The sequence below is a fragment of the Eurosta solidaginis genome, chromosome 1 (assembly GCF_040869045.1).
Source record: "Eurosta solidaginis isolate ZX-2024a chromosome 1, ASM4086904v1, whole genome shotgun sequence".
NCBI classification, from domain to species: domain Eukaryota; kingdom Metazoa; phylum Arthropoda; class Insecta; order Diptera; family Tephritidae; genus Eurosta; species Eurosta solidaginis.
Window position 1 is genome coordinate 387,966,762 of NC_090319.1, and position 144,179 is coordinate 388,110,940.

Sequence of the window (144,179 nt, forward strand, 5' to 3'; positions counted from 1 at the left end):
ATTTTTGCTCAAGTTATCGTGTTAACGGCCGAGCGGAAGGACAGATGGTCGACTGTGTATAAAAACTGGGCGTGGATTCAACCGATTTCGCCCATTTTCACAGAAAACTGTTATCGTCATAGAATCTAAGCCCCTCGTTCATTTTAAATAGCGATCTGAGATGAGCGCCCAGGAACCTGCGTATTTCTTTTTTCGCCCAGATCTATCTTGATTAGTTTATGCCTTTACGGATTACCGTTATGCGAACAAAATTACTGTGAGCTCTGCTCAGCTGAGTATAAAAAGTACAGAAGGTTTCTAAACTAAGACTTATAACAAAGTAAGACTTGTAAGTCACCAAAACATAAAAATTATGAAATTAATATTCGAATAATCAATCAAAAACAAGTATGTAAGACTAAGTTCGGGTGTAACCGAACATTACATACTCAGCTGCCAAATTACAGCTTGCAAAACTTTTAAATCACCTTCTTTTAAAAGTAGGCAGTGCCAGGCCCATTTTCCAGTCTTCTATTCTGCGTCGTAAGGTCAACCCACCTACAAAGTTTCATCGCTTTATCCTTCTTTGGTAATGAATTATCGGACTTTTTTTGTTTTTTCGAAATTTTCATTTTAAATAGCCATTTGGGATGAGTGCACAGGAACTTACATACCACATTTCATTAAGGTGCCTCAAAATTTACTCAAGTTATCGTGTTTACGGGCAGACGAACGGACGGAATGACATGGATAAATGAATTTCTTTTTTCGCCCAGATCATTTTGATATATAGAAGTCTATATCTATCTCGATTAGTTTATGCCGTTACGGGGTACCGTTATGCGAACAAAATTAATATACTCTGTGAGCTGTGCTCAGCTGAGTATAAAAAATGATTTGGTGAAAGAGTGACTACGAGTTATTTGTATACGCAGTTGGATTGCGAACCACTTAGAATGGCATTTGCAACGGCAGATGAAATTTGCAAACAATTTTTGAAGTTCACTTTATAGAAGGCCAAGTGCAAGTTTTTATTGGAAGTGTAATTTGAATCATCGTCAAGAAGATAGAAAACTGCCCCAGACGCAATTAACTGCGACATCTAATGGCAGTATAAGGAGTCGTGCTAATATATATCTACGCCTTTACGCTTAGAGTAACTTTTGAAGCTAATATATTGCTAAGCAAATACGATTTCACGGTTATACGCTTTTACACTGGTACGCTTTTACGCTAAAACTATTTTCCGCTCTTACGCTTATAAGTTAAAAGTCTTTCACAGTCGCACATTTTTACTATTGCCGTCTTTCAGTGAGTTTTACAGTTCCGGCTCACGCTCAATTCTCACGGGAATGCTCTGGATCATTGAGAGACTTGAGAAGCAGATGTCGTGAAATTTTCGCACACGTGAAATGTGATAGGCAGATGTCGCCGCTATTTTTCATTTAACTCATACTGCGAAAGGCTAAGCAGCGGCATCTATTTTTGAAAAAGTAGGTATATTAAAGGCCGCGTTGCCAACCTAAAAAGAAGTAATTAACAAATTATCTGGCTCACAAATTGAACCAGACTTCTATCTGGATTTATCTGGCTCAAATCGTTGTTGTTGCATTTACATGCAAAATTATTTATCTGGCTCAGGATTTTGCCACTGGGTGTTACGCTATAAGCTTATCATCCTATGGAACGCTTTTACGCTACCACGCTTTTACGCTAATACGCTAGCAGACTCTAGTGCTTTGACGCCATGCGCTTTAAGGCTTATAGGCTTACGCTTATGCGCTTTTACCCACAGGCGGACGGACGTACGAGGCGCGAATTTCTTTTTTCACCTTGATCATTTTGATAAATGGAAGTCCTTCTGTCATTACTCAGTGCGTTATGCTCAGCTGAATGCAAAAATGAATGTAGCAAGGTCATCTATATATGTACACTTGTTAAAGGGATTTTATACCTAACAGGACCTCATCTATTAAAGTGATTGACCCGATTTCAAAAGAATTCCACAACAAAGTCAACGCAACGGATCTTTGCATAACCAGAAGTAAAGTTAGAAGCTATTAGTGTGATTATCTTAAAAAAAAACCGATGATGGGATTCTGAGTTTCTTCGATTTAATGTAACCTCAGAAGGTTTTTCAACTCCATTGACTTTTGTGAAATATGTGTGTATAACTTAAATATTGGAAAGTTAACTACAGTTAATATGAGGTCTTTACGGACAGGCCATGTTAGGTTGACATAAATTGTTTTGATGGTACTCCTCCTAAATTCAGGCTGTCTTCTGCCATACAGAACGTAGGCATACTGTCGGGGAGCGAAAACCAGTACCGATACCCTTAAATTTTGGTTCCAGCTGCTGAGCCATTCTTTCAGCGCCCAAATGATAATATCCCATTATTATAAGATATACCTAAAAGTTCATAGATACCTAACTGCATATCTATATACATACATACAAACCTAATTATGTAGTAGAATAATTAACATTAATGCAATTAAACTAAAAAGAAAATTTAGTATTGCAGCTTATTGCCAAACTGTTTGTTGAGTTGTTTGTTAGTTTTAAGAATTTGCATATAAAAAGTCAAATATGTATTTACGTATGTACATAAGCACATATGAATATATGTATGAGAGCGCATAGCATTGTTCCACTGGGCCATGCAAAGCCATACACAATTCCCTATTTTTAGTTGGCCTGCTTGCCTTTGGCTATATTAGCTTCCGCGAAAATACAAAATTAAGGCAAAAATTTATAAAAGACTGTGTGCTAAAAATGTCAAAACCGCCGTAAAAGCCACAAGCCGATAAACTTAAATGCAGACATAAATATTTAAGAGCATATTCAAAAAAGAAAACAGAAAAACCAGTGGCGAGAGAACGGTCATACTAAATAAGTATTTCAATGCTAAGATGCTGCGACCGTTATAAAGAATAGATACATATACATATTTACCTGTCACGGCATTTTTAACATCTGAATACCTTAAACCGGCCGCATCTGGTCTATATGTAGGTGCCATTATATAAAAGTGGGCGTGATTTTCAAACCAATTCGCTTAATATTTGGCACAAAGATTAACTTTTTGCTAGAATCACTCTACGAACATTAATGTAAGCCGCGAATAACCTCCGAAGATATTTTAGGCGGAGAAGAAGCTCAACGTACATTGATTTCGTTAAAATACATATGTCTACAGCTTTACGAGTGGTCACTTTCGACGAAAGCAGTCATGCTGTTTAAGATTTTTCTTCGGTGGGGTAACATAAGGTCAACGCCAAGAAAATCAGTTGACGTTGTGAGCACTTTATATGGCCAAAAGATCAATTGACTATATTTTCTTTCTTAATTTGACTTTGTGGCCATTAAGGAAATTTTAGTTTCACCTTATGAAAATTTCAGGAAAAAGACCAGAACGATATACATCAATTGAAGATTAGCACAAAAACAAAAAACTTTTGCACGATGGGCTAGACGCTTCAAAAATTGTTCAAAATTGTCTTTTTATTTCAGAGGAATCTTCACCGACCCAGCTTTTGTATTATAATGAAACCAGAATTAGGAAAAAAGCGATGTAGGCAAAACTTTTGAATTAAAATCGCGCGAACGGGACGAATTATCATTTTTTTATCAGCTTATCGATAGCGGAATTATCATGGAGTTATTGGTTGTTATCGATTTTATATGGAACAGATATCTGCTATATAAAATACCGATGATTTATCGACAACGAACCGCTAACACTTCTATAACAAACCGATAAATTTTCAATAACAAATCGATAAATTTCTCTCAATTTTTTATTCCAAATTCTTCTTTTAACTTTTGTCTGAATAAGTTTTTCTTATCTCTGAGAAGACCTCATTGGGTTAGTTTGTAAACCGAGTTTTCACTAGAATGGGATCAAAATATTTCATAAAAGAAAATAAAAATTCAAATTATCTTTTAATTCAACTGAAAAAAAAATTTGCGAAAACAATAAAGCGTTACTGTAATTGAACAGGTGTTCATATTTTAAAACATGGAGGGTCGAAACAAAATAAATCACCTTTTGGCAAAAAGCAGGTTGGTCATAATGTCATTATTGTTAACGTTATAACCCTTTGACGTTTGAGTTTGTGGCCATTTGAAATCGAATCGTCATAAGGCACATTGGCGTTATAGCCGCTGGTCTTAGTGACGCCTCCCTTTTCTTTCTTTAGTTAGGTTCAGGCCGATACCCAGGGAAGCTCACATAGAAGGCATGAAGGTCAGTTGTAATGCAATACTTTTAGTTTCAAATAATACCGTGAATTGAGTCAAGAAACCTTCAGCTCCAGCACACTACCTTCATACCAGAGGCTTTGAAAAGATTTACAAGATGCAATTTAGCTAACTAATTTACCGCCCTGCAATTTCGAAATTGCTCGGCAAATAAGAAATTTGTTTACCCATTCGGCTCAGCTACATCAAATTCCAACAAAAGGATCAAACAAACTTAAAGGCCAGAATTTGAAACTACTTTTTACTATAATATTTTATTTTTCATGCTGATTTACGCAGAAACCATCTAAAAGTTCAAAGAAACCCAAACCAAGACCTAAACCAAGGCCAACAATTGCTCCAACTACAACGACCACAGAAATGTCAACAACATCTGGTGAAATATCTGGAGAATTGGAAATTTTAGAGCCTAATGCGGAGGTTGCACCGCCGACAAACACGAATGGCGTTCCAGATGACTGTACCAATAAGGATTTTATTCCACATGCAGATTGTCGAAAGGTGAGAAACTAAGTTAATCAAATATTCGGAATTCGGAGAAAGCCGCTGAGTTTTTCGTGTAATACATTGGACAATCCATAGGAGTCTCGTTCGGTGCAGAAACTTGAGTTTTTAGTTGTTTCCAAGGTTTTCAAACAAAAAAAAACTGTGTTGATAAATAGCATATAGAACGAATAGGAGACCTTATGAAGTGTCTAAATATGTTATCATCATAAATATGTATATATATATATATTATTTACTTATTCCTTCTAGTATTATCGTTGTGTACATGGCAAGCCAGTGGAATTCGAATGCAAGGAGGGAACAGCTTTCCATACAATTTTAAATGTATGCGATTGGGTTGAGAACAGTGACCGTTATTATTGTACCAAAACGAAGAAAAAGTCGTTGCCCAATGAAACGAAATAAGCTTAATTTTATTATTTAAATAATAAATAATTAAAGAGAAAGTATTTGTAGTGTAAGTTAATTTAATTTAGATCATAGAAATAAGTAAATGTCTGTCTCGTTGAACAATCTTAGTATGATTTCACATAAATTTTATGTAATAAATATTTGGAAACCAAAAAACTTTGTAGTTTTTTAAATCATTGTAAAGTACATGTTTGTATAAGAATAGTACCAAATATATCTTTCCTTTCTTTCTCTGAGTTACTCATTGTTGTGTGAGTCAATGCAAAAGACAAATTGTGAAAAATTCTCCACAACCTACACGCTTTCATTGAGTTTTCATTCATGCGTCTCTCGCAACAACAACATAGCCACTGCATCAACGTATCTTTTTTTGTTTGCCAATGTTAAAGAACGTTTAAGGTTAAAATAATATTTTAAAGAAAAATAATAATTTTTGAAAAGTGAACTCATGGAGGAAATGCAAGGGGATTCCCAACAGAGAAGAGTGGAAAAGCGTATGAAGCACTGAGAGTAAGAGAACACTCTCACAGTACCGGACAGCATTACGTATTCCTCAGGGTTTGATATTCGTTGTCGACCCAACCGAATGCCCAACCGAATGGAAGAGCGAGAACTAGGCATGGACTTGCGACGCAGTAGAAATAGCTCCAAGGCAGTGCGCTAAAAGAACTTTGCCACGACAAACCGCTTTATATTGCAACTAGTATAACAAAGAAGAGTCTTCGAGTGCAATGAAGAGGTAGGGGTCAGAAGCAGTCCTTTGATGGCGAGACAGACTAGCCGCATCGACAAGATATGTAAGTCCAAAGCCGAAAGGCAAAGGAATCAAAATATAAAAAAAAAACTGCCTCGAAAGCTGAAAGTCAGGAAGAGGAGGGAAAAGTGTTGATATTCCAGCAACTGAGAGAACGTATTAAGTGTGTGATAAACCAAATTGATGTTAACATCAAGACTTCGGCTTTCTATAAGAAACTAAAGAAAAGTAACGATATGATTTCGGATATCCCCAAGCGGATAGTTGACGCGGCAGACGCAAATCAGGATGTTTCGAAACTAACAGAGTAAACCGATTCAATCCTTTCATTCAGCGGTGTGGAAGGAAGGGGTTAAGTTGATAAGGTGCAGCAATATCGCGACCATGCCCAAAGGCAAAGCCCAATCGCGAGGTTTGAGGCGATGGATAACGCGTAGATACCTACGATGGCTTAGATCCAAAGAGTTGGGAAGTCGGACGAATGTGGCATCAAAAGAACTCCTCCTAACATTGTGTAGTGGTAAAAAATTCGCGTTTATTACGCAAAAATGAAAGATAGTCTAATATACAGAATACTCGTATACATATGAAGGCTGACTGATTTCAAGACTGACATTCTAGCGGTTATAGCTATTGTAAGGGAATATGAGCAGATCTTGGTATCCTGCGGCACTGCTCACAAATTATACAATGCATAAATTATAAATAATATTTCATAAGTAATTAATAATTAGTCATAAAACATAAATAATAACTCATCAGTTATAAATCGTAAATCACAAAACATAAATCATAAATCATTAATCATTAATCGTTAATCATAAATCATAAGTCATAAATCATAAATCACAAATCATATAACATTATTCATAAATCAATAATATATTATTGTATCATTATTATAGCATAAATCATAAATTATATAACATCAAGCATAAGTCATATATCATGGGTCATAAATCATAAATCACTAGTTACAAATCATAAATCAAAAATCATAAATCATTAATCATAAAACATAAATCATAAATCATAAAACATAAATCATAAATCATATATCATAAATCATAAATCATAAGTCATAAATCATAAATCACTAATCACAAATCATATAAGATTATTCATGAATCATAAATAATAAATCATAAGTAAAAATTATATATCATTACTCTTATAGGATAGGATAGGTTAGGTGGTAGCTGCCCTGATAAGGATAGCTCACTTGGACAACACGAAGGTCCGTTGTGATACCACATACACCAAAAATAACGGTGACCTAGATCCAGCTACTTAGAGAATCGTTGGGTAGCAACGATAAAGCTCCGAATGATACCGATCTCAACTTTGGATATATCCTCGGGAGATCCAAGTGAGTCGCGACCGAAGTACTTTCGCCTAATTCTGGCAAAAGCTGGACAATCAAGCATAAAGTGATTTGGTGATTCCACCTCATCATCCTCCATACAGCTGCAGCAGGATGGAGTTTCCAGTATATTGAGACGTACCGCATGGATACCCATGGGACAGTGCCCTGTCAAAACCCCAATGACCATTGATAGGTGAGCCTTAGTGAACCCAATGATTTCAGCAGACCTCCTGCCATCCACTTTCGGCCAGAAAGATCTTGCTACCCTGCAAGACGTGGTATCCGCCCAACGTTTGCTGAGCTGATTCGAGGCCCAGCTATGGAGGAGCAATCCACAGGTGGCCAGCGGGATCCCGAAGTCCCTACAGCCATCTTCATCCGGTTCAGTTGCACCGATGCGGGCTAAGAGATCCGCTTGACAGTTACCCGGGATATCACTATGGCCCGGGACCCAGATAATCTTAATTGTAAAATAATTCGATGCAATCGCAAGCGAGGTCAGGCACTCCCAGACAACCCTCGATCGCACTGTAGTTGAGCTCAAGGCCTTGATAGCCGATTGGCTATCAGAGTAGATGTTAAATTCCCTAACCGTGGTAGCACTGGATAGCATTCCATCCACCGCATCCTTAATCGCAGCAATTTCCGCTTGGAATACACTGCAGTGGTCAGCCAACTTAAACTTGCGGCTTAAATTTAGCTCTTGACAAAAGACCCCCCACCAACCTTTCCATCCAGCTTTGACCCATCCGTGAACAAGTTAACCGGTCCCATGCCCCAGATAATTCCTCTTCCCCAATCCTCTCTCTCTGGAATAACTGGGGTGAAGGTTGTATAGGGAGCTGTTATCGGCATACAGTAGTCCGTTCTGTCCGGGATGAAGTCGAAACTGGTAAGAAGGCTAGAGTGTCCGCGGTCAGAAAGTCTATATCCCATATCACGAAGCCTTACCAACGACCTTGCCGCGGCCGCCTTTCCCCCAATATCTACTGGGTATATGTTCAGCATGACGTTCAGTGCCAAGGTAGGCGTTGTTCTGAGAGCGCCACTGATACCGATCAGCGCCGTCCGTTGCACTGACACTAACATTTTGGAGGTGCTCGCCGTGTCCAGTGCTTTCCACCAGACCAGCACCCCATATAGCAGAATCGGTTTGACCACCATCTCATAAAGCCAGTGTACTATTCTTGGCGAGAGTCCCCATCTCTTTCCGATAGCTCCTCTGCAGCAGTACAAGGCAATGGCGGCCTTCCTGGCCCGATCTTCCACATTGGGTCTCCAGGACAGTTTCTTGTCCAAAACAATCCCCAAATATTTAACCCTATCAGAAAGTACCAACGGTACCCCTCCAATCGAGGGAGTTCTGAAATCGGGCACCTTATATCTTCTTGTGAAAAGGACCAATTCCGTTTTTCCCGGGTTGACCGCCAATCCACATGATTCAGCCCACCTAGCCACAGTATCCAGGTAGCCCTGAAGAACATCGCGCAGGGCGCCCAGAAATTTGCCTCTGACTAGGATAGCGAGGTCATCTGCATAGGCAACCACCCGACAACCATTGGCTTCCAGCTCCACAAGAAGCTCGTTGACTACCACAACCCAGAGGAGAGGAGATAGGACACCCCCCTGTGGCGTGCCCCTGCACACCTTCCTCTTAATTGTGGCCCCTCCCCACTCCGCTGCGACAATTCTGCCGCATAGAAGTTTGCTAATAAATTCAACCAGAGCCGCCTCGACTCCTAAACCCACCAGAGCTCTTTCGATTGACCCCGGTAAGACATTGTTAAAAGCTCCCTCGATGTCTAGAAAGGCACCCAGAGCATACTCTTTGTGTTCTAGGGACCCCTCTATTTGCTTTACAATCGAATGGAGAGCCGTTTCCGTCGATCTGCCCTTGCAGTACGCATGTTGTGAAGCCGACAGTAACCCCCGAGGTATCCTTTCCCGTAGGTACAGGTCAATCAACCGCTCAAACGTCTTAAGAAGAAACGACGAGAGACTGATTGGCCTGAAATCCTTAGGTGATACATGAGAGCTTCTGCCGGCCTTCGGAATGAAAATAACCCTAACCGTGAGCCAAGACTTCGGGATATAGTTAAGCCTGAGGCAGTTAGTATATATGATGGCCAACCAGCGGCAGGAAATCCCCAAAGACCTTTGAAGCTGCGCAGGAATGATTCCATCCGGGCCCGGAAACTTATAGGGCTTGAGCGACCCTATAGCCCAGGTTATCTGACTTTCCCGTATTGGAATGGCAGGCACTTCTGCATGGCCAACGACCGCCGACCATGCAGGCGAAGATCCCTGCGCAACTGGGACATCGGGAAAATGATTGTCCAGTAAAAGCCTTAGGGACTCCTCGCTACTCATCGACCAGTCCCCACCATCATCTCTCAGATACCCCAGAGGAGCGGGGTTCCTAGAGAGTATTTTTCTAAATCTCGCGGATTCATTGCAGCCTTCTACGTTTTCGCAGAAGCTTCGCCATGCATCTCGCTTGGCTATCCTTATTTCATATTTATAAATCCCCAGACTCACCTTATAGAGCTCCCAGTCCGAGGGTAATTTACTCCTCCTGGCTCTGTTGAAGAGTCGCCGACTGGACGCTCTTAGGTCGTCAAGAGAATCCGACCACCAGGGCGGCTTGCCCTTCCCCCTGTCAGTTTTCAATGGGCAGGACAGCTGAAAGGCGCTATTGCTTGCCGAGGTGAAGTTTTCCACCAGAACGTCTATCTCAGATTCGGACAGGCCCGAACTAATGATAGGCACCGCAGGCAGTAGCTCTCCCAGCTTCCTACAATGCAAGTCCCAGTTAGTACTTTTAGGGTTCCTAAAAGATATTTTACCGGGACGTTCTTCGTTCACTGAGAACTGAATATATCGGTGATCAGAGAAGGAGTGCTCGTTGCGAACCCTCCATCCAGATATCCGCCCTTCCAGTTCTCTACTAACCAGGGTGAGGTCCAGGACCTCCTCCCTTAACGCAGTAATAAAAGTCGGGTCATTCCCCCTATTACATATACAAAGTCCCTCATCTACAATAAAAGTAAATAAAGACTCACCTCTAGTGTTGGTATCCGAGCTTCCCCAAATGCTATGATGGGCATTTGCATCGGCACCGATGATCACGCCAACACCTCTCCGCCTTGCTTCAGCGGTGATTTCACCCAGTATCGCAGGTGGTGGTCCCACTACGTTCCCGTGGGGCATGTACGCTGAGACCACCCACATTTCATTACTTCCTCGCTCGAGGCAGACCGTGGTTACGTCAGCATTGCTGAAATTAGAGAGAATAAAAGCTTTAATTTCTTTTTTAACAAGCACACAGGATCTAGGCCTACTTGCCTCCACATGCACCAAGGTGTTGAATTTTCCAGTCCTTAATCCAGAAATCTTACTGCCGTTACTACTCAGCCACGGCTCCAAATTACTCTTATAACATAAATCATAAATTATATAACATTAAGCATAAATCATATATCATGAGTCATAAATCATATATCATAAATCTTAAGTCATAAACCATAAATCATTAATCATAAATCCTTAATCAAAAATTATAAGTCATAAATCATAGGTCAAAAATCATTAATCATAAATCCTTAATCAAAAATTATAAGTCATAAATCATAGGTCAAAAATCATTAATCATAAATTAGAGTTCAATAAGCATATTTTTATTTATCATACGCAACGATGAAATTGTACTAATTTAATAAAAATATGTATTCAGTAATTGTTGTAGTGTGTAATTTGTTTAGTTGCTCGCCTATTCAGCTTCACTCATTATGAAAATCTTTGGTGAGCGTTAGTCTGAGTATATTTCTACGTCACCGCTGTTGTGTTGCTATAGCCTAGCAATAGGCAAATGCTAAAAAGAGTTTTCACTCAAAATTTCACTAAGATTCTGTCAGTGAAAAATTATTTCGACTTTCGATATGAAAATATCAAAAATTTTCGCGGTCACAAGGTAAAATTGTGAGATCTCCTTGCTATGTTACGAATTGGTTTTGGACCGGGAGAGATCGACCGACTCGTATACTCGTACTCGTATTAAAATATATCTATTTTTTTGAAATAATATTTTTTTATAACCAATTTCATACTAAAATACACATACACATATATATATATATCTATAATTCAATAATTTTAGTGGATATTTTCAAGTTTTAAAAAATTAAAAAGTGCAGTTAATTGACGAAACTAGAAGACTAAATATTGTTTAAAAATAAAAGCTGGTATTCGTTGCAAGGGACCCAAAAGATTACCTAGGCAACGAATGTCCTGCACAACGAAACAAAAAATAAATAATATTTAAGATAATAATTAAATGTTAGCGCAAAAATAAAAAATTACGAAATGAACGACGTGAGACGGGCGAGATAACCGCGCATGAAAAAAATATAAAAAAATTTTGCTTAGTGTACTAAATTTATTTCATAAATCATAAATCATTTTAATAAATTTAAAAACTTTTACTTTTTCTAGAACAAAAATTTTTTAATATTTTTGTTGCAGTGCATTTCAACGACGAAATATAAATAAAAGTTTTATATTAATGCAGAATACGAAGGCGAAGAACTAAATAATTTTTTCTACTTAACATATTTTTTGTGTAGTTTGTTTAATAAAAGCAACAAAACTAGATTTATGAAGTGGCCTAAGTACTAACGACCTTCGCAAAACTTGGAGAGGAATACTGAACGAAGCGGAATTTCCGGTTTATGATGCGGTGGTTTGCATTTTTGGTCCTATTGGGACTGATCCTGTCGGCCATCTCATTCAACGGTAAATAAATATATGCATATATGTACTTTTTTGGTTATTTTCGGCGTGCTATACTTGTCATTGCATTTAGAAAGGACACCAAGGTCACTATGAATTTCAATCGCTTCGGAAGTCAAAAATTTTCCTTAAAAAATGTACTGAAAATTAAACGAATGAAAAATATTATATAATATTTTTGTAGGCAAAGGCCAATACACAAAAAAGATTTTTGTCGCTGTCGCTGAAATTGTACGCCTTTAATAACTCACAATACCCTAGCAAAAGCCAAGGCAGCAACAACAATATTTGTTCTTATGCCAAAATTGCCACAGCATCACCCTCGTCCATTAGAACTGCCGCTAACACCGTCAGCACTTAGATTCTGCGTATGTATGTGTGTAGCACTGGCGACAGTGATGCTTAAACACAAAAAAAAACAGCAATCGTCATATTTTGGCGGCAACAACAACACCCAGTGTAAGCGATTTATTATGCAATTTTTTCATATTGCTGTTTTTTTTTGTTTTTTTAATTGGAAAGATTTTTGATTTTGTGTGTTCTGCTTTCGTGTTGTTAGTTAGCAATAGAATTTGAAATTGCTAAATATTTTTCGTTAGCTGTTTGTTTCGTGGGTTGCGAGCGTAAATAGATTTTCTCGTATGCCTCGAGTGAAAACGTTGATGTAGCGATAAATATAAGGCCGATATTTGACGAGTTGAGCAAGAAGCTGCATACTCAAAAACTCAAAAATATTTGCACAAGGCCTCTAACGCCAAACCAAAAACGTGAAACACCCTTTTTGAAAGACAAAAATAAATGGTAGATAGAAGGGAGAGGGAAATTTTAAAATATATATTTGAAGGTATAAAATTGTGAAAAATATATGAATATGAAGAAGACGACATTGAAAGTCAAAATGTACAACAACAACAGGTGCCTTCTATAGAATTTGTCCGTGCATAAATTTACGGTAAACACCTCCAGTGCTATATATGCATCATTAGGCACAGTGGTCTATAATCGTTTTTTTTGCGTGCTGAGGTGGAAAATGCCTATGCACTACATTTCTTGTCGTCACAGCAGCAGTATGCCCGTGAACTAAAAACCACCCCTTTCGAAACCGTCGCCCACCCCGAAAACGCTTCTTTATTACTTCAGGATGGCCTTCCATATTTCTCGTTTTTTAAGAGCCTTCTGTTGCTCCTGCATCGCTTTTTTGTTCTGAGTGTGGTTTCTACGAAGTTGCTGATTTGTTGCCACTCTTCAACATTTTTGCTGTAATATTGTCAACTGTGAGTTGGCCTACTCATTCCTTGAGTATCCATTGCGAGCATTTGAAAAAAGTGTGTTCAGCATCGCATCTTCGGCCTTTTTTATACTGTGCAGGTATATTTTGAAGTACCCATGTCCAGAAAGCATTTGGGTAAAGTAGCAGTTTACCTCACCAAAGCTTCTGGTGCTCCATGCTTCAACATCTGTGATTAGTTTCGCTGTCCATCTGCCTCGTTGTTAATTTTCCCATCGTTCTTGCCACATCTTAAAATTTTCCTCCCTGCTCTTCTTGACAACGACTTTCATAAGCTTTTGCTCAGTCTGCTGTTTCCCAGGAAGATCTTCTTTCCAGCACTAGTACGCCGATGGGATTGTTCCGGTAATCACTTGAACGGCTGCACCTGATACAGTGCGATCGCTTCACACTTTCACGTTGATCACTTTCTTTGATGTTGTATTTCCGTATATCCGAAGAGGGTTTTAAGCTAACTGCTAGCGTTATTGCGCCCAAAGAGCATTTTCCTGGACTGAAGCCATGTTGTCTGGGTGATAGTCCTCCAGCTTTTTCTACGGCGTCTTCGATTCGTCGTTTTTTGAGAGCATTTCACAAAAAGTGTTCCGGCCGAGTCGACCATGCATGACAGCCGGTACTCTGACGGCGAGTTCGGATCCCCTTGTATTTGTTAGTTAATACAAGCATACAAGCTGCTACATTTTCCTAGTTTCGCGGAAAAGGCCGTCCTTTAGATAGCGTTATACATATCCAGCCTGTTCCATGGGAGCATTTTTTGCAATTTCTTTAATGGCTTCTGCTGAGATACCATCTGGTCCTGCGCCCTTATGGTTTTTCAAGCTTCTTACTGCAAATTGTAAATCTTGAGAGATAAATGGCGCCTCCCACTTCCGTTTTTTGCTGTTGGTAATAGCGACCTTCAGGTGCTTTCTCTCTTTGTTGTATGACTTCCACAAAAGTTTGTGCAAGCGTCTCAACCTTTAACGTATATAGTCACTTTAAGCAAACATGTTTTGCCTTATCTCTCCGTTTCTGTCTACCACTTAACGGATGTTTATTTGGTAGCATTGGCATAGATTTGTTGCATGCTTGTTTGAGTATGGTAGCTTTAAAACACTCTTCAACACTTGATGAGATGAGATTGGGCTTCAGATTGGACTTCAGTATTAAGATTCTGGACGTTCTGTCTGCGTGTGCTTCTAATTGTTTCCTCCCCAGGCCCTTCATGTAGTTCTACTTGAAAAGAGATGTATGGGATGAGATCGCTGCCACTAAACTCTTCCAGCACTTTCCAATCTTGTTTCTTAGCAGCCTGGTCTCCAGAAGGTGGTCTATTAGCCAGAGTTTATGACGATTGGTCTCAGCCTTGCCGCCATGTCAGTACCCATCTTCCTCTTACGTTAGTCGTTGACATTGCCTACTCAATACCTCTTGATTTAAAGTCACCTGCTATGTTTGTATGCATTTTGTAGTAATTATTGCAAATCTACTACAAACGAATTAAATGATTTGTTCTGGACAGGAAATACAAAATTTCCGCTTTGTTTAACTTTAGATACTTTGTTTCCATAAACAGAGCAAAGCAAATACCAGTTTCTTTGCAACCGCCAACAACAAAAAGCATAGCTTTGACACATCATATCACAGAATGTATGTACTGTGAAATGAATAAATTATGCGAAAAGAAGGCAATTGAGATGAATTTTCAACAACTAAGTCATGTCGTGGTTGAATGTGTTTGTAACAGTTCAACCTTCGCGGGAGTGCGGGTTCGAATCCCACTGCCGGGAGAAAAGGGTTTGACAGCTGTCGCATTGTCCGTGCTGATGTCACGTTGTTTAGATTCTTTCCAAATTAATAAATAAACTTAAAATTTAAAATCGACCACTGTAATACGCCTCAGCTTCTACTATTTAATTTATTATAAATTTAATTTTAGCAATGGGCGAAAAGAATAACGCGTGCGAGGTAAAAAAAATATAAAAGTGACATAAATTTTAAAAAATTAGTTAGATGAAAAGTGTTCGGTGCTCTTAAATACGAGTATACACGGTGTCAAAAAGTTTTAATAGAAAACTAAAATCCTTTTAAAACAAAATATATCGTAAACTCTTGACAACTTTTGTTTCAAATCTATATATATATAAAGAAGTGCACATTTTGATTGTCGCTCCATAACTCGAGAACGGCTCTACAGATTTCCATGAAATTTTTAGGAAAGATACAGGAAGGAGATATGATGGTTAGTTGATTTTGAAATCCCAAATCGGTTTAGCCATATATATATAAAAATAAAATTCTGTGTGTGTGTGTGTGCTCGCTATGGAAACGTATTTCCCACACATCAATCATCGCCAAATTTTGGTTATGGGTTCCTTCGATCAACGGGAAGGTTTTAGGCTAAAAATAATTACGATATATAAAAGGGGCATGGCACCTCCCATACAAATGGAATCTTTGGTACTTCATACCTTTGAAGGTATACATGCCAGAACATTGAAATTCAGTAAGGAGTTATATGAGGTCAATCCCTAACACCACCAAGAAAATGCGGAATTTGGAGAAAGGGGGCGTGGCACCTCCCATACAAATGGAATATATTATACTGCATATATCTGGATGTCGTAATGGTTGGATAATTAAAATTGGTAAGGAGCTATGTGACGTTAAGTCCTAAAACCTCCAGTAAAATGAGGAATGGTGAAAAACTATGGCTGCCGTACAAACTTAAGTTATTTTAACACCTAAAGTTTGGCTGCATTGTTGAGTTTAGCCGTTATGCCTTTTGGACGTTTAGTAATCTGCCGCTGTTAAAAAAATTGTTTAGCTTCAGTCTATCTACATCTTCTATAAAAATCAAATTCTGTGTGTGTGTTCCCTATGAAAACGTGTTTGCTATACTTCGATCATCACCAAATTTTGGCTCGAGGTTCATTCGATCAAGACGAAAGTTTTTCATATTTCAGAATTAAGAATTTTAAATTTAAATGTTTTTGTTTTTGGCTATGCGAAAGAACTATCTTAGCTCCCAAAAATGATCATGTTAACAAAATCAATGATCGCTTTCAAAATCAATTTCCTGGCGAAGTGACGAAATATAAATCAATCAACACAGTTACAGATGAAGATAAAATTGTGAATTATCCAACTGAATTTCTATACTCCTTAGAACCAAAAGGAATGCCTGCGCATATATGTATCAACTTTGAAAATTGGCTCACCAGTCATGCTTCTTCGGAATGTAATCAAAGCAACAATCATCAGCGGTAAAAGCAATACAATAATATAAAATAAGATACAATAAGATACAAGAATAAAATTTTTTAACAGAAAATTTCACCAAATATGCGTGCAAAATTCAATTCAATTTACAGAACAATAAATTAAATTATCAACAAACAAAACAGAAAAAATAACGCAACATCCATTCGATCTCGGGCGTTTCAACGTGCGCCTGGTAAAGCTAGTAACTTATATTTCTTTAAATACTTTTTTAGTAGGTTTATATCAATTTCGTCTTTTTTTGGTAACTCGAACAAAGTAACTAAAGAAGGGTAATCGCTTTTTAAAAGAGCAACAAGCGGCACGAACCATTTCCATCGACATTTCGTCCCATATTTTAAGTAAATCCTTCGAAAAGTTTCTAAGCTTTTTTATTAATGACTGCTAAGCTTCATAATAATGTAACCCTATACAACGAAGTCTGATGAATTGAGAGCAGGACTGCTAGGAGGCCGCTTGTCCTGGTGCTTGGACTCCATCGTACGACACGCAAAGACTTGAGACTGTCGTATTTTGAGCTTCAGATCAATGATTCTTGATTTAGAAAAATCAATTCATTGATTTAAAAATAAGTTCCAAAGTTTGTATACGAGCTTTTTGGACACCCTGTACTAGGGTCTGGGGAGTTATAACAAGTGTACCAGAGCTCTAACGCTTACCACCCAAATCACTAGCTATACATATTTTTATATGAAATTAAACGGTATACAAAAAAGGTCTACAGTGATAGTTTGCTAAGTTGGCTCGTTAAGTAGTTAAGTTTAACCTCAATTTGTATGGAAGAACTAAGTCGCCATGGGACACCACTCTGTTTGGATGTTCCGAAATATATGTATTTTCACAGTACCAAAAGAAATAAAAATTTTCGGCCCACCCTACTCGGTACTTATGTATGCGTATGTTTTCTCTAAACAGCTAGTGTTATGACAAGCAATATCCGCGTCTGTAAAACTCCGACAAAAAGGAAGAATTCAATGGCGGGTTTCGTCGTTTTTCAGTCCGCCTTGTCCATATCGACGCCTGAGTGGAATATCAACCTATCTCAGTTTTTACTTCGAAAACGTCCAATTTTAGAATTTTTTCCCACAAACGCACTAGTAAAACAATAGCTTGTCGGTATGGATTGTTACCGAAAAGAAGCCGATGAAGATCTTCTCAAAGTTACCTCTGCTGTGGCTCAGCTTCAACTTCTAGGTAAGCTCTAGTTAGCTTAAAAAAATTAGCTTCCAGAGGTACACCTGTGTGTTTTCATATCGAACTTCACGAGTAGTTGGTACTTACGCCTTTTTTTATATTTTGCTCGTTCCGTTTTCATTGTATACGAGAAAAACAGGAAAAGTATGAGTCAAATTCCAGTAATAACACTAAAGCACTACACACGGTGTTTGACTATGAGCCTATAAGATCTTAAGGTTATTTTCACTGGTGTATATCTCGAACCCTCCTATAATTGACAGCTATTTTTATTTTTTCCATCTTGCCAGCGCAATTGTTACTAAAACAGATAATCGATAGGATATATCTGTGGTCACAAGTCATAATCGCCTAAGTCGAGATAGGATGATTGGAAAAATAAATGTTTGATAGAATTTTATACCTACTAAATAAATATTAAGGATTTTAGATTTTAGCAAATAAGGAAGGCTTATTGTGGGTGTAACCGAACATTACATACTCAGATGAGAGCTTTGGAGACAAAATAAGGGAAAATCACCATGTAGGAAAATGAACCTAAGGTAACCCTGGAAGGTATTAAAGAGTATTTTAAAAAGGATTGGGCCTTAGTTCTATAGTTCTATAGGCCTTTTCGAGATATCGCCATAAAGGTGGACCAGGGGTGACTCCATAATGTGTTTGTACGGTATGGGTATCAAATTAAAGGTATGAATGAGGGTTTTAAAAGGGAGTGGCCCTTAGTTGTAGTTGTAGTTGTTTTCGAGATATCGGCCAAAATGTGGACCAGGGTGACCCAGAACATCATCTGTCGGGTACCGCTAGTTTGTTTATATATGTAATACCACGAACAGTATTTCTGCCATGATTCCAAAGGCTTTTGATTTCGTCCTGCAGAACTTTTTCATTTTCTTCTACTTAATATGGTAGGTGTCACACCTACGTCAATAAACTAATCCAATTACCATGTTTCATCCCTTTTTTCGTATTTGGTATAGAATTATGGCATTTTTTTCATTTTTCGTAATTTTCGATATAGAAAAAATGACCACGCCATAGTCGGATTTCGGCCATTTTTTATACCAAGATAAAGTGAGTTCAGATAAGTACGTGAACTAAGTTTAGTAAAGATATCGCACACTAACTACAAAAGAGTCACAACTTAAAATTTTTCATAATCTGTTTTTTCCATAAACCAATTCACAGTACACATCTCTAACTGCCCCTTAAATTTCGTTGTCATTATTTTCTTCTTTAACTGGAAAATTACCGTTATGCCAGTTTTGGTGTTGATTGCATCGCTTGCGATCTACAAAAGAGTACTATTTTTAGTTGTGTCAATGTACTTAAGAACAAGTGAACAGTTTTTTACGCATAAAGTGTATTATTTTAAATTCTGACTATATTGTTGCAAAAAACTTTTAACTTTGTTGTGTATTAATTAAAATTGTGTCTTTTAATATGTAAAGAGTGAGTAAAGTTGCTTGTATTATTGTGAAATGTGCCTTTTTTGATGAAATAATTGTGAATGTACGAGTAGTAAATTTTCTTAGAAATAGTCATAATTCAAAATTGCTATATATTTTGTTCGTAAACAAATAATTACAATAAAATTTCGTAAATTCGTTTTATAATGAAGGTATCCTTCTTTGTAAAACTGGATTTCAGTATAACATTACAGACGTTTTCACATAAACCGTTTTTCTTCTCTCGTGGACATTTACATTTTTTCAAGTTGTGACTCTTTTGTAGTTAGTGTGCGATATATCTATTTTTGCTCAAGTTTTCGTGTTAACGGCCAAGCGGAAGGACAGACGGTCGACTGTGTATAAAAACTGGGCGTGGCTTCAACCGCTTTAGCCCATTTTCACAGAAAACAGTTCTCGTCATAAAATATATGCCCCTACCAAATTTCACAAGGATTGGTAAATTTTTCTTCGACTTACATATGGCATTAAAAGTATTCTAGACAAATTAAATGAAAAAGGGCGGAGCCACGCCCATTTTGGAATTCTCTTTTATTTTTGTATTTTGTTGCACCATATCATTACTGGAGTTGAATGTTGGCATAATTTACTTATATACTGTGAAGATATTAAATTTTTTGATCTGACTTACACAATTTTTTTTTTTTTTTTTTTTTGAACGTGGGCGTGTTCGTCATCCCATTTTGCTAATTTTTATTTAGAACACATATAGTAACAGGAGTAACGTTGCTGCCAAATTTCATAATGATATCTTCAACGACTGCCAAATTACAGCTTGCAAAACTTTTAAATAACCTTCTTTTAAAAGTGGGCGGTGCCACGCCCATTGCCCAAAATTTTACTAATTTTCTATTCTGCGTCATAAGGTCTACCCATCTACCAAGTTTCATCGCTTTATCCGTCTTTGGTAATGAATTATCGCACTTTTTCGGTTTTTTTAAATTTTCTATATCGTCCGATTTCGTTCATTTTAAATAGCGATCTGAGATGAGTGCCCAGAAACCTACATACCAAATTTCATCAAGATACCTCAAAATTTACTCAAGTTATCGTGTTAACGGACAGACGGACGGACGGACGGACCGACATGGCTCAATCTAATTTTTTTTCGATATTGATGATTTTGATCTATGGAAGTCTATATCTATCTCGATTCCTTTATACCTGTACAATCAACCGTTATCCAATCAAAGTTAATATACTCTGTGTGCAAAGCACGCTGAGTATAAAAATGTTATTTTTTCATGTAAAGTTGTTACTACAGGAATGAATGCAAATATATTTCTCATACGCCACGGTGCACCACTGCCATACGAAATTTTGGTAGGTTTGCATTTCTTAATAGTTTTGAAGCTGTATGAGGCTATCCAGCATGTTTTCTCAGCTGAAGAAAACTCTTTCTCCGACACTTGAATAATTTTTTATTTCGGACTGTGTATGTTTTATATTATGCAAAAACCAAAATATTATTTGCATAAAAATATAAAATTTGCATAAAAATAAAAATTTAAATTCGTTTTAAAGATCACAAATGCAGATTTAGGTTTTTTCGAAAATTTTCCAAATTTAAAAATGATAACATAAAAAAAAATTTTCGAGTCTTTAGGCGTAAAAACAGCGGGCGAAAATTAATTCAAATATACAAAACGCCCACTCATGGCATATGGACAGACGCCTTGACCGTATGATAAATGCCTGTCAAATATGTTAATATGTATTTGCGCTTGTATAAGTACAAGGGTATAATGAAAATGTGTTTATTATTTTTACTCATTTTTTTATGACAGATGAATTCTAATTTCGTTAGATCATTAACAAATGATGCACAAAAAAAATTCAGTGATAAATTGTAATAAAAAAGTTGTTTAACCTCTAGCGAAGTTTAGGAAAATAAGAACAGAGGCAAGTGATAAAAAGGTAATTGGAAAATAAAAAAAAAATAAAATATTTCTGATTAAATATGAGCGAGTAATAAAAGTCATTCATATATTAGATTTATATTTGGCAGTCAGTTTGCGTATATTAGCGTGGCAGAGTTTCGAAAAAGCCAATGGGCACAAAGCCAGTCGAGATTCAAAGAGAAAAGCGAATAAAAGAAAAGAAAACTATGAAAGCTAAGACATACAAGTATATATGTATATAATTATATACATAGTACGAGTATTTTAGCAACGAGTGCAGAGATCGCAAAATTTAAAATAAATTATTAATATTAATCGGTAATTAGATAAATTAATGTCAAGTTTACTTAGCGAACACAGCAACAAGCAAACACCAGCGCCATCTATCACTGAAAAATAGAAAATAATTATTCAATTATAAATTGTTAGATTTGTTGAGCTAGAAGATTTCGCAGAATGAATACAATTTAAGGTTTGAAGAAAACTTAAGTTACATATCCATATGTCCCTGATGATGACTTCAGATTGAAGTCGAAATATCAACAAATAAATTATAAATGAATATAAACAGGAAATAAGTTTTATTCATTCTGCGAAGCCTTCTAGCTCAACAAATCTGACAATTTACAACTGAATAATTATTTTCCATTTTTCAGTAAAAGATGGCGCTGGTGTTTGCTTGTTGCTATGCTGGTCTTTCGCTACATTTTTCACAAGAATTAATTGTTATAGGCCTTTAGCTCGAATTCGAACCAAGAATCATTAATAGTAGACTTTTTCTTCATGTAAACTTATTTCATTACAAAACAGCATACAAAATTTAAAAGTGCAACTATTTTCCTTGAAATGAAATTTTAATTTTTTGGAAGGCTCCATTTGTGATTTTGAATATTGCTCATGATGTAATAAAACCAGACAAGTGTAGTCAGTATTACAAAATTGAGTCGTATTTGCCCTCATAACTTAAAGTGTTGCTTCATGATTTTTCTTCAACATTGATCAATTTTCAGTGAAAGTTTAACTTCATTGGCCGTTTAAACTAAGTTTAAACCCAATTTGAAGCCTTTTAGTGATATTTAAACTTTGTTTAAACGCACATCTTAGTAGGGTTTAACAAAGTTTAAACGAACGGGTGATGGTGCTCGGTTAAGCGCCAAAGAAGTAAGTAAGTAAGATGGTGCTCGACTTTGCTCCCATCCGTGCTATAGAGATAGTAGTGGGCCCCCCTCGCGTTAGGGAGTTAGAATATACCCGCGGTAGGTATGCCTATCGTAAGAGGCGACTAAAGTACCAAATAAATTCAAGGGATTGCAGGCGTAGGGTGTAGTATTGAAAAATTGTATGGAATACTAGACAATGTATAAGCGTAGACGTAGTGTGTGGTTTTGTTGTGACGTATGGAGTAATAGAAAATGTAGTAGTTATGGTCATTTCGCTGTACCGTGAGGTGAGAACAATGTATAAGGTAGAGTTAATAAGAGCGAAAAGATGGACCAACTGAAAGAAAATACGTCACCTATATATAAATTAAAGTCTCTGAGCATGTTCGCCAGTGCAGGGAGAGATGTACAAACTGGGTGACGTGCAATAGTGTCAATGGAACTAACGTCAATTGACATAAATGCGCTTTTGAAAGAGAATTAATGTGAATGACACTAATTCCAAATCCGAATTGACTTAAGTACGCTTTGGGAGTATTTAGCGCCGCCCATGCAAAAAGGAGCTGAGAGGAATAAGATTATGTCTTGCGTTGCGATTATTAGCCCAAATCTGGCGTTGATCTGACCAAATTAACATTTTTTTATTTGCTTTAATCTTCATAATTTCTGAAAAGCGCTGCAGGGGAAATTTAGAATTAAAAATCGCGCAGTGGCCCTTTTGTGAAATTTTGGAATTCATTCGAAAAATATATTAATATCGTATCGATATGAAAAGAAATTTTAGAATTAAAAATAACGCGATTTTTTTTCCAAATTTTCGCCGGCGACGCTTTTTTTATGTTAATATTTAATGTTAAAAAAATTTTTAATCTTATTGTAATGGAAAACAAATATTTGGAGTTAAAATTTGTGCGACTTTTATTTAAAAGGTCAGTGGTGGTGTCCATAAGAAGTTTTGATATCAATTCGCTTTTGCAAAAAGAAATTATGTCAAATCGGAGAAAAATTTTTTCAGACATTAATTCGCTTTTGAAAAAATAACTAATGTTAATGACGTTGACTCGAGCATAGCTTTTGACATAAATTCACTTTCAAAAGCGTATTAATGTCAATTGACACTATTGCAAGTCACACTAAACTAAAAAATTATAATTAAATAAAATTTATAAAATAAAATAAAACAAAATACAATGAAACAAAATAAATAAAATTAAAAAAATAAATAAAATAAAATAAAAATAAATAAAAAAATTTAAATAGAGTATCCAATCTATTTAAATAAAATTAAATGAAATGAAATATAAAAAAAAATAAAATAAAAAACAATTAAATTAAATAAAATAAAATGAAATGAAAGAACATAATTCAAAATAAATAAAAAAAATAAAATGAAATGAAACGAAATGAAATAAAACAAAATAAATTCAAAAAATAAAATAAAATAAAATCGACTTTTAATAGACGAGTTATCGGTTTGTTATCGAAAAACTATGAATTTATTAATGACTCGTTTTCAAAAATAAAACAATAACTTGTTATCGGTTGTTGCCTATAAGAAGCCGATGATGCTTCTCTAGGAGAAAACTATTTGTTTTTGGTATATTTAGATCTGTTGTGGTGTTAAGGCAACCAACCCTTGGGCGAGCTCTAATTAACTTTAAACAATTTTTTCAGACGTACCTCTGTAAATTTACACATCAAACTTCACGAGGATAATCCCATATTTTTTCTTTCAATTTTGCACCTATTCGAAACATGGGGTATCACCATGAAAACCATCTCCTGTAAATTTTTATTTTTGTTGGTTATGCATTGTTAGGGCTCGATATAAAAAATAAATGTCGGTAAAGTTTTAGCAGAGTTTGTGTGGGAAATAAGTGTGCCTTCAATTGAAAAAAGCAATTTGTACGTAATACTAAAAGCTGATGTTTGAACAATCTATTTTCACACCCAAATGAAGCTTTAAAGCCTTTGTGGTAAAAAGAAGAAAATTTTTGTTTTGAAAACTTCCAATGCAGCTATGTACATAGTTATCAAGATGTGTGCATTTTGAAATAGCATGCCACAACAACAATAAAAATAAAAACTGAGCAAGCAATAAATTAAACCAATAACAACAACGACTCATTTGTTAGCGTAAATTAATTAATTGAATCAAATGCAATGACAAATACATATAAAAATAGTAGACGCCAATATTTCTTTTTCTCACACATACATTTGTATGTACATACACGTATTTTAAAATATTATTATTTTTTATCTTAGGTGCGTTAGTCAGTGCTGACGGCTCCAATCTTGAACCGAGTGAAGCTCAATGTCGCCCTTATATTGAAAAGGCGATAAACGAACTGAAAACAGGTGATCCGAGCGATGAATTAGGTGAGTATGATTAGATATGCGTGTAATATACTTTGTGTTTGGTTATTTATACATATTTACATATGTACATAAAATGGTCCGCGTATACAATGTGCGCTTAAGCATACGTATGTTTGTACTCAAATCATGAAAGAGTACCAAACATTGACGTTGACAAATACAATTGACACATTTAAATGTATGAATTCTAATCTGCCACGTATGTGAAATATTTTTCGGGTGACATATGACCATCGATATCTTGACGTGCGTGAAGAAGATTTTCCTCGTGTTCCAGTGGTATGTGATCCATACGTTGTTGCATTTGCATGTTAAATCTCTATCCGTATCTGGTTCATGTACCACTGGAACACGAGGTTTATGTTCACATAAATGTTGCTTAGTTTGAGTTTTAGTGTTGTTACATCACCTCCTTAGTACTAGTATCCGGCGCTCCATTTCGCTCTCTTACTTCTTTGTTGTTTTCCCTATAATAACTTTATTTTGTATTAATTTTTTTAATAAGTTATTTTTCTTTCTTTCGGCGGGGGCGTCACCTCAGTGCTCCGAGTTATCATCTCTTAGCAATCGTTCTTTAGATTGTCTATGATCATGTTTGACTATTTTACTGTTTTTCAAATAGGACAGTTTTACCACTCTTTCACTGAATTAATTTATCAGCGTCATTGTTATTTCGACAGAATGGCGGGTTGGTTTCTGTCTTAGATTCTCTCCATCCTTTGATTGGCTTATAACATTTCTTTTTCCTTTCCTCAATGCCTCCACTCAGCGGAAATAAAATGTAACGCCAGTCAGGAGCAACATTTCTTTACATTCTATGATTTTGTTATTTTAAACAGCCTGTACGACGATCATTGTGTTTTATCTTAAAATTGATAGGTAGATCCTAATTTTTTGATCTGCTTTCTTGATTATAAATAAAAAATAATAAATGTAAGGCGCGATAACCTCCGAAGAGATTTTAGGCGAAGTTTCTCTTCCAATTTGGGTCGTGCTCCTTTTTTAATTTTTCCTACAAATTGGTGGGATGGGACCTAATTCTTTTATGCCGACTCCGAACTACATCTGCAAGGCATTATGAGTTTTCACTGAGAGCTTTCCATGACAGAAATACACTCAGAGTGCTTGCCAAACACTGCCGAGGGGCGACCCCGATTAGAAAAATTTTCTTCTCTCGCTACCATCACACCACGGTGGTCACCTTGATTAAATGGCATTGATTGAGATTTTACGGCGGGCCTAAAGTACAGAAAGTAGCAATAAGTTATTCGTAGTGCATGCTGCGTTTGTGATGATTTCTTTGGCGAGATTAAGTTTGCGCAACTATCCACTGCTATTCCTTGTCCCAAATAATAAGGTGGCCGCCCGATTTGGTATTCCAAATTTTAAACCTTTTATTGTTAAAAAAAAAAATAAAAAACCATTTATATTTAACAAAATTTTTTTCTTTGTACGCTGAAGAGTGACACTTTCCCGATTAAAATTATGACAGCTCATAAGCAGTGACATAATCGCAAGTAAAGAACTTAGGGCTATACCACTTAGGATTATGTCATGGTACCTCAGATAAGGGAGAAAAAAAGATTTTTTTTCCCTGGAATCTGTTAAATCGCTGTTTGATTACTTAAGTAATTTCTTCAAAAGTATTTTTCAAACATTTTTGTAAATGACTGATATATTGCGTTATTTACATATTTTAAAATATTTGCTTAGCACCCTGCTCATATTTCTAAATTTTTTTTTTAACTAGATTTTAAAAATGAATATTAATAGATTACAGTTTTTTATAGACAACTTTCAAAGAAAAGTTGGTTTGAAACATAAAAGAGCAATTAATGGCAATTCCAATAATTTTCCTCGAGCTCTCAGTGAAAACTCATATGCCTTGCAGATGCCGTTCGGAGTCGGCTAAAAACAAGTAGGTCCCGCCAATTTGTAGGAAAAATTAATAGGAGCACGACGCAAATTGGAAGAGAAGCTCGGCCTAAGAACTCTTCGGAGGTTATCGCGCCTTACATTTAGTTATTTTTTAAACAAACAAATTTTTCTTCCATTCTCGATAGCCATTCTTCCTGTCAGCTTATTTGTAGGAATTCACAATGACAATACCGATGGTATAAGAAAGAAGATAATTCCATTGTCGTTTGAAATCGTGGCCAACTAACCGACTAAACAGATTATTACATTTTGTGTCTTAACTAAAAAAACTTTCATGTTTATATTGGTTTGAAAAATTTGTTGCAACTTTTGTGCTCTATATCGGGAAAAATTGTGTAATAAAATTGTCGAAATTTTAAGTTGTTTATTTCTTCATAACATATATTGTAAATATCATTAGACCTCGTTGCAATCCGACCTTTATTTAGATCTATTATGCTTGCCCTTTCAGCCTATTACTGTATGTGGAGGCTTTTAATATATTTAAGTACCTCTTCAGGCGTTTTACTCCATATCTCCAAGATATTCAGAGTCATGCCACCCCGATGGGAGAGTCGCTGCCCCAAAACGATTCCAGCTTTCAAAAGCAACAGATTTGTTTATCGGATACATTTAACTTATTTACTGAAGACTACAGTGTCCCGTATACATAGTACCAAAAGAGAGTTCATATGGCCTCTCTGTTTGTGTTTGTGTTTGGCTGATGCTTTCGTTGCTGGAGGTGTAAACAATGTACCTTTGTACGTCCACATAATTGATCTGGCCAAAGAATGCTATTATAGCACCGTGATTGGCAAGGTAGAGCGGAGGGCACTAGTCTTCGGGAGCCTCATGCTTATTACAACACGATTAGACAGATAGTGGAATATCACTCTATCTCGGCTGTCGTTTCATCTTTTGAAATTTTTATAAAAATATCTCAGTTAAAAAAATATAAAGAAGCCAGAAGTGTTGTTTATTTTCTTTTTTTCTCTTTTTAACTTTCTAAAACAAAGTGCTAAAAGCACTATATGCTTCTGGTATAAAGTTTTTAATTGCCCTCCCCTTATTTTGAAATCATGAGAAATTTCAATAACTTGTTTTTTAATAAAAAATTACAGGCTCATAATGACAATGGAATTACCTAATTACCAATACCGTGACCGTCATCAAAAATTATGTTTTGGCTAACGACTTAGGAGAATTGATTGAAATGTCGACCAGAATGTCAGATATAAATTCTGTAAGAGCCTGAAATCTCAATATGTACTCAAGTTAACGTGTGCACAGGCAGACGGATGGACTGACTTGGCTAAATCAATTCCTTTTCTTACACTAGGGGGACTCATGAAAGCATATAAACTTATAAGGTGTAAAATTATATCCATTTACACACGCTGTTATATGAACGCACCTAGAAATACTCTTGATAAACTTGATTGTTTATCAGCTGTATTATTGCCAAACAAAAATTTTTTGATTGTTATACAAAATAAAAATGCCAAGATTAAGTTAAAAATCAAAACTAAAACGTCTTTACTAAGATATTCTTGTAAATGACTTGCTGACGTTGGAGATTTCTGTTGAAAATGCCTGCTGTAATGTCTGCAAGGTTGCATTCCTTTGAGTTTACCGCGTTTACACAATGAAATGTGAGCGTAAATTTATACAAATTGTGTAAATGATTTTTCATACAAAATTTGACAGTTCGTTTACGCACTAGATAAATTTATACGTTTACACACTTTATAAGGCATTTATACGGTTACATGAGTCCCCCTACTGAAAGATTGATTTTACCAGATCAACCGAAACACGAGTCAATTCAACCGAAATTTCTGTCAATTTTTATCCATCGCAACAAGATGTTGGATCAACTGCGCACAAATCGTTGATTCGTAATTGACCGTTTTAGTAGGCAAATGAACAAAAAGTTGTTGCGACAGCTTTGTACGAAAGTACCTATGTTGCGGCATTTGCAAGGCAGGTGAGTTTTCACTGCACTGAGATCTTTTCATGGCAAAAATACACTCGGCGTGCTTGCCGAACAGTGCCGAGGGGCGCCTCCGCTTAGAAAATTTTCTTCTAATTGAAAAATATTATTTCTAAAATTTTTATGTTGCTTTGCCCGGGGTGTGAACCCAGGGACTTCGGTGTGGTAGGCGGAGCACGCTACCATCACACCACGGCGGCCGCCATATACATACGTAAATATGTGCATACATTTAGTACACAGCATACATAAGTACAAAGTAGAGAGCGCAGTGAGCGTAAATTCTCTTTGAAATTTTCTCATGTATTGACTGTTGATCGCTGTTGAAATGACTAGTGAGCTCAGTTGTGTTAACAAAAAAATCAGTTAGATTGATTAGGAATCTGTCAATTTTATAGAATTTTGTTAACTTAAGAGCGACAATTTCTCTTCTGTTGGAATTACTAAACTAATTTGTTTGCTTGACAAAGAACTCGATCGAATTAACCATAATTCGATCAATTTCACCGAATATCCGTTAAGTCAAGACCAACTGAACTGATTAGTTGATTTTACTAGCATCATTGCTTTCAGTGTATCCTGAGCCGTTTAATATATGGAAGTCTATATTTATCTCGATTCGTTTATGCCGTTACGATCAACCGCTGTTACTAACGTTTAAATACTCTGGGTGCAAAGGACGCTGAGTATAACAAGGACTACAGCTTTCTATAATTGTAAACAAGTCGAAAAATTTTTCAGAAAATATATCTGTGGCGTTCCAGGTTTTCGTTTTTTTAAAAGCATTCTGTTCTTCTTTACCTAAGTGTGGTTTCCATAAATCCGCAAGTAAAAGAACTTTTTGGGCTGTTTATTTGGGAGCACTGTGGATTAGTTGTATTCTTGTTTGAGGTCAATCATGATCGCTTTAACACGCTCTATGCAGACCAAATGATGCAAGATCCCGTAGCGGATATCTGTTGTTGGCAGCAACTCGCTCTTCAGTGTCTAGTTTCAACACCCTTCATCTACGGTTTCTTCTAATTGTGTTTGCCCTAGGTGCTTTCTGTGGGATTACTAAGAAGGACACTCTTTCCAATTTTTTTATGGCTCCCTAATCTTCTGAAGGAAGTTGATGATCTAAAGTTTATGGTTGTTTGTGGCAGTCAAGCCCACATGTCTACTACCCGTCTTCCTCTTAGCCTCGGAGCCAAAAGGCCTTGGAACTACCAAAGGTGATGGTTTACTTATCAATCACATTATTAGTAAAAAATGCTTCCGTTTTGGGTAATTAAAAAAAAACGTTTCGAAGTCAATTTATAGCTCAGGCCTTATTAATACGATATAATCGGCACAAAAAAGAAATCAGAAACCTTTTTAGAAATTTTTACATTATTTAGTAAAAATAATTTACTTTAATTACATTTTCCCAGAGGCAGGTGGTATCCTTAATGCCGATTTGACTTATAACGAGGTCACAACGAACAATGACGACAATGGCACAGATTCAGGTGAAATGCAATCCGATCAACCGGCTGCCAATGAAAAAGAAACAGTTGAAATAACTGATGCTGATTCTGTGGAGGAAAAACCCATCGATCTTGATGGCGATGGCATACCAAATGAAGACGACACCGACATTGATGGTGATAGCAAACCAAATGAACTAGATGAAGACATGGACGGTGACGGTGTTTTAAATGAAGAAGATGATGATATTGATGGTGATGTTATACCAAACGATCAAGATCCTGATATCGACGGTGATGGTGTACTGAATGTTGACGATCGGGACATCGATGGTGATGGCGTACCAAATGTGGTCGATCATGATCTTGACGGTGATGGTGTGCCGAATGTAATCGATAAGGATATTGATGGCGATGGCGTAAGCAACACCCACGATAATGATCTAGATGGTGATGGCATACCCAATGAGGAAGATGAAGACATTGATGGTGATGGCATACCGAATGATCAGGACGATGATATCGATGGTGATGGCATACCCAACGATCAAGATAATGATATCGATGGTGATGGTATACCCAATAGCCAAGATGACGATATCGATGGTGATGGTATACCAAATAATCAAGACAATGACATGGATGGTGATGGCATACCAAATGATCAAGATGGCGATATCGATGGTGACGGTATACCCAATGAAAAGGATAATGACATCGATGGTGATGGCATACCAAATGCTGAGGATGATGACATAGATGGTGATGGCATACCCAACGAAGAGGATGACGATTTAGATGGTGATGGCATACCAAACAAGGATGATAATGATATAGACGGCGATGGTGTATCTAATGAAGATGATACGGATATAGATGGCGATGGTGTACCTAATGACAGTGATGAAGACATTGATGGTGATGGCATTAAAAATTACCAGGATGATGATATTGATGGCGATGGCATTGCCAATGAATTGGATAATGATATCGATGGAGATGGTGAGCCTAACGAGGCGGACAAAGACATTGACGGTGATGGCGTACTCAATAACGAAGATGTTGATATTGATGGTGATGGCATACCAAATGAGCGTGATCACGACGTCGATGGTGACGGCATGCCCAACGATGAGGAACCCAAAAGCTTAGATATTGATGGTGATGGTATACCCAATGATGATGATACCGACATTGATGGTGATCTTAAACCAAACGAGGTAGATGAGGATATGGATGGTGATGGTATACCAAATGTACATGATCGTGATGTGGACGGCGATGGTATACCAAATATGCATGACGAAGATAGCCTCGAGGCAGAAGAGGTGGCGAAACGGCAAAAACGAAATGTTGGCGAACTACCAGCAACCATCGAAGCTGGCGAGGAACAAGACGAATCGAGCCACGAAAAACCAGGTGACATGGATGGTGATGGTATACCGGATCATAAAGATAATGATAAAGATGGCGATGGCGTGCCTGATGATACAGATGATGACATCCATGGTGATGGCATACCGAATTCACGTGATTCTGACAGAGATGGGGATGGTATACCGAATGATAAGGATGACGATGATGGTGAAGACACTAAACCCGAGGATGAGTTGTTATGGGTGAGTGATAAGAAATTACTATGACTTAAGCTGAATAGAGTTGACAAATACTTTTTTGCCAAAGCGACTGAAAGATGACAGTGAATCGCGGCTTCAAAAAGAAATCGCAGTGACGGGTTGAATGTGACAGCATCTGCGTATCAACTGCATTTACGTTAATCAATAATAGCAATCACAGAACATATCACAGCTCTCGTCACAGCGACAATTACCTGCAATGTGTTGAAACACTAAGCCTGTGATTTGTGCTGCGACTAAGAAGAACTAAGTGTCACAGTAACCTTCGGGCGTGGCTGTTTGCATAGCTGCATACATATGTAGCAGTGTGTTACGGTATCTAGCAGTAAACATTCGCTTTTTTCTGCCTTGTTGCATCTAATGAGAACACATAGTCATAGATCCTGTTGTTCCTCGATATCTGTTAACTACAAGCTAAAGTTTATATTATGATTTTACACTATTTATAGGAGGGTGAGATACCAGCTAAATTGCGTAGTCGTGACCACATAACGGAGCTTTTGCAACTTAACGATGAATTCAATTTACGTGAGACAGCAGTCGACAACGTGGCTGAGATAATTTTACGCGATATTAAGCGCATCTACGGGAATGCCATTAAACCGTTAGAAACTCTTTACAAATACCGTGACTTGAGTAATCGCCATTTTGGTGATCCAGAAATATTCTCTAAGCCATTGGTATTGTTTATGGGTCCATGGTCCGGTGGTAAATCAACAATTATTAATTACCTAACCGGCAATGAATATAAGCCCAACTCGCTGAGAACAGGTCTGTCATTAGATAGGAGACCGAAAAATAAAAAAAAAAATTCTATATTAAAGTTTGTGTATATTTGCAGGCGCAGAACCATCTCCAGCCTACTTCAACATTCTGACATGGGGCAATGAGACGGAAGTGCTGGACGGTACACAACTTGCAGCTGATTATACATTCTCAGGCTTGCAGAAATTTGGCGAAGGTTTAGAAGAACGGCTGCGTGGACTGAAAATGCCTAACAAATTGTTGGAAAAAGTGAGTACAATAACTAAAATCTTGTGTGTTAATATTATCTACCTATGTACATATCGATGGATTTGAAAATAATCTCAATAATGACGTCAATTTTAGAGAAAATACACATAAATATATTTGTACATAATATAAAAATAATAAAAGATATTAATAACTTTTGTTATGACGACCTCGAAATGTTCATTAGGTAGCTACAAATTTGTTGGCAACAAAAAGGTGGCAAAAATTATTTTTTTAAAGAGACAAACAAAAAAATCGTGTAAATTTCATTTGCGTTGTAATTTTTGCTGCTGGGAGATAGCTTTTGTTTATTTTTTTTTTCTTTTAACGCAACTATTTTTAGATAAAATTTACGGTGGAAATATCAAGCTAATTTTAATAAAACGCAAGTACATATTGACATTAATGTGAATGTAATTGCATGCATCTACATGTGTTACATGCTACACTCAAAAAACGGGAGTGATTTTTCATCATAGAAATGTTTTCTTCGACCTATAGGTTAGGTTAGGTTAGGTTAGGTTCAAGTGGCAGCCGTCCACATTGGAGCGGCACACTTAGGCCTTTATAGGCCCATTGTGAAACCACACGGATTTGCCCACTCTCCTAATCAAACCACTTCGTTGAGTTTATGAAGCTAACTAAGCGTCGTGTATTGACTTCAGCTATATCAGTCAGATCTACGAGAAACAACTTGCCCATAAAACGTTGCCTTCTTCTACCGACCGCTGGACATTCACAGAGTAGATGCCTAACAGTTTCAGGTTCTTCTTCGTTGCCGCAGCTTCTACAATAATCATTAAATGGTGCGCAAATCCTTTCCGCATGCGGTCCAATACAAACATGACCCATAAGAAGACCTAAAACCAAGGACACATCCCTCTTACGGAGGGTGAGAAGCTCTCTCAAGCTCTTCTCATTCCATTCCGGCCATGTGAGTTTTGCCGTGTGGCATCTATCATGATGCTTCCACCTGGCTCCTGCTTCCATCAGTAGAGCCTCCTTTATCTTGAGCTTGCAGGTGGAGAGCGGCATGCCCAACCTCTTCTTCGAGCTATGTAGACAACTAATTTTTTTTCCTTGTTTGAAGGAATAATTTTTTAAATAATGGATAAAATTGTATGGGAAAATAAATGCCCGATAATAATAACGGCTTGTTATCACCGAGTGATAGGCTTCTTATCGGCTTGTTATAGCGGGGTGTCAAATCGATTTTATAATGAAGTTTTACGCTTTATATCAAAGCGATGAGCCGTCGATACCGAACCGGAAAAACACCGATACCAAATTGGCAGCACTCCGATGAAATATCGATAACATTTCCGTATCAAATTGGTAACTTTTTACTTAATACACCCATAACAAATTAAAACTAGCACAGCTCATTAAATCTTCTTCGGTACTCGCCATTGCCAACGAGGAGAGGTCCGCAAATCTTTAGAAAAACTTTTCTCCCGAACACTCCCAGAGGCATCTTATCTGATCTAGTCATGGCCTATGATGCTGCTAAATATAGCAGGAAGTGTACGATAAGTGAAATAACTTATCGATAGCTTTTCGATAGTAAATTGATGATTTTTCGACAAAACATCAATAAATGTTTGATAACAAATTGATAATTTGTTGGTTACGTTTTGGTAACAATCGATAACTTTTCGATATGTAATCGTCACTTTTCGATAATGAATCGATACCCAATTGGAAATGTGTGCAAACGACATCAATATTTGAGACATGAATTGGAGCTATGTATGCATGTCCGTATAAATTAACATTTATTTTCATTTAATACATGCATACTATATTACTCTCTTCGTACTACTTTTGTATGCATATTTTTGTATTAATGCCGAATGCATACAAAAGCATTAGAAAAACACGTATGCATCCATACGATGTTTCATACACACGAAAGTACTATCCCTGCATCGGTCAATAGGAATATTATATTCTACATTTATAATTACAATAACAATAACATTGATAGGATGAGAGGGCGTCTCTCGAAATAGTCAAAGTGTATTATATGGACCATTTATACAGCACAATTCTTACCGGTTTGGTCAAAGCCCATCATGCTGGAAATTTTCTTAATAGCAGTTCACGCTAAAGCATCCTGGGGCCAAACGGTCGGCGGTCGTAATTAATCCTCTATATATTTCAAGTTGCCGAATCTTTCATCAGTTATTTATATCCTGGAGTTATTTTCGAAAAAAAGAATTGTTTTGAGTACATACATTCCATAAATAGGAATAAATATTTAAATTAGAAAAGTGTGTTTTTGCAAACATACGTTCATTGATACAATATGCATATTACATGCATGAACAAAACTTTTTCCACTCGGGTACTAATGAATTGCTTGTATTTTTTACTCATACGGAAAGGCATACTTTTTTATGAATAAATATGTTTTCAATTAAAAAATTATGAATCATGCATCCTTTTTCATGCATTTAGAATTCGTACCTCCTGTATGCATTCAATTTGTTTCAACTGGGTAGCTTTTTGAGACTACTCAAACAATACACTTAAACTCTATTGAGAAATAATGAAAGCTATTAAAAAAAATTTGTAAAAAATTATCTTTCAAAATAAAAGAAAACTACCAATTCCATAGTTTCCCCAATTTAAGGAATTCTAGTTCGAAGTGTACATATCAACTTAAAGGGCAGGTTTCTAGCTACCGAAGGCACTCAGCAGCTCATTTACGAAGTTAGAAAATGTGAGAGAACAAATTTGGTAGCACAACACGTTCTTGGTCAATTGAGTGCACTTACACCTAACAAAGTGAATTGTTGCTCAAGATGCCAAATCACAAGCACAAATCACTCTGAAAATGTTGCTGCATTTCTCTCTCTCTCTCTCAGAGTCAAACGCACAAATGCAGATTGCCGTAGAGATCGCAGCATTTTACAGATCTATTTTAAGAAAGTAAACAAATGAAATAAATTCACGCTGCACCTATTTTTACTAACGCTGCTTTTAAAACGTTTTCAAATATTTGGCATAAATTAAATGCAAAAGTGCATTAACTTGACGCAACCTAAACATGTTCCGTCACACAGATGATTTCGAAACCTCAGCAACCTTCGAGTAAATTATTGGTTTTAGATTATTTACAGATAAAGCAAACTTAGCAAAAATGTCTAAAAGTCATTGGAGGCAAGTTTTAATAGAATTTTGCATGTAACTGAGCAAATTGGTCTTACATTTCCTAGGTCTCAGACTAAATAGGATTTGTTGTGAAATATAATTATCAGAATTTATTTGTAATTAGCCTTTTGGGTATATTTTTATTTAGTGTTTCAGATGGCTGGGGCCTGAATCTCTATGTCGCTCGAAATGTACGTCTTCTGCTTACTTAGTTGGTGGTTAACTTCTGGATTTGCTTTTCGATAACTGACGATAAGCGGGAGGTCCTTTTCTGCTTTCAACTTCGGATGTCGATGTGGTTACTTTTTGGGCGGGAGCGTCTTCACCCAACTGCATAGCATAACCTAGCGAGCGAAGCCTCTGTGCCGAGAAGCAAGTACTGTAGTCCTGGAAACGTTTAACGTGATCATCATTTCAGGTTTTCATTGGTATAAGCTTTTACACACGTGGCAGATTCCAAGTCAACCGCGCAATCCGCGTACCTACATGGTTTAGATTTCGCCGTCTTAACGCCGGTATGCTTTCCCCTCTAACCCGCAAGGTTCTCGATTTAAACACCTTTTCTAATAACATTGAAGTCTATGTAAAAACTAAAAATTCCAGGGATTGTGTTTTTTAAGTTGATCGTTGAAATTTGGGTGTGCGATACTGTACTCTGTCCTGGAGGTAAAGACCGGTTAAGGCGCATTGTGACTGTTAGCTAAAAATTTTGAGAATAATACACCGATTTCATGAATAGTTTTGGAATTTAGGAATTTCGTTATTAGCTTTTTATTATTTATTTGTTAATTACTACGGCTTTTTAGGCATAAACTAACTGACTTTGTCAAAACCTTCATTTCAGGTTAACATTGTCGAAATTCCCGGCATTTTGGAGGTACGCAAGCAAGTTTCTCGCCTGTTTCCGTTCAACGATGCTTGTCAGTGGTTTATCGATCGTGCTGATATAATTTTCCTAGTCTACGATCCGGCCAAACTTGATGTTGGCCCTGAGACTGAGGCTATATTGGATCAATTAAAGGGACGTGAGTATCAAACGCGCATCATTTTGAACAAAGCGGACACCGTAAAACCGGAAGAACTTTTGCGTGTACAAAGTGCACTCATTTGGAATATTTCCCCCTTGATGTCATCGGCACAGCCACCACTCGTGTACACTACGTCATTGTGGTCACATCCATATCAGGAAGGCGCCCCAGCACGTTTGCTATTGGCACAGGAGCGTGCATTTTTGCGTGATCTGCGCACCGCTATCGACAAGAGGATAGAACATAAAATATCTAGTGCGCGTCGTTTCGCTGTGAGTAAAAGAAAAAAGTTGCACATACACTTATGAAGTCCTGCAAGCTAATTTAAGCTACCAGAAGAAGAGGAGATAGACCCACCAATAAGTATACCGAAATGATTAGAATACGAACTGAATCGATTTTAACGCAAACTAGTCTCTCAATTGCTGAAATTTGTTATTGGGGTGGATGTTAATCAATGGAACCCATATGATCGGACCACTTTAGCATATATCCCCCATATAATCGATTTATCACGCTCAACAGCATTTTCCTGTATCATATCGGGTTGGTTTTTTGTATATCGATACTATTTCCTGATCATTTCGGCGGGTTTTCAGGATAATATCGGATTTGTTTTCAGAATAATTCATTGTTGAGGGTTTTCGGTATTATTTCGGTATTGTATATGGGATCATTTCGGATCTATTTCAGAATGATTTTGGCACTATTTCTATATAATTTCAAAATTGTTCCGGGATCATTTCGGGACTATCTTTGGATTATTTTTCGGTACATTTCAAGATAATTTCATGGCATTAAGGAGTTGTTTTCGGGATAATTTTGAAGTTATATCATTTCCTCCGGTTCATTTAAGAGCTATCTGCGACATTTTTATTTTTCTCCGAAACTCTTTTGGATTGTTCTTATTTAACAAGTAAAACATACATATGTATATACATTATCAAAGTATATTTTTTCTGTGCTTTTAAGGTACGCGTTCGCAATCATGCCAAAATGGTGGATTGCTACCTCAATACCTACAACAATCATAAGACCCTCTTCGGCAACAAAAAACGCATCGCTGACGAAATTATTACTCATCCACAAAACTATCATATCTATGAGGGTCTGTCGACGCTTACCAATATTTCGCGCTACGATTTGCCAGATCCCGAAGTTTATCGTGACTTTTTCCGTCTCAACCCGTTGTATGAATTCAAAAAACTTGCTGATACCTGCACCTACTTCCGTGGCTGCCCCATTACTAAGTTAGACGTGGCGATTGCCTACGATTTACCTGAATTGGCTGGTAAATATAAGAAAATGGTCGAATCAGCATTGACCCTCGTTGAAGCCCAAGGAGGTGCGGTGGAGAAAAAAGAAGGGAAAGCTGGGAAAAGTTGAAAAATGTTTCCGTCCAAAAAACTGCAATGAAATTTTGTTCGTAAAAAATGCTGAATGAACAAGAAAATAAAATCTAAAAGCAACGGACAAGCGAAGTAAAAGCAAAAACGTTCGCGCTTAGCAAACGAGATTAGTTTTTTTGGAACACGGTGATCAAACAAGCAAAAAACACAGTCGAACTTAAAACAAAACAAAAAATATTAAAATTTAAATTTTGCCGAAATTTTACAAAATTCACGACTAAGAGAGAGAGAGAGACATTAAAATAGTTACAAAAAAAAAAATAGCGAACAAAACAACAACAACAACAAGAGAGAGAGAGAGTGTGCATTCTAACAGCGAAACAAAACAAAATTAGACAACGAAACAAAAAATAAAAATAATTAAACGAAATTCCTTAAATAGAAAAACAGTTAAAAAAAGTATATCGTTAACACCATTAAAAAAAAAAACAATAATAACATTGTTTAATGAAAAAGAGAGAGAGACAACCATTTGCATAAATTATTTTTGTAACTAGTGGGAGGGACAGGCAAACGCGTTAAAAGAAAATTTAATTTAAAAAAATTGTTAATTTAACCGCAAATATTAACAACATTTTTAGTTTCCCTAACAAACATACATTTTACAAATTAAAGGGAAAAAAACTGTGCACTTGAAATTTAACGAAACTCCCACAAATAAAACCAAAGGCAAAATAAAAATAGTAAAAAAAAAATTGCGCAATCATTAAACACAGGCATTTATTTATTTATTCATTTGTTAAGTTAACTGTATATTTGTTTTTTGTGCACAACAACAAATTTGTTCATGTCTACTACACAGTTTTTGTCCCATATACATCTGCACTAAATATTTTTTTTTTGTACGCTTCATTAGAGCTACACAAATTATAAATTTAGTAAATGGAAAATAATTTATAAAAAAACAAAACACAAAGTATAAACTTCAAATAAAAATGAATTTAATTATAAACTTAACTACGATTACTGCACTGCACCAACAAAGCATTGTGAACTTAGATCCTGTCATAGTTAATAAGTTTTCTTTTTTTATTTGAGTGTAAAAAAATATTTAGAAATTCCAAAAAAATATATATAAATAAATAAAAAAAAGTTAGTAAAAAACAAAGTTTGGTAGAACGTGTAAAAGTAAAAAACAAGCAGTAAAGACGTAAGATGTTTATAGTAAAAAAAAAATTAAATTGACACGTTGCTTTACGTCTATAAATTTAATGTAAACAAAGATTTAAGAAATTAATGACAACTGATAAATCTGTGAGTGTACATTTAAATGTGTAATGTTGGACATGAGGATAGACAGAATTTTAACAACAAATAAAAAAACTTAGAAAACACCAAATTGATGTTTGATTTTTTCGTACTCGACCTCAAAAGAGAAACATGATGGCGGAAAAGAAGCATCTGCCTCAAAAGCTGGACTGGTTTTGTTAGCAAAAGTGTGCTAATACACGCCCATATAAGTTTGGAAAAATCTAGAACAGCGGTCGACGGCTAATACGCGTCCGATAATATCGTGATGCGTATCAAAAGACGCGTCTTGATACCAAGATTTTAGCTCTGTGTGGAGATATTTTTATAGTTGAATTTAACAGTTGTCATGTGTTTGTTGTACATAGAAAGAAAATTGGTGTAGAAAAAGGGTTTGCACGTATTTAATTTAAATCCCAAAAGGTGTTGGACCGGCAAGTGTAATTTTTTATAAGCGCGACCGAAGGCCTCCAATGCAGAAAGATGGTCTGCGTAAAAAAAATACTATGGATCCCACCCCCGCCTTCAGAGTGGTCCGGGGTAATTTTCCAGTTTTTCGTGAACATTTTTTGATAGACATACAATTTTTTTCCGCCTTCGAATTATTGATACTGATATATTTTGCTCAGATTTAATTTGATCTTTGATTTGTTTATCCAACCCAGTGTAATTTTTTATAAGCTCGGGCAAAAACCGGTAATGCGGAAAGGTGTTCTGGATCCCACCCCCGGTTTCGGGGGTGTGCATGGTTATTTTTCGGTTTTGGAAAGATGACACTGCCTTCTCTGAAGGTATTGTCGACTAGAACAGGAACCTTAATTTTCCGAACTCCTCCAAAATCTCTACACTCCTGTAATAATTTGAATTTCATATTTAAAAGAATTAATACGTATGTACATTTGTGTCCACACAACTATAAGCCATTTTTCCAGTTTTCAATCAATCTTTTTGTATATAAAAACCTATTTTTACAGGTTACTCAAAACTTTGGAATTGTTTTGAAAATTAGAATTCTTATTTTAGTCGACGACAACTACAAACATAACAGCATCAATACCCAAATTTCTTCACCTTTGTCTTTATGTAGCACTCAGGCATGCTCCATAAGAGATTCTCTGCCGCTACGAAGTTTGTCGATAGTATCGATATATCGATAGTGCCCTTCGATACTATCGGCGTATATCGATAGTCCGTACTATCGATAGTTTTCCACCTCTACTATACACAGTTCGGAGGTACATTTACACTACGATAGTATACAACATGATGCAATTACTAGGTGACGGACGTTGGCAGCTTCTCTTTCTAATCCGCCATTTTGAACTCCCACTCTGAAACTCAATTTGCCTCTTTACAAAACTACTTTTTTATTCAGAGGAAAAAGTTTAGTAAAAACCACACAAAGCAGTTTTCCTCCAAAAGTATGCAAAGGCATCACTTTTTTCCAATTCTATTTTGTGTTGACTTTGAGGTATTTTTGTAGGGGCTGAACCTTCCGGATTTGCGGCCAAATATACGTTTTGTCTCTGGCGTTGAAGTTGGTAGACACGACTTTTTTAACATGTGCGTTACACGCGCTCCTCTTTCTATTACCACGAATCCGAAACCAAGCCTGCGTTCGTTGGCTTGACCATTTTCATTGGCCATATGTACCTTGTCTGTACGTCGCATCTACTGGATCTTGTTATGTTTTCAATGGAATGTGGTTTTACGTGGCAGATGCTCATTATAGCGCCTAACGCAGTTTGACATGTAAAGTGTATCATCACACCTTTGTACAGCAAGCTGCTAGCTGCCAAAGCAATCCATAAGAAGTTCTCAGATATTTTTATTTTATTACATCACCAAGCATCCCAAAAGAATATCTCTGGTCATTCCCACATGAACGGCCATTATAAGGTTTTCTCCGTGAGTGAACTTCTATATACGTCCCCAACCTCCTAGGATCTGTGGGTCGACAGAATATCACCCCTCCACTGGTTCGCTACATAGTAGTTATTATAGGATGGAGTTATAAGACTATCGACTTATAATGTATCCGCCGATTTGATGCTGATAAACCGACACGGCAAAAAGTATTGTAGGCTTATGAGTAATTATAGCAGCCCTGCAAAATCTCCACTGACGGACACATTCAGTTCGCCCAGGCCAAGAGATCAGCCTAACGTGGACGACGCTGCTGTGATCGTGCATTTCAATTTTCGGCTAACACCGAGCTAATGGCAGAATACTCCACCCCTGCCCTTCAGTCTGGACCCATCCGTGATCAGGTTCATATTAATTCCCAACTTCATTCATCCCTTAATGAATTATGAGTCGTGAATGTAGACGGAAATTGATCCAGCATGCTCCGGAAACTAGCTACATTAAGGTAATAAACCGATCCTGTCGAGAACGATTTGATATGACCGCGTTGAACCCTAGGTTTGGTGATTTTAGTCGCTACGTACGACAGGTATGCCTACCGCGTGAGTATCCTAAGCCCCTAAATCCGTTTGTTACATTTCCTGAAGCTATAGGCTGCACTTTTTTACTTCAATTTTAAGACCTTTCGAATTGAAAAAGAGCTCTCGTCACTCCTAACAAACATCCGACACCAGCTAGCTGTACTACGTCGAATAGCAGGCAGTATAAGGAGGAGTGTGGTCTTTATTAAGTTAACCCATACCGTGCGCTGACTTAATCTTCTTGTAATTTATTTTGCCTTCGTAACACAAACTAAGCAAAATATTTCAAGTTTGCCATATACACTCGAATTCAAAAACACTAGGTCCAAGAAGCCTATGAAGAAAGAATAGTGATCTATCTTTGAGTGGCCAGCCTGCATGTTTTATGCAAACTTTGAACGAAATCTGCTTGGGCTGCTGAATTCTCTAAGAAACTTTTTATAGCAGAACTAGAAGTTTATTCGGAGAGCCTACCATTAACATATGTTAAAATAAGAAAATTTTCATGAAACATGTAAAAAATGTACTTATTTCTTTGATACAAAATAGTACTAAATTTAATACTTCACAAAAGGGCCTCTCCTTTTCTTCCCCTTTCTCTCATCCTTCGTTTTGTATGGGAGTTTTCAAAATGAGCTGTCACTACATGGACCACCTTGTCGTTATTACATCATGGTATACAATACTATGGAAATCCATTCATATTAGTTTTTCAACTAACGAAAATATCGAATACCTCTATAGAGTTTTGCAGCTCTATTGGCTTAAGATTGTAAAATAAAAAAGCAGAACGGTTTTGAATAACTTCGGTACTGGGGACAGGGGAGATATCTGGCGAAGTATGACTTACCTTGGTTAGCTGGTTTTCCAGGCTTTTCTATCGGTACCAACCTTGCCAGTTTCTTTTTTTTTTCTGAAGGGCAATGGCAAAGTGGTTGGATTGAACAGGGGATTTACGGTTGACCAAAACTATGCGATACCGGAGGAGGTTGCATTTCGTGAAATGCTCCTTCAATTTGTCTAGTATGTGCTCCTTAACCAACCGTCTTTTGTTCATGACCCAGTTCTTTCGCTAGAGTTGCATTTTTGGCTGGGAAATGAGGACAGATTTCCGGGATCATGCCAGCAGGGATAATGCTCATATTTGTATGTCAACACGAGCGTTCCATAGAAAACCATAAATTTTGGACGCTCAGTAATTTTCACTGCCTATCAATCCCATCGACCATGCAATGAAATAAATAAAATCAGCTGATGAGATGAGCCAACCATATAATTGAGCCATGGAGAGAACTTAAAATTAATATACAAAAAAATGGTTTCCAAATAGCATTAAAAACGATATACGCAAAAATGAGTCGTTTGAAAGCGTTTACGTTTGGACTCATTCTACATCTTTATCAGGTTAAGTTCCAAAAGTTGCAATTGAAGGGCAGAAAATCACAATTGAGGATTTGAATGCAAAAAGTGATCTTTTTTGAAAATAACGTATTTGAGATTTTTGTGTTTAAAACATTTGAGGTGATATAGGATTTTTGTTGTTGTAGTATTTGAAACATTTTTTTAATATATAGTATATATCATTTATGTATAATCTTCCCAATGTAAATATATGTTGACAAAATCCTTATTTCATAATTTTTTCCCAAAAATGACAAATTACCTTTTTGCATATAACATAGAAGCAACAGTGGTAACTTGCAATTTTTTGTATGTCCCATTTCTCATGTCAAAAAGTGCAAATATAAGCGAAACCGGGAGACGTTAACAAAGCATATATGGGGAGGCACTGTTTGGGAGTGAGAGTCACTTACATTTTTTTATAAGAACAATACAAGAAACTGGCACAGAGCTTTACATTTTTCGTTGGTACGAAGTCTGTTTCAGAGACATTAAAAAAATATTTGGCGTGGGTATAAAACTGGACCCCTTCTTCCTATGGAGCTGTTTTACGCAAAAAGGGGTCTTCGAACCCTGAACTTTTTTTGCACGCAACTCCTCAATTGTAGTTCAGCAATTTTATTTATTACCCAAAAATTTTAATTGAAGTTCTTTATCCTTTTTATTCCTGAAAAGTATTAAATAGCTGAATCCAGACTAAGCCTGCACTTGGAATATGTAAATTTTCCATTCTGTATAGTTGAAGATCGTGTTTAATTTTTACATTGTAATGCTTTTTTTTCGATAGAACTTATTTAAAAAAGCAACATACAAATATTTAAAAACAACAAAGTTTCATCAGTCATCAGTCCTTATACATAGCTGCATTGGTCTGTGAAAGGCCGGCCTCGAAAATCAGATATACATTTTCAGTGGAGAAAATACGAAAGCAATCTGAAGTAATAAGCTTATTGAACAGGAATCCTTCGCCATTCTATCATCGGTTTCGCAGATAAAGGTGCATCATAATGATTTCAAACCAAACTAAATCCTCCACAATCACCAGAATATTGATAAAACCATAAATTTGTAACTTTTTGTTTTGCCTGCACGCTACTATGCGATATTGGTAGATATCATTGGTGCGAATTGAAATGTTACGTTGTTGTTGTTGTTGAAGTGTTGAAGTGTGAAGATTTTAAGCAATCGAACAATGTTATTAGATACAAGTATTACAAGAGTCATTCAAATATCAAATATTAAATTGTTTACAACTTATTAACGGCTATATCGACTTTATCTCCATCTTCAACATTGTATCCCGATTTGGTATCGATTTCCTGCTTTTCTACACTCTTAGCTTCAGCATTTTTCAATTCGGACCACTTTTCATTGTACTGTTCTTGTGTTAGCAGACTTCGTTTAATAGCTTCACAATCATCAGGTTTTAATAGCACAATAGCTATATACCCTTCTCCTTCCGCGACGGATTCCAAACGTTTTGGCTCATCAACCCATAATGCATTCACTTCAATCAGCTTACTTTGTACACAACTAGGAATCCTATAGGTTTTTCCTTGTTCCGTAGTTAATATGGCTAATGTAGAGTCATGTTGCAAAACCATCCCACCCTTCTTACCTTTACCTTTTACTGTATTTTTGCTGCGATCTGTATTGCCAATATCAAAAGTAAGCGATTTGATGCCCATTTTTATTGCTGGATGCTCTGAAGCCAAACAAATCAAACAAATTCGATTTGAATGAAAAAGTATTTGATATGGTGCTGGGTCGTTGCCTTCCTTAATGTAGTAATAACGTGTAAAAAATCTATCTACAACACTGGGGTGATTTTCAACCCAGTCTTCGGTTATGGATGGCACTTCAATGCCGCCAATGGATTGTTGTTCATGTTTATAATAATAAGATAACAAAGGATCTGTTTCCGGTAACATTGTATGTGCTTAGTAAAGTCGTTCAATGGATCTCTAAATGAGAAAATTATGATGAAGCCTTCAATCTTTCCTTCAATTGGGCTTGTCTTTCGGCAGCCTTGACTCGATTGGCTGCTGCACGCGCTTGCCGTTCTTTTTTCAGACACTTCAGCACTTGATCATTAATATCGTTGCAAGCACCTAAAAACTTGCTAAACTTTTTCTGAAACAATGACATATAAGTATTCGAAGGATTACACTGGAATGAGTTTGGAAGGCTACTTACCTCGATATGGCAATTGTTAAGTTGTTCGATTAACTTGATACAATCTGGTGTATGCAAATGAGGAGATAGATCCGTATGCATTATTTTTGTATGAAATGTGAACAAAATTTATTCTATTGTAAACTTTACCAAGTAGCGCAACTAACAGCTGATCGCTCAAAATTTGCACACACACACAAACATCACTAATGGCCATATTACGGAAATCTTAGGGAAATTGAAGTTAAATTTTTAAACAGACATAAAATGTTATAATTTTGGAATATATAGCATCTAGGACACCTTAATTGCAGTAATTGGAAGAAAATTTTTGCTTATACTCAAGTATTTATTTATTGTTTCTAAATTTATCTTTAATATTGATACAATGATTGTTCCAATGCAACTCTGGTCTTCCTACTGTTCTTAATTCCACTCCATTAGAGTGCCTATCTTCACGGCCTGCGAGTGCCTTCCACCCTATTCGCAACATAACCTCAAATTAAGATGCCAAACTTTATAGTAAACAATGATTTATTCTGTTTTCGTACTTTTGAGCAAATTGAAATGTCAAACTTGAACGAGAAGAGCTACCAAGTAGCCATGGTTCAATTATATGGTTGGCTCATCTCATCAGCTGATTTTATTTATTTCATTGCATGGTAGTTGGGACAAAGAGGATAAATATAATAAGAGCCGTCACTCGTTATTTTTCAAGCATTTACTCGATGTAAACTATGAGGTAGTCGCTACTTTCTTTTTGGGCGAGATGTTTATAAATGTCTTTTATACATTTTCATCGGGTATTTGTGTTTATTTTTCCGACTGTATTTAATTAATTATTTAATTCTCTTTCCAAAAAACACGTTTGCATAAAGTGACAACACCGCATGGATAAATGAAAGGCAATTCAAAAATGTCCCTCATAAATAGCGAAACAACAAACATTATGAAAGTTCAAAAATCCCCAAATACGTCAAAAAAAATGTTGTGTAAACGATCAGAATAAAGCTGTAGTCATTGGTGCCGTTTGTGTATCGCTGTAGTCGTATCCCTAACGTAATCAGCTGTTTATCGTTACGATGGTAAACCAAAAACCAATTGGTTGGCTACGATACGGCTACGACCTTAGCGGCACCAATAATCGATTGCATTGATTCTCATAAGGTTGGTCGAATCAGCTGTTATAAGGTTACCGATACGGTTACCGATAAAGCACCATTGTCTGCAGCTTTAAAGCCAAATTAAACTTCCTTAACCCTAACGCCATAGTCGTAACCATATCCATATCCATAACCATCTCAATGTGATCGATTAATGGTGCGTTATCCTAAAAATCGTGAAAATTTCATAAAAATGATGAAAACGCAAAAAATTACAAACATATTCCACAAAAAATAAGTATCTTAGTCATAACGTATCCAAAACAATGAAGAAAATCTAAAAAAAGTTATTAAATTCACCAAATCAAATATTTTTAGGTTATGGATATGGCGAGAAACCAAAAACCAATTGATTGTCTATGGCGTTAGCGTTATGGTATGGCACCATTAATCGATTACATTGATTTCCTTCAGGTAGGTTCGATCAGCTGTTTTATCTGGTTATGGCTTTATGGTTATAAGTCACCATTAATTCGGCCTTTAAGCTGGAGACATTGGTGCTTTATCGGTAACCGTATCGGTAACCTTTTAACAGCTGATTCGACCAACCTTATGAGAATCAATGCAATCGATTATTGGTGCCGCTATGGTCGTAACCGTATCGTAGCCAACCAATTGGGTTTTGGTTTACCGTCGTAACGATACACAGCTGATTACGTTAGGGATACGGATACAGCGATACGACATACGGCACCAATGACTCCGGCTTTAAGGGCGAATTAATGCTGACTTATAACCATAAAGCCATAACCAGATAAAACAGCTGATCACACCTACCTTATAGAAATCAATGAAATCGAGTTAGCGTTACGGTATGGCACCATTAATCGATTACATTAATTTCCATAAGGTAGGTTCGATCAGCTGTTTTATCTGGTTATGGCTTTATGGTTATAAGTCACCATTAATTCGCCCTTTAGGAATCTTTCTTTAAAACGTGCTTGAACACTGTTGCGGTGCAACCCTGTCTGGATACGTCAATCAGCTTCACGCGGTGGTTGTTATCAGCTGTTTACTTAAACAAAAACAAGGAAATTTTACCATTCAAATTGAATTCTAAAACACATTATTAGACGCGGTTATTTCCTTTTCAAGTTATGTCTGCTGGCAAGAAGAAGAATCTAAGTGCAATGGAGCAAGATACAGCAAATAATGATTCAGAGAGCTCAAGTGAAGATGAGCCACATCCTGACGCTTATACTGGCAATGAGGTTGGTAGAAAAAAAATTAGAAATAGGCTAATCGGTTATTATTTGGGTTCAGTTATTTTATAATAATATTCGAAGGAAGTAGAAATTGATTTCGAGGGACGCGCACCTTCCGATCCTGATTGTCACGGCATATCTCAACTGCTGCAGCGTGTATTTCTGCGTGCACCAATAAACACTATGCAGATGGCAGAAATTATTATTAGTAAGTTCCAGCTATAGTCCAAAAGGTATCAATTTTAATAATTCTTGCATGAAAATTTTAGGTCAAAATTATGTGGGTAGCGTAATTTGTCAATGCGAGCAGGATGGTGCTGAAAGTGATATGGAGGATGATATTGTTGAAGAAGGCACGATATTTGGAATTACCACTGTAATAAATTTGTCTTCAAAGAAGGATGTGCCTTGCATACAACAACTGCATAGCTACATTGTGCAACGTGCGGAAAAGCATGCACCAGATTCCGTATTAAAGCATTTTCGTGAAGTTTTGGGAAACGATGGGCGACCAGTAGGCTTTCTGATCAATGAACGTTTCATTAATATTCCAGCTCAAATATCTGTGCCATTATTAGAAAATTTGCATAAAGAGGTTCTGGCAGCCAAGCAAAAAGGCATGAAATTCAATTTTATATACTATCTGATGATTGTTAAATTGTTTCGTAAAGAAGCACGCAAGGGCAAACCGGCAGAGGATATATACACAAATGCTGAGGAGGAAGTAATATGTTCTAAAGCAGTAAATTCCTTTGAGTATTCAATTGCAGATGAGTGTGATGTGGGTATGAGTGGAGATTGGTTAGAAGGCGATGCAACATTAACACCATACAGAAAAGTTATTCTATTTGATGCGAAACAATTGCCACAACTAATTGACGGCATACGCAATTTTATTAGTGGAGTATAAATAATGTATAAATGTTATTATAGCCATCATCCGGTGGCAAAATCCTCAATCTCAATGATCCAGAGCATTCCCCTTAGAATTGAACGTGAGCCGGAGCTGTAAAACTCACTGGATGACGGCATATATGTATGCAATTACGATAATTAATCTATAGTCTATATAATATACATTTAAATGCATGTATTTTTGATAAATACTACTTCTATTGAAAGAGTATGGAATAAATTGTTATAATTTTTATTTTGTTGGGTGATATTGTAACCGCAAACTAATAACACTGTAAAATACATATCTAGGCTACGAATATAGCTTTTTATGCGATCAATGTATGTAGGTAAGGACTGCAAAGTCTCCACCGGGCTGAGTATGCTTAAATAAATCTTAGATTCATGCTCAGAATGGCTAGCAATATCTTAAGTGATAAGCACACTGTAATGTTGATCTTGTAGCGATAAGGTTGATCCCCGAAGGCTTTGGGGAGTGTTATCGATCTGATGGTCCTTTGCCGGATACAGATCCAGTACCATAGCACCATTAAGGCGCTAGCCCGACCGGGAATTAATAGTGCCTTATAACCATAAAGCCATAACCAGATAAAACAGCTGATCGAACCTGCCTTATGGAAATCAATGTAATCGAGTTAGCGTTATGGTATGGCACCATTAATCGATTACATTGATTTCCTTAAGTTTGGTTCGATCAGCTCATTTATCTGGTTATGGCTTTATGGTTATAAGTCACCATTAAATCGCCCTTAACCGTTTAAACGGTTTGTGCCGTACCACAAGTCGCGCCTGTCGCTTCTTCGTTGGGCTAAGAGCCGCCAATTGGTAACACAAAGCGAATTGAAATCACAATTTCGTGACTATAATGACAATCTCGGAATTTTTCGGGATCATCCAGAGATGGTTACCTTTGCATTTTGGTTCAAAAATAATTATGTAAGGTATACAAATATGAGTGGCTTAACAAGAGAAATTTATTAGAAAATGTCTGTTTCCTTGGAAATCTGATCATTGAAATTTGAATCGTCTAAGAAAGGCTACCAGGCTTTAGCAGGGTTTCCTGAGGTTTGAAATTGAAACTTGTTGAAACTAAAGCAATCTTTGCTTTTGAATTAAAAAAAAAAAATATATTGTCATATTTTTTCATTACGTGATTTTTCCTGTGCGTGTTAATACATATTTTCTTCAATAAATTTTAACTGCGAAATAGAAAGTTAATAGGTTATGGCGACTTTAAAGACTTTGGGATTCCGCAGTTCGCCGGCAACGACTTCGATAATTGGCTGTTCAGAGTGGTCATGCATTTAGAAGCGCCAAGCTTGGCCGAAGTTTTAACGAACAATCCTCCAAATGATGCAACTGAATTGGCAGAATTTTTGAAGAAAGACAGGAAGGCTAAGGATCGCGTGGTAGGATTTGTGCAAAACGATTGCTTAGACTATATCCGGGACAAAAATACAGCAAAAAAAATTTGGGAAAATTTGAATATGGTGTTTGCTAAAAACTCGATTGTAAGCCAACTTTTGGTGCGAAAGCAGCTAGCAACGCTTCGCATGAAAGAATACGAGTCTTTAACAAGGCTCATAATTATTGTATTTGAAAACCTTGTCAGGCAGTTGAAGACCGCGGGGGCTGTAGTAAGTGAAGATGATTTATTAGCTCAATTTTTCTTGACATTACTTGAAAAATATGTTCCGTTGGTAACCACATTACAAAACTTAAACGAAGATAAATGGAACCTAAATTTTGTAAAGGAAAGGATATTGGCTGAGGAAATAAAAAGTTGGATCGTCAAAGTAATGACATTCAGAACACAGCGTTCTCTACTAAGAAAAGTTTCAAAAAGAAAGTTAAATTCCAAGGCGAATGTCTTAAATGTGGTAAATTTTGCCGTAGAGCTAAAGATTGCAAGCAATCGACCGAAGCTAGAAGTGCTTCCGAGAAAAAGAAGACTGAAAGTATTTGTTTTGTTGCGGGTGGGGGAAAAGATACCCAAGAAAAGGACAATCGGAAAATTAAATTTAAATTGGATTCGGGTGCAAGTGACCATTTGGCGAAAGAAAAATGGTATTTTCAAAATGTTTTGAAAATGAACAATCCAATATTCATAAATGTGGCAAAAGACAATCAGTTCTTGATTGCAAAGTATTCCGGAGAAATAAGTGGAGTAAGTAACAAAGGAGTTAAACTGTTTATGAAGGATTTGTTGTTGATCCAGTTGCATGGAATGGGTCAAGATATTTCTTAACGTTCATTGATGATTACGCACATTTTAGTTTGGTACATGCAATTAAAAATAAGGTGGATGTTTTTAAGTCAATGAAGGAGTACGAAGCAATAGTATCAGCAAAATTCGACTCGTCAATTTCGAAATTAACAGTTGATTAAGGACGGGAGTATTGTTCGAAAGAACAAGAGGCGTGGTATAAGCAAAAGGGCATTCAGGTTGAACCAACGGTTGCATATAGTCTTCAAAAAAAAAAAAATGGTGTTGCGGAACGTTTCAACAGAACATTAGTTGAAAAAGTTAGATCGTTATTGTTTGAAGCCAATATGCCGAAACGGCTGTGGTGTGAGGCTGAGTATACAGCGGTTTCTTTAATCAATCGAAGTCCAACAAAATCATTGGATAAGTCAATAACGCCTTCGGAGATGTGGTATGGTACTAAGCCGGATGTTAGTAAATTTCGAGTTTTTAGTTGTAAGGCAAACGCATGGATACCTAGTCAAAAACGAAAGAAAATAGATTGTAAAAGCCGTAAATCAGTTTTGGTTGGGTATGCTCCAAATGGATACCGACTTTGGGACATAAATGCGCAGAAAATGTTTATTGCTCGTCATGTAAAGTTTGACGAGAATGTTTTTCCGTTTGAAAAAGAAATATCTAAGGAGACACAAAATAAGAAATTGTATATCAGATGCAGCCATGAGCGAGAAGGGGATGATGATAATGATGTCCTCATGGAAGATGGAGTTTTAAATAATGCAACTACAATTTCTGAAAATTTAATATGTGATGAAAGCCAAATTGATTCTGATCATGAAAAAAATGAAGCCAACGATTCATTTGAAGATGCAATAAATGATGATATCGAAGTTGCGCTCCCTTCGCATAACAGTGAGTCTCTGCCTGAAGCTTCTGTAAGACGTAGTGAACGGGAGATCCGGCGTCCATGTAAGTTTATTGATTACTTTACTGGGTATAGAGCAACTTCTGCTGTTTGTATTACAACAGATCATCCCGAAGCTTATTGGTAAATTGCTAGTAGGAGAGATGCTGCAAAATGGATGGAGGCCGTTAGAGATGAGCTGAAGTCAATGAAGAAAAATTAAGTCTGGGACGTAATATATCCACCAAAAGGTGTAAAACTACTTAAGACAAAATGGATATTTAGAATAAAGGAGGATGAAAATGGTTTACCAATGCGCTATAAAGCACGTCTTGTGGTAAAAGGTTTCGTACAAAAAGAAGGGATGGACTAATCGGAAACCTATGCTCCTGTTGCCAAACTTACAACGATACGGGTTGTACTGGCAAAAAAAGAAAAATTATTGTTTCACCAACTAGATGAAAAAACTGCCTTTTTACATGGTGATTTGAATGAAGATTTGTATATGGCAATACCAGAAGGGGTTGACGTGGAGTCAGGTAAGGCGTGCAAACTCAGAAAATCTCTTTATGGGTTAAAGCAAGCTCTAAGATGTTGGAATCAGCAGTTTAACAAATACTTGCTGCAGCTTGGCTTTACAAGGTAAAATCATGAATATTGCCTATACACAACATTTTCTAGTGATTGTTACCTAATAATTATTATGTATGTTGATGATCTACTTATTGCTGGAAAAGAAATTTCCTCAATTAACTGTTTAAAAAGAACCTTAAGCGAGAAATTTGAAATGTCTGATTGTGGTGAACTGAAATTTTTCCTTGGCATAAAGATTGAAAATTTCAGTGATCATATTGAGTTATCACAAAGCGCAAGTATTGACAAAGTATTAAGTATTAACAAAATTTGGTATGGCAGATTGTAATTCTGTGAGAAGTCCAATGGAAAAAGGATTGCAGCTATTACAAAATAATGAACCAGATAATCTCAATAAACCATATAAAGAAATGCTGAGAAGCCTTATGTATATAAATATGGGCGCAAGACCTCATTTCTGTTATCCTGTTGGATACATGGGCTAAAGGTTTACGGCTCAATTTTATACCGGCGGTGGCGGCGTGGGCAGCGCGCCAGCGTACGCCGGTGTTCTTACTTTAAAAAGCTTGATTTTTCTATTTAAAAAAAGTAATATTTAGGAAAGGTTTTGTTTGTATGTATATAAGGAAATCAACGTGTTGGCCATTTCGGAAAGGTCCGGGGTTTTTGCCTCAAGATCTCGCAGACCGTTAAAAAAATTTTCAGGAGTAGCTCCTTGGAAGGGATTGTCCCTCGTTCACTTACTCCAGGGAGGCTTCGAACCTAATCCCGATCTTTGGACTTGGCACTGCTGAGTCTGCTGAAAAGAAATAGAAATGCATAAACTAATCACACTTTTGTCTGTATGTCACGTGCAAAGCGTAGTTTCACCCAGGGTTAACTCCTAATAATCGTCGCGAACACATTTTCTTTAAATCATTTGTGGCTCCTTGGCGGTCACGCACAAAGGCGACTTACGGTTGCTATTAATGGTCTATATGACACTCGTGGCACAGGGCGCCTCCAGTTTTTTCGGCTGTTTTTAAGAGCTACAATTCCCCATGTGCGAACAGTTGCGATCCCGACCACCAGTATGGGAAGACTATACCAATTGGGTAAACTACACAACCTTTACATGTTTTGCTGCTCTTCCCGTTCCGGCCGATGTCCGGCAGGGTGAGCGCGCGTTTCGCAAGGTCATCGCTTCAGCTTCTGCACGCTTCATCCCGGCCGGTAGAATACCTGAAATCATACCGCATTTCCTGGCCGAAGCCGCAAATTTAGCAAAAGAACGTGACCTTGCGAGATACCTCAACCCTAGAGACCCCCTTATTAGGAGTCTTAATTTGGATATCATGCGGCTAGTAAATGAACATAAACGTATGAGCGGATCATCTAAAGAACTGCAACCTCTCTTCGGGTATTGGTAAATTGTGGTCAACCGTCAAATCCTTGTCTAATCCAACTAAACACAATGATAAAGTATCTATAGTCGTCGGTGATAAAACTTTGTTTGATTCGAAGAAATGCGCGAGCGGCTTTTGCCGACAATTTATAATGCATTCTTCTGTAGACAAAGCCAGACGTCGTGCTAACAGACATAAAAACGACGTCCCATCCATTACCATCACCCCCACAGAGGTTGAAGCAGCCATCCGTAAAGCCAGGCCCTCCAAGTCGATAGGCCCGGACAGAATAGCCATGTCAATGCTTTAACACCTTGGCGATTAGGGAATAAAATAGCTAATACATGTTTTCAACCTGTCACTGGAATACTTCCTCATTCCTGAGAAGTGGAAAATGGCAAGGATAATCCCGCTACTAAAGCCTGGCAAACCAGCTAACGAAGGCGAGTCTTATCGACCGATATCACTACTTTCGCCAGTAGCTAAGACATTGGAAACCGTTCTGCTCACTTATTTCACGGCAAATCTTCGCCTAGCCACGCACAAACATGGCTTCAGTAAATTGCACAGCACCACCACCGCCCTCAATGCCATTAACACTCAGATTAATTACGGATTAAATCAGCAAAAACCTCATCAAAGGACGGTGCTCGTGGCACTTGACCTGTCAAAAGCTTTGGACAGAGTCAACCACGGCACGCTACTCCAAGACATAGAAGGCTCACACCTTCCCGCTTGTCTAAAAAGATGGACCGCTAATTATCTGAGTGGTTGGCAGGCGTCGGTTGAATTTAGGAACGAAATTTCTAAATATATATGGATAAAATTTTTAAAATGTAGACCAAAGTTTGCAGACGTTTGTGTTCACAACATTGATTTCAATAGCCTTAGTTAAATCAAAACGATATTTTAGAATGAAAGTCGACCGATTTTAAGTTGAAAGATGTTAAAGGCACCTTTTTTGGGCATTTTGCTTTTTTTTAACAACTTGAGGGCAATTTGAAAACATGTTCGCATTGGGTCATTTTGTATGAGTTCCTTGTTCATTATTAATTTTTTGAAAAAAATATGCAAAGTGGACATATATACTTATTATATAACTTTTCTTTTAGTGTTTTGTTTTAATAACATGGTGAATTGGGTGATGCAAAGTCCGTGTTAAGCTGACATCGAAAACGCCTGTTTTTTTAAATAACTTTTGAACAGTTAGAAAGAGCTAAATTTCGCAATTAGTTTTATATAACTGACAGTGATGCGCATCCGTTGATACCACTTTCGACCAATTTTCGACATGAACAATAGTTACGTTCCATTGAGACTTGAGCGAGATACGGATAGAAATTTAACATGCAAATGCACCAACAACGTTGTGATCCTGATATTTATCTGGTTCAATTTATGATCCGTATAGCAGTTCTGTTCGTTTCGTTTTCTGTAGTAGATTTTTTGACAGCTAACCACTTTTGAGTTGGTAGCACTCATGGCTCAACTATATGGTTGGTTCATCTCTACAGCAACAACATACATTTGTTCACATTGCCAAAGTCAGAGTGTTGCTGTTAGACGAATGGAATGGAATGAAATCATAAAACTTAGCAGCATTTGTATGTAGTAAGAAATTGTTGTAAATTCGTTGGTTTCATGTTAAGTTTGCCATCTCCTTCTGACAATCTCTACTACAGTGAAATGAAAAAAATAAAATCAGCTGGTGAGATGAGCCAAACATATAGTTGAGCCATATGAATTCGCCATATTTAAAAGCAAAAACACTGAAAGAGTAAACAACTTGAAGATGATGTAAGGAAAATAAATAGTTTGCTTACGTGCGAAACTATTTAAATGTTAATAATTCTATCAGTATCTTAAAATTTTGTGTACGTTTCTTCTTATTTTCAACAAAACAGATGTTTTATATTAGTGCTGCCAGTTCTCATAAAGTTGATCCAGATCGTTCCAATGAGATTTGAGCCAGAGTCAGAGCTCGATAAACCAATGGAACGGCCCTAATAAATGGCCTAAACAGTCTTAAGCGAGTAGAATATAGTAACGCGCCGGACGCTGCCGCCGCCGCCGCCACCGCGCCGACATTTTTGACATTCGACGGCGGCGTGCGAAAAACGACCACAATCGACGGCGGCGGCGGCGTTTATCGGCGGCGTATATCTCTAACATGGGCAGATATCAACAAAACCCAACGGAAGAATATTGGCAATGTCTTAAAAGGATTTTAAGATATTTTAAAGGAAGTAAAGGAAATAAATTGGTATTTAAGAAAGCTTCAGATTTATTGGATTTGCGGATGCAGATTGGGCTAGTGATGCAACAGATCGTAAATCAGTTAGCGGATATATATTTCAAGTATATGGGTGTACTGTTTCATGGTCAAGCAAAAAGCAAGTAACTGTTGCTCTCGCCTGAAGCGAATCAGAGTATGTTGCCTTAAGAAATGCTGGGAAGCCTTATGTATATAATGATGGCCGCAAGACCTGATTTCTGTTATCCTGTTGAATACATAGGCAGATATCAACAAAAGCCAACGGAAGAACATTGGCAATGTCTTAAAAGGATTTTAAGATATCTTGAAGGAAGTAAAGGAAACAAATTGGTATTTAAGAAAACTTCAGATAAACCTCTTATTGGATTTGAGGATGCAGATTGGGCTAGTGATGCAACAGATCGTAAATCAGTTAGCGGATATATATTTCAAGTATATGAGGGTACTGTTTCATGGTCAAGCAAAAAGAAAGTAACTGATGCTCTCTCCTCAAGCGAATCAGAGTATGATGCCTTAAGTGCGGCTGTAACAGAAGCTATTTGGTTACATGGTTTACTGAAGGATCTACAACAAGTTAATAATAAGTTGAAATATTTGAAGACAATAGGGGCTGTATTGGAATGGCTAATACATTTGATTCAAGAAAAGCTAAACAGATTGATATAAAGCACCATTTTATCACAGATCCAGTTGCAAAAGGCTTGGTAAAGCTGATTTCAATACCTACAGAAGATCAACTTGCAGATATATGCACAAAGGCACCAGATGCAATTAGAATGAAGAAATTATGTTTCAAGATGGGATTGCAAGATTGAGAAGGGGTGTTGAAACTAAAGCAATCTTTGCTTTTGAATTAAAAAAAAATATATATATATTGTCATACTTTTTCATTACGTGATTTTTCCTGTGCGTGTTAATACATATTTTCTTCAATAAATTTTAACTGCGAAATGGAAAGTTAATAAAACTTAAAACAAATTAAAGACATTTAAATTTGCAATGTTAGATGCCGTAGAAATTCCGAAAAATCTGGATCGCAAAATGACTCCCGAGGCCCGGGATCGTGATTCGCTGTCAAAACGCTTAAAACTAGCCATCCTGTCAGGCAGTTGACGGATATAAAGGGCCAGTTAAACTTTTGGTCCTTTAAATGCCAATTAATTGTGACTTATAACCATAAAACCACAAACAGATAAAAAGCTGATCGCACCAACCTTATACCTATAATAAAATAGTAAAATTATAAAACTAATTTGTTTTAATTTAAAATTCCTCCATCAAGTTTTACAATTAATTCGAAACTGAAAAAATTATATCAAATATTTCAAAGCTTGCTTATTTTCCTTTGCCAAGAGCTCTAGATCGATTTACAGTAGATCAGTTTACAGTTGATTTGTTTACAGTCGGCCATTCCTGATACATCTCCACCTTCGGATTCATCTTCTGCACAACATATGTCATCGATTTCTGTTGGTTCACAGTAACGCTTTAATTTATCTAAAGCATAAACAGATATATATGGTCGCTGTTTACATCTACTTCCCGGCAAATCTTGGATTATATATCGGTCCCGATCGAGCACTTCACCAATTTCAAATGGGCCTTTATAACGTGGTTCAAGCTTTCGTGAAAAACCTGTACATGGCGGTGCGTTCTCTGCTAGAACTAAATCACCTTTATATACATGTGGTATTCGATGATGGCTGTCAAATCGTTGTTTTACTTTTAAACGTTTTTCATTGATTCGCATAGCAGCCTCTTTTCGAACTTGTTCTATATCACAATTTATTTGATTATCATCATTGAGAGCAAGAATAAGCTTATTTTTTAAAATATCTCGGGGTGTAAAATTGAAAAGTAATTCGTGTGGCGTTTTATTAGTAGTTCCGTTTCGCATGGTATTGATGGACCATTGAATTTTGCTTAATTCATTATTCTATTTATCGTCTGCAGTCGTAGATGCTAAAAGTATTGACAGAACCGTTCGATTTGTACGCTCTTCATGAGCATTCTCACGAGGAGTTTGCACTGCATTTAAAATATGCTTAATAACATTTTCCTGACAATACTGTTGGAATTGTTTGGATGTAAACGTTGGTCCGCGATCAGTTACAATTCGTTCTGGTATTCCAACATAACTGCTGATTTCCTTCAACAGCTCAACAACATGCTTCGTTGCGGTACCCTTTACTGCTCGGAGAATCGTGAATTTGGTAAACGAATCAACTACAACGAGAACATAATCATTACGCTTAGCTGACTTCGGAAATGGACCTAAATGATCTAAATGAATCGTTTTAAACGGTATTGGTTCCATATCACTGAAATGATATTGACCTTCTTTCATACCACCCATTTTTTTGTTGTACGCTCATTCAATGCAGGCTGCTATATAATTTTTAATATAATTTCGCATTCTTGAAAACCAAAAGTTCCTTCGAAGCTTCTCGTAAATTTTGTCAACGCCCAGTTGACCAGATTTCACATTACAGTCATGAGCTATCTGCCATTTTAACGATTTTGGCTCAACCCAAAGACGTTGATTATTTACCATGCGATACAACCGTCCGTTTCGAGACAATAATCAACTTTAATTTGCTTATCGTTTTTCTGAACATACTAAAAACCCAGTAGTCTTCTTCAATCTCCACCTTATCTATTTTTAGTGAAGCAGTTTCGATATCTTTAGGCGGTTCATCTGGGTTTCGACTGATTGCATCAATATGTAACATACGCTGTCCTGATCGATGTTATACTTCTATTTCAAAATCTTGTATACGTAATCACCATCGAGCGATTTGAGGAATTAATTCCTTTTTTTGCATGGCAGTTTTGATTGCACTACAATCAGTAACAACTTTGACGTTTTTGCCAGACACATAATAATAAAATCTTTCAAGACTTTCAACCACAGCTAACGTTTCCAACTCATAACTATGATATTTCCGTTCTTCTGTTGTTGTAGATCGAGAATAATAAGCGACAGCCTTCCAATCGTCTACTTCTCTCTATAAAAGTACACCCGCCAAGCCTATTGAACTTGCATCGGTGTGAATTTGATGTTCTGCATTTGTTCGATATGCAGCTACTACTGGTTTATTAACCAAAGCAGATTTCAATTTATTGAATGAATCTATTTGCGCTTCTTTCCACTCGAAAATTTGATCTTTACGTAATAGCATTCGTAAAGGTTCGGAAATAACAGCGTAACATGGTACAAGTTTTCGAAAATAGCCTGATAAGCCTAAAAACTGTCGAACTTCAGTTAAATTTCGTGGCTCAGGAATGTTTTGAACAGCAGCTGTCTTTACGCTTCCTGGACAGATTCCATTTGGTGTCAACTCATGACCAAGGAACTGTATCGATTCTTTTAAAAATTCACATTTTTTTGGATTAAGTGTTACATTCAAATTACCAAGTATTTGAAAAATTCGCTCAAGTTTCTCAAACATTTCAATAACTGAATTACTTCCGATGAGTATGTGATCCATATAATGCAAAATATCACTATTTTGCGTTTGTTCTTGAATTCGTGCCATTAAACGTTGAAAGACGGTTGGCGCATTCTTCAACCCAAATGGCATTCGCTTGAATTCATAAAGACCTTCTGTCGTAATAAAAGCTGTATATTTCCGACTATTGGATTCGATTGGAATTTGGTAGTACCCGCTATTTAAATCGAGTACGGAGAAATATTTATACTGCATGGCTTCATACAGTCGTTCCTCTATATTTGGCATTGGATATACTTCTTTTTTTGTATGTTGATTTAATCGCCTGTAATCCACGCACATACGATCAGTTCCACCTTTTTTCTTTACCATTATTACAGGGATAGGAAATTTAGATTGAGATTCACAAATAATATTATTATCTAACAAATCTTTTATCATATTCGAAACCAAATTTTTTTTTTGTTCGGGAACTCTATATGGACGTTGACAGATGGGCTCGACACAATCGACCTCAATTTTCATTTCAATGAGACTAGTTTTACCAATTTCACTTAAATTTTCAGCAAAAACATCTCGGTACTCTGCTAAAAGCTTCGTTAGTTGCAATTTTCTATTATCGTACGTTGTGTTATTTCCGATTTTATTTTAAAAATTTTAGAATTGTGATTAAAATTCAACTTACCGTTATTAATAATTACAATAAAGTCATTTATGAAATTTCGTGCCCTAAAAGCACATCAGTAGACAAAAATCATATTGAACGACATACAGGTCAAGTTGCAAATTTACTGTATCAACCATATAACCATATTTTCATTATACAGGGCATAATTTTACAATTTATTTTTTTAGCTATCGACTCACGTACCATGTGACAATCACTGCCACTATCAATTAACGCAATTAATCGTTCACTATTAATGTATATTTCTTTTTCAAACATTTTACTAGTTTCGCATGCTCTCACATTCACGCTTTACCAAAATTTACAGGATCAGTACGCGGATGCACTCTTTGACAGTCTTTGCATCGTGGACGATTTTGAGGTTTGGGGCAATTACTAGACAAATGTCCCTTTTCGGAAGAATTATAACAAGTTAACTTTTCACTGGATTTTCCAAATTTTTCATTAGGAACTGTTTTTGTTTCTGATTTTTTCGATGCATTGTTATATGTATATATATTTCTGTCAATTTTTATCCATCGCAACAAGATGTTGGATCAACTGCGCACAAATCGTTGATTCGTAATTGACCGTTTTAGTAGGCAAATGAACAAAAAGTTGTTGCGACAGCTTTGTACGAAAGTACCTATGTTGCGGCATTTGCAAGGCAGGTGAGTTTTCACTGCACTGAGATCTTTTCATGGCAAAAATACACTCGGCGTGCTTGCCGAACAGTGCCGAGGGGCGCCTCCGCTTAGAAAATTTTCTTCTAATTGAAAAATATTATTTCTAAAATTTTTATGTTGCTTTGCCCGGGGTGTGAACCCAGGGACTTCGGTGTGGTAGGCGGAGCACGCTACCATCACACCACGGCGGCCGCCATATACATACGTAAATATGTGCATACATTTAGTACACAGCATACATAAGTACAAAGTAGAGAGCGCAGTGAGCGTAAATTCTCTTTGAAATTTTCTCATGTATTGACTGTTGATCGCTGTTGAAATGACTAGTGAGCTCAGTTGTGTTAACAAAAAAATCAGTTAGATTGATTAGGAATCTGTCAATTTTATAGAATTTTGTTAACTTAAGAGCGACAATTTCTCTTCTGTTGGAATTACTAAACTAATTTGTTTGCTTGACAAAGAACTCGATCGAATTAACCATAATTCGATCAATTTCACCGAATATCCGTTAAGTCAAGACCAACTGAACTGATTAGTTGATTTTACTAGCATCATTGCTTTCAGTGTATCCTGAGCCGTTTAATATATGGAAGTCTATATTTATCTCGATTCGTTTATGCCGTTACGATCAACCGCTGTTACTAACGTTTAAATACTCTGGGTGCAAAGGACGCTGAGTATAACAAGGACTACAGCTTTCTATAATTGTAAACAAGTCGAAAAATTTTTCAGAAAATATATCTGTGGCGTTCCAGGTTTTCGTTTTTTTAAAAGCATTCTGTTCTTCTTTACCTAAGTGTGGTTTCCATAAATCCGCAAGTAAAAGAACTTTTTGGGCTGTTTATTTGGGAGCACTGTGGATTAGTTGTATTCTTGTTTGAGGTCAATCATGATCGCTTTAACACGCTCTATGCAGACCAAATGATGCAAGATCCCGTAGCGGATATCTGTTGTTGGCAGCAACTCGCTCTTCAGTGTCTAGTTTCAACACCCTTCATCTACGGTTTCTTCTAATTGTGTTTGCCCTAGGTGCTTTCTGTGGGATTACTAAGAAGGACACTCTTTCCAATTTTTTTATGGCTCCCTAATCTTCTGAAGGAAGTTGATGATCTAAAGTTTATGGTTGTTTGTGGCAGTCAAGCCCACATGTCTACTACCCGTCTTCCTCTTAGCCTCGGAGCCAAAAGGCCTTGGAACTACCAAAGGTGATGGTTTACTTATCAATCACATTATTAGTAAAAAATGCTTCCGTTTTGGGTAATTAAAAAAAAACGTTTCGAAGTCAATTTATAGCTCAGGCCTTATTAATACGATATAATCGGCACAAAAAAGAAATCAGAAACCTTTTTAGAAATTTTTACATTATTTAGTAAAAATAATTTACTTTAATTACATTTTCCCAGAGGCAGGTGGTATCCTTAATGCCGATTTGACTTATAACGAGGTCACAACGAACAATGACGACAATGGCACAGATTCAGGTGAAATGCAATCCGATCAACCGGCTGCCAATGAAAAAGAAACAGTTGAAATAACTGATGCTGATTCTGTGGAGGAAAAACCCATCGATCTTGATGGCGATGGCATACCAAATGAAGACGACACCGACATTGATGGTGATAGCAAACCAAATGAACTAGATGAAGACATGGACGGTGACGGTGTTTTAAATGAAGAAGATGATGATATTGATGGTGATGTTATACCAAACGATCAAGATCCTGATATCGACGGTGATGGTGTACTGAATGTTGACGATCGGGACATCGATGGTGATGGCGTACCAAATGTGGTCGATCATGATCTTGACGGTGATGGTGTGCCGAATGTAATCGATAAGGATATTGATGGCGATGGCGTAAGCAACACCCACGATAATGATCTAGATGGTGATGGCATACCCAATGAGGAAGATGAAGACATTGATGGTGATGGCATACCGAATGATCAGGACGATGATATCGATGGTGATGGCATACCCAACGATCAAGATAATGATATCGATGGTGATGGTATACCCAATAGCCAAGATGACGATATCGATGGTGATGGTATACCAAATAATCAAGACAATGACATGGATGGTGATGGCATACCAAATGATCAAGATGGCGATATCGATGGTGACGGTATACCCAATGAAAAGGATAATGACATCGATGGTGATGGCATACCAAATGCTGAGGATGATGACATAGATGGTGATGGCATACCCAACGAAGAGGATGACGATTTAGATGGTGATGGCATACCAAACAAGGATGATAATGATATAGACGGCGATGGTGTATCTAATGAAGATGATACGGATATAGATGGCGATGGTGTACCTAATGACAGTGATGAAGACATTGATGGTGATGGCATTAAAAATTACCAGGATGATGATATTGATGGCGATGGCATTGCCAATGAATTGGATAATGATATCGATGGAGATGGTGAGCCTAACGAGGCGGACAAAGACATTGACGGTGATGGCGTACTCAATAACGAAGATGTTGATATTGATGGTAATGGCATACCAAATGAGCGTGATCACGACGTCGATGGTGACGGCATGCCCAACGATGAGGAACCCAAAAGCTTAGATATTGATGGTGATGGTATACCCAATGATGATGATACCGACATTGATGGTGATCTTAAACCAAACGAGGTAGATGAGGATATGGATGGTGATGGTATACCAAATGTACATGATCGTGATGTGGACGGCGATGGTATACCAAATACGGCAAAAAGTATTGTAGGCTTATGAGTAATTATAGCAGCCCTGCAAAATCTCCACTGACGGACACATTCAGTTCGCCCAGGCCAAGAGATCAGCCTAACGTGGACGACGCTGCTGTGATCGTGCATTTCAATTTTCGGCTAACACCGAGCTAATGGCAGAATACTCCACCCCTGCCCTTCAGTCTGGACCCATCCGTGATCAGGTTCATATTAATTCCCAACTTCATTCATCCCTTAATGAATTATGAGTCGTGAATGTAGACGGAAATTGATCCAGCATGCTCCGGAAACTAGCTACATTAAGGTAATAAACCGATCCTGTCGAGAACGATTTGATATGACCGCGTTGAACCCTAGGTTTGGTGATTTTAGTCGCTACGTACGACAGGTATGCCTACCGCGTGAGTATCCTAAGCCCCTAAATCCGTTTGTTACATTTCCTGAAGCTATAGGCTGCACTTTTTTACTTCAATTTTAAGACCTTTCGAATTGAAAAAGAGCTCTCGTCACTCCTAACAAACATCCGACACCAGCTAGCTGTACTACGTCGAATAGCAGGCAGTATAAGGAGGAGTGTGGTCTTTATTAAGTTAACCCATACCGTGCGCTGACTTAATCTTCTTGTAATTTATTTTGCCTTCGTAACACAAACTAAGCAAAATATTTCAAGTTTGCCATATACACTCGAATTCAAAAACACTAGGTCCAAGAAGCCTATGAAGAAAGAATAGTGATCTATCTTTGAGTGGCCAGCCTGCATGTTTTATGCAAACTTTGAACGAAATCTGCTTGGGCTGCTGAATTCTCTAAGAAACTTTTTATAGCAGAACTAGAAGTTTATTCGGAGAGCCTACCATTAACATATGTTAAAATAAGAAAATTTTCATGAAACATGTAAAAAATGTACTTATTTCTTTGATACAAAATAGTACTAAATTTAATACTTCACAAAAGGGCCTCTCCTTTTCTTCCCCTTTCTCTCATCCTTCGTTTTGTATGGGAGTTTTCAAAATGAGCTGTCACTACATGGACCACCTTGTCGTTATTACATCATGGTATACAATACTATGGAAATCCATTCATATTAGTTTTTCAACTAACGAAAATATCGAATACCTCTATAGAGTTTTGCAGCTCTATTGGCTTAAGATTGTAAAATAAAAAAGCAGAACGGTTTTGAATAACTTCGGTACTGGGGACAGGGGAGATATCTGGCGAAGTATGACTTACCTTGGTTAGCTGGTTTTCCAGGCTTTTCTATCGGTACCAACCTTGCCAGTTTCTTTTTTTTTTCTGAAGGGCAATGGCAAAGTGGTTGGATTGAACAGGGGATTTACGGTTGACCAAAACTATGCGATACCGGAGGAGGTTGCATTTCGTGAAATGCTCCTTCAATTTGTCTAGTATGTGCTCCTTAACCAACCGTCTTTTGTTCATGACCCAGTTCTTTCGCTAGAGTTGCATTTTTGGCTGGGAAATGAGGACAGATTTCCGGGATCATGCCAGCAGGGATAATGCTCATATTTGTATGTCAACACGAGCGTTCCATAGAAAACCATAAATTTTGGACGCTCAGTAATTTTCACTGCCTATCAATCCCATCGACCATGCAATGAAATAAATAAAATCAGCTGATGAGATGAGCCAACCATATAATTGAGCCATGGAGAGAACTTAAAATTAATATACAAAAAAATGGTTTCCAAATAGCATTAAAAACGATATACGCAAAAATGAGTCGTTTGAAAGCGTTTACGTTTGGACTCATTCTACATCTTTATCAGGTTAAGTTCCAAAAGTTGCAATTGAAGGGCAGAAAATCACAATTGAGGATTTGAATGCAAAAAGTGATCTTTTTTGAAAATAACGTATTTGAGATTTTTGTGTTTAAAACATTTGAGGTGATATAGGATTTTTGTTGTTGTAGTATTTGAAACATTTTTTTAATATATAGTATATATCATTTATGTATAATCTTCCCAATGTAAATATATGTTGACAAAATCCTTATTTCATAATTTTTTCCCAAAAATGACAAATTACCTTTTTGCATATAACATAGAAGCAACAGTGGTAACTTGCAATTTTTTGTATGTCCCATTTCTCATGTCAAAAAGTGCAAATATAAGCGAAACCGGGAGACGTTAACAAAGCATATATGGGGAGGCACTGTTTGGGAGTGAGAGTCACTTACATTTTTTTATAAGAACAATACAAGAAACTGGCACAGAGCTTTACATTTTTCGTTGGTACGAAGTCTGTTTCAGAGACATTAAAAAAATATTTGGCGTGGGTATAAAACTGGACCCCTTCTTCCTATGGAGCTGTTTTACGCAAAAAGGGGTCTTCGAACCCTGAACTTTTTTTGCACGCAACTCCTCAATTGTAGTTCAGCAATTTTATTTATTACCCAAAAATTTTAATTGAAGTTCTTTATCCTTTTTATTCCTGAAAAGTATTAAATAGCTGAATCCAGACTAAGCCTGCACTTGGAATATGTAAATTTTCCATTCTGTATAGTTGAAGATCGTGTTTAATTTTTACATTGTAATGCTTTTTTTTCGATAGAACTTATTTAAAAAAGCAACATACAAATATTTAAAAACAACAAAGTTTCATCAGTCATCAGTCCTTATACATAGCTGCATTGGTCTGTGAAAGGCCGGCCTCGAAAATCAGATATACATTTTCAGTGGAGAAAATACGAAAGCAATCTGAAGTAATAAGCTTATTGAACAGGAATCCTTCGCCATTCTATCATCGGTTTCGCAGATAAAGGTGCATCATAATGATTTCAAACCAAACTAAATCCTCCACAATCACCAGAATATTGATAAAACCATAAATTTGTAACTTTTTGTTTTGCCTGCACGCTACTATGCGATATTGGTAGATATCATTGGTGCGAATTGAAATGTTACGTTGTTGTTGTTGTTGAAGTGTTGAAGTGTGAAGATTTTAAGCAATCGAACAATGTTATTAGATACAAGTATTACAAGAGTCATTCAAATATCAAATATTAAATTGTTTACAACTTATTAACGGCTATATCGACTTTATCTCCATCTTCAACATTGTATCCCGATTTGGTATCGATTTCCTGCTTTTCTACACTCTTAGCTTCAGCATTTTTCAATTCGGACCACTTTTCATTGTACTGTTCTTGTGTTAGCAGACTTCGTTTAATAGCTTCACAATCATCAGGTTTTAATAGCACAATAGCTATATACCCTTCTCCTTCCGCGACGGATTCCAAACGTTTTGGCTCATCAACCCATAATGCATTCACTTCAATCAGCTTACTTTGTACACAACTAGGAATCCTATAGGTTTTTCCTTGTTCCGTAGTTAATATGGCTAATGTAGAGTCATGTTGCAAAACCATCCCACCCTTCTTACCTTTACCTTTTACTGTATTTTTGCTGCGATCTGTATTGCCAATATCAAAAGTAAGCGATTTGATGCCCATTTTTATTGCTGGATGCTCTGAAGCCAAACAAATCAAACAAATTCGATTTGAATGAAAAAGTATTTGATATGGTGCTGGGTCGTTGCCTTCCTTAATGTAGTAATAACGTGTAAAAAATCTATCTACAACACTGGGGTGATTTTCAACCCAGTCTTCGGTTATGGATGGCACTTCAATGCCGCCAATGGATTGTTGTTCATGTTTATAATAATAAGATAACAAAGGATCTGTTTCCGGTAACATTGTATGTGCTTAGTAAAGTCGTTCAATGGATCTCTAAATGAGAAAATTATGATGAAGCCTTCAATCTTTCCTTCAATTGGGCTTGTCTTTCGGCAGCCTTGACTCGATTGGCTGCTGCACGCGCTTGCCGTTCTTTTTTCAGACACTTCAGCACTTGATCATTAATATCGTTGCAAGCACCTAAAAACTTGCTAAACTTTTTCTGAAACAATGACATATAAGTATTCGAAGGATTACACTGGAATGAGTTTGGAAGGCTACTTACCTCGATATGGCAATTGTTAAGTTGTTCGATTAACTTGATACAATCTGGTGTATGCAAATGAGGAGATAGATCCGTATGCATTATTTTTGTATGAAATAGGAACAAAATTTATTCTATTGTAAACTTTACCAAGTAGCGCAACTAACAGCTGATCGCTCAAAATTTGCACACACACACAAACATCACTAATGGCCATATTACGGAAATCTTAGGGAAATTGAAGTTAAATTTTTAAACAGACATAAAATGTTATAATTTTGGAATATATAGCATCTAGGACACCTTAATTGCAGTAATTGGAAGAAAATTTTTGCTTATACTCAAGTATTTATTTATTGTTTCTAAATTTATCTTTAATATTGATACAATGATTGTTCCAATGCAACTCTGGTCTTCCTACTGTTCTTAATTCCACTCCATTAGAGTGCCTATCTTCACGGCCTGCGAGTGCCTTCCACCCTATTCGCAACATAACCTCAAATTAAGATGCCAAACTTTATAGTAAACAATGATTTATTCTGTTTTCGTACTTTTGAGCAAATTGAAATGTCAAACTTGAACGAGAAGAGCTACCAAGTAGCCATGGTTCAATTATATGGTTGGCTCATCTCATCAGCTGATTTTATTTATTTCATTGCATGGTAGTTGGGACAAAGAGGATAAATATAATAAGAGCCGTCACTCGTTATTTTTCAAGCATTTACTCGATGTAAACTATGAGGTAGTCGCTACTTTCTTTTTGGGCGAGATGTTTATAAATGTCTTTTATACATTTTCATCGGGTATTTGTGTTTATTTTTCCGACTGTATTTAATTAATTATTTAATTCTCTTTCCAAAAAACACGTTTGCATAAAGTGACAACACCGCATGGATAAATGAAAGGCAATTCAAAAATGTCCCTCATAAATAGCGAAACAACAAACATTATGAAAGTTCAAAAATCCCCAAATACGTCAAAAAAAATGTTGTGTAAACGATCAGAATAAAGCTGTAGTCATTGGTGCCGTTTGTCGTATCGCTGTAGTCGTATCCCTAACGTAATCAGCTGTTTATCGTTACGATGGTAAACCAAAAACCAATTGGTTGGCTACGATACGGCTACGACCTTAGCGGCACCAATAATCGATTGCATTGATTCTCATAAGGTTGGTCGAATCAGCTGTTATAAGGTTACCGATACGGTTACCGATAAAGCACCATTGTCTGCAGCTTTAAAGCCAAATTAAACTTCCTTAACCCTAACGCCATAGTCGTAACCATATCCATATCCATAACCATCTCAATGTGATCGATTAATGGTGCGTTATCCTAAAAATCGTGAAAATTTCATAAAAATGATGAAAACGCAAAAAATTACAAACATATTCCACAAAAAATAAGTATCTTAGTCATAACGTATCCAAAACAATGAAGAAAATCTAAAAAAAGTTATTAAATTCACCAAATCAAATATTTTTAGGTTATGGATATGGCGAGAAACCAAAAACCAATTGATTGTCTATGGCGTTAGCGTTATGGTATGGCACCATTAATCGATTACATTGATTTCCTTCAGGTAGGTTCGATCAGCTGTTTTATCTGGTTATGGCTTTATGGTTATAAGTCACCATTAATTCGGCCTTTAAGCTGGAGACATTGGTGCTTTATCGGTAACCGTATCGGTAACCTTTTAACAGCTGATTCGACCAACCTTATGAGAATCAATGCAATCGATTATTGGTGCCGCTATGGTCGTAACCGTATCGTAGCCAACCAATTGGGTTTTGGTTTACCGTCGTAACGATACACAGCTGATTACGTTAGGGATACGGATACAGCGATACGACATACGGCACCAATGACTCCGGCTTTAAGGGCGAATTAATGCTGACTTATAACCATAAAGCCATAACCAGATAAAACAGCTGATCACACCTACCTTATAGAAATCAATGAAATCGAGTTAGCGTTACGGTATGGCACCATTAATCGATTACATTAATTTCCATAAGGTAGGTTCGATCAGCTGTTTTATCTGGTTATGGCTTTATGGTTATAAGTCACCATTAATTCGCCCTTTAGGAATCTTTCTTTAAAACGTGCTTGAACACTGTTGCGGTGCAACCCTGTCTGGATACGTCAATCAGCTTCACGCGGTGGTTGTTATCAGCTGTTTACTTAAACAAAAACAAGGAAATTTTACCATCATAGTGTACCTATACCAAGTGTGTTCACTAAGCGATAAACGTCAAAAATACAAACAGCCTCGCTCACCTGATGGAAATCTCAGGTCTAGAGTCGCATTTTTGGTTTCAACGACAACATTTTTGACTACCAATCGTATCGACTTTTTCAATTTTTCAATCATTCGGCGCACTCGGTAATGGTATCCATTTTGAATTCGCTGTCATTCCGAATCCAGCGAGTGCCTGTCAGAATGCTTGACAGATAAGTCAACACACTTGTACTTGTACACTATGTTTACCATTCAAATTGAATTCTAAAACACATTATTAGACGCGGTTATTTCCTTTTCAAGTTATGTCTGCTGGCAAGAAGAAGAATCTAAGTGCAATGGAGCAAGATACAGCAAATAATGATTCAGAGAGCTCAAGTGAAGATGAGCCACATCCTGACGCTTATACTGGCAATGAGGTTGGTAGAAAAAAAATTAGAAATAGGCTAATCGGTTATTATTTGGGTTCAGTTATTTTATAATAATATTCGAAGGAAGTAGAAATTGATTTCGAGGGACGCGCACCTTCCGATCCTGATTGTCACGGCATATCTCAACTGCTGCAGCGTGTATTTCTGCGTGCACCAATAAACACTATGCAGATGGCAGAAATTATTATTAGTAAGTTCCAGCTATAGTCCAAAAGGTATCAATTTTAATAATTCTTGCATGAAAATTTTAGGTCAAAATTATGTGGGTAGCGTAATTTGTCAATGCGAGCAGGATGGTGCTGAAAGTGATATGGAGGATGATATTGTTGAAGAAGGCACGATATTTGGAATTACCACTGTAATAAATTTGTCTTCAAAGAAGGATGTGCCTTGCATACAACAACTGCATAGCTACATTGTGCAACGTGCGGAAAAGCATGCACCAGATTCCGTATTAAAGCATTTTCGTGAAGTTTTGGGAAACGATGGGCGACCAGTAGGCTTTCTGATCAATGAACGTTTCATTAATATTCCAGCTCAAATATCTGTGCCATTATTAGAAAATTTGCATAAAGAGGTTCTGGCAGCCAAGCAAAAAGGCATGAAATTCAATTTTATATACTATCTGATGATTGTTAAATTGTTTCGTAAAGAAGCACGCAAGGGCAAACCGGCAGAGGATATATACACAAATGCTGAGGAGGAAGTAATATGTTCTAAAGCAGTAAATTCCTTTGAGTATTCAATTGCAGATGAGTGTGATGTGGGTATGAGTGGAGATTGGTTAGAAGGCGATGCAACATTAACACCATACAGAAAAGTTATTCTATTTGATGCGAAACAATTGCCACAACTAATTGACGGCATACGCAATTTTATTAGTGGAGTATAAATAATGTATAAATGTTATTATAGCCATCATCCGGTGGCAAAATCCTCAATCTCAATGATCCAGAGCATTCCCCTTAGAATTGAACGTGAGCCGGAGCTGTAAAACTCACTGGATGACGGCATATATGTATGCAATTACGATAATTAATCTATAGTCTATATAATATACATTTAAATGCATGTATTTTTGATAAATACTACTTCTATTGAAAGAGTATGGAATAAATTGTTATAATTTTTATTTTGTTGGGTGATATTGTAACCGCAAACTAATAACACTGTAAAATACATATCTAGGCTACGAATATAGCTTTTTATGCGATCAATGTATGTAGGTAAGGACTGCAAAGTCTCCACCGGGCTGAGTATGCTTAAATAAATCTTAGATTCATGCTCAGAATGGCTAGCAATATCTTAAGTGATAAGCACACTGTAATGTTGATCTTGTAGCGATAAGGTTGATCCCCGAAGGCTTTGGGGAGTGTTATCGATCTGATGGTCCTTTGCCGGATACAGATCCAGTACCATAGCACCATTAAGGCGCTAGCCCGACCGGGAATTAATAGTGCCTTATAACCATAAAGCCATAACCAGATAAAACAGCTGATCGAACCTGCCTTATGGAAATCAATGTAATCGAGTTAGCGTTATGGTATGGCACCATTAATCGATTACATTGATTTCCTTAAGTTTGGTTCGATCAGCTCATTTATCTGGTTATGGCTTTATGGTTATAAGTCACCATTAAATCGCCCTTAACCGTTTAAACGGTTTGTGCCGTACCACAAGTCGCGCCTGTCGCTTCTTCGTTGGGCTAAGAGCCGCCAATTGGTAACACAAAGCGAATTGAAATCACAATTTCGTGACTATAATGACAATCTCGGAATTTTTCGGGATCATCCAGAGATGGTTACCTTTGCATTTTGGTTCAAAAATAATTATGTAAGGTATACAAATATGAGTGGCTTAACAAGAGAAATTTATTAGAAAATGTCTGTTTCCTTGGAAATCTGATCATTGAAATTTGAATCGTCTAAGAAAGGCTACCAGGCTTTAGCAGGGTTTCCTGAGGTTTGAAATTGAAACTTGTTGAAACTAAAGCAATCTTTGCTTTTGAATTAAAAAAAAAAAATATATTGTCATATTTTTTCATTACGTGATTTTTCCTGTGCGTGTTAATACATATTTTCTTCAATAAATTTTAACTGCGAAATAGAAAGTTAATAGGTTATGGCGACTTTAAAGACTTTGGGATTCCGCAGTTCGCCGGCAACGACTTCGATAATTGGCTGTTCAGAGTGGTCATGCATTTAGAAGCGCCAAGCTTGGCCGAAGTTTTAACGAACAATCCTCCAAATGATGCAACTGAATTGGCAGAATTTTTGAAGAAAGACAGGAAGGCTAAGGATCGCGTGGTAGGATTTGTGCAAAACGATTGCTTAGACTATATCCGGGACAAAAATACAGCAAAAAAAATTTGGGAAAATTTGAATATGGTGTTTGCTAAAAACTCGATTGTAAGCCAACTTTTGGTGCGAAAGCAGCTAGCAACGCTTCGCATGAAAGAATACGAGTCTTTAACAAGGCTCATAATTATTGTATTTGAAAACCTTGTCAGGCAGTTGAAGACCGCGGGGGCTGTAGTAAGTGAAGATGATTTATTAGCTCAATTTTTCTTGACATTACTTGAAAAATATGTTCCGTTGGTAACCACATTACAAAACTTAAACGAAGATAAATGGAACCTAAATTTTGTAAAGGAAAGGATATTGGCTGAGGAAATAAAAAGTTGGATCGTCAAAGTAATGACATTCAGAACACAGCGTTCTCTACTAAGAAAAGTTTCAAAAAGAAAGTTAAATTCCAAGGCGAATGTCTTAAATGTGGTAAATTTTGCCGTAGAGCTAAAGATTGCAAGCAATCGACCGAAGCTAGAAGTGCTTCCGAGAAAAAGAAGACTGAAAGTATTTGTTTTGTTGCGGGTGGGGGAAAAGATACCCAAGAAAAGGACAATCGGAAAATTAAATTTAAATTGGATTCGGGTGCAAGTGACCATTTGGCGAAAGAAAAATGGTATTTTCAAAATGTTTTGAAAATGAACAATCCAATATTCATAAATGTGGCAAAAGACAATCAGTTCTTGATTGCAAAGTATTCCGGAGAAATAAGTGGAGTAAGTAACAAAGGAGTTAAACTGTTTATGAAGGATTTGTTGTTGATCCAGTTGCATGGAATGGGTCAAGATATTTCTTAACGTTCATTGATGATTACGCACATTTTAGTTTGGTACATGCAATTAAAAATAAGGTGGATGTTTTTAAGTCAATGAAGGAGTACGAAGCAATAGTATCAGCAAAATTCGACTCGTCAATTTCGAAATTAACAGTTGATTAAGGACGGGAGTATTGTTCGAAAGAACAAGAGGCGTGGTATAAGCAAAAGGGCATTCAGGTTGAACCAACGGTTGCATATAGTCTTCAAAAAAAAAAAAATGGTGTTGCGGAACGTTTCAACAGAACATTAGTTGAAAAAGTTAGATCGTTATTGTTTGAAGCCAATATGCCGAAACGGCTGTGGTGTGAGGCTGAGTATACAGCGGTTTCTTTAATCAATCGAAGTCCAACAAAATCATTGGATAAGTCAATAACGCCTTCGGAGATGTGGTATGGTACTAAGCCGGATGTTAGTAAATTTCGAGTTTTTAGTTGTAAGGCAAACGCATGGATACCTAGTCAAAAACGAAAGAAAATAGATTGTAAAAGCCGTAAATCAGTTTTGGTTGGGTATGCTCCAAATGGATACCGACTTTGGGACATAAATGCGCAGAAAATGTTTATTGCTCGTCATGTAAAGTTTGACGAGAATGTTTTTCCGTTTGAAAAAGAAATATCTAAGGAGACACAAAATAAGAAATTGTATATCAGATGCAGCCATGAGCGAGAAGGGGATGATGATAATGATGTCCTCATGGAAGATGGAGTTTTAAATAATGCAACTACAATTTCTGAAAATTTAATATGTGATGAAAGCCAAATTGATTCTGATCATGAAAAAAATGAAGCCAACGATTCATTTGAAGATGCAATAAATGATGATATCGAAGTTGCGCTCCCTTCGCATAACAGTGAGTCTCTGCCTGAAGCTTCTGTAAGACGTAGTGAACGGGAGATCCGGCGTCCATGTAAGTTTATTGATTACTTTACTGGGTATAGAGCAACTTCTGCTGTTTGTATTACAACAGATCATCCCGAAGCTTATTGGTAAATTGCTAGTAGGAGAGATGCTGCAAAATGGATGGAGGCCGTTAGAGATGAGCTGAAGTCAATGAAGAAAAATTAAGTCTGGGACGTAATATATCCACCAAAAGGTGTAAAACTACTTAAGACATAATGGATATTTAGAATAAAGGAGGATGAAAATGGTTTACCAATGCGCTATAAAGCACGTCTTGTGGTAAAAGGTTTCGTACAAAAAGAAGGGATGGACTAATCGGAAACCTATGCTCCTGTTGCCAAACTTACAACGATACGGGTTGTACTGGCAAAAAAAGAAAAATTATTGTTTCACCAACTAGATGAAAAAACTGCCTTTTTACATGGTGATTTGAATGAAGATTTGTATATGGCAATACCAGAAGGGGTTGACGTGGAGTCAGGTAAGGCGTGCAAACTCAGAAAATCTCTTTATGGGTTAAAGCAAGCTCTAAGATGTTGGAATCAGCAGTTTAACAAATACTTGCTGCAGCTTGGCTTTACAAGGTAAAATCATGAATATTGCCTATACACAACATTTTCTAGTGATTGTTACCTAATAATTATTATGTATGTTGATGATCTACTTATTGCTGGAAAAGAAATTTCCTCAATTAACTGTTTAAAAAGAACCTTAAGCGAGAAATTTGAAATGTCTGATTGTGGTGAACTGAAATTTTTCCTTGGCATAAAGATTGAAAATTTCAGTGATCATATTGAGTTATCACAAAGCGCAAGTATTGACAAAGTATTAAGTATTAACAAAATTTGGTATGGCAGATTGTAATTCTGTGAGAAGTCCAATGGAAAAAGGATTGCAGCTATTACAAAATAATGAACCAGATAATCTCAATAAACCATATAAAGAAATGCTGAGAAGCCTTATGTATATAAATATGGGCGCAAGACCTCATTTCTGTTATCCTGTTGGATACATGGGCTAAAGGTTTACGGCTCAATTTTATACCGGCGGTGGCGGCGTGGGCAGCGCGCCAGCGTACGCCGGTGTTCTTACTTTAAAAAGCTTGATTTTTCTATTTAAAAAAAGTAATATTTAGGAAAGGTTTTGTTTGTATGTATATAAGGAAATCAACGTGTTGGCCATTTCGGAAAGGTCCGGGGTTTTTGCCTCAAGATCTCGCAGACCGTTAAAAAAATTTTCAGGAGTAGCTCCTTGGAAGGGATTGTCCCTCGTTCACTTACTCCAGGGAGGCTTCGAACCTAATCCCGATCTTTGGACTTGGCACTGCTGAGTCTGCTGAAAAGAAATAGAGATGCATAAACTAATCACACTTTTGTCTGTATGTCACGTGCAAAGCGTAGTTTCACCCAGGGTTAACTCCTAATAATCGTCGCGAACACATTTTCTTTAAATCATTTGTGGCTCCTTGGCGGTCACGCACAAAGGCGACTTACGGTTGCTATTAATGGTCTATATGACACTCGTGGCACAGGGCGCCTCCAGTTTTTTCGGCTGTTTTTAAGAGCTACAATTCCCCATGTGCGAACAGTTGCGATCCCGACCACCAGTATGGGAAGACTATACCAATTGGGTAAACTACACAACCTTTACATGTTTTGCTGCTCTTCCCGTTCCGGCCGATGTCCGGCAGGGTGAGCGCGCGTTTCGCAAGGTCATCGCTTCAGCTTCTGCACGCTTCATCCCGGCCGGTAGAATACCTGAAATCATACCGCATTTCCTGGCCGAAGCCGCAAATTTAGCAAAAGAACGTGACCTTGCGAGATACCTCAACCCTAGAGACCCCCTTATTAGGAGTCTTAATTTGGATATCATGCGGCTAGTAAATGAACATAAACGTATGAGCGGATCATCTAAAGAACTGCAACCTCTCTTCGGGTATTGGTAAATTGTGGTCAACCGTCAAATCCTTGTCTAATCCAACTAAACACAATGATAAAGTATCTATAGTCGTCGGTGATAAAACTTTGTTTGATTCGAAGAAATGCGCGAGCGGCTTTTGCCGACAATTTATAATGCATTCTTCTGTAGACAAAGCCAGACGTCGTGCTAACAGACATAAAAACGACGTCCCATCCATTACCATCACCCCCACAGAGGTTGAAGCAGCCATCCGTAAAGCCAGGCCCTCCAAGTCGATAGGCCCGGACAGAATAGCCATGTCAATGCTTTAACACCTTGGCGATTAGGGAATAAAATAGCTAATACATGTTTTCAACCTGTCACTGGAATACTTCCTCATTCCTGAGAAGTGGAAAATGGCAAGGATAATCCCGCTACTAAAGCCTGGCAAACCAGCTAACGAAGGCGAGTCTTATCGACCGATATCACTACTTTCGCCAGTAGCTAAGACATTGGAAACCGTTCTGCTCACTTATTTCACGGCAAATCTTCGCCTAGCCACGCACAAACATGGCTTCAGTAAATTGCACAGCACCACCACCGCCCTCAATGCCATTAACACTCAGATTAATTACGGATTAAATCAGCAAAAACCTCATCAAAGGACGGTGCTCGTGGCACTTGACCTGTCAAAAGCTTTGGACAGAGTCAACCACGGCACGCTACTCCAAGACATAGAAGGCTCACACCTTCCCGCTTGTCTAAAAAGATGGACCGCTAATTATCTGAGTGGTTGGCAGGCGTCGGTTGAATTTAGGAACGAAATTTCTAAATATATATGGATAAAATTTTTAAAATGTAGACCAAAGTTTGCAGACGTTTGTGTTCACAACATTGATTTCAATAGCCTTAGTTAAATCAAAACGATATTTTAGAATGAAAGTCGACCGATTTTAAGTTGAAAGATGTTAAAGGCACCTTTTTTGGGCATTTTGCTTTTTTTTAACAACTTGAGGGCAATTTGAAAACATGTTCGCATTGGGTCATTTTGTATGAGTTCCTTGTTCATTATTAATTTTTTGAAAAAAATATGCAAAGTGGACATATATACTTATTATATAACTTTTCTTTTAGTGTTTTGTTTTAATAACATGGTGAATTGGGTGATGCAAAGTCCGTGTTAAGCTGACATCGAAAACGCCTGTTTTTTTAAATAACTTTTGAACAGTTAGAAAGAGCTAAATTTCGCAATTAGTTTTATATAACTGACAGCGATGCGCATCCGTTGATACCACTTTCGACCAATTTTCGACATGAACAATAGTTACGTTCCATTGAGACTTGAGCGAGATACGGATAGAAATTTAACATGCAAATGCACCAACAACGTTGTGATCCTGATATTTATCTGGTTCAATTTATGATCCGTATAGCAGTTCTGTTCGTTTCGTTTTCTGTAGTAGATTTTTTGACAGCTAACCACTTTTGAGTTGGTAGCACTCATGGCTCAACTATATGGTTGGTTCATCTCTACAGCAACAACATACATTTGTTCACATTGCCAAAGTCAGAGTGTTGCTGTTAGACGAATGGAATGGAATGAAATCATAAAACTTAGCAGCATTTGTATGTAGTAAGAAATTGTTGTAAATTCGTTGGTTTCATGTTAAGTTTGCCATCTCCTTCTGACAATCTCTACTACAGTGAAATGAAAAAAATAAAATCAGCTGGTGAGATGAGCCAAACATATAGTTGAGCCATATGAATTCGCCATATTTAAAAGCAAAAACACTGAAAGAGTAAACAACTTGAAGATGATGTAAGGAAAATAAATAGTTTGCTTACGTGCGAAACTATTTAAATGTTAATAATTCTATCAGTATCTTAAAATTTTGTGTACGTTTCTTCTTATTTTCAACAAAACAGATGTTTTATATTAGTGCTGCCAGTTCTCATAAAGTTGATCCAGATCGTTCCAATGAGATTTGAGCCAGAGTCAGAGCTCGATAAACCAATGGAACGGCCCTAATAAATGGCCTAAACAGTCTTAAGCGAGTAGAATATAGTAACGCGCCGGACGCTGCCGCCGCCGCCGCCACCGCGCCGACATTTTTGACATTCGACGGCGGCGTGCGAAAAACGACCACAATCGACGGCGGCGGCGGCGTTTATCGGCGGCGTATATCTCTAACATGGGCAGATATCAACAAAACCCAACGGAAGAATATTGGCAATGTCTTAAAAGGATTTTAAGATATTTTAAAGGAAGTAAAGGAAATAAATTGGTATTTAAGAAAGCTTCAGATTTATTGGATTTGCGGATGCAGATTGGGCTAGTGATGCAACAGATCGTAAATCAGTTAGCGGATATATATTTCAAGTATATGGGTGTACTGTTTCATGGTCAAGCAAAAAGCAAGTAACTGTTGCTCTCGCCTGAAGCGAATCAGAGTATGTTGCCTTAAGAAATGCTGGGAAGCCTTATGTATATAATGATGGCCGCAAGACCTGATTTCTGTTATCCTGTTGAATACATAGGCAGATATCAACAAAAGCCAACGGAAGAACATTGGCAATGTCTTAAAAGGATTTTAAGATATCTTGAAGGAAGTAAAGGAAACAAATTGGTATTTAAGAAAACTTCAGATAAACCTCTTATTGGATTTGAGGATGCAGATTGGGCTAGTGATGCAACAGATCGTAAATCAGTTAGCGGATATATATTTCAAGTATATGAGGGTACTGTTTCATGGTCAAGCAAAAAGAAAGTAACTGATGCTCTCTCCTCAAGCGAATCAGAGTATGATGCCTTAAGTGCGGCTGTAACAGAAGCTATTTGGTTACATGGTTTACTGAAGGATCTACAACAAGTTAATAATAAGTTGAAATATTTGAAGACAATAGGGGCTGTATTGGAATGGCTAATACATTTGATTCAAGAAAAGCTAAACAGATTGATATAAAGCACCATTTTATCACAGATCCAGTTGCAAAAGGCTTGGTAAAGCTGATTTCAATACCTACAGAAGATCAACTTGCAGATATATGCACAAAGGCACCAGATGCAATTAGAATGAAGAAATTATGTTTCAAGATGGGATTGCAAGATTGAGAAGGGGTGTTGAAACTAAAGCAATCTTTGCTTTTGAATTAAAAAAAATATATATATATTGTCATACTTTTTCATTACGTGATTTTTCCTGTGCGTGTTAATACATATTTTCTTCAATAAATTTTAACTGCGAAATGGAAAGTTAATAAAACTTAAAACAAATTAAAGACATTTAAATTTGCAATGTTAGATGCCGTAGAAATTCCGAAAAATCTGGATCGCAAAATGACTCCCGAGGCCCGGGATCGTGATTCGCTGTCAAAACGCTTAAAACTAGCCATCCTGTCAGGCAGTTGACGGATATAAAGGGCCAGTTAAACTTTTGGTCCTTTAAATGCCAATTAATTGTGACTTATAACCATAAAACCACAAACAGATAAAAAGCTGATCGCACCAACCTTATACCTATAATAAAATAGTAAAATTATAAAACTAATTTGTTTTAATTTAAAATTCCTCCATCAAGTTTTACAATTAATTCGAAACTGAAAAAATTATATCAAATATTTCAAAGCTTGCTTATTTTCCTTTGCCAAGAGCTCTAGATCGATTTACAGTAGATCAGTTTACAGTTGATTTGTTTACAGTCGGCCATTCCTGATACATCTCCACCTTCGGATTCATCTTCTGCACAACATATGTCATCGATTTCTGTTGGTTCACAGTAACGCTTTAATTTATCTAAAGCATAAACAGATATATATGGTCGCTGTTTACATCTACTTCCCGGCAAATCTTGGATTATATATCGGTCCCGATCGAGCACTTCACCAATTTCAAATGGGCCTTTATAACGTGGTTCAAGCTTTCGTGAAAAACCTGTACATGGCGGTGCGTTCTCTGCTAGAACTAAATCACCTTTATATACATGTGGTATTCGATGATGGCTGTCAAATCGTTGTTTTACTTTTAAACGTTTTTCATTGATTCGCATAGCAGCCTCTTTTCGAACTTGTTCTATATCACAATTTATTTGATTATCATCATTGAGAGCAAGAATAAGCTTATTTTTTAAAATATCTCGGGGTGTAAAATTGAAAAGTAATTCGTGTGGCGTTTTATTAGTAGTTCCGTTTCGCATGGTATTGATGGACCATTGAATTTTGCTTAATTCATTATTCTATTTATCGTCTGCAGTCGTAGATGCTAAAAGTATTGACAGAACCGTTCGATTTGTACGCTCTTCATGAGCATTCTCACGAGGAGTTTGCACTGCATTTAAAATATGCTTAATAACATTTTCCTGACAATACTGTTGGAATTGTTTGGATGTAAACGTTGGTCCGCGATCAGTTACAATTCGTTCTGGTATTCCAACATAACTGCTGATTTCCTTCAACAGCTCAACAACATGCTTCGTTGCGGTACCCTTTACTGCTCGGAGAATCGTGAATTTGGTAAACGAATCAACTACAACGAGAACATAATCATTACGCTTAGCTGACTTCGGAAATGGACCTAAATGATCTAAATGAATCGTTTTAAACGGTATTGGTTCCATATCACTGAAATGATATTGACCTTCTTTCATACCACCCATTTTTTTGTTGTACGCTCATTCAATGCAGGCTGCTATATAATTTTTAATATAATTTCGCATTCTTGAAAACCAAAAGTTCCTTCGAAGCTTCTCGTAAATTTTGTCAACGCCCAGTTGACCAGATTTCACATTACAGTCATGAGCTATCTGCCATTTTAACGATTTTGGCTCAACCCAAAGACGTTGATTATTTACCATGCGATACAACCGTCCGTTTCGAGACAATAATCAACTTTAATTTGCTTATCGTTTTTCTGAACATACTAAAAACCCAGTAGTCTTCTTCAATCTCCACCTTATCTATTTTTAGTGAAGCAGTTTCGATATCTTTAGGCGGTTCATCTGGGTTTCGACTGATTGCATCAATATGTAACATACGCTGTCCTGATCGATGTTATACTTCTATTTCAAAATCTTGTATACGTAATCACCATCGAGCGATTTGAGGAATTAATTCCTTTTTTTGCATGGCAGTTTTGATTGCACTACAATCAGTAACAACTTTGACGTTTTTGCCAGACACATAATAATAAAATCTTTCAAGACTTTCAACCACAGCTAACGTTTCCAACTCATAACTATGATATTTCCGTTCTTCTGTTGTTGTAGATCGAGAATAATAAGCGACAGCCTTCCAATCGTCTACTTCTCTCTATAAAAGTACACCCGCCAAGCCTATTGAACTTGCATCGGTGTGAATTTGATGTTCTGCATTTGTTCGATATGCAGCTACTACTGGTTTATTAACCAAAGCAGATTTCAATTTATTGAATGAATCTATTTGCGCTTCTTTCCACTCGAAAATTTGATCTTTACGTAATAGCATTCGTAAAGGTTCGGAAATAACAGCGTAACATGGTACAAGTTTTCGAAAATAGCCTGATAAGCCTAAAAACTGTCGAACTTCAGTTAAATTTCGTGGCTCAGGAATGTTTTGAACAGCAGCTGTCTTTACGCTTCCTGGACAGATTCCATTTGGTGTCAACTCATGACCAAGGAACTGTATCGATTCTTTTAAAAATTCACATTTTTTTGGATTAAGTGTTACATTCAAATTACCAAGTATTTGAAAAATTCGCTCAAGTTTCTCAAACATTTCAATAACTGAATTACTTCCGATGAGTATGTGATCCATATAATGCAAAATATCACTATTTTGCGTTTGTTCTTGAATTCGTGCCATTAAACGTTGAAAGACGGTTGGCGCATTCTTCAACCCAAATGGCATTCGCTTGAATTCATAAAGACCTTCTGTCGTAATAAAAGCTGTATATTTCCGACTATTGGATTCGATTGGAATTTGGTAGTACCCGCTATTTAAATCGAGTACGGAGAAATATTTATACTGCATGGCTTCATACAGTCGTTCCTCTATATTTGGCATTGGATATACTTCTTTTTTTGTATGTTGATTTAATCGCCTGTAATCCACGCACATACGATCAGTTCCACCTTTTTTCTTTACCATTATTACAGGGATAGGAAATTTAGATTGAGATTCACAAATAATATTATTATCTAACAAATCTTTTATCATATTCGAAACCAAATTTTTTTTTTGTTCGGGAACTCTATATGGACGTTGACAGATGGGCTCGACACAATCGACCTCAATTTTCATTTCAATGAGACTAGTTTTACCAATTTCACTTAAATTTTCAGCAAAAACATCTCGGTACTCTGCTAAAAGCTTCGTTAGTTGCAATTTTCTATTATCGTACGTTGTGTTATTTCCGATTTTATTTTAAAAATTTTAGAATTGTGATTAAAATTCAACTTACCGTTATTAATAATTACAATAAAGTCATTTATGAAATTTCGTGCCCTAAAAGCACATCAGTAGACAAAAATCATATTGAACGACATACAGGTCAAGTTGCAAATTTACTGTATCAACCATATAACCATATTTTCATTATACAGGGCATAATTTTACAATTTATTTTTTTAGCTATCGACTCACGTACCATGTGACAATCACTGCCACTATCAATTAACGCAATTAATCGTTCACTATTAATGTATATTTCTTTTTCAAACATTTTACTAGTTTCGCATGCTCTCACATTCACGCTTTACCAAAATTTACAGGATCAGTACGCGGATGCACTCTTTGACAGTCTTTGCATCGTGGACGATTTTGAGGTTTGGGGCAATTACTAGACAAATGTCCCTTTTCGGAAGAATTATAACAAGTTAACTTTTCACTGGATTTTCCAAATTTTTCATTAGGAACTGTTTTTGTTTCTGATTTTTTCGATGCATTGTTATATGTATTACCCGACGTTGTAGGCAAATTTTTTAAATATTCGTCAAGAGTTTCGCGCATCTCTTTCATTGTATTAAATTTCAAAACCGCGATTGCAGATCGTAAATCACGATAAACCTTCACGAGTATATTTTATAATTGCTGATTCACTTAATCCGTACCGTTTACCCGTTGCGCTCATACGAAAACGATATTCACTAACTTTTTCACCTTGTTTTCGTGTCGTACTACTCATAATGTAGTTAATATCAGCCTCGTCCATCTTCGTACCGAATTCTTCAATTAATGCATTTGAAAAATCACGCCACGTTGCAAACAAACTTTGTTGTCCGTCTAACCATAAACGTGCTACACCCTTCATTCGACTATATACAGCCAACAGTACGCACTTTTCTTCCCAAACATACGCATTCATAGCACTATTAACACGCTCAATAAATTGTTCGGCAGTTAACGCAAGATAATTAGTAGGATCAAAATCAGGAATAGTTTCTGCGATTTCTTTCACTGAATACCTATTATGAACACTTGTCATACTAGACATCTCATTCAAATTCCAACCACTGGAATGCTAATCACCGACCTTGGCTGAGACACAGATGTCGCATTTATTTGCGTCAGAGCATTTACCACACCCGATAACATTTCTTTTAATTCATTAATTTGTTCTTGAAGAGAACCATTTTTACTCTGTGTCATTTCGAGCTCTTCGTCTACTATATTTTGACTACACATTTCAATCTCATCCGATCTTAACACTTCCAACAATCGCAATATTAATTCGGCTTTCGTACCGGTAGTATTCAAGCTCTTTTCACTAAGAAAATCATTCAACTGCTGCACCGTTAATGATGCAATTTTAACCAACATATTCTCTTTTATTATCATATATTTTGTTATGGAATCGCATTTTCGATGGAAACAGTAAGGAAGGCGGTCGGCATGATGTGGTGGTGCACAGTGGCTAGTCATTGTCGGCTGGGGCGGGTCCTTGCCAACCTTACTGTTCCTGCGCCATAAACAGAAAAAAGTTCCTATCATGCCTATCAAACTGAAAGCTGTCAAAATCAAAAAACCCTGACAGAAGCGCAGAGACCGACTCAAAACGCTTATAAATTCAAAATAAAACGACATCCGGTCGAACCGGATGCCACGGACAGACCGTTAACACTCAAAAATCTAAAATTCAAAAAAAACCGAAAATTTAAAAAAGACTGTTCAAAACAAAACTATCCGAACCGGACATGGCCGGTTACTAACGCTGAAAATAAAAAAAAACGCTGAAATCAAAAAAAAAAGAAAAAAAATGCTGAAAATTAAAAGAACCAAAAGGAAAATAAACAAAGAGGGCCGAATATATATAGGGGGCGCCGCGGGTGGTGCTGTGACGCCCGGTGCTTTGCCCACCCTCAAATCCATGGCCACCGACGCACCTAATTTTCGGTGGCCCTTACCTGTAGACCCTACGTGCCTTCTAAATAAATGGCGACGCCAGCATTCCCATTTTAAATACTAATTTATTTATAATTCATTTCTATTAACGTATGTAAGCAACAAAAAAATAAGATAATGCAGGTTTCTTAACCGGGGCTACAGCATTGCTGAAATACGAATAGCTAATTACACTATGAAAATGTAGGTAAGTGTGTGTGGTGTATAAAGTGAGAGAAAAAAAAAATGATACAACAGATCACACTTTATTGGGCCGAAATCGAAACGAAATCTAATATGAATACTTAAGTCTGGCTAAGCTTGTTCTGTTGGGGGTTCTTTTCTTTTCTCTTACTTTTGCTCGTTATAACCGCTATGTGTGAGAAAAATATGTTATTAAATGTACTTATGTATTGTAAATAGTTGTAGTATACTACAAAGTAAGAATTTGGTTGAATTTATTTTTTTTTTCATTCACAGAACATATTTTAAGACTATAAAGTTTGGATACAAGTTTCGATATTTGGGGCTCTCTTACAAAATTATTATGTGGTTGTAGTAGAACTTAATTTTGAGTGTAACAAAATATCCATTTGGTATAGTGCGCATAGTATAATGATACTAATATCTAATATGTACTAAGGAAAGTGGTTACAATAGCAATAAAGATGAAATTACGATAGCAATATGTATTACGTGCACGTATATTACTTTCGTCTTGTTGTTCGAAATGCCCGCAATAGGGATTCATATGTATATATATATACATATATATATATATATATATATATATATATTGTATCTGTATGATATAAGAAAAAAGTTGAAATCCTTTTAGCCAATTTGCGCATAATCGACGAATGGCTGCTGTCGCAAAAAAATGTTTCTTTAAATTTATGGTTGAGCTCCAAAAGTGGAACGCTAAAACTTTTCAAGTGATACAGACCGCTCTTTCTTATGACTAAAAACTTATCGAGCTTCAATCATTTTGAAGCAAGAAAAAATATCATTAAAATGAAGAAAAGGAGATGTATGCTCCTTGTTGTATAGCTAACAATTTCGAGTATTCAATAATACAATTTGACAAAAAAATCGACCCTTGTTAAATAGTTCAACCGGACTGTATAAAACCCTCTAAGTACCACTTAGAAGTTTCTTTAACTACCCTGCAAAAACGCTCTCGTCATTCCACGTCATTTGACTAGCTATTTTACAGTCATAGGTTATATTCATAGTCACATTTGCATGGGCGTGGGTAAGTTTTATGACCAAATTTTTTTGTAGGGTAATTATTTTGAAGTTCATACATGGCTGGTACTTACATGGCCGCCAGAGTATGTACTGTGGGCCCCTGCCGGCGTGGTTACTGGTGATGTTGATTTTGCTGGTGAAATTGACGCTGTTGTTGGTTGTGATGCGCGGTCTTGGGCGCGCTGTGTTGGTACTGTTGGTGGTTGTTGCGCTCTGGTCCGAGGTGATCGAGTGAACCTGGTGGCAATAAAACTTCGTGTTGACTTTTACGACCTGTATGACTTGGGGCTAATTTTGGCGTTCGTTGATTACGCTGCAGCGTACTGCTGGCCCTGGAGGCGGAGGTGTTAGTTTAAGGGTCTTCTAGCAATTCGCTTGTGCCTGTACTACTATGAGATTGGTATGTGAATTCGGACTTGTCGATGCTGTCGTATCAGCAAGATTCGTTAAATGTTTCTTAAAAATTCTTTTTGGGTCCGCAGGAAATTGCAAAAACGAAGATTCCAACCTGTTCAATACTAGTTAAAAGTTTCATCACAATTAGAAGGCGTAAAACTATTCACGAAAATTATTTTGCCAGTGTGCTGACCGGGCAGTTGGTTGATAAGTACGTGGGACTCAGTTAAACAGCAAGCAGTGTGCAATTAATAGGAGCACCTTACAATTCCGCATGGGTGGTTTTCACTGCTGCCGGCTTTATATGTCGCTTCTCTTCCTTTTTTTTGGTGAATGCAGCTTTTCTCGTTACAATTTAAGGTTTCCTTGTCTTCTTCGTTTTTTTTTTAAGCCCGCAAACGCATGGCTAACTTTTCTTTTTCTCGTTCTTTAAAAATTTTTCGCTTTTTACTTTTCATGCCGGAAACTCATGGCAATTTTTTCGCTAGTGGTCGCCGGTTTTTCTTTCCTGTTTTCGATACTTTTGTATCGCAACTTTCGCCCCATCACCAGTCACTAGGTGTGTTCGCACGAAAACGCTCCCAAGTGGGCCGTAACCGTACACCATAACAGCAGACCGTAACAATTTAACATTTATTAATTTTCTTTAACAACTATACAAACAACGTATGATCATATAAATTGGCCATTCTCACTCTACTTCCGAATGGTACCATTTTTGAGTTTCACAAAATCGCAATATTTATAACTGATGTCCCAGAGACACGAGGTTCGGATGCAAATTAGGTATGCATATTGCACAGAGGCAAATTTCACAATATTTAATTGCAAATCGATTAAAAACACATTTATTTTCGTTTATGTTTATTTCACGACGCGAATTCATACCACTTCTGAACTAATAAAATAGTAAAATTAGAAAACTAATAAATAAATAAAAATTATATCAAATATTTCAAAGCTTGCTTATTTTCCTTTGCCAAGAGCTCTAGATCGATTTACAGTAGATCAGTTTACAGTTGATTTGTTTACACCTATATGACACTACTTTATTTTCGTATATTTTTTCTTGTATTTTATCTTCAATTTTTTGTCGCACTCCGTCCTAATACGGCTTCAGTACTGGTGTAAGTGTGTGAACTATATTTCAAAAAACAACGAAATACAAGGAAAATACAATCTAGTTCATTAAAAGCAAACGAGCCAGTTTGTATTTCGATAGGTTTTTTGACATTAGGCCGTTTTTTCTTTATTTTTTTCTGACACATGAAAATTTTGTTTTTAGTTTGGAAATATGATGCATAAAAACACAATTAAAATCAACTTTCTTGTAAAAAAAAGTCAACCGTTAGAGACCGAAATAATTTTCGCGTGTTATTTGCAATGTTTTCGTTGTCAGAAGTGTTAATGTAAAAATAAAATGTAAAACATAAACAAAAACATGTCAAACTCACTAATTTTGGGGGAATAGTGGTCTCGCTTCTTCATGATAGAAATTGTTTTTGTGTTTTGAAGTTCCGATAAAGTTTCGTCAGTTTTTTTAGCTTGGAGTCCAAGCAAAAATAAAGTAGTGTCATATATGCTTTATGGAAATCAATGTAATCTCTTAATGGTGCCATACCATAACACTAAAGCCATAACATATCATAGCCAACCAATTGGATTTTGGTTTTTCGCCAAATCCAAAAACCTAAAAATATTTCAGTTGGGAATTTAATAACGTTTTGTATATTTTATTTATTGTTTTGAATAAGTTTTGACTAAGAGACTTATTTTTTGTGGAATATTTTTGTAATTTTTGCGTTTTTCTCATTTTTATGAAAATGTCAGCTGTTTAAGGTTATCGCACCATTAATCGATCACAATAGAGATGGTTATTGGTATGGAAGTTTAATTGGGTCTTAACGGCCTTTTAAGCGCCAATTAAACTTCTTTAGCCCTAACGCCATAGTCGTAACCATACCCATATCCATAACCATCTACAATGTGATCAAAGAAAATTCATTAGATTTTGTTTAATTTCTATTAACTTTGACGATCCAACCCCATCCTATTACTCGCGATGAATGCTTATCAATCTTCAGTCTCTTGAAATCCGGAGAGCTGCGCATCTACTAATGGTTGTTTATGATCTCATCTCATTGTTATCTTTTTTCTTTTTTATTATTTACACGGTAATTAATATATAAGTTTGACTATATAGTTTTTATATCTTTCTATTCATTTGTATCTAGTCTGTAAGATTCTTTTCGATCATAGACTTAATAAACATATATACTCCATATATACATTAATGGTGCCTTAACTTAAAAATCGTGAAAATTTCATAACAATGAATAAAGCGCAAAAAATTACAAACATATTCCACAAAAAATAAGTCTCTTAGTTATAACGTATCCAAAACAATGAATAAAATCTACAAAAAGTTATTAAATTCAACAACTCAAATATTTTTAGGTTTTGGATATGGCGAAAAAGCAAAAAACCAATTGGTTGGCTATGATATGTTATGGCTTTAGCGTTATGGTATGGCACCATTAATGGATTACACTGATTTCCATAAGGTAGGCCCTTTTACCTAAAAATTTCAAAAAATAAAGAAAACGCAAAAAATTACAAACATATACCACAAAAAAGAAGTCTCTTAGTTATAACGTATCCCAAACAATGAATAAAATCTACAAAAAGTTATTAAATTCACCAACTCTAATATTTTTAGGTTATGGATATGGCGAAAAACCAAAAACCTATTGGTTGGCTATGCCATGGTTATGGCTTTACGTTATGGTATTGCACCATTAATCGAGTATATTGATTTCCATAAGGTTGGTTCGGTCAGCTGTTTTATCTGGTTATGGTTTTATGGTTATAAGTCACCATTAATTGGCCCTTAAGATATCACCATTGTTTTATCTACAATGAACTGATCAACAGTTTCTTTTGTTGAATGCGCCCAATGCGATACCTTCAAGCGAAAATTTACAACACTACTAGGAACAGCCATGGCGGAACGATACAAGGTGGTAGCATGGTAACATGCCTATAAACATATATACAAATTCTATGTACTTAGTTTTTGTAAATTCGATGGACAAATGTCAAAATCGTACTGCGCCGGAAGATAACGTATCAAATCAAATAAAAAAAGTTTATAATCAGCTGTTCCATGCTGCCACCTGTATCGTTCCACTATGGGAACAGCTGATCTTGGATGTGTTGTTTTTGTGGTATTCTGTATGGGGGCTATGGAAGTGCATGTCATATTTTATGGTTACAGAAAAGTGAAATAAATAAATTAGGTTTTTGTATTGCTTTATCCTGTTCAGCTTTTCCTAGAAAGCTGCATTAGTCATTGCAAATTTATCTTATTTGGATGGGATTAATGCCGGTGGAGAGGGCAAAGTTTCACCAGTGACTCAGAACGGCTAGCAAGTTCACTACTGATAAGCACATTTTAATCGCGTGACTGTCTTTTACATATAAAACCGGCGGTACGCTCATTAAAAGTTTTGTTATGGAGATCTGTTGAAAGCGGAAGGCACAGCTCAATTATATCAAAACCGGCAAAAACTAAGCACTCATCCTCAGCGTAGCTTAGATTCGGAATAATATAAAAGCATCTATTCAACTGCACCCAGCAGCTGGTTAATTGATTATAAAGTACTTCGGCACTAACATGGGAATCGAAAGGTAAGACATTGCCTTTAGTTGGAGTTATCTCTCAAGGGCCTTTAGATAAGTATTTCAACACAGCTATATATAAAATTAATCAATACATGAAAGCTATGTATGCCCCTATACCAGAGCTGTAAAAAGATTGAATCAATTGAGTGTACATTCTCTCAGCATTCTTTTAAAAAATTGTGATTTATTGGTTGCATATTATAAATCTCCATTCTTGAATGGCTAAAAATACCTTAACTCAAATCTAAAGTGTGTGTGTTATTGAATGGTAAAATATAATTCAATATAGAGGTGGGAATGTAAGAACCATTCCCAATCTTTAACGAATGTAAACTTGAAATGAATGCACAATTTAGGAGTTGGGTGCAAAAAAAGGCGTAAAATGTATCAATAGAAATAATAGCCCCTTATAATTATTCAAGTAGTTTAATATTTAAGAATTCATGAGCTTATCACCGGTTTATAATAATTGAATATTCAATCATTATTTTTGAAAAGAAAAAAAAAATTTACTGGCATACTGCGATTTTAACATTTCGAAAACCGCCACGTAATCATCATCAGTCAATTTCGAATGTTATCAAATGCTTCACTGATATTCGAATCGCGAATCACACGGTGAAACTGCAGTTACCTTAAATCATCGAAATATGCCAGTAAATGGTTCTTTCTTTTCAGTTTCTCTTTAAACTTCGCAAAGACTATTGCTTTTTTGCTATATGTCAAAATGGTTCTATATGTCCTACTTATTTTGCTATTGTAGTAAAATGGATATTGTAATTGAACACATTGTGCATTGACCAAATAGAGTAAATTTGCCGATAATATAACAAAAACAGATACTTGAGTTTAAGTCGTTTAAATTTAAATACATCAAAGTACATAGGTCTATCGGCGATTTCGTTGGAGCTTCCTAATTCCGAGAATTTCGATAAATATATGTCAAATTCCATGGCATCGTCCTACAGCGATTCAGGCTTTTTCTATTCACCTGAGTCACCTTCCGAGTTTTCCTTCATATGTGCCACGAAAAAAAAAAATGTTTCATTGGGAGAAACTCTTCAGAGGTTATTAATTTCCCTCCCCACAAAGAGATTGACCGGCTCCATCGGATTACAGTTTTTTACAGCTGATGTTTTGACAGTGTTTGACGGAATATAAATATAGGACCCGAGTGATTGAGAAGGACCATTAGTCTCTCTGCCTATTTGCGTGGCATTTGTAGGTTGAATTCTATCTTACTTGAGCAGATTTGTATTCAAAGTTAATTTTCTTTGCAATCAACTAAGCTACAACTACCTATATAGCCTACTTTAAATGACTGTAATTACAAACTATTGTGTTTAGAAGAATATTTTTCTTAGAAAATAGAGAAAAATAGTATATTGCTGTTGCAATTTGGAAACTCACAAACCATTATCTATACAGTATTTGACCATAAACCGCTAGGAAGAATATATGAAGGAACTTAAGAGCTTTTATAACATATATCTTTCAATTGTGTAATCAACAATTGAGAACGTTCAAATGTAGATTAGTACTCTTTCCTGCAAGCCTTTTTATATGCCAAATTGGCAACACTTATTTAGAACGATGATTTTCTGAACAGGGATGTTAAAATATTTATTATTATTATTGTTTATTTATTATTATTATTATTTATTTATTACGGCGTTTTAAGCCTAAAACTTAGATTATTACAAATTATAAATACATTTTAATAATAATAGGTTTTCCAGCGTTTGAGGTGTCGGAATGCATGAGATTCCGATCAGCACGGGAACTGGTGGTCCCAACGGGCGAGTCTTGGATTCATCTCATTGGGAGGTTGGAATGACGTGTCCTGCCCTACTCCAAGACGTATGATTACACAGTTTTATTTATGCTGTCGGAATGCATTTGATTCCGGTCAACCCAAAAGCTAGCAGCTCAGCAGAATGAGCCACTCTTATCGGACGGTTGGAAAGGACGTGTTTCCAATCCTCCCTGTACCAGCTTTTATGTAAACATAATTAATTATAATATATCATTGTTGTAGGAATATACTTGATTCACATGAACACTCCAACTGTTTGTCTGGGACGATATTTTCAGGAATTCTTTCCCAATTTGATTGCGAGCGATATATGTATTTGACCTGATGCATAAGGTTCCTCTGTGTCTATTTGGATTGCCATGTACGCTCAAGGATCAGTAACATGAAATACAGATACAAAATATTTTATCTTATTGGAAGGGTTTTGCAATATTCTAATAAACTTTTTTTGAAGGTGTTTAAGTTTTCACAATTTTTAACATGAACTACTCATTAAAACATTTCAGGCCTTTGTAAAATATGTTTTGCTTGTCCATTTCTGTTTTGAGAAGAGGTAATCTAAAATTATTATTTTCCCTGATTATGTAAGAATGGGTTTCATTCACATAAACAAGTTTTTCACTTAGGTAGGCTGTTAATTTACCATGCTTGATATAAAATACAAATTTCATACTATGGTAAAATATCAACTGTTTCACCTCACTTTCAATATAAATCTCATAGCTTTGTTTTGCATAATTTGTAACCTGTCTACTTGTGTTTCATTGGCAATAAAGAATATTGTATGGCAATATAAGAAGTGCGGTTCTATGATGGATCTATAAACTTTCAACTTATATTTCTTACTAATAAGTTTACACGATCTCTTCCAAAATCCAATTTTTTTGCCCATTTTGGCAACAATATAATAATATAATCAATGCTCATACATCCAACATTAATAATGCATTTACTTCTTCACCTGCAACTATTACACAATCATCATTGTCAAATGCTCTGACATCTAACATAATCAATTCTTCAAATACGTCAACAAAAAATAAGCGGATTTGTTATTACTCATTCTAATTATTCGACAATTGCTGCTAATAGTGAGTCAGTAAATACTCTATCATATGCCATTGTCACTGCTTGCCCGACTAGCAATTCACCTAAGGCTCCTACCACAGTTATTCGAAGCGCACGTGCACCAAACGAATTAAATGTTAATGGCAATAATAACAATGCTGAGCTGGATGTTTTTGTACCATATAAATGGATCCATATTTCATCTTTCAGACCCTCGGTCACAGAGGAAAAAATTGTTAAATATATATCCGAGCATATCAAAATTGATACATCAGCGTTGGCTTGTTTTAAGTTAGTAAGGAGGGATGCTGACATCAACTCTTTGGTGAGAGTTTCGTTTAAAGTTCGTGTGCGCTCAGCAGATTATAATAAGCTATTTGATCCTGCTCTGTGGCCCTCTAATGTCACTATCAAGCCATTTCGTTTTTTTCCAAAAATCGGAGAAAACCCATCGGTATCGTAGGTTCACGTAATGATCAACTCAACAACAATCATAATATCCACACTTGTTCATCAAATGCACGTTTGAGAGTCTACTTTCAAAATGTCGGCGGCATGCGCACCAAATCTAATGATTTTCTTTTGTCTTCGTCTCGTATGGACTATGACGTTTATGTCATTGTGGAAACGTGGCTCAATGAAGACTTCTTTGATGAAGAATACTTTTACTCTAAGTTATTCATAACCTTCCGGAAAGATCGAGACTCCGTGAAAACTGGTCAAAAGAAAGGGGGTGGAGTGTTGATTGCAGTTAACAGAAACCTGCATTCATCGAGGTGTCAACTTCTACATCATGATTCATTACTAGATCAGCTGTGCGTCTGTATTTCCAGTTCCTCTAGTTCAACTTTCATATGTTGCTCGTACATACCGCCGAACAGTGGTGATTCCTTATACTCATCTCATGTCGAGAACATCGTCAATCTATGCGAAAGCCACCCTGATGCGAGTTTTTGCATACTTGTTGATTTCAATCTGCCTAATATTGTTTGGTCAGACTTTCAATGTAATGGTATTCTAACTCCTACGAATGTCACCCGTTCTTATGAAATCAATCTTATAGATAATATTTTAAGTTGCGATTTGATTCAAATCAATAATTTATTTAATACTCTTTCGAGGTTGCTTGATCTAGTGTTTGTCGATGAGAATTTAATATTTGATCTCTCTGAGAGTACTCTTCCTGTGTGTCCATCTGATAGATATCACTTACCGCTTGTCATTCAATTAAATACCTTTGCTGCTATCCCTACGCTGACGCCATTGGATAACTCTCCTTTTAACTTTCGTCTTACTGATTTCTGTGAGTTGAACAATGTCTTACTTGCACTTAACTGGGCAAATATATTTCTCTCTAATGACGTCAGCATGTGTTATGACCTTTTCTTATCGAAGTTGTCTGAGATATTTCATAGTACAGTGCCTCGTTTTAGGCCTAGGTTGCATAAATTACCTTGGTATAACATAACGCTTAAGAGGTTGAAGAACAAGCGTAACAAATTCAATAAATTATATAAGGCAAATAGGGAAAATATTTCTCTTAGGGAACAGTACATTAATAGTGTGCGGCAGTTTAATGTTCTCGATAAATTTCTTTATAATCGCTACATGCGTAGGCTCGAAGATGAGCTTAAAGAAAATCCAATAGCCTTTTGGAACTTTATCCGCTCCAAACGTGGTTCAACGAATATTCCGATCTGTATGACCTTTAATGGGGTAAGCTCCCAGTCGCTAACTGAAACAGTTGAGCTTTTGCGGAATTCTTTAAATCTAACTTTGATGATGCCAATGTAGGTTTGGCTGGCTCTCATTCGCGCTCGGGACTTTGTGATCAGATTGATTTTGGCTCCCTCATTATCTCAGAGGATGATGTTCGCAATGCTATGCTTTCCCTTAAACCCTCGCTAAGTTGTGACACTGATGGCCCTTGCGCCTTTTTACTGAAGCACTGTAGTTTAACTCTCTGCGCTCCCATTTGCCATATCTTCAATTTATCTCTGTCCTCTGGAACTTTTATCGATAGATGGAAAAGGAGCTCAGTTTGTCCTATTTTTAAAGCTGGTAATAAAAATGACATTTCTAACTATAGGCCGATTGCCAAACTCACAGTATGCTCAAAGCTTTTCGAAAAAATCATAAAGGAGAAGATGTCTTTTATCATTAAAAGGGTGATTGACCCGCGTCAACATGGGTTTGTTGCTGGCCGCTCTACTGTCACTAATCTAGGGTCGTTTTCTGATTTCTGTATCTCTGCATTTAAGGATGGCTGCCAGGTTGATAGCATATATACCGACTTCTCAAAGGCTTTTGATAAAGTCTCACATCAAATCTTACTATCTAAACTTGAGTATATTGGATTTCACTCTGTATTCTTATCTTGGTTAAAATCGTATCTATCGAACCGGTCTCTATGTGTTGAAATCGAGGGCTGCAAGTCCCTACCTTTTTATGCAACGTCTGGAGTTCCACAGGGTAGCATTCTCGGGCCTTTGTTGTTTGTGCTTTTTATAAATGATATTGGTTCCTGTTTTTTTTCGTCCTCTTTCCTTCAATATGCAGATGATTTAAAGTTATTTCATAGAGTTAATGGCGAGTCGGATTCCCTACTCCTACAAAATGACCTAAGTAATCTTATTGAATGGTGTAATGCCAATAATCTCTTCCTCAATGTGAATAAATGTTTCCACATGTCGTCTACTAAATCATCTAACTTATATTCCACCCTCTACGATATCGCAGGTGCTCGACTGGTTTCGGTTAATGAATTTATTGACTTAGGTGTTGTTTTTGATTCCTCTTTCTCTTTTGTCAATCATATCTCTTATATGCTTCCCAAGGCTTACAGAAACCTTGCCTTTCTTCGTAGATATGCCAAAGACTTTAAGGATCCTTATACAAGGAAGGCTCTTTATACCTCTCTCGTTCGTTCAAAACTAAAATACGCCTCAATTGTTTGGAATCCTATCTATGGCTGCTATGCTGCCAGAATTGAAAGGGTTCAAAGAAAATTTACTCGTTTTTGTCTATTTTCACTCAACTTTGACGACCCAATTCCATCCTATCACTCGCGCTGCTTACTCATAAATCTCCAACCTCTCGAATCCAGAAGGATAGAACATCTGCTAATGTTCGTCTATGATCTAATAGTTGGCTCTCTTGATTGCCCAGTTCTCTTAGCGAAGGTGTCATTTAATGTACCTAATCGGAGTCTTCGAACATTTTTTCCATTTTACATGAGTGCTTGCAGAGCTAATTATTGTAATTTTGACCCAATTTTTCGGGCACTAAATGAATTTAATAGACTCTTTTTCTTTGTCGAGAAGCATCTTCAAGTCAACTTTGCAATAGTTCCTGTAATCTTTACTTGCATTATCTTTTTATCTTTTGTTTTCGCTAGTCATGTTACTTACGTTATTCGTTGTGGTTTTCAGTTGTTTATTTGTTTAAGTATTTATTTGCTTTTGTATTCTAGTCTGTAAGATTGTTTAATCATAGACTGAATAAATTATACATACATACATACATACATATGATCGGTAAACCTCAGTTTATTGTCAATCAGGATCCCTAAGTACTTAAATATTTTGACATCCTCAATGATCGTATTCATTATTTTTAGATCTAAACTAAGTGATTCTTTATTGGTCGTCCTAGATAAAGCCATGAACTGAGTTTTGTTAACGTTAAGCTTGAGTTTATTTGTTTTTTTTTTTGTTATTAAATTTTTAAGAAAATTTCAATAAGAATACTTTTTCAGTTAACTTCTTTTTGCTTTATTACCATTTAAATATCGAAAAAAACTGGTCATTGCAGACAATAATCAAATTTGTGTGTAGATATTTTGAAGTGGCTTTAATTCAATGCAGCATGTGATAGTTGAGCGGGATTTGTGCATGTACGACATTTTTCACAATTGATTGGTACTAGAAAAGTGTGTGCACACTCAGCAAAGGCTGCATTCATTTGAATGCTTATTCTGTGTTGAAAAATGTTTGTGTTTCATTCAATTACTTCATTCTTTCTTCGAATGAGTTCAAGAGTGCATTCTTTTTTCCCACTACTGAATGAAGAATGGGTTGAATTTTGAGCCACATTCCTTAACAAGGAATGAAAGAATGAAGAAACAGCATTCTTAAATCAATGATTTAAAATTTCAAATGATTGCACACTTTTACAGCTCTGCCCTATACCTACCCAACAGGCATTTCTGTAAATTTTTTGAAAAGTAACTTAAAGTAAACTTCCTGTGTTAAACGTTATATAAACGTTTTCAGTATTAAATATATTAAAATTTTTTTCAGAAAACATTTTATAAGCTTTGAGGGCAAATGTTAATAAATAATTTAGCAGTGCAAGTAAATTGTAAATGTTTACAATAAAAAAGACGAGAAAACTATTTGTCAATATTTTTCAAATTGGAAAATTTAAAATTTGTTTCATAAACGTTTATTCATGAGAGGGAATGGCTGCATTTAAACCGTTTCCTGGATTCTCCTTCAACCCATTAGAATTGCAGCCATTCTTCATTTAATGAATGATGAAATTCAGAACTAGTACATATGTATATTTAGGTACTTACACATATGTATTTGTTAATATTGTGACGAATATTAGTGACACTAAGTGATACTCACATCACTAATATGATACTAAGTAAATAAAGCCACAACAACAATAAAGCAAGCATTCACTTGTATCTACATAAACGAATCAACCATTATGTCTACACATATATACGTACACGCAGCGGAGAGAAAACGCACAAACACATGCATATATCTTATCTGAGATGCTCACAAAAGTAGGCAATAATTTGTGCAAGTATCACTCACTGGTAATTTTATAGCTGGTAACTAAGTTAAATTCTAGAAACGCCTATAAGTATGCGAACGAGGAAATCACAGAGTATAAAAGGAGGTAAAGCTGAGAATCAGTAATCAGTTTGATTTAAACACGCTGTCTGTCGAGAAGTAGAAGTGTTATTGTGAAGTACTTTAATAAAGGCCATTTTGCATTATTGAATAGTGGAGTTATTTATTCAACAGTTTAGTGATTCGAACGTTAGTAGAAGGTTGCAAATAAGAGGAATTGAATATAAAAAATATCATTTATAAAAAGTGTAATTGTGCAGTTTATGGTACCCACCGAAATTTGGGCCTTTTTTTCAAGTGAGGTATCAAAAGACGCGTATTCACGTCTAGATCAAGAATCCGAAGCGGAAGTTAACTTTTTTTACCCGTTTAAAAGTTATCCGCGAAAAACTGTTCCATTGGGCACGTTTTGTTCCGGCACAATTACGGTACTGTAGGCACATAAATCAACTCAACTCCGATATTTGGTATATTAATGAAATTTGATATACAGTGGAGTCTGAGTTCAGTGAACCCCCGGTATAATGAACACCTCGATATAGTGAACGCCTAGAAATAGACATTGAGTACTCTAAATAGTGAACTATCGAAAACTCGAAATAGTGAACAAAGTTTTAAACGCCACGGCAAGCATAAACTGTTAAAAAAAAAAAACAAAACTTAAACAGAAATAAAGTCGTGTATTCCCCGAAATTACTCATTTTATGTGTTTTACTGGAAAAGCTGCTGCTATGTATTTCGTGCCAATCTTTATTTGTATCTTGTCGGGTGCAAAACGCTTCTGTTTTTGTGTTTTTAAAAGTGTTTATGTGCTAATAAATTAAGTGTTATCATGCCTGTGAAGAGATTCCGTCTATTAAAGCAAAAACTTGAAATTGCTCAAAAACTCGATAAAGGTGCTAGTGTTTCATCCTTATCAAAGGTTTATGGCGTGGCCAAATCAACAGTTTCGGGAATAAAAAAAAAAATGCTCGTAGTATTATATCCCACCAGGCAGTCGGAGCATCTAAGCGGAAGACTCTTAGAAAAGGCGAGTATCTCCGCATGGAGAAGATGTTATACAAGTGGTTTATAGCTCAACGAAACAGAAATTGTCCAGTTAATGGGAAAATGCTTAAGAAAAAAGCAATGAATCTGCACGCTGACTTTAAGGAAAAAGAAGGTAGCTTTCATGCCAGCCCCGGTTGGTTACCTGGATTTAAAACTCGCATTGGAATCCGACTTCTAAAAGTGTGTGGCGAGAAACTTTCATCGGATATCCAGGCAACTGATCCCTTTAAGCATAAACTCAGAAACATTATTTACGAATTGAAGCTTTGCGAGGACCAAGTATATAACGCAGACAAGACAGGCTTGTTTTGGAAAATGCTTCCTGAAAGAACGTATGTCAGCCAAACAGAAAAAAAACAGCTCCGGGGAGAAAAGCAGAAAAGGCCAAAATTACTTTTCTTGCATATACAGATGCAACTGGTCAGAATAAAGTCAAACCGTTAATAATTGGGTATGCCAAGAAGCCGCGCTCTTTTAAGGCTTATGACATCCCGGTAGACTATCGGAACTCTAAGAATGCATGGATGACTGCCAACATTTTCAGAGAACGGTTTCACCATTACTTCGTCCCTCAGGTACATTTATAATGCAACTCCTGACATTTTTGCAGAGTATTTATTCGTTTTTAATTGATATTAGGTTCAAAAGTATTTACTACAGAAAGGATTACCAGCCAAAGCTATCCTTTTGCTTGATAATGCCGCTTGCCATAGAACAGAAGATGAACTTAAAACTGCTGATGGATCCATATTCGTGATTTATATGCCTCCAAATGTAACGCCTTTAATTCAGCCTATGGATCAAAATGTGATTCGCTTAACTAAGCTGTATTACAAAAAGCATCTCCTGCTTTTAGCTGTAACACAATTTGTAAAATATTTAGCTTTAAAGGATGCTGTATCATTTTTAATTCTTGCTTGAAATCAGCTGCAGGCAAAAGTAATAGTAAAAGTTTTCTATCGAACAGAAATGTCTATGTGGCAATTGGAGCCGACAAGTCATCTCTACATATAAACGCCTGGGCAGGTATTCCGCAGGGTGCCCATTGTGGTCCTCTATTATTCTTAATTTTCATAAATGATTTGCCCCAGCAATTCAAATTCGCAAAATGTTTGATGTTTGCGGACGATGTCAAACTATTTCTGACGATCCGTAATAGCTCTGACTGCACTAACTTGCAATCTGATCTGGAATCTTTTGCCGGTTGGTGCGCAGACAATAATTTATTTTTAAATACAAACAAATGCTGCATTGTGTCTTATTCCAAAAAGACAACTCCGACATATTTTAACTACAAACTAAATGCTAAATCTCTTAACCGTTGTCAAGAGATTAAAGATTTGGGTGTCATTTTTGACTCCAAACTCTCTTTTTCCAGTCATATTGACTTCATTGTTGCAAAGTCCTTTGCAATGGTTGGGTTCATTAGACGAAACACCGTTGAAGGCACTTTATATCTCCTTGGTCAGAAGTCGCCTTGAATATTGTTCAATAATATGGAATCCTTTTTATGAATCTAACTCCTATAAAATTGAAAGATTTCAAAAAGTTTTTACGAAAATTGCTTTACGGATGATGCACTGGCCAGACGGTCTCCCATCGTATACCAGAACGCGCAAATTGCTTGGTCTTCAGGCTTTGCACGACATAAGAACTTGCTTGCCTATAATGTAATAAACTTGAATATAAATTGCTCCGATTTATCTAATTTGTTCATTCCATATATTCCACTGCGTGATCTTCGGCATAATAAATAAATAAATAAATAAATTTGGAATCCGCGTTATCAGGTTCATTCTGACAAGCTGGAATCGGTCCAGAAACAATTTTTGCTTTTCGCTTTAAAACACTTACCATGGGATCCTTCTAAAAATCTTCCCCCCTATTGCAGCCGGCTAAAACTAATACAGCTGCCCACATTGCAGAGCTGCAGGGAGATGTTTGGTGTCTTATTTATTGTTAAATTAATAAGAGGGTCAATAAATAGTCCATTTTTGCTTGGTGGAATTAAGTTTAACGTTCCTATTAGGCCATATAGACATTTTCAATCAGTTTTTGTAGCTACATGCAGGTCGAATTATGAAATGCACGAACCACTTCGCTGTTTATGTCGTGATTTTAATGAACACTGTAAAAATTTAGACGTCTGCGACTCGTTTCTTGTTATTAAAAAATACCTTTTAACTACATTAATTTTGAAATGAAGCAAAGAACGCTAAACCGTGATATACTGTTCAACCCTCTGTTTCAAATATGAAGTACCAGTTACTTGAAACTTGTTTGCAAAATTGCGTTGTGATCATTATTTTTATATGTATGCAATCTGATTACGTGTAATTCGGGACGATGGGGATTCGCTCGCACGTAACACCAAAAAAGAAATGTAAATGAAAAGGAACTAGTTAGTGGCTTATTGAAAACAACACTTTCACTAATCTAATTAACAACAAACTTTCTTTATTCAATAATTCAAAAGTAAGTGGAAAAATAAGATTGCAAAGTATTTAGGAAATCAAACTAACTTAATGGTATGGAATTTATGTAAAACAATACGGAATGCTTACCTTCGGTTTGGTTGCTGGAGCTCACTTGCGGATGTTCAAAAAAGAAGTGAAGTGAAAAGCAAAAGAAAGAGTCCATGGCACCCGTCGATTACTAACTTTCGTCGAGTTTTCCCCTACTCAATTAGTTCTCGGCTGTGCAAGGACAGTTACCGGTAATAGTTAAGTATGCGGGCCGTTTAGGGTGAACTAAAAGTTATTTTAAAAATATTTAGGCTGGTGGCCTAAACACAATCAAATTTACTCTGTATAAATTCTATTCTGTATATATTTTATCGACTATTAATTTGCTTTATTGTCAATTTCATAAATTATTATTTAATAACTCCTTCAATGAGTACATTTTAACACATTTACAACATTTTAACTTTTGCTTACTTCTAAGTTTTTAATTGAAATTTTCAAGCGTTTATTAAATACTGTTTAAATATTAGTTTAAAATTGATGACTGCTTATGTTGTTTATATCGTGTATTACATCTGAGAATTACGTGTCGGTATATTTGGTCTGTATAATTGTTTAATTTGTAGACTGATAAATAAAAAAATAAATAATAGATTATTCATCGAAATAACTCATAAAACGAATTATGCTATGAATGAACCTATAACTAGGACTATACATCTAGCAAATCGATTCAGTAATGTTCTTAATTTTAATAACAGCTTATATAAGTTTAAGCTTGAATTGTTTTCTATTTTTAATTAGTCTGTAAGAAAGCATGTACTTTTAGACTGAATGAATTGAATAAATAAATAAATAAAATGTTGGAAGCCTTTATTAGACCAGTCCTAGTCCTAATCCCAGTCCGTCTCTGGTATACTTCCCGGAAAAAAGCATCGTAAATACTAATATAGGCAAATTCATATACGAAATTTCAGGCAAATCGAATAGGACGTACGTAAATAGGTATGTGGGTATTATTAATTCTTGTCTTTATTTCGGCTTCGCATGCATATTTATCAGTTTTGCCAGGTTGATGCGACTAAATCCAATATCACAATGAGCTCTCAGCAACAGCTTTCATTTGATATCAATTATACACACACATTCTAGGGGTATCCGGGTCCATGTTTTGGCCTATATCTCGAGACCTTAGTCACTCAGCGGTGTAAAACTTACTCTGTACTAAAGCTTACATCAACAGCTTCAATTTGATACCCATAATGTAGGTATATCCGGGTCCACGTTTTGGGCTATATCTCGAGATCCTAGCCTCCCAGTTGTATGCAAATTATCCTGTACTATAGCACTCATCAACAGCTTTCATTTGATATCCATATTGTATAAACACATTCTAGGGGTACCCGGGTCCACGTTTTGATATCAAGACCCTAGGCACGTAGCGAAAAAAAAGGTAGACGTTGGCCGATTCACAGACCTACCAAATATGCTCACAAAATTTCATGAGAATCGGTTCAGCCGTTTCGGAGGAGTTAAGCCTCTAAAACCGTGACAATAATTTTATATATTAGAATATCACTCGTCTTAAACACTCGTGTAAACAGATCAACTCAAAATTTAAGATTTTTGTGAGAATGCAATTCAAGCTTTGTCATATGGTTTGTATATTGTTGAATTCTCCGGCTAATTTCTAGGGCACTGAAGTGGGTGGCTAATTTTCTGCTAAAGAATATTTTTATAATAGTTTGAAGAATTTGCTATATTTTTCCTCTGTATTTTTCATTAAAAAGTGACTTTACTATACAAATATTATGCAGCCAAATACAACTTTCAGAATAAATTCATACGGAGTATTTCTGAATACATCGGTGTAGAATATAGTAAATAAATCATGTTTTTATGGTGTTACATATACAGATTTATTTCGTGTTAATTCATCTTACATTTAAAAATCAAAGCGTTTTCAATTAGCAAAATGTATAACACAAAGATGCATAGACATCTATTTCAGCTAGTTTCATCTCATTTAGTGTAATACGAGTCTGAACATATTGTCGTCAGCCAATTAATAATATATATCATAACATCTCAGAAAATAAGAATTTCACATTACATCAGTTTACAAAAAAAGGATTTTTTTTTATTCCAATTTTGGTTCATATATTCTGTATACTAAATTAAATTAATGTATAACATTCAATCTACTCCGGTAAACAAACTTAAACATTGATTTTTTATATCCAAGTATACAAATAATTGCAGATTCGCTTATTAAAGGTAAATTAAAGCGATCGCCAAAGCTGTAAAAAATAGCCATATCTATATTCATTGATAGCTCAAAATCGCCATATCGTCCATCACTAGCGCCTTGACATCAGTATTAATAATCCGAAGGCGGAAAATAAAAATTTTAACCCGTTCAAAAGATATCAACGAAAAACCGAAATATGACTCGCGGGTCCTTCCGAAACCGGGGGTGGTACCCATAGTATTTTTGAGCAGAACACCTTTCTGGGTTAAAATTGTATAAACGCAATACACTCTGGTCTTATTTTATTTTGATTTATTTATTCACCCCAGTCAATACAGACTTAAAAATCTGCATACAACCAATCCATTAGAGGTTTTTATCTCGCTAACAACCAGCCATTTAAATTGAATGGAGACTTTACACGCTTTAACAGCGATACCAGAGAAAACAATCAAGAGTTTCCCCATTACATTTTTGGTTTGCAGCATTTTATTGATTTGATAAAAGACGCAGTCGTTTTGTTACAACATTTAATACCCAGCAGAGTTTGCAAAAACGAGTGTTCAATTCAATTCAATTCAATTCAGTTTATTATTAGGTCTATGATTGCAATAATCTTACAGACTAGCATTTACAAATCAGAATCTTAATTGTAGATACATATTAAAATTGAAATTATACATAATATGAATCTAATTTAGCAGCAAAACACGATCTCGGGAGTGCGAAATCAAGATCAAGACTACGAAAAATTTTGTTAAATTCACCGAGGTTACTCACCGAAGGCTTTGGGGAGTGTTATCAATGTGATGGTCCTTTGCCGGATACAGATCCGGTACGCTCCGGTAACACAGCACCATTAAGGTGCTAGCCCGACCATCTCGGGAACGCTTTATATGGCCACATTAATATATATAATAACAAGAAGACCCGGCAGACGTTGTCCTGCCCTAAATTTGGCCAATCTGCATACATTTTAATAAACTTTTTCCGTCTGACTCTGCCCTCCCCCCCTCTTCACTTTCTCCTAATCCTTTTATTCACTCCTCCCTCCGTCTTTTTCGCTTCATCTATCTCCATCTTCGTCTCATTCTATCTCTTTCTCAATCCCCTTCTCTCTTTTCCCTTCTCTAAATTTCTTCTCATTCTTCTGCGTCCCGTCCCTTATTGCCTGTCCCAGAAGGTGGTATGTATTTTATTCCAGTCCCAGTCCGAGTCCCACTCCGAGTCTCAGTCCTAGTCCCAGTCCTAATCCCAGTCCCAGTCCGTCTCTGGATAATATATTACTCTGTACTAAAGCACTCATCAACAGCTTTCATTTGATATCCATATTCTATAAACACATTCTAGGGGTACCCGGGTCCACGTTTTGGCCTATATATCGAGACCCTAGTCACCCAGGGGTATGAAAATTACCCTCTACTAAAGCACTCATCAACTGCTTTCATTTGATATCAATATTCTATAAACACATTTTAGGGGTACCCGGGTCCACTTTCTGGCCTATACCTCGAGACCCTAGTCACCCAGGGGTATGAAAATTACTCTCTACTAAAGCACCCATCAACAGCTTTCATTTGATATCCATATTCTATAAACACATTTTAGGGGTACCCGGGTCCACGTTTTGGCCTATATCTCGAGACCCTAGTCACCCAATCACATATCCTATATTTCAAGTTAGATCAAACTACACACGGGGTGGAAAACAAATTCAAAATCGGTTCAGTAGTTTAGGAGTACATTGGCCTCAATTGTGTGACACGTGTTTTTTATATATTAAGATAACGTAAAAAAGTAGAAAAATTAAAAATTAATAAAAATCCGTTGTGTGATAAGAAACTACTATGTAGATTAGTATTATATACTTCATTACAGTCAATACAAACAAGTCCCCCCCCCCCCCCCCCTGGAACCCCGCACGCCTAAAATATGATTATGTATAGCAGAAAGCAAGTATCCAAAAAATATTGAATGAAGATCAGATCGTTAATTAACAAAATTTTACACGAATAGAACTTACAAACAGTACTTACATACGATATAAATGGATATATAGAGAAACCTCACAAATGGACATCACTAATAAGCGGATATCCTCTATGGGCAGACATTTATTCCTGCACCAATTTCAAGGTATACGAGCCGGACTCGTGCGCATCTTGCGCAACCAATATAAAAGTCTCTTATCAAATATCAACAGAAATCAGCTGTTCTGTCGATCATTTAAAACAGCGTGCGCCACTATCTAGCGTATCGTAGCAACTGCCGGTAATGCAGTGCAAATGTTCACAATAGTACAATAGTACAAGTAGATTTATTTGTGTGCTCACTCACAATCGTTTATTTTTAACAAATTATTTTAATAAAGTATAGCTAAACAAAAGCTCGGTAATAGCCCGAATCTCCATCTTTACAACCAAAACTTTTTTTATAGATTTGGATTCCAAATAAGAGCGAAAAAGGGACCCGTACATAAAAACAGCAATTAGAAATAATATATATGGTTTTTGTTAAAAAATGTCATATGGACGAAAAAAATACACTTCCTTTTAAAAGAGGACGTGGGGATTAAATTTTTTAAAATTGGTTCAAAAACATCCAATTAATAAGAGCCTCTTTTCGCTTGAAAAACCTGAAAGGAAATATGTACCATCACTTTGGGTAGATAATGTTGTTGTTGTTGTAGCGATAAGGTAGATAATGCTGAAACAGGGTAATTTGTAAAATTCTAGCAAACTTCAGGAGGTATTGATAAAAGTGTTAAAATTTCAGTGTTCCGGAAGAATATCCAATATGATAAATAAATCAAGTTAGGTACCATTGTGGATACGACACAATGTTAGGTACTGTACACGATGTTGGGTACTGTTGAGGTTAAACAAATTTATAAAAATATCAACAAAGATCACAGTCATAATCTGAAAAGTTTAATGTAAACAAACTGAAAATTGTAAATTTGTTTTCTTTAAATGCCATTTAAGAGATCAGCTTGTAAACGGAATAACTATATACCAAGAAAAAAACAAATGTTTCAAAAAACTGAACTTTGCATATCAAATGCAGGGTAAGTTGCATCACAAATAAGGAACAGTTAAAAAAGTGAAAACTTTATTTATATTATGAACAGTACTACAAAAGCGGAACCAAAAAATATACAAAGTCCGTGAAAAAATCGATAAATTTGTATAAAAAGGTAATAGTTTCCGGGGGTCGACTGCTACGTGTCCGACAAAATCGGGAAAGCTGTCAAACGAAGCGTCTTGACGTCAATATTAAAAATCCGAAGGCGGCATTTTAACTCTTTCAGGAGATATTTGCAGATGAAGTTGATAATTTTCATGTGGTTGTTTTTGTTGTACACAGGGAAACAAATTGTGTACAAAGAGATTTTGCACGGATTTTATTTTGATCCACACCATTGGTGAACTTGTCCAGGTAATTTTTTTATAAACGCGATCGAAGAGCGCCAATCTTGAAAGGTCTTCTGCGCAAAAATGCCATCGATCCCACTCCCGGTTTCGGAGGGATCCGGGTAGTTTTCCGGCTTTTTGTTAACATCTTTTGAACGACTCAAGAATCATTAAGACTGAGGTCAAGAAGCGTCGTTATACACCTCTTCCGATATTTTTGGATGCGTATTAGTAGTCGACCCCCGTTGAAAATTATTATTCACCAAAATTCTCAAGATATTAACATATGTATGTATACAAAAAGGTATAGTAAAAAGGTTGTACTCAAGAAAGGCACACAGTCCGCTAGAAAAAAAAATGCGAAAAGTCAAGAAAATCATTTAGCGATTTAAGATTAACAGCTTACATTACATCTGCCGAAATTAAATGAATTTCCATGAATTACTTGATGTATATAAGTATATAATATGCGTTATTACACCCTCATAATAAATAAATTTTCAATAAACAATTATTTACAGCTCAATAAAGCACATGTTACATTTTCCCCATAACGCCCTTTCAACTGATAAAACAATCAGTAACGTTTAACTGTTCTCATAAATTATTAGATAAGTTCTTCCAACAACGAAGTTTTCTTTGATACAGCCATGAATGTAGCCGACCCATACGTGAGTATATACATAAGCGTCATGTTGACATTTGTATATCGTTAGCTTAATTAACAAAGGCCCTAACCAAAAAGTTTGAAATTTTAAAATAGGAGCAGAAAACATTTAAATTTAACATTTGTTACAAGCAAATATGGGATATTTTCAAAGTGGCATAACTCCGTAGTTATTGATTCTAACGATTTCACTGTAAGTGTGTTTTAATATATCATACCAAAATCTTTGAAAAACACAGTTTCGAAAAATCTGTTGAGTAGCGCCTTTGTGTATTGAACTAACGATATACACATGCGTGTAAACAAGTAGCAGCTAAATGAACTGAGATTCAAAGGGTTGATAAGCGCAATAAAAAGCTTTATAGCTTCAAAGCTTCCGCAACCCAATTGTCAACCTCACCTACGTAAGGGGAATCCTGTTACAAATATGAATGTGTAATTTAGCAGGCGAGTCTCTGGCGTTCCCAAGTTCCTCATTGAACTAGGGGTGGGAACGGGATGGCCTAGATGGTTTAATTTGGTCATATTAATCGTTCCCGAGATGGTCGGGTGCTTTGTTACCGGAATTACCGGATCTATATTCGGCAAAGGATCACCAACATCGATAACACTCCCAACTTTTTTCTCTTTGGAACTTACGAACAAGAAACGAGGGTGTTTGGAGCCAAACTTTCACCGTGATTAGAAGATATCGCTCATTTGCTGCAACGTCGTCATAACTCAAAAAACACAATTTTCCAGGAGAGCCATTCAAAGATTTTAACTGCCATATGTTGCGCATATTTTCATTTTTATACCACGTGCTAAATTTTTAACTGATGACTAAGATTTTTTTATACAATATAGATCATGATATTGGGTACGTTTATATGTTATTAACTCAAAATTCACGTTTTTGGAGTTATGACGACGTTGCAGCAAATGAGCGATATGTAAATCTATAATGTCGAAGCCGTTTTCGAAAAAGTTCTAAGTTTTTTGTAAAACCCACATGACAGGCTTCAAATTATTATATAAAATTTTGGGAATCCTTCCAGTTTTCACAAAAAAATTTGAATCAATTATAATTCTGCATCGTACGATTTAGTTTTGCTGTTGCAGTAAAAGTATTGACATTTCTCAATTCATTAAAGGCTACTCGCTTTTAACTCATTTTCGTAAAATTTTCTCGCAAGGCGAATTCAGTACTAGAGGATGTTATCCCAACAGCTGATTGCTTCTTCTTGATTATTTTCCATACATAGCCTGGTACTACAATATGTCTGTTAATCGAAATCAATGAAGTGTTTGACTTAACATTCTTCTGCACGGCGAATTGGTTGAATTCGCTTTGCCACCACCTGGTATGGATTCGCCTTGATACAAAGCCATACATCATACAAAGCCTTGTACAACAACATGTCAGTTAATCGAAATCAATGAAAATTTTCTTTAGACTTGACATTCTTCTACACGGCGTATTGGTTAAATTCGCTTTGCCATCACATTGTGAGGATCCGCCTTAATTGATTTCGATTAACTGACATATTAAAGTACAAGGCGCTGTATTGAAAATAATCAAGAAGAAGCAATCAGCTGTTGGCATGACATCTGGTACTGAATTCGCCTTACTCGGTATCGAAAAAACCTGGCTGTAAAACATTCTTAAAAAAAGTCAAAAATATGAATTATGAGACTTTGCTAACTTAAAAAAAAAATAAATGTAAGGCGCGATAACCTTCGTAGAGATCTAAGGCCGAGCTTCTCTTCCAATCTGCGTCGTGCTCCTCCCGATTTTCCCTACAAATTGGCCGGACGGGACCTACATGGTTTATGCCGACTCCGAACGGCATCTGCAATGCGATGAGTTTTCACAGAGCTTTTCATGGCAGAAATACACTCGGAGCGCTTGCCAAACACTGCCGAGGGGTGACCGCGCTTAGAAAATTTTTTTTCTGATTGAAAAACCTAATTTCTAAAATTTTGCCTGGGGTGTGAACCCAGGGCATAAGGTGTGGTAGGCGGAGCACGCTACCATCACACTACGGTGGCCGCTAGCTTAACATAACTATTAATAAAAATATCCAAGTATTTATTTAGAAGTTTAGGGTTTTTAGTATACAAGTTTGCAAATATTTTTCGCTGCATTTTTTACTCGCATTTGTGGAGAAATTTGTGAAGTCGGGCGATATATTTTTTTTAAACCAGTTCTTTTTTTTTTTGGAACTCAGGCACATGGATTGATGGAATAAAAATTAAAACTTTCAAATTATTTCAAAATTTGAATCGTTTTCGATATGTATGTAATTCTTCAAGCGATTGGTTATAATACCTTGGTTATAAATACAACTGGGTTTATTAAACATTTATACAAATACTTAAAAAACGTTTTTTTTTTGCATTCAGATTGCTGCCGTGCAGCGTTAAAGTCGCTAAACTCATACAAAAGTCCAGCTGTGATGTACTTTGCATCATCGATCGTCAAGTACCAGCTGAATTGGTGGAGCAATTCAGCGAGTTTCGTTCATATGATAAGGCGTTTGATAGCGTCGTTTCATGTTTTAAATCGCATAAACTGGATTTGCCCATAGTTTATTCACCCGTACAAGATTTAACGGATTATCATGATGTGCGCACGTATCAAGATGCAGCGGCAAAGTCTTTGGAGCGCGCCATTAAGGTGAGAAAAACAATTTTAAAATCATAATAATTTCTTATTTTTTGTACTTGCATTTAGTATTATCTCTCATTATATCATTTCAAATCACTAGGCTGGATTCAAGTCACCACTGCTGATTGTACCCGCTAGCAAACGATTTTCCAATGCTGAGCTGTGTACCGTGTTGGGTGCTTTGCATCAACTATATGTTGTAAGTGGCATTTTTAATTACAAATAGTGTATTAATAAACATTTTAATGCTAATTAATGTATCACTTAATTTACAGCCAATTCAACTACGAGAGGATATTCCAGAACAAGCTAAGCGTATCAACGAACTATCACTTTTGATTGCAACACCCAGAGCTGACGATATTGTAAAGGAAGCTCTCATATTAGAATCCGGTCGAATGGTTGCCCGCGATATTGGTAAGTGGTAACAATTCCACTATTTTTGAAATATTCTATCCAACACAAACTTAGCATATAAGTAGAGCTTTCTTTCTTCGACAAAATTGTCAAATTCAGGTGACAAATCTCCTTTTCCCCAGTAAAAGTGAAGAATACGAAAAAAGATGTAGGGACGAACAAAAACGCAGAGGCAAATAAGAATACGAAGAAACCGGACTACCACAACGAAAACATAAAAAGGTGAAGACAAAACCAATGGTCCGCCCCTATTGAAACTGCCAGTCTCCTCGGACTCCCTTTAGGGGACCTTGATGACAATTTTGTAAGTGTTCGTGTGCCCATTGAATGGGGCGAAGCACTGTTAACACAACAGACAAGGCCAAGGCAAAGATAACACTCATTTTGTTATGTTTATTTTCCGACAGAGTGGATAATTGATGTGTCAAAGTATAAACACAAGACATATGAGAACAAATGATCAGAAAGAAATTGACAATGATGATGGCACAACGCCGAAACCGGTTTGTCTCGAAACCAAATTTGACAAGGGTTTACGGAGATCGTTCCAAGAAAGATGAAGACTATAATAAACGCGAGGATAAAAACAAGTCCAAACAAGTTCCTTGTGTGAAAGCTAAAGTAAAAAGAGGCCTATAAGACACGATAGAATAATCACATGCGAGTGGAGGTGTCGCATACAAATAGGCAGAGCGCACCCTATACCTTTCATTTGGACAGCGGCAGAGGCCTTGAGTCAGGATGAATTGTCACGGCTACAAGAAATTATCATGGCTAATATAAGCTTCGAAAATTCTTTATCCTGACTGATTGAAGACAAGTGTTATACGGAGCCTTCAAACTTGATGATATCCTGCCAACGTACGCAGTCACATATGTTTTAAAAGCTCAGAATAACATTCTGAATATAGAGAATTACCACTTCGGGATAATGGACCATTCTGATAAATTGCTTTTGACTAGCGATTCCACATTCCAAATATCTCTAAGATTTTTATGATATTTGATCGTCTCTACCAAAAACTATATTTGTAACGTACTTTCATCGAGTCTTTCATATATTAGATTTCTACGGAACAGCCGGGTTAGATTCAGGGCCCGTATCACGTGTTACGACCAGTAACTAAAAATCACTCAAGCGATAACTATGCAACTGTCAAACTTTTTCTAAAAATTATCATAAGTTATGGATCTAACGAGTACTACTTGTCGCTAGTTCAAATATACCATTAATTCGATCCATCATTTCAGAGCTATTGTGATTTAAAAATAGAGTTTCGGTCACTGATCGTAACACGTAATACGGGCCCAAGTTTGTTATGCTGAAAGGCATTTAAAAGCAGTGTACTCATTTAGGAGTTTCCACCAAATCAGACCCTTCTGAACTAACAAATAAATAGCTTCTTGCACAGTCCAAAAACGATTACATACGTTCAGATAAGCCCACTCCATTATAATAAATTTTTTTTTGCATTTGGAAGTTGATAACAAGATAATTTAAAAAATCTTTAAAATCGTAGTCGTAGTTGCAATGAATTTTCTATAAAGTTGCCCCTCTTTTACACCCATCAAATTACGTTCGTTCCGGTAACAAGTACCATTAGGGTACTGGCCCGACCATCTCGGAAACGATTACCATGACAACATTAAATCTACTATTTTTCTATCTTAGCCCTCGTTTTTGATATGTTGAACAAACTCGGGACCCAGATGACTTTAAAAGCAGTGTACTCATTTAGGAGTTTCCACCAAATCAGACCCTTCTGAACTAACAAATAAATAACTTCTTGCACAGTCCAAAAACGATTACATACGTTCAGATAAGCCCACTCCATTATAATAAATTTTTTTTTGCATTTGGAAGTTGATAACAAGATAATTTAAAAAATCTTTAAAATCGTAGTCGTAGTTGCAATGAATTTTCTATAAAGTTGCCCCTCTTTTACACCCATCAAATTACGTTCGTTCCGGTAACAAGTACCATTAGGGTACTGGCCCGACCATCTCGGAAACGATTACCATGACAACATTAAATCTACTATTTTTCTATCTTAGCCCTCGTTTTTGATATGTTGAACAAACTCGGGACCCAGATGACTTTAAGATATTTCACACAAAAGGAGCTGTTTAGATTATCAAGCATATCCACTAAAATACGCTAAAAAACTAACCGTGTCGCCACCGGAACATTTAAAAATGATAAAAAATCAAAAATGGTTAATAAATGGAACACAATATCAAAAAAGAACACTTCAAATTTAGATATAATAAGGCCGTTAAGGCGGCTCCTGTGGTGTGGTTTCCGTTGATGTTGGTGTGGTGACACTCCCGGGTAAGCAACATCAACATTTTAGAAACAAGTGTTCTGCTATGAAAAGGTTCTTAGTGAAAACTCATCTGCCTTGCAGATGCTGCTCAGAGTCGGCATAGAACATGTATGTAGGTCGCGTACCGCCAATTTGTAAAACATTAAAAAGGAGCACAACGCAAATTGGAAGAGAAGCTCGGCGTAGAATCCCTTCGGAGGCTATCGCGCCTTACATTTATTTGCTTTATATGCGGTTTTAGTGAGTTTTGTGGGAACATTTTACAGTATGTGGTATGGAAATGAGTTCCCCACAATTTATCAATTTTATAAAGCGGCTCTTTATTGACCTAATCTGGGCTTTACCAATACATATTTTTTTTTGTAAATTTGCCAGACTATATTTTTCACTCAGCAGTATTTTTTGCGTATGATAATGCAATCATAATTTTGACAGTTTTCTTTAAAATTACAAAAGTTTTGCACAAAAGTGTCGCGACCGTAACAATGGAAACTCCCATTTATGGATAAAAAATGTCGGTCAACCCGATCACCATATTTTCAAAACATTCTAAAACCATCTTTCGACTAGCACATTCTCAAGTAAATGCTTGCATTTCTAAGGTCCAACTCTAGCCAGTTTTTTCTGTAGTTTTAAATTACTGAAAAGCCGGGACTCAATATGGTTTTTTTTTTTAATAAAAACGTGTTTACGTTGTCTTACAGGTGTTGGTGATCCGGAACGTATGGCCCCACCACGTGTAGAAGTCTATGTCAATAATGTTCTTTCTGCACTAAAAACGGAAGTGATAAGCGACTTGAATGTCCTTCAGGAGGATTATCCATTGTTTGCTGCTGTTAATCGAGCAGCAAATCAGGTCAGCCGTCATCGTGGGCGTATTATTTTTTTGGAATATGTACCACCACAGCCGGCACGTAAAACATTGATGTTAGTGGGCAAGGGTGTTACTTATGATACTGGTGGTGCTGATATTAAGGCAGGTGGTGTCATGGCTGGAATGTCGCGCGACAAATGTGGTGCAGCAGCTGTTGCCGGATTTATGCAGGTGATAACAGAAACTATTGTTAATGTTCTGCCATACTTTAATCATTCATGCAAATATTTCATTAGATCGTTAACGAACAAAAACCCGCTGATGTGCACGTCATGGCTGCTCTCTGCATGGTTCGGAATTCAGTGGGCGAAGAGTCATATGTTTCCGATGAAATTCACACTTCACGTGCCGGTGTACGTATACGTGTCGGCAACACTGATGCTGAAGGCCGCATGTGCATGGCAGATGCATTGTGCCGTATGAAGGAAATAGCTGTGGAACGTAAATTGCCCGATCCACATCTCTTCACTATTGCAACATTGACTGGTCACGCTTGCATATCAGCTGGTGATGGCTATTCTATTGCTATAGACAATAGTGTAGCAAGCAAAGCCGGCCATGCACGTCTGCTCCAAGAATCTGGTCAATCTTTTGGTGAACCCTTTGAAGTGTCCGTATTGCGTCCAGATGATTTTAATTTTAACAAGGGTAAAGTAATTGGTGAAGATATTCTTCAGGCCAATAACGCACCATCTTCACGTACGCCTAGGGGACATCAGGTAAGCTGTTTTATCTTAAATTGAATAGGAATATCACATATTTTCAAAATTCATTTACGTAGATTCCAGCTGCTTTCCTCATTCAAGTCACCGGTTTGGACAAACATGGCTTGGAGTCTCATTTCCCAATCAAATATACTCACATTGATATCGCTGCCAGTGCTTGCGTCTTCCCAGAGATACCAACAGCTGCACCAATTGTGGCTTTGGCCAAAACGCATTTGTAGCTTTTAAAATAAATTTGTTTAAACTTAATATGTTAAATTGTACTTACTGAAATATGCAAGGATGTAACACTATTACTCTGTTCTGCCACTACGAAATAAAATCACAAGAAACAAAGAAATATCGCCGTGTTGACTAAATTAAGCATAGAATATTGGACTACACTGCAAATAGATATCCTTTAGTTGGAAATGTTTTATCGCTATTATTATGCATGCAGCGTCGCAACTAGTTTGGTTGAAAATAAAATACATATAAGCTAGTTGTATGTGTTACCTGCGGCCACCGTGGTGTGATGGTAGCTTTCTCCGCCCACCACATCGTATGCTCTGGGTTCACACCCCGGGCAAAGCAACATCAAAATTTTAGAAATAAGGTTTTTCAATTAGAAGAAAATTTTTCTAAGCGGGGTCGCCCCTCGACAGTGTTTGCCAAGCGCCCGAGTGTATTTCTGCCATGAAACGCTCTCAGTGAAAACTCATCTCCCTTGCAGATCCCGTTCGGAGTCGGCATAAAACATGTAGGTCCCGTCCGGCCAATTTGTAGGGAAAATTAAGAGGAGCACGACGCGAATTGGAAGAAAAGCTCGGCCTTAGATCTTGTTATTGTTGTTGTAGCAGTGCTTCGCCCCATCCAATAGGTGCGGCCGATCACAAATTGTCATCAATATTCTCTAACGGGAGTCAAAGGAAACTTGCTGTTTCAACAGGGGTGGACCGTAATGAGAGGTGTGTTAGAGGCGTTGGTTCCACATTACAATTAAAGAGATGGTTGGTGTCATGTGGGGACACATTGCAAGCGGGGAATACATTTTGTATGTCGGGGTTGATTCTGGATAGGTAAGAATTTAACCTGTTACAGTATCCAGATCGAAGTTGAGCTGACTCGTGTTTACCTGGGTAGTGTGCGTTCCTCTTCCGCAAGTTTTGGTAACTGTTCTTTGAGTACTGGATTCACCGGGCAATTCCCGCATAAAGGTTCGACACCTGTTTGTGGAGTTCACTGAGGACCTGCTTGTGTTTTTTGGCTTCATACGGCTGAGTTCTCAGGTGCCGTATTTCCTCATAATGCTTACGGAGATGACTCCTTAAGCCCCTAGGAGGTGTTGGCTCATCAATCAGATACTTGTTCGGATGCCCAGGTTTCTGGGTATTCAACAGGAGCTGTTTGGTTAGCATCTCATTTCTCTCCCTGATGGGGAGTATTCGCGCCTCATTATGTAGATGGTGCTCTGGGGACATAAGAAGACATCCCGTTGCGATTCTGAGAGCAGTATTTTGGCAGGCCTGTAGCTTCTTCCAGTGAGTAGTTTTAAGGCTTGGCGGCCATATAGGGGACGCGTAGCATGCAATCGGCTGGTCAATTGCTTTGTAAGTAGTAATGAGCGTTTCTTTATCTTTTCCCCAAGTACTGCCAGCAAGAGATTTGAGGATTTTATTATGGCTCTGGATTTTCGGTACAATTGCGGCTGCATGCTCACCAAAATGTAGATTCTGATCGAACGCCAGACCCAAGATTTTGGGTGTAGGACAGTCGGTAGCGTAGTGCCATCGACGTGGATGTTCAAAATGGTCGACATTTGGGACGTCCAAGTCGTAAATAGGGTCGCGGATGATTTAGTCGGTGATAATGCCAAGTTTAGCGAGGCGAAAAAACTGGAGAGATCAGGGAGGTAGCCGTTTATTCTGTTGCAAAGCTCATCGATCTGTGGGCCCGGGCCTGTGGTTATTAGTGTGCAGTCATCGGCGTAAGAAACGATAGTAACTCCTTCCGGTGGCGAAGGTAGTTTTGATATGTAGAAATTGAACAAAAGTGGGGATAGGACACCACCCTGTGGCACCCCTTGTTTAATTTTTCTTGGCTTTGATGTTTCGTTTCTGAATTGCACCGATGCCTGCCGACCACCCAGATAATTTGCGGTCCACCTTTTAAGATATGGGGGAAAGGTAGACCCTTCCAAGTCTTGCAGTAACGTGCCATGGTTGACCGTATCAGAAGACCCCCAGCGGGTTAGGGGGTCAGAATATACCCGCGGTAGGTATGCCTGTCGTAAGAGGCGACTAAAATACCAGATTCAAGGAGCTGTGTAGCGCAACCCTTCAGGTTGCCAGCGCAATATATAGCTTCTCCAAACCCAATTGTCAACCTCACCTATCCGCGGCGAATCCTGTTTCACCAACACACGAGGCTCTGGCGACCCCAAGCTCCTCATGGAACTTGGGGGTGGGGAGGGAGGGATGGCCTGAAGGTTTAATGTGGCCACATAAATCGTTTCCGAGATGGTCGGGCTAGCACCCTAATGGTGCTGTGTTACCGGAGCGTACCGGATCTGTATCCGGCAAAGGACCATCACATCGATAACACTCCTCAAAGCCTTCGGGGGAGCAACCTTATTGCTACAACAACAACAACAACAACAACCGTATCAAAAGCTTTTGAAAGGTCTAGCGCAACGAGTACTGTTCTATGGTGGGCTTCTGATTTAAACCACAATTTATCTGGGTGCTAATGGCATTTAGTGCAGTGGTGGTGCTATGGAGTTTTCTAAAGCCATGCTGATGACAGGCTAGCTGCAAATTTGCTTTGAAGTAGGGGAGCAAAATGGCTTCAAGCGTCTTGGCTATTGGCGATAGGAGAGATATCAGGCGATATGACTTTTAGGCTTTAGTAGGGGGACCACCTTGGTCATTTTCCATTTTTCGGGAATGTCAAAGGTGGAAAGAGACAGGTTGAAGACATGCGCTAAATATTTGAAACCCTCTTTCCCTAGGCTTTTAAGCATCGGCATGGCTATGCCGTCTGGGCCCACTGCTTTGGATGATTTAGCATGGCCGATGGCATCCTCAACCTCCTTGGCGGCGATGGTAATCGGAGACGCGCTGAATTTATGCTTATGTCCGTGTCTGTTGGCCCTCCGTCTATCTTTGTCGACCGTAGAATGCATTATATATTGTCGGCAGAAAGCGCTCGCGCATTTTTTCGCATCCGACAGTACTTTATCGCCAAAGGCGATGGAAATTTTGTCATTGTGCTTAGACGGATTCGATAGGCCTTTACGGTGGACCAAAGTTTACCTACACCGGCAGAGAGGTTACAACCGCTTCGGTGCTCCTCCCATTTTGCCCGCTTGTGTTCATCCACAAGAAATCTGATGCGTTGGTTTATATCCCTTATTTGGGGGTCGCCGGGATCGAGCTGTCTTATAAGGTCACGTTCTCTCGCTAAATTTGCGGCCTCCGCTGGAAAGTGAGGCCGAATTTCGGGAATTCTACCAGCGGGAATGAAGCGAGCCGAGGCGGTTTCAATGACCTTGCGGAAAGCACGCTCCCCTTGGCGAGCATCAGTCGGGATTGGGAGGGCAGCAAAGTGGTTGTCTGTAAAGGATTTGTATTCGTCCCACTTTCCTTTTTTAAAGTTTATAAAAGTGCGTTTTTCTGTGACAATGAAGTCGGCGGTACGCTCGAGCGAAATAAGTATAGGCAGGTGGTCGGATGCCAATGTAACCATCGGCTACCAGTTGGCGTAGTTTACGAGTCCTGCGCTCACGATAGATATATCCGGCGAACTGTGACATCTTCCTACCATACGTGTGGGGGCATCTCCGTTTATTGTGCAGAACGTCGTTTCTTCTGTTTGATCCCCCAACATCTCACCCCTACTCTCTGACTGCAAGTTTGAATGCCATAGATCGTGATGGGCATTGCAGTCGCCTAAGATAATGCGATTATTGCCAGTGAGTAAGGCGCTGATGTTAGGGCTGTATCCACTGGGGCAACAGGTGGCAGGAGGGATGTAGATATTGATGATTTCTGCATTTGCATCGCCTGACCGGACAGATAAGCCTTGACGCTCTAAGGCACTGCCCCTGTGGCCGATGTCGGGATCAAATAAGTGATATTGCACTGAGTGGTGTAAGATAAACGCGAGGCCGCCTCCATTTCCGCTCTCACGATCTTTTTTGTGGACATTATACCCACAACAGGTATGCAGAGCAGATCTTGCAGTGAGTTTAGTCTCTTGAATCGCAGCGATGCGGATGTTGTGCCGCTTCATGAAATCGACTATCTCCGTGATTTTCCCAGTTAATCCATAACAGTTTAACTGCAGAATTCTGAAGTGCAACGGGGGAGACGTCGTCACTCTAGGAGTAAGAGATGGGTGACTACGCCTGGGTTGTGAAAGGCTAGGACGCAACTGCTGTTGTGGCCCTGGGACTGGACGTCCTTGGGTAAGCATTGGGGTACCCGGTGTAATTGGGTTAGCGACCTGGCAACATGGCGCAATGAAACCCGTCGGGGGGTTGCCGTCGCGGAGACCAGAACATCTAGGAAACTGGCACCGCCTAAGGCAGGAGCTGCATTGGGCGGATGTCGCAAATATATATATTCTGTGCTGGCAAACAGTGCAAACGGGGGTAGGGACTAAGAGTCTGTTTCCCTGACCTACACGATTGCTGCTGGAAAAGAGGGGGAAGAAGACGGGGGCAGGGGCTGATGCTCGGCATTGCTACCGACTACTACGGCGATAGTAGTTATGAGTGGTAGAAGCCGTTTTAGTTGTTGGCGCCGTGGGGCGCGAGCAGCAGCGGGTACTTGTTGTGGTTTGCTGAGCAGCGGAGCTGCTGAAAGGTAGTGGGGGAGAGGGGCGCTAAGGCGTAGACTGCGGGACGCCTTTGGGCGTGAACAGCAGGGAGCCACAAAAGATTTATAAAAGTTACGTGGACGTCGGGTTTTGGGATCAAGTCCAGAACAACCTATCCGATGCAACCATCCCTTACACGAGACACACTGAACAGAGTATGACCGTCCTAAAAAGATTCTTTTCCGGCAGATGCAACAAAACCATTTCTCAGGACCTGTGTCAGGAGACGGACCCGGATTGGGTTCGATACCTTCCCGGAGCAAGAGAATATGGAACAGTCCCGCTGCAAGGAGCTGCTGGGAGGATGACAATTTATGGGAGCGACGCAACAAATTAAATGGGGTTACACTGAAATGACAGTCCTTGGTCGGGAAAAATCCCGAGTCGCTCCGGTACATAGAACCGACTGCCTTCGGAGGCGCGGCCTTAGATCTCTTCGGAGGTAATCGCGCCTTAAATTTTTTTTTTTTATGTGTTACCTGCAATGCTATACGGTGCTGCAACATTAATATCCGAACCACTCCAATCTAGAACATCGGCAAACTTATTTTCCTCTAGGTAAAGATGCCACCTCACCCTAATTAAAAATTTCTGATTTTGACTCTCCAGGTTCGTACGCTACTTTCTAAACTGCCTAACCAGACTGTAATAGTTGCTGGGCCGAGAGCTGGATTCACTGAGTAATTTATTAGCGATAAAGACACTCCAGGAAGGTTTTGGGGAGAATCCAGGAAGAAAATCCGGCACTGCAAACCCTACCCGAGGGGGAGTGAGCGCAATCGGGTGAAGTGCGTCTCGTTGCGACTCCCATAGAGGCGATGTTTTTCATTGTAACATATGTTTGCCCTTAAATACCTATAGATGGTGGAACCGACGAGGATGTTGTTGTTGCAGCGATAAAGACACTCCCCGATGGTTTGGAGAAGCTATAAATTGCGCTTCACAACCCCTCGAGTCATTTGGGTATTTTAGTCGGTATGCCTGTCGTAAGAGGCGACTAATATACCAAATTGATTCAAGGGGTTGTGTAGCGCAACCCTCTTAAGGGGTTGCCAGCGCAATACATAGCTTCTCCAACCCAATGGTCAACCGTACCTACCCGTGGCGAATCCTGTTCCATTAACAACCGAGGCTCTGGCGACCCTGAACTCCTGATGGCTCTAGAGGGTGGAATGAGGGTATGGCCTAGAATGTTTCATGTGGTCATAACAAATCGTTCCGAGATGGGTTAGTACTTTTATGGATCTGCATATGGTAAAGGACCATCAACATCGATAACACTCTCCAAGGCTTCGGGGAGTGTCCTTACCGCTACAACAACAACAACGTGAATAAGGAGTCTATCTATAAAAATGTAGAAAATATGTACGAAGACTGCCTCCCCAGGATGTTAAAAACATGCGACTTTGAAGCCAAGATGGCTAAGGAAGTGATCTTGGCCGTACATTCGGAAAATTTGGCCTACACGATGTGCCCTCCCGTAACGGGTTGATCGAGGCTCGAAATGTGGTCCACATAAAAAGATACAGCAAGTTCTTAGCTGTCTCCTGTTCGAGGAACACACAATCAAATCAATCACGTCGTGATCGACCGGCAGCCAAAGGAAAGTACACGTAACTATCCAAGGAAAGTTTTCCTTCGAGAAGATGGTCACAAAACGACAGCTGATATATCCGAACAGCGGACACACGTGTCTCTACGTACCACCGCTTCGGGAAGAGAGAAGAAAGAAAGTGAAGCAGAGCGGCGTTGATGCGATGAGCTTCAGATGATGGCTGAAAGGAATAAGGATCGAAAATTTCTGCCGTATGGCCCCAGATTGGAATTTGGGTATTCTCCGTCCAAAAAAAAAAAACTGATTTTGCATATTGCGCAAGTTACCGCAAAATTAGCCTGCTTAGTATCGCATATAAGGTTCTATTAAGCATATTGTGCGAAAGATTCAAGCCCAAAGGCATCGAACCAAATCAGGGTGGCTTAAAGCCTGGTAAATCTGCTATGTGGCTGTTATTGTATCGATAAGGACATTCCCGAAAGTTTTGGGTTGGTATACCTGTCGCGGGTATTTTCCAAGCCCCCCAACCCGCTGGGGGTGTAAATCTGCTATCGACCAGATGTACACGACACGTCAAATACTGGAGAGGGCTCACGCGACACACACCACATTTTGGTCGACTTTAAAGCAGCTGCAAAGCTTATTAGGCTGTGCAACACCTCCAGCTCCGTTAGAGTTAACTGAACCAGCGAGTATCGAAGGAGGTTTAATGATGAGATGAACGAGCTTTACGCAGACATGGCCATTCTGCAACGTATACAAGTTATGTTATGAGAATACACGAGATTGATTCGATTCAGAAAGTATTCCTATCGGCACCCGTATGTGGAAGCCGAAGATTGGAAAGACCTCCACTGAGTTCGCAAAGATTGGCCGCGGGGTTGTTACATAATGGCCAAAATTTCCTAGGCGCTTAAGCGTGCAAACATGTACATATATGTATATGGTAGGTATTCACACTAATAAAAAACTGGTACTTCCCAAATGCATCATTTGTCTATGTTGTTGACGTCATTGTACGCGCGTCTCTTCACTGTGCATTCAAATTAAACATATTTTATTCTTGCCCATTTACCGTAAAGCCGGCTCTCTAAATCTAGGTCAAGAGTGTCTTGCTAATGCAGTCATTGCACAATGTCCCGTTGTCCACTGTCATGGAACGTTTCACCCCTTTTCCTTAAAAACCCACAATATCATGCATTTAAACTGCCGTTGTTCTTCGTTCTGTTATTTTCCCTTCGATCTGCCTCCTCTAATCTTTAGAATATTATTCATCGGTCGCTTGTTGACTGCGCTCACCAGCCTTTCTGTCATTTTATTGTTTTCTTTGATTTTGTTTGCGAATACCTACTTTGCCTTTCGTTGTTACCATGTCGATGCGAATGCAAGTTGGCTGGACCAAAGCGTTGAGTGAGCACAGTTTAAATGTTTTTAATCGTCTTTTCCTTATGAAATGAGTTTTATTGGCCCGGTTTTTCAGTGCGAGTTTATGTTAACTAGAGTTTAAACCAGCCACTATGGGCGCTTTAACTGAAGGGAGGAATACAGTGAATGGCCACAGAAGTTAGGTTAAATTGAGGTCAAGTTTAACTCCAGCTTATATTCGCACTTAAAAATCAACCCAAGCTGAGGTTACAAGCGCTGCTACGCCACCAAGGAAGACCGCTAGAATTTTTATACACAGGTGCTTTGCACACAGAGTATATTAACTTTGATTGGATAACGGTTGGATGTACAGGTATAAAGGAATCGAGATAGATATAGACTTCCATATATCAAAATCATCAGTATCGAAAAAAAATTTGATTAAACCATGTCCGTCCGTCCGCCCGTTAACACGATAACTTGAGTAAATTTTTAGGTATCTTAATGAATTTTTCTCCTTCTTCTTCATCTCTTATTGCCAGTCCCAGAGGGTGGTATGTATTTTGTTCCAGTCCCATTCCGAATCTCAGTCTCAGTCCCAGTCCTAGTCTTAATCCCAGTCCCAGTCCGTCTCTGGTATACTTCCCGGAAAAAAGCATCGTCAATACTAATATAGGCAAATTTATATACGAAATTTCAGGCAAATCGAATAGGACGTATGTAAATAGTTATGTGGGTATTATTAATTCTTGTCTATATTTCGGCTTCGCATGCATATTTATCAATTTTGCCAGGTTGATGCGACTAAATCGAATATCACAATGAACTTTAGAACTCTCAGCAACAGCTTTCATTTGATATCTATATTGTATAAACACATTCTAGGGGTACCCGGGTCCACGTTTTGAGCTATATATCGAGACCCTAGCCTCCAAGTTGTATGAAAATTATCCTGTACTATAGCACTCATCAACAGCTTTCATTTGATATCCAAATTGTATAAACACATTCTAGGGGTACCCGGGTCCACGTTTTGATCTCTAGACCCTAGGCACGTAGCGAAAAAAAGGTAGACGCTGGCCGATTGTCAGACCTACCCAATATGCTTACAAAATTTCATGAGAATCGGTTCAGCTGTTTCGGAGGAGTTAAGCCTCTAACACCGTGACAGAACAATTGTATATATTAGACTAGCTTTACCAGACGCACGTTGTAACGCCCGAGATCGAATTGATGTTGCGTTATTTTTATACTCAGTTGAGGAGAGCTCACAGAGTATATTAAGTTTGATTGGATAACGGTTGGTTGTACAGGTATAAAGGAATCGAGATAGATATAGACTTCCATATATCAAAATCATCAGGATCGAAAAATAATTTGATTGAGCCATGTCCGTCCGTCCGTCCGTTAACACGATAACTCGAGTAAATGTTGAGGTTCCTGAGCATTCATCTCAGATCGCTATTTAAAATGAACGATATCGGACTATAACCACGCCCACTTTTTCGATATCGAAAATTTCGAAAAACCGAAAAAGTGCAATAATTCATTACCAAAGACAGATAAAGCGATGAAACTTGGTAGGTGAGTTGAACTTATGACGAAGAATAGAAAATTAGTAAAATTTTGGACAACGGGCGTGGCACCGCCCACTTTTAAAAGAAGGTAATTTAAAACTTTTGCAAGCTGTAATTTGGCAGTCGTTGAAGATATCATCATGAAATTTGGCAGGAACGTTACCCCTATTACTATATGTGCGCTTAATAAAAATTAGCAAAATCGGAGAAGGACCACGCCCACTTTAAAAAAAATTTTTTTTTTAAAAGTAAAATTTTAACAAAAAATTTAATATCTTTACAATATATAAGTAAATTATGTCAACATTCAACTCTAGTAAGGATATGGTGCAACAAAATACAAAAAATAAAGAAAATTTCAAAATGGGCGTGGCTCCGCCCTTTTTCATTTAATTTGTCTAGGATACTTTTAATGCCATAAGTCGAACAAAAATTTCCCAATCCTTTTGAAATTTGGTAGGGGCATAGATTTTATGTCGTTAACTGTTTTCTGTGAAAATGGGCGAAATCGGTTGAAGCCACGCCCAGTTTTTATACACAGTCTTCCGTCTGTTCTTCCGCATGGCCGTTAACACGATAACTTGAGCAAAAATCGACATATCTTTACTGAACTTAGTTCACGTACATATATGAACTCACTTTATCTTGGTATAAAAAATGTACGAAATCCGACTATGACGACGCCCACTTTTTCGATATCGAAAATTACGAAAAATGAAAAAAATGCCATAATTCTATACCAAATACGAAAAAAGGGATGAAACATGGTAATTGGATTGGTTTATTGACGCGAAATATAACTTTAGAAAAAACTTTGTAAAATGGTTGTGACACCTACCAAATTAAGTAGAAGAAAATGAAAAAGTTCTGCAGGGCGAAATAAAACACCCTTGAAATCTTTGCAGGTATTACATATATAAATAAATTAGCGGTATCCAACAGATGATGTTCTGGGTCACCCTGGTCCACATTTTGATCGATATCTGGAAAACGACTTCACATATACAACTACCACCACTCCCTTTTAAAACTCTCATTAATACCTTTAATTTGATACCAATATCGTACAAACACATCCTAGAGTCACCCCTGGTCCACCTTTATGGCGATATCTCGAAAAGGCGTCCACCTATAGAAATAAGCCCCACGCCCCTTTTAAAATACTCATTAACACCTTTCTTTTGATACCTATATCGTACAAACAAAGTCTAGAGTCACCCCTGGTCCACCTTTATGGCGATATCTCGAAAAGGCGACCACCTATACAACTACCACCACTCCCTTTTAAAACCCTCATTAATACCTTTAATTTGATACCCATGTCATACAAACACATTCCAGGGTTTCCCTCGGTTCATTTTCCTACATGGTTATTTTCCCTTATGTTGTCACCATAGCTCTCAACTGAGTATGTAATGTTCGGTTACACCCGAACTTAACCTTCCTTACTTGTTTCTTTTTTGTTTGTTGATAATTTAATTTATTGTTCTGTAAATTGAATTGAATTTTGTACGCATATTTGGTGAAATTTTCTGTTAAAACATTTTATTCTTGTATCTTATTGTATCTTATTTTATATTATTGTATTGCTTTTACCGCTAATGATTATTGCTTTGATTACATTCCGAAGAAGCATGACTGTTGAGCCAATTTTCAAAGTTGATATATGCGCCGGCATTCCTTTTGGTTCTAAGGAGTATAGAAATTCAGTTGGATAATTCACACTTTTATCTTCATCTGTAACTGTGTTGATCGATTTATATTTCGTCACTTCGCCAGGAAATTGATTTTGAAAGCGATCATTGACTTTGTTAACATGATCATTTTTGGGAGCTAAGATAGTTCTTTCGCATAGCCAAAAAACAAAAACATTTAAATTTAAAATTCTTAATTCTGAAATATGAAAAACTTTCGTCTTGATCGAAGGAACCTCGAGCCAAAATTTGGTAATGATCGAAGTATAGCAAACGCGTTTTCATAGGGAACACACACACAGAATTTGATTTTTATAGAAGATGTAGATAGACTGAAGCTAAACAATTTTTTTAACAGCGGCAGATTACTAAACGTCCAAAAGGCATAACAGCTAAACTCAACAATGCAGTCAAACTTTAGGTGTTAAAATAACTTAAGTTTGTACGGCAGCCATAGTTTTTCCCTATTCCATATTTTACTGGAGGTTTTAGGACTTAACGTCACATAGCTCCTTACCAATTTTAATTATCCTACCGTTACGACATCCAGATATATGCAGTATAATATATTCCATTTGTATTGGAGGTGCCACGCTCCCTTTTTCCCAATTCCGCATTTTCTTGGTGGTGTTAGGGATTGACCTCAAATAACTCCTTACTGAATTTCAATGTTCTGGCATGTATACCTTCAAAGTTATACAGTACCAAAGATCCCATTTGAATGGGAGGTTCCACGCCCCCTTTTTCCCAATTCCGCCTTTTCTTGGTGGTGTTAGGGATTGACCTCATATAACTCCTTACTGAATTTCAATGTTCTGGCATTTATATCTTCAAAGTTATGCATTACTAAAGATTCCAAATATATGGGAGGTGCCACGCCCCCTTTCTCCAAATTCCGCATTTTCTTGGTGGTGTTAGGGATTGACCTCATATAACTCCTCATTGAATTTCAATGTTCTGGCATATATACCTTCAAAGGTATGCAGTACCAAAGATTCTATTTGTATGGGAGGTGCCACGCCCCTTTTATATACCGAAATTATTTTTAGCCTAAAACCTTCCCTTTGATCGAAGGAACCCATAACCAAAATTGGGTGATGATTGATGTGTGGGAAATACGTTTCATAGCGAACACACACACACACAGAATTTGATTTTTATTTATATATGGCTAAACCGATTTGGGATTTCAAAACCAACTAACCATCATCTCTCCTTCCTGTATCTTTCCTAAAAATTGCATGGCAATCTGTCGAGCCGTTCTCGGGTTATGGAGTGACAATCAAAATGTACACTTCTTTTTATATATATAGATAAGTAAATTATGTCAACAGTCAACTCCAGTAATGATATGGTGGAACAAAATTCAAAAATAAAAGAAAATTTCAAAATGGGCGTGGGTCCGCCCTTTTTCATTTAGTTTGTCTAAAATACTTTTAATACCATAAGTCGAACAAAAATTTACCAATCCTTATGAAATTTGGTAGGGGCATAGATTCTATTACGGTAACTGTTTTCTGTGAAAAAGGGCGAAATCGGTTAAAGCCACCCCCAGTTTTTATACACAGTCGACCGTCTGTCCTTCCGCTCGGCCGTTGACACGACAACTTGACCATAAACCGATATATCTTTACTAAACTTAGTCCACGTACTTATCTGAACTGACTTTATCTTGGTATAAAAAATGGCCGAAATCCGACTATAACCACGCCCACTTTTTCGATATCAAAAACTACGAAAAATGAAAAAAAAAAAATACGAAAAAAGGGATGAAACATGGTGATTTGATTGGTTTATTGACGCAAAATATAACTTTAGAAAATACTTTGTAAAATGGGTGTGACATCTATCATATTAAATAGAAGAAAATGAAAAAGTTCAAATCAAAAGCCCTTGGAATCTTGGCAGGAATACTGTTCGTGGTATTACATATATAAATAAATTAGCGGTACCCGACAGGTGATGTTCTGGGTCACCCTGGTCCACATTTTGGTCGAAATCTCGAAAACGCCTTCACATATACAACTAAGGGCCACTCCTTTTTAAACCTTCATTAATACCTTTAATTTGATAACGATATCGTACAAACGAATTCTAGAGTCACCCCTGGTCCACCTTTATGGCGATATCCCGAAATGACGTCCACCTATAGAACTATGGCCCACTCCCTTTTAAAATACTCTTTAATACCTTCCATTTGATACCCATGTCATACAAACACATTCCAGGGTTACCCTAGGTTCATTTTCCTACATGGTGATTTTCCCTTATTTTGTCTCCAAAGCTCTCAGCTGAGTATGTAATGTTCGGTTACACCCGAACTCAGCCTTCCTTACTTGTTTTGTTTGTTATTGTTTTAACCGCAATCATATCCATATTTCGATGTTGTGGTATGTTACAATGGAGCCAACTGATTATGACCACGAGGTAGTAGGATGGCTAAAGGTAGTAGTTCCTTACCTTTAGGTAGTGGATCGCTAGCATACCAAAGGCCATGATATGATTCCCGTGAGTAGTGCAGACAGAGGATGCGCTGTGCCTGTTGCAGGGACAGAACCAAGTTTACACGCGCTTAGGTGATACTTCGGGCATCTCGGCCTACGGAAGACAACCAGCACCACATAATATAATATGGTTGCTGAGGATATGCTACACCCTGAGAATGGGAAAAGGTAATGGGACATGGGCATAACTTATCTGCGCCTCAGGAAAATATGTCCACTATTAGGGTAACACGCCAGAAGTCGGGCATTACTGGTCCAAGAAAATGAGGTAGGCATACACCGATTGCAAAAAAAGCATTCTACCGCCACACCACGCCGGCCACCGCGTATATTTGTATTTTGATACGTGCCCGTGTGCTGCAATCGAAAGATATCTTTTGCATTGCGTTCGGCGGTTGAATTCGCAGCTCGTACTCATCACCCTCGAACCGTTGTTGTTGGCGGTGTCACATCACCAACTCAGTACAGCATCTGCTTATTCGTCTCTAAACTAAATCATTCAGCTAAACCCACACCAGCCCCCACTTCAACCGGTTTGTTTGATTTAATTGCGTTTATATGCCGGTTTCACATTAGATTTAGTTTAATATTGGTCTCTTATTCACTTAAGGCTGTTTTTAAGTCGTCGATGACGATGTTGGTGTTGCAGTTGCAGTGTCGTCAGTTACTGCCGCATATTGCTGCATTCAGTGGTGACAACTCCGCTCGGTGTGAGGCAACGCAACAATTGTAGCAAATTCATATGCGGCGACTAGTTACGAAACTCTTAACAAAACTTCCGCATTCATTTAACATCTTTTTGTTGTTATTGTTTTTATTATTATTTTTTTTTTTTATTGTTATTATTGTGTTTTTGTTATTTACTTCACGCTACTACAGTTGAAGCTGCATTGACAAAACTGCTGTTGCTGTGAAACTGCAATTATTAATGTCGGATCCTACTCAGCCTCTGGCTTTGGTTGCATTTCTTGATTTTTATTGCTTTATAGTCGTTTTTATCACTGTTTATAGATAAACAACCAAGTATCATAAACAGCTCACCACTCTTGACTTATAACTTTGAGGAGTGATTTTCATGAGAGCCAGTATAGGTGGCAGCTTAACATGTCACGTCCGGCGATATAATTGCAAGTATTAACATTACTTAATTATTATTATAAATAAAAAAAAAAAAAAAATTATTATTACTATTCAGTTTTAAGGGAAGAGCTTATTGGATAAGGATGTTGGTTATGTCTTGAAATTAAAATTTCCAGAAAATCTAATTTTAAATTTGTATACGAACGTACCTTGAAAATCATCACCATTAATTGACGTTTAAGGATTTACTCATTTGCTCACTAACCAGGTTGTTAAGCCTCCATACTGCACCCTGTAGCAGCGAGGCACGCTCGGTCCCACACCAGCTTCTTTTCTCCTTTTTTCGCCCACCAAAATCTAATCGTCCACGTTACGCAAGTCCTTTGCTACTATCACGTTGTTGTGACAGGCAACAGTCTTTCTCTCGTGTACCAGCTAACCATATCGCATTTGTAGCACAGGCCTCATTTGAAGATAGTGTGGAGTACATTGTTTCTGCTTTCTCTGGTCTAAATTTCTTTCGTACGATCATTATCTCATCCCACACTATCCTGGCAATGGCCATGAGTAGCGTTCTCCTTGCATCTGCCCTGCGATAACGGAGCGCAACGCGACTGCATTGTCACGCAACTCAACTTACCGAAGTAAGCTAGAGTCTCCATATTATCTCTTTCGCGCGTTGATATCTTGCCCGACTCGAAGCTCTTAGGTGGATCACTCCAATGCCCAAACAGTAATAAGCATTGTGGATAAAACAAGTGTGATATCTTGTCCGTCAAGTGCCTGACAGAATGTTCAAGATGGCTACTTTTTAGCGTTTTGGCAGGATGTTCAATATTTATTTATTTATTTATTATTTAAAGTCGACGACAAACTATGGTCGACTGCATAATATAAAAGATATATAAATATACAACTCAAAAGTTAAAATTTAAGATATATCGAGATTTCAACAATGTTATATTACAAACAAAAATATATTATTGAACATTACAGTTTAATTTCAGAACTAAATTAAACTTATTAACTGTTTTCTATTATATTAATGAATATTTATAAAAAACCTTGTTTACAAAGGAAAAAGAATAACAATTCGAAGAGCGATCAAAAACACGTCCGCGCACGGCAAGGTTACCAGATAGTGGCGCATAGGACCGGATATCTTCAGCGGGTGATAGAAAGAGATACAGAATGAGACCACGATAGTCAAATAATAATTAGGTGATCGGTTTTATTTATAATTTTGACGTCTATGCAGAAGTTATCACACTTGTCTTATTCACAATGGGAATAACGCTCTCTCCCCTTTACTATTGCGTTCCGTTCCGAACTCTCTCCCCTTACTCTAGTAAGCTAACTGACCCCGTTTCCTTACCGAGTAAACTAGCGATAAGATATTGTTGCGTTCCGCTTACAGCGTTTTCCTCATTCCTCTTATCTTCCATATTATTTTCAATATCTTTTACGAGAAATATCTTGATCGAACATACAACGACCGTGGCCGGCGAGGCGGGCACAGCTAATATATAAATAGTGAAAAAACGTCGGTCTTCTGCAGCTTTGCTTCTTGTTGCGTAAAGCCCATCGTTACTTGTCAGGAAGGCTTCCTTCAAATACAACCTAATATATCACTTGAATCATCATCATTAATTAGCAATTAACCGCCTACGCGATTTTGGCCGTTTTGTAACAAGTCACATCAGCTATCCCTGTTTCCAAACTCAGTGGCGCGGTCTCCCCCTTCATCTGCTTTTGTCCGCTGCACTATCTTCATATCTGCGTAAAGCTTTTACAGGTCATCATTGTAAATCCTTCGATATTCGCCGTCCGCATCACGGACACCATCTCATCTTCTCTCGCCACCGTCTATAAGTCCGAGCCCTACGCAGGACAGGTATGATGACCCACTTGTAGAGCAAAAATTTTGTTCGTCAGGAGAGGACTTTACTTCTCAGCTGCCTACACAGTCCAAGAGAGCACTTGTTTTCTGAGCTGACATTGTTTTCGCTGTTAATGCTGGTCATGGGATTTATAAGGGATTAGCATACACCCTCGGCAGGTATGCGTCGTAAAAGGCGACTAAAATCCATATGCCGTTCCTGAGTTGTGCGCTATGCTTGGGACCTACCACGTAAAAATGGTATCCAATGAAACATAAGAAACAAATAACTTTACTTAATGAATAAATACGTTAACATTTCTAATACTAAAACTGTCGTAAATTTGTATGTGTGGTGTTCCCGACTAATACAAAACCAAAAATTGCCCTGTGTCTTTGCAATTCCTTTTTTAGCGCTGCTGCTGATTTGCGCCTGGGGAAAATATTCAAATAAAAAACTTCTTGGCAGCGGTGGGATTCGAACCCACGCCTCCGAGGAGACTGGTGCCTTAAACCAGCGCCTTAGACCGCTCGGCCACGCTACCTTTTACTTAAACAGCGCTCTATAACCGACCTAAGTGCCATTCAGAAAAAACTCCAACATTTAACAACCGATATTATGCATAAACACATATATGCAGTCGAGATACTTAGAGTATATATAAGATTATGAGCATGCGAATTTGCTTAATTATAAAAATATTTATATACTTACACATCTTGTGAATATACATACGTACATACCAAAAGGAATGCCAGCATACAGTACGTTGGAATAGGTACAAAAAACTAATAATATAAATGCATACCCGTGGGTACAATAACGCACCGACTGACGCCTGGGTGGCTAATCGTTGTCTACACCTGCCACCTGCGAATGTCTTTCTTCCATTGCTTTCGTGTGTCAGATATTTGATATTGGCATTTGCGCCTGTGAACTCCCAGCAGTGATATACGAACACCGTCAGAAAAGACTAGTTTGTAACTAGTCCAAAAAAGGTCCAAGGTGTACCAACTAAAAATAGGGAAAAGGTACCAGTGTGAGGAGTTTAAAATATATTTGAAGCCATTTGTGAGGTCGTCATCCTAGGAGGCCATCGTAGCAATAACCATCCAGAGTGGAGTTGGGCCTTACTATGAATCTTTGTAAGTTTTTCGAATTGATAACACAAAATGACATACAACTTGGACACCTTCTTATTTTTATAAGCCTATACAAGGCTTATTTTTCTGGACAACGAATCTACCTATTCGAAATATATCTTATTTATGATGTGATAATGGACCGTCCTCCGGCGTGCCCTATTTATTGATATCGTGTCCTAGCATAAACCTCATTGCAAAGCAATACAATCCAATTTGTCACAATCACCACTACTGTAGACGCTAGTCTGGGGTCGGATATATGTACATACGAGTAAGTTAACATTATCTTAACTTTTTGCTTGCTTTGTATTCCACAAACTTTGTGTAGGAAGATATATATGCGGCCATACATTGAACTCAGCTGTCAGGAGAAGCAACGCAACTAAGCGTTCTATGTAAGTCCGGCATTACTGCTTACATGGTTAGACACAGGACCAGTCAAACTTGGGGCGTATGTTTATGGATTTTCTGTCATTATAAGTGACAAACGCGTGCCCACAATCAGCTCACTGATCAATCAGACGTTTCCGGTGTATGTGTCTGGGAATCTGACGGCGGGTTGCCAACGCGAAAACGATTTTTTTTAATTTTGCTGGCACACCCAAAGCTTGGGCTGGACAATGTCTGTCGGTTATGCTGGTAAATAAATGAACGTTATTAACCTCGTTTCTGCAGGCTACTTTAGGGGCATTACAATCGAACTTGATCAAGTTGGATTTCCCCCGGAAGCCTCGCTAACAGTACATTGTGCTATTAAGCTGATCCTTCGACGATTGCGCATACCAACAAGCTAGCCCTGCAGAAGCGGGCAGGACGACGACGATTGCTCGATTCAACACTTATTTTGCCGCTGTCTACGACTGCGTATATCTGGACGTGCGATTTTTGGAAAGCCCGGTAAAAATAGAAAAGGTAAATATATTTCACGAAGTGATGGAAGTTTTGAACGAATGTGCCCCCACCCAGCTACCACTGAGGGTATAACAGACAAAAATAGCTCGGAGGGGAACTTAGCCTAACACATAATAGCAATCAGTCAAAGTGAGATTTTCCCATGCTACGTCTTTTTTTTACGTTTGCTGAAGGTAGTCTGTCAAAACGTTATCAAATTTCATATCCAAGTGCATGCTTAAGTGTTACATTGTTGTGTAGGGTTGGATATTCAAATTAGTTCAGACTAAAAGCTTAGAACCGGTTGATTCGACTGTAGGGTTTGTATATACATGAATCTTAATCTTTATATGTTCATATGTATGTAGGTACATATATATGCCTGAGTGAGATTTTTTGGCAACAACACATGAATTTACTTCCCACAGATCTTCGCATGACAAGGCCATACGGGCATGTTAGTGCTAAAGCTAGAGCATAATTTTGTGTCTATTCGAGTGTAAACCTTTTCTGAATGATATCGTTTGACAATTCAATAACCAACAACAACCAGCAAATTGAAGATGAAGCAAGAAATGTGCATAGGCTGAAATTTTGGAGCTGCAACAGGTGTTGGCTGCTTGCATCTTCAATGTGATGGCTCAATTTGATATGCTCCCACCAGATAAGTATACAGACAAGCCATGCAGTGATTTTCGGGGATGGAAATTACTCGCAAATTCGCTACACAAATTTGGGCAAGCTTTCTGCAACAATAAAATTTTGAATGAAAAAGAAGACAGAGTATTTCAGGATCACAGTAATTAAAAATATATATAAGACGCCCTATACATACCTCCAAGGAGATTTAAGCCGAGCTTCACTCCGAAACTGGCGGGACTTGTTTTATGCCGACGCCGAACAGCATCTGCAAACAGATGAATTTTCGCTGAGAAGGTTTTCATGGCAAAATTAAATGGGAGTGTTTGCTTAGCCACTGTCGAGGGGCTAACACGTTTAGACATTTTTTTCTAATTGGAAAAAATTTTTTTAAAATTTTGATTTTATTTCCCGGTATTTGAGCACAAGAGCTAGACGAGCCTCAATAACACAGCGAATATAATATTTTTCAGGACAGATCGGAATTTTCGCTCCAAACTATTTTGGGGATTGGGAAGAAATGTTCACTCTCTCGCGTTTTTCTTTTTTCATACAATTTTTTAGTTTGACCAGAACATAAGCGTGGACCATGACAATATCAGACGAGGCAACTATCGGAATGTTCCAGAGAAATTATACTGACACCAACATAGTCCAGTGAACTGAAACACAGCGTCTACGCTTTCTAGCTTGCATGACGCGAATGAATGTTGATGCGCCGGCCAAAAAAGTTTACTTACCGGAACCGACCTCTGGAAGCAGATGACGATGGAGGGAACAGGGGTAAAACGATCTAAATTCCCTTGGTGCTTCCAAATGGCATAAGTTAGCCCAACGAAGAAGAGACGTGCGCCATTATCCGTTTCAACGATTAAGCGCCAAATAAGCTTTCGCCACCCAATTATCAACCTCACCTACGCGAGGGGAATCCTGTTACAAATATGAATGTATCATACACATATTTAGCAGGCGAGGCTCTGGCAACCCCAAAGTCCTCATGGAACCAGGGGGTAGGGGCGTTCCTGAAATGGTCGGGCTGGTACCTTAATGGTGCCTGTTACCGGAACGTACCCGATCTATATCCGACAAAGAACCATCAACAACAGTGCTAATTAAGTTAATAAGTTAGTTAATAAGAAATAACTTTTAGACGCATGATATACTCTTACCTTCTTTGAAGTGTTCCCTATTGGCAGAGCAAGTGTTCTCGTCAGCTTAGTATACCTACAAAAAGGGGAGTAGCGACAAAAATGATATCAGTTTACACTGCAGACGATATTCATTCATCTTTTAACATCATTGCAAAGTTTAATTTGTTCAGAGGTTGTAAAAGGGACCACACAGGTCAAGTAAGTGAACAACTTAAAACAAAAAAGATAAAATATAAATATGTAACAAACACTGAACAACCATTTCAGGGTCATAGTCAGGGACGGAATGATTCAAACTTAGGATGGAAGCGATGCCTTGTTCTCGTGAAAACTCCGATTTTTTCTTTTGGCTACAACTAAGGTCGAATTCACATAGAACCCTTAACAATAAGTAAACTTTTTGCCTTGCTTTACTTTCTACCAACTCTCGGAAGCAAGAAATATGTGCGGCCATTCATCTAACTCATCTGTCAGGCGAAAAAACCTAACACATCGTTCGATGTAAATCCGATAAAAGGATGTACTTATTTATTTTGTTTCCTTATTTCATTTGACTGAGTCTGTACGTGCCGTATCATCAGATACATTACTGCCCTCGATTTCTTTATGACGAAGTCCAAAAGTTTTAACAAAGTAAAATCTCTAGAGATCTAATTGTGCCACCAGAATGCCCATGATGGTTCATTTTCCAGCAGCCAAATGCTGTGATTCTCAGTGCGACGTACAGCGCATATCTGCGTCGATGGGAAGCAGGACTAAAACTGGGATCTCAAGCGGTTGTTGTTGTTGTTGTAGCGATTAGGTTACTCCCCGAAGGCTTTGGGGAGTGTTATCGATGTGATGGTCCTTTGTCGGATACAGATCCGATACGCTCCGGTAACACAGCACCATTAAGGTGCTGGCCCGACCATCTCGGGAACGATTTATATGGCCACATTGAACCTTCAGGCCATCCATCCCTCCCCACCCCCAAGTTCCATGAGGAGCTTGGGGTTGCCCAAAGCCTCGTCTGTTAGTGAAACGGGATTCGCCGCTCGAAGGTGAGGTTGACAATTGGGTTGGAGAAGCTATATATTGCGCTACACAACCCCTTGAATCCCATCAAGCGGTCGTGTGGTGTGGTGCCATAAGCTACAGTGGCGCCAATGGTGACGTGTGGTGAACTTGAAATATTGTAGTTCTTCCAAACGGATACCTACCCAACAATAGAGCTGTACTAAAGCAACGGTCTTATCTTCGCCACATACTTCCTATCTTCGGTTTGAGACCACCAAATTTTTTCTGAACATCGCTTTACGGGCGTAAAAATCAGAACAGTCTTACCGTAACCGTTCCTCGATGCACGCTTTTAAGTTTAGTTTGCAATTGATTGTTAGTCGCAGATACTTGTTAGTAGGGAATGGGGTTATTTGCTGATCGCTTTTTAAGAAGGAACGAGATTCAATTCCTTATTGCATCTGCCGCCCCTCTTCTACATGTACGGATTTTATTGGGTCAGTTTTACTTTGCTGAAACAACTTTCTGCACCAATAAGAGCGGCCACAGTAAACTTCGACCCAAATTTCCCCGGAGGTATATCACGCCTTATATTTATTTTATATCAATTTTAGTGCTAGACATCTTTTTGTAATCGCTCAATGTCCTTGATTAATAAAATGAATGACTATTTAGATTTTTCAACAATTTTCAGTACAAACTAATAAATATCAAAGAATCTTACTGGCGCCCCACTCATACCATAAAAGTCACATAAATATTTCTGTACAACATTTTTCCCACATACCATCGAGCTCGTTTGCTCATTCAGGTTTTCATAGAAAAATGACCGTCACATTGACAGAAGGCGCCGTCTATGACAATTGGCGACATAGCAAAGGCGGCGTTATTGCAACACATTCCTGCAACAATGGCTGCAAAACTACTTTCACTTAAAAAATATATTTGTAAGTATGTATGTATGTATGTAACTATTAAGCGCACCTCAAACAAATCAACAAAATATGGCACAAAATGCCATATAATCAGATGGACAATCAGCAAGATTGGGTTTGTAAAAGGTGTGAGAACCGACGCGCGGGAAAGTCCTCAACTATATATTCCACATAATGTTGCAAGCCTCTCACGTCGCACGCAACGTGTGGTGTAGTGCCACAATATTTGACACATCATAAATTCACTTAAAATTATGAACTTCATTTCTTTTTCATAAATTTTATTGTTTTTACACCTTTATGACTATTTTTTTACTTATCGCCCATCGCACAATTGCCATTGTTTTTTTGTTTTTGTTGTGTGGTTGCACGAATTGTACATTGTACTCATTTTCATGTTCACGATCATGTTTCTAACACACCCACACCAACAAACACGCACAATCAAACCAACAAAAATGCATTTTATATTGTAGCGAGTAAAAAAATAATAGCAAAAATCATTTGCAAATTTTTCGAAGATGATCGGTCTAGTACCTTAATGGTGCTTGTAAGCGGAACGTACCGGATATATGTTTATCCAGCAAAGGACCATCAACATCAATAGCACTCCCCAAAACCTTCGGGGAGTGTCCTTATCACTACAACAACGACACGCTACAACGCAAAAGTTAATTTCAAAGCGAGAAAATAAAATAGCATTCGACAAGTTTTTAAAAATATTTTTAAAATTTAGTTGATAATGTAAACCTGTTTCGAAAACATCTTCGAAAAAATTCGAGAATTCGAACAGTTTTCAAAAGTATGCATTTAAGAAAATCTAATTGTAAAACAAAACTATGTAAACCTGATTCGGAAACATTTTCTAAAAATTCGAACATGCGACAAATTTTTTTTAATATTTATAATAATTTAATGGTGTATAAAAATTATTAATTTACTTTTTTCGAAAAGTTTTTCTAAAAAATCCGACCATTCGACACGTTTTTAAAAATATTTATAACATTCGAAAATTGAATGAGTTTGAGATGTATTTACAATAATATATTTTAAGACTATTTGTTTTATTATGAGGTTAAAACTGAAAGGAATTAAGCAAACTGGCTGATATCATATCTATTTCAGATATCTGAAGAGATCTTTGGCAGGGTCGAATTTTAGAAATTTATTTAAGGAAGTATCCAGTTTCGTAATCAAATTAGTTTTGGTTCAACCATGTACAACTTTGAAGAATTTCAAAATTCACATTTTTTTTTTTTTTTTTTTTTTTTTTTTTCGAACACCATGGATCAAGTCAATGGTAAACGTCGTGGTGACGACCTTAATAACGAGGTTGATAGCGCCAAAAAGGTGCAACGGATCAGCGGCTTCTCTCCTAGTTTAATGCAAAGCATGGATCAGCGATTTGCTAAGTTCAACGATCTGATTGCTAAGCAAATTTTGGACTCGGAAAAAAGGCTCATCGAATTCGTATGCAAAAAACTAGAAGACAAATTTGTGGTGCTGAAGAAAGAGGTCAGTGAGCTTAATGCAAGAGTTACTCAGCTGGAGAGTGTGTTCGAGCGCGTTGGTTATCTCGAAGAGGAAGTAAAAAAACTCAAAAACAGTACGTCAAAGCAAGAGAGCCATATTGCCGCAAGTGAAGTCCGTGTACACGGAATTCCCTTTAAGGAAGGAGAAAACTTAGCAAGTGTCTTTCATCACCTCTGTTCCACTCTTAGATTGCAACCAATACCTATAATGAGCATTTTTCGGCTACGGAAAATAGACAACAGCGTGACAGATCCGGCCGTAATAATCAAATTTCAGTCGCCGACAGACAGAAACAAATTGCTAAAAAGTATAGGCACCTTTAGGCGCCAAAACAATCCAAACATCAAAGGTCTGCAATTAGTTCATGTGGACATAAATTCAAATGCTCCGATGTATGTAAATGCTTCGCTGTCTAGGCAAAACTATGCGATCTTCAAGGCAGCGATCCGTCTAAAGAAGAAAAGGAAGGTGGTGGCGGTTTTTTCTAAGAAGGGTCTGGTACATATCAGACGAACAGCCAACGCCAGCCCTGAAGCAATACATAGCTTGGATTTTCTAGAGCGTCTTGAGAATACCGGCGAAGAAAGCGCGAGTTCCTTTCGAGTTGATGATGCGCCAACGAATAATGATCAATAAATTAATTTCTATGTATGGTATATTACTTAAGTTCTTGAGTCTGTTCGTTTCTGTCTTTATCTCTCCCTTTCATACTTGTAAACAATCACTTATGTTGTCTTTATTGTTACGCATCGCAGAGCATTCTTTATATCCCATATATAGTGATGGTCCTAGATTATAGGTTGTCTAGTTCCAAAGACTGTTTACATACACTGTTGCGCGTATTCAATAAACGTACTAAAGGGCTCAAAGTCATCCATCTTAATGCGCAAAGCCTATATAAAAAGCTGGATGAATTGAGATTCATATCTGAGGGTTCTGATATAGATGTTATATGTATTTCCGAAACCTGGTTTTCTTCATGTCACAAAAATGATTTGGTGCAACTAAATGGATATCAACTGTTCAGGGCTGATAGACGTGGTCATGGTGGTGGTGTTGCTATATATGTTAAAAGTAGTTTATCCTGTAAACTTTGCTGCAGTGCTAGTCCAAGTGATCTTGTCGAATATGTGTTCGTAGACGTGTTCTCTGTAAATAATGAAAGGCTTCTTATCGGCTGTGCATACAGACCTAATCGTGGAGTTGACTTCTCTGGCTTTATTGAATTTCTCGAGCCTCTACTTATAAGCTATGATAATATAATCATCGCTGGGGATTTCAACTCCAACCTTCTCGTCGACTCAACTCTAAAGCTAAGTATGGAGTCTCTTGGACTTTTTCCCACCAATTTAACTTCACCTACACACTTTACTGACTCAAATTCTTCTTTGCTGGATTTGTTTTTTGTGAATGATCCCCTGAAATTGCTCCACTACGATCAATTATCGGCATCTTGCTTTTCAAAACACGATATAATATTTCTTAGTTACAACTTCCAAACGTCACACATACAATGTTCCTTTACATATCGTGATTTTAGAAGCATAGATTACAGTTCCCTTAATGCAGCGGTGGAGTCGGTTGAGTGGAGCTTGATTCGTACACTGACATCGGTCGATGATCAGGCATCATTCCTACAGAACCATATCATTAGGCTTTTCGACAACTATTTGCCAGTGAAACTCAAAGCTGCTACACACAATAATACCCCTTGGTTTAGTGCCAATCTAAAACACTTAATTCACCAGCGTAACCTTGCTTACTCACGATGGAAAAGATACAAAACCCTGGAGGCTCACAACTGCTTCAAAACAGCTAGGATCGCTGCAAACAAAGCCATTAGGTCAGCTAAGCAGAAATTTTATAATAACAAGTTTAGTGCTGCTTTGAGTTCGAAGGAAACCTGGAAGTCGATTAAACATATTGGTATCGGAAAATCCAAATGTGATATTTCTGTCCTCCCTGATGTAGACATTAATGAGATAAATATAAATTTTGTAAATCTGCCAATCTCAACTGACAATATATGTGCTGATAATCATTGTATTCGCGCTAATGTTGATTTTGGTCCTCTTGAGTTTGCTAGTGTCGATGAGTGTGATGTCGTTCAAGCCATTCTTTCAGTAAAGTCTAATGCTATGGGGTTCGATGGTATATGTCCGAAATTTTTAAAAATAATTCTTCCTAAAATCCTTCCTCACTTAACCTACTTGGTTAACTCTGTGCTGACGTCCTGTGTATTTCCCAAATGTTGGAAAGTTGCTAAGGTAATCCCAATCCCCAAGCAAAACAAGGAGTATAGGCCTATAGCTATTCTGCCTTTCCTTTCCAAGGTCGTCGAACGAATTTTGCACTGCCAGATAAATACTTATGTGCAGAATAATAACCTTCTCACAGATTCCCAGTCTGGATTCAGGTCAAATCGTAGCTGTAAAACGGCGCTCCTATCGGTGATAGAGGATATTCGAGAACAAGTTGACAACAATTTTACTGCTTTCCTGACTCTTCTCGACCATTCAAAAGCGTTTGACTCGGTCGACCACACCGTTCTCTGCAAGAAGCTGGACAACCTATTTAATTTCTCCAACTCTGCAACAGCCCTAATCAGATCGTATTTGGCCGACCGAACTCAGGCAGTAAGTGTTGGTAGCAGAAAGTCTGACTTCGTCAGTGTTTTAAGAGGAGTCCCACAAGGCTCAATCCTTGGTCCCCTGTTATTTGTTTTGTATATAAACGATTTTCCTGGTGTTCTCAAGTATTGTAATATTCACATTTATGCTGACGACGTACAATTGTATATGTGCTGTCCTAGTGATCGTACCAGTTCATGTATTAATAACTTAAATTACGATTTGTGTCAAATTGGTACGTGGGCTTCTATGAACGGCTTATGTCTTAACCCTAAGAAGTCGAAATGTATAGTCATTCATAGAAGGTCACTAGATAAAAGTGGAATGGAAAATTTAATCTTAGAATATTATTATAGAATACGTTGACACGGCAAAAAATCTAGGTATAGTTTTTAACAAAACCCTGACATGGAAAGATCACATTTTCCGCACAGTGGGAAAAGTGTATGGGATGCTTCGTACACTCTGGCTTACACAATATTTTACTCCGTTACATATTCGTCTACTAATAGCAAAAGCGTACTTAATACCTACGCTCCTTTATGGTTGTGAGGTTTACTCCAATTGTGACTATGTATGTAAGAGGAAACTTAATGTTGTGTATAACAACATTGCTAGATACGTCTATGGGTTGAAAAGACTTGACCACGTCTCTCAACATGCTTACAGGTTGCTAAACATTTCTTTCGATAACCTTATTAAACTTAAAACGCTCACTACGCTACATAAATTAATATATATGAAGGAACCTGACTATCTGTATCGGAGGCTAAATTTTCTCCAGTCGTCTAGATCTGTTCTCCTTACCCACTTCAGTCATCGTATGCTAATATCTGATCGCCAGTTCTTCATTAATTCCATACGTCTTTGGAACTCGCTCCCTTCTAGACTTAGGCTTATAAGCAATGCTCTGCTCTTCAATAAAGAATTAACAAGTTTCTATAATAACCTAGACAATTAAAATACTGATTCCTTCTAAGCAAATGTACTCTATCATTCCTTTATTTATCTATTTACTATTTATTAAATATATTATTTGTTGTAACCTTTTCTTAGCCATAGTCATTAGCTTTAAGTTTCAAGATTAGATTGCTCCTATTTTATGCCTTTTACCGACTAGCACTGTAAAATAATTTTTGTCAAATTGTTGTGTTGGGATGAATTGCCTAATAAATACAAATACAAATTGGCTTTTGACAATTTCAAAATGGTGTTTCAGATTTCATTTCATATAAAAAAATAATATTTAACCACTTTTGTATGGAAGAATTAAGAAATGATTTTTGTAAATAAACGCAAATAAAATAAAAGAGGGAAATTCTAAAAAAAAAGTGTAAATAATTTTTGCTGCTAACTTTTTGCCCGCAGATGTCCATAAGTACATGCATCCAGACATTGCACTCTATGAATTTGTTTTTGGTTTGTGCACTAAGTTGTTGTTTATGTTGTTACTAATGAAGCGATAACGAAGCGAGTTTAAGTGAAAATGTCAAGGTTTTAAATTGTTTGCCCGTTGTAACAATCCATGCATTTTCAAGTTGTTTGCTTGCACTATTGGGCGCGCCTGACCTTGTCTGCTTGCCACATTACCAGCGCTCAGCTGTTGCTTGTTCATAGGTCGTTGTTGGGTGCGCCGCCACACGCTGTTTCCAACGTCTTTATTTGGCGTTTTGCCAAAATGAAAATGGGGAAAATTATGGGCTTTTTACTTTCACCGCCACTATAGTAATGGCTTTATATTTTTGACGGTTGTTATTTTTGAATGCGTTCAGTGATGTGGTACTTATGGACGGAAAACTGGTGTGGACTAGGCGCACGTTGCTTCACAACGCATTGTTTCTCTGTTTCCTTTTTTGTGTTGGTTTATTCATAAATAAATATTTTGGCATTTTAAACATTAGTAAGTTTATGACATTGCCTCCAGTAATTTCTTGAAATATTTATCTTTGTATATGCAATATAATATTTGCAGAAATACCCCCTGCCGATCGACTCAAAGGTGGTCTTTACTTCTTAGTTTATTTTAGCCAGCGTTCTTTTGTCATATCTGAAATAGCCAGTTATTGTTTTCAATTTGTTGGTAATGCAATTGTTAATAGTTTTTAGAAAATTGGCATAACCGTAAATGTTATGACATCCATGCATCTGCTGTGGCTACTTTCACTCACTACATATAAAGGCAAATTAGATGAGAACGCGGGTTTAAGATAATAAACTAATTAGAGACCATTCATATTAGGTAAATATTTTGGGAAAAAATAATTTTGTCCCACATACCTAAAACTATTTTCATTGTCGCCGGCCAGAAAATGTGGCTCCATTTTTCCAAGAGCTCGGCTAGATTGTGCTTTTTAATATTATGGGCCATCCAAGGAAAGGCCATATGCGGTTTGTTAATGCTTTCTATAGATGGCCCCAGCTACTATTAAACTATTTTCGCTGCTATTTTGGGGGCATGTACTTTTTTTTAAGAAAATTTCGGAACTATCTCAGGATAATTTTTGAATTACTTCTAGGATCATTACACGCCTATCCCCCGAACATTTTGGGATTGTATACGAGGCCATGAGAAATTTTTGATTGAAGTGGTTGTTGTTTGTAGTAGCATGGTTTTGTACCGTTCCAGAGACATGACCGCTCAAGAGTTCTTTTTAAGAATTTTTCAATCAATGAAGTTGAAAAAAATTGGAAGTTTGGGAAGGATATGACCATGAGATTCTCTCGATTTAAAACACTTAGTTATATGTGACCTTATCTCGTCAAGGGTCTTACGGGAGTTATCTGCTAAGATGTTCCGGTTGATGACATTTCAGCATGCTATTTCGTTCTTTAGCATTGGGCATTTCCACCTCGCTTTGTAAGTAGTGTTCAGAGCTAATTTCGAAGTTTTGGATGGATCTGCAACATTTGTCAGCGGTTGTTTTCTAAGTCAGGAGTCTATATAGAACAAGCGTGTATATCCAACTCTAGTGCCTTCTGCGAGGTCTCCGTCGGGCACAACGTAGGAGTAGGATATTGACAATTCACAAATCAAAAAACAAGCTCATCTGTAGTAGGAAGCAGACTCGCTGCCATTATTGTGCAGTTGGCTGCG

At 37.3% G+C, this 144,179-nt stretch overlaps 9 protein-coding genes and 1 non-coding gene across 18 annotated transcripts in view; 5 read left to right on the forward strand and 5 right to left on the reverse strand.

Annotated features, from left to right (window-relative positions):
- Window positions 1-5,319, forward strand: part of Cht5 (Chitinase 5) — a 16,778-nt gene extending 11,459 nt beyond the window's left edge. Inside the window, exons 6-7 of the mRNA XM_067763449.1 lie at window positions 4,525-4,746; window positions 5,002-5,319. Coding sequence (XP_067619550.1) covers window positions 4,525-4,746; window positions 5,002-5,157 — 378 coding nt within the window. The 3' untranslated portion in view covers window positions 5,158-5,319. The remainder of the gene's footprint in view (window positions 1-4,524; window positions 4,747-5,001) is intronic.
- Window positions 5,320-11,183: 5,864 nt separating this feature from the next.
- Window positions 11,184-39,664, forward strand: LOC137238444 (uncharacterized). 9 transcript variants are annotated; one of them, XM_067763450.1, is made up of 8 exons: window positions 11,184-11,327; window positions 11,805-12,074; window positions 24,610-24,723; window positions 30,046-31,700; window positions 32,168-32,489; window positions 32,560-32,732; window positions 36,733-37,188; window positions 37,889-39,664. In XM_067763450.1, exons 2-8 carry the CDS (start codon window positions 12,011-12,013, stop codon window positions 38,300-38,302), a joined length of 3,198 nt encoding a protein of 1,065 aa, XP_067619551.1. In that variant the 5' UTR covers window positions 11,184-11,327; window positions 11,805-12,010; the 3' UTR covers window positions 38,303-39,664. The 9 variants fall into 9 exon arrangements, with proteins under 9 accessions (XP_067619551.1, XP_067619559.1, XP_067619552.1 ...); XM_067763458.1 differs by having other exon boundaries at window positions 30,052-31,700; XM_067763451.1 differs by having other exon boundaries at window positions 11,189-11,333.
- A 4,928-nt stretch (window positions 39,665-44,592) lies between these two features.
- Window positions 44,593-45,352, reverse strand: LOC137245547 (protein Abitram-like). Its single transcript, XM_067776400.1, has one exon. It carries the CDS (start codon window positions 45,350-45,352, stop codon window positions 44,669-44,671), a length of 684 nt encoding a protein of 227 aa, XP_067632501.1. The 3' UTR covers window positions 44,593-44,668.
- Window positions 45,353-45,398: 46 nt separating this feature from the next.
- LOC137245550 (COX assembly mitochondrial protein 2 homolog) lies at window positions 45,399-45,746 on the reverse strand. Its single transcript, XM_067776414.1, has 2 exons — window positions 45,618-45,746; window positions 45,399-45,554 (listed from the first exon to the last, which is right to left on the reverse strand). Exons 1-2 carry the CDS (start codon window positions 45,696-45,698, stop codon window positions 45,399-45,401), a joined length of 237 nt encoding a protein of 78 aa, XP_067632515.1. The 5' UTR covers window positions 45,699-45,746.
- Window positions 45,747-47,744: 1,998 nt separating this feature from the next.
- Window positions 47,745-49,114, forward strand: LOC137245557 (protein BCCIP homolog). Its single transcript, XM_067776427.1, has 3 exons — window positions 47,745-47,970; window positions 48,046-48,172; window positions 48,234-49,114. The coding sequence occupies exons 1-3, from the start codon at window positions 47,857-47,859 to the stop codon at window positions 48,872-48,874; spliced, it is 882 nt and encodes a 293-aa protein (XP_067632528.1). The 5' UTR covers window positions 47,745-47,856; the 3' UTR covers window positions 48,875-49,114.
- A 17,622-nt stretch (window positions 49,115-66,736) lies between these two features.
- On the reverse strand, window positions 66,737-67,496 carry LOC137245564 (protein Abitram-like). Its single transcript, XM_067776440.1, has one exon. It carries the CDS (start codon window positions 67,494-67,496, stop codon window positions 66,813-66,815), a length of 684 nt encoding a protein of 227 aa, XP_067632541.1. The 3' UTR covers window positions 66,737-66,812.
- A 46-nt stretch (window positions 67,497-67,542) lies between these two features.
- On the reverse strand, window positions 67,543-67,919 carry LOC137245566 (COX assembly mitochondrial protein 2 homolog). Its single transcript, XM_067776455.1, has 2 exons — window positions 67,762-67,919; window positions 67,543-67,698 (listed from the first exon to the last, which is right to left on the reverse strand). The coding sequence occupies exons 1-2, from the start codon at window positions 67,840-67,842 to the stop codon at window positions 67,543-67,545; spliced, it is 237 nt and encodes a 78-aa protein (XP_067632556.1). The 5' UTR covers window positions 67,843-67,919.
- Window positions 67,920-70,228: 2,309 nt separating this feature from the next.
- On the forward strand, window positions 70,229-71,541 carry LOC137245573 (protein BCCIP homolog). Its single transcript, XM_067776467.1, has 3 exons — window positions 70,229-70,397; window positions 70,473-70,599; window positions 70,661-71,541. Exons 1-3 carry the CDS (start codon window positions 70,284-70,286, stop codon window positions 71,299-71,301), a joined length of 882 nt encoding a protein of 293 aa, XP_067632568.1. The 5' UTR covers window positions 70,229-70,283; the 3' UTR covers window positions 71,302-71,541.
- An 18,030-nt stretch (window positions 71,542-89,571) lies between these two features.
- Window positions 89,572-114,990, forward strand: Dip-B (Dipeptidase B). Its single transcript, XM_067763459.1, has 7 exons — window positions 89,572-90,062; window positions 110,043-110,316; window positions 110,408-110,506; window positions 110,583-110,724; window positions 113,756-114,096; window positions 114,162-114,644; window positions 114,707-114,990. Exons 1-7 carry the CDS (start codon window positions 90,049-90,051, stop codon window positions 114,869-114,871), a joined length of 1,518 nt encoding a protein of 505 aa, XP_067619560.1. The 5' UTR covers window positions 89,572-90,048; the 3' UTR covers window positions 114,872-114,990.
- Window positions 114,991-131,627: 16,637 nt separating this feature from the next.
- On the reverse strand, window positions 131,628-131,709 carry TRNAL-AAG (transfer RNA leucine (anticodon AAG)). The gene has a single exon. It is a non-coding gene; the product is annotated as a tRNA-Leu (tRNA).
- Between the last annotated feature and the right edge of the window lie 12,470 nt (window positions 131,710-144,179).

Excerpts from the sequence above, each read along its gene's own strand:
- LOC137238444 (XM_067763450.1), top strand. The coding sequence starts at position 12,011 with ATGATGCGGTGGTTTGCATTTTTGGTCCTATTGGGACTGATCCTGTCG. Across the intron at positions 31,701-32,167 it reads CCGAGGATGAGTTGTTATGG|GAGGGTGAGATACCAGCTAA; the intron begins GTGAGTGATAAG and ends CACTATTTATAG. Across the intron at positions 32,490-32,559 it reads GCCCAACTCGCTGAGAACAG|GCGCAGAACCATCTCCAGCC; the intron begins GTCTGTCATTAG and ends GTATATTTGCAG.
- LOC137245547 (XM_067776400.1), bottom strand. The coding sequence starts at position 45,352 with ATGTTACCGGAAACAGATCCTTTGTTATCTTATTATTATAAACATGAA.
- LOC137245550 (XM_067776414.1), bottom strand. The coding sequence starts at position 45,698 with ATGCATACGGATCTATCTCCTCATTTGCATACACCAGATTGTATCAAG. Across the intron at positions 45,555-45,617 it reads TTAACAATTGCCATATCGAG|AAAAAGTTTAGCAAGTTTTT; the intron begins GTAAGTAGCCTT and ends TCATTGTTTCAG.
- LOC137245557 (XM_067776427.1), top strand. The coding sequence starts at position 47,857 with ATGTCTGCTGGCAAGAAGAAGAATCTAAGTGCAATGGAGCAAGATACA. Across the intron at positions 47,971-48,045 it reads ACGCTTATACTGGCAATGAG|GAAGTAGAAATTGATTTCGA; the intron begins GTTGGTAGAAAA and ends TAATATTCGAAG. Across the intron at positions 48,173-48,233 it reads GATGGCAGAAATTATTATTA|GTCAAAATTATGTGGGTAGC; the intron begins GTAAGTTCCAGC and ends TGAAAATTTTAG.
- LOC137245564 (XM_067776440.1), bottom strand. The coding sequence starts at position 67,496 with ATGTTACCGGAAACAGATCCTTTGTTATCTTATTATTATAAACATGAA.
- LOC137245566 (XM_067776455.1), bottom strand. The coding sequence starts at position 67,842 with ATGCATACGGATCTATCTCCTCATTTGCATACACCAGATTGTATCAAG. Across the intron at positions 67,699-67,761 it reads TTAACAATTGCCATATCGAG|AAAAAGTTTAGCAAGTTTTT; the intron begins GTAAGTAGCCTT and ends TCATTGTTTCAG.
- LOC137245573 (XM_067776467.1), top strand. The coding sequence starts at position 70,284 with ATGTCTGCTGGCAAGAAGAAGAATCTAAGTGCAATGGAGCAAGATACA. Across the intron at positions 70,398-70,472 it reads ACGCTTATACTGGCAATGAG|GAAGTAGAAATTGATTTCGA; the intron begins GTTGGTAGAAAA and ends TAATATTCGAAG. Across the intron at positions 70,600-70,660 it reads GATGGCAGAAATTATTATTA|GTCAAAATTATGTGGGTAGC; the intron begins GTAAGTTCCAGC and ends TGAAAATTTTAG.
- Dip-B (XM_067763459.1), top strand. Across the intron at positions 110,507-110,582 it reads CTTTGCATCAACTATATGTT|CCAATTCAACTACGAGAGGA; the intron begins GTAAGTGGCATT and ends CTTAATTTACAG. Across the intron at positions 110,725-113,755 it reads AATGGTTGCCCGCGATATTG|GTGTTGGTGATCCGGAACGT; the intron begins GTAAGTGGTAAC and ends GTTGTCTTACAG.